The sequence below is a fragment of the Chaetodon trifascialis genome, chromosome 20 (genome assembly GCF_039877785.1).
Source record: "Chaetodon trifascialis isolate fChaTrf1 chromosome 20, fChaTrf1.hap1, whole genome shotgun sequence".
Lineage (NCBI taxonomy): Eukaryota > Metazoa > Chordata > Actinopteri > Chaetodontiformes > Chaetodontidae > Chaetodon > Chaetodon trifascialis.
This window is the reverse complement of record NC_092075.1, coordinates 796,537-932,514: the sequence shown is the minus strand read 5'-3', so window position 1 is coordinate 932,514 and position 135,978 is coordinate 796,537. Positions and strand designations below refer to the sequence as shown.

Here is a 135,978-nt window from a genome sequence, read left to right as displayed (position 1 = left end):
TGCAGCAGGAACATGGATGAACACATGAATGCAGCAGGAACATAGATGAACACATGAACGCAGCAGGAGCATGAATGAACACATGAATGCACAGGAACATGAATGAACACATGAACGCAGCAGGAGCATGAATGAACACATGAATGCAGCAGGAACATAAATCCACAAACAGCAGAGAGAAACACACTGAAGGAACACTTTACTCACACAGGAGTACTTTTACTTCAAGTACTTTAAGTACAGTAGAGGGTCCACTGCTGTCCAGGGGTTCATGAACTTAACCTGCGTTTCAACCAGAGGAACCAGCAGCTAAATGTAGTTCCTGTACCATCGCTCCAGTAGCCACAGCAGTACTTGTACTGCTCTGAGGACAGTAGTAGTCTATAAATGTAAACTGATGACAGTTCAGTGATTACACCAAACTGAGTGTTTGACCATGTGTGCATGAGAAACGCTTCAGGATGGAGACTGAAGTCATGGAAAAGCTGAAGCATTGATGAGGAGTGAGTACGTCTCTGCTAATGCGCCCGTTGGACTGGGATGTTTCTCCTGAAGGTGGAGGTTTTGGCCTGATGGTGGCGCTAGATTAAAGGTCAGGGGGTCAAGGTGTTCCTTAGAAACGATCCTGAGGAGGAATAAACAAACTCAACCTGGTTGTTAGTTGATGAGATGGACTCGCTCAGACCGTCGAGTCGATCAGTTTGTAATTGGATCTGCTGTCGTCAGCTGGACCTGAAGCTCATCACGAAAACGTCCATCTGCGGTGGGCTGTGGAACGACGCTGCAGAGGGAAATATTCTGTTTACAGAAGAAGAGAGAGTTTGGAAGCCGAGGATTACTTCAGTATCACAGAGATTTAAAGCTGAAGCGATGTTTTCACTGGACCGTCGTTAATGCTCGACGACATTATTAAAACACTCTGCGGCCAAACTCTGGAGGACAAAATGAGCCTCTGTCCACAAGCCCGAGGATGTGGGTTTGATTCCTGTTGAGTGTGGCTTATAAACTCTGTGTGTGTGTGTGTGTGTGTGTGTGTGTGTGTGTGTGTGTGTGTGTGTGTGTGTGTGATATCCTCATGGTTACAGCAGTGTGTAGCTTTAGAGGTCTCACAGTCATTTTCTGCACCTGTTACGAAACTGTTTAACTTCTGACTGCTGGTTGATGAAGAACGTCTCCGTCTGTGACGACAAGGAAGAAGAAACAGCTGATGTGGACAAAGATCCAGAGACATGAAGAGTTTCCTGCTCAGTTTCTGACTTCAGGTGGATGAATTCATCCTTTCACACGAGCCAAAACAGTGAAAGTACAGCAGTACTGTCAGCTTCATGCAGTAAAAGTACAGCAGTACTGTCAGCTTCATGCAGTAAAAGTACAGCAGTACTGTCAGCTTCATGCAGTAAAAGTACAGCAGTACAGTCAGCTTCATGCAGTAAAAGTACAGCAGTACAGTCAGCTTCATGCAGTAAAAGTACAGCAGTACTGTCAGCTTCATGCAGTAAAAGTACAGCAGTACAGTCAGCTTCATGCAGTAAAAGTACAGCAGTACAGTCAGCTTCATGCAGTAAAGGTACTGCAGTACTGTCAGCTTCATGCACTCATAAGATGTTTAAAGGCTCATTAGAAAACCTTTATTCAAAGAGGCTCAACATGAAGAGAGACATCTTCCTCTCAGCTCCTCATTTTGTCTGAATTATGGACCAAATGTACTCGGAGACCAGAGTCTCCACTTTGCTCCACAGTGTACAAAGTGCTCCTCCTGGTTCATGTACTTCACATGTAACATGTGGACTGTAGCTCATGTATATATAGAGCTGAGACACAGAGTACACACTGTAAACTACAATTTCAGCATATTGTTCTGTGGGCAGCTGTGAATGCTGCTGTTGTCTGCTCATCTGTGTGTGTGTGTGTGTGTGTGTGTGTGTGTGTGTGTGTGAGCTCAGCACACTGCAACCGTAGAAAATATACAAAAATGTACGCAGACATGAGGAACACAGCCGAGCACAGAACTGAGGACAGCGGGAAGTGTTTCCAGGGGACGCTGAAAGGTGATGCACGGCTGCTCAGGCTGGCTGCTGTTTGGTTTGTGACTCAGGAACTGACTGAAGTCTGTCTGTCTGTCTGTCTGTCTGTCTGTCTGTCTGTCTGTCTGTCTGTCAGTTTTTAAGTCAAAAAGTTGAAGAGGTGTAAAAGCTGCTGTCAGAAGTTACAGGATGTGAAAGTCCAGTTCGTGGGACCAGTAAGACCTCAGCAGCCTCCCAGTCCACTGACGTCCACAGTGAGACAGGAAGGGGGGAGCTGAACTGTCTGATGGTCACCTGGTGGAACATCTCGGACTTGAAGTCTTTGGGTGGAGGCGTTTCTTGTCCACCAGTGTGTGGTGGAGACGCTCTTCAGGACCAACATGGACGTCCTTCTCCAGTCTGAGCCGAGCGTCCCGGCTGGCTTGTTGGCGCGTCTCTCGGCACACCAGCGTCACAGACAGCGCTGGCGTCCTCAGACTGGAAGAACATCTGCAGGACGTGGAGCTGGTCCTGGTTCTTCTTGTGGACCCTCTGCGTTCCCAGTCCATTAAGAACCAGTCACACAGATGCACTGAGGGGTTCAGAGTGAACCGTCTCCACATCCGTCCCCTGGATGGACTGAGGGGACAGAGGAGCTTCAGTCCTGCAAAGTCCACCATCAGCTCCTTTGTCCAGTCCTCCACCTCCATGTCCTCCTCCTGCTTACTGGCTGATTATCCACTGACTGATGTCAGTGTCCTCAGCCTCTACCTGTGTACAGCGTACACTGGATGAATATGTCCGTCCTCCAGCCGTCTCGCAGCTGAGGACAGTCATACTCTGTCATTATTTTGGACATTCCCTGTGAGAGCATTGAGCAGATGTCTCTGTGAGTCGGTGAACCACAGCAGCAGCCCCAGCCCCAGCCCAGCGCTAACTACTGACCCTGCTAAACCACACGCTCAGACCAGTCTGGACCCACCCAGACCTGGAGCCAGAGCCAAACCCCAGACTCTGGACAGACCAGGGCAGAGCAGAGCAGAGCCAGGACGTGCCAGAGCAAGAAAAAGCACATTCCAAGTCACCAAATCAGCCTCAGGACTTTTCCCGACTTTTACAGGCAAACCAACGAGGATTATTTTATAGCACTTTGAAAAGAGGTTAGAGAAGGCTTTACAGGAAGGAGAGGAGAGGAGGAGACAGGAAAACAAGGACAAAACAAGTTCACAGGCCACAGAGTCAGAGCGATAAATCAGGACAGAGACAAAGAAAACCAGCGAGTCTGAAGACGCAAACATGAAGAAGCTCCATCAGCTGCAGCTTCTGAAGGCCTGAAGCTCCACCCGGAGGTCAGAGGACCACCGCGCCTCAAACAGAGGCCGAGCGGTCCCCCCTGAGCAGCGTCTGAGGGTCCAGAATGATCCAGAACGGTTCAGAATGATCCAGAATGGTCCAGAAAGACCCAGAAAGACCCAGAACGATCCAGAACCACAGGAAGGACTGACATGAACTCTGGCGCAGACGTTCATGCTCCCCTGAGGATGAATCCTGATCACTTTGCTCGTCGTCTCATTTCTCCTCTGTCCACCATGAGCTTGACGTTTGTGGTTTTGAGTGAAATACCTCAACGTGTCCTGGACCCACAGCGATCCTGGTCGGAGGGCAAAAACCACAACGTGCACTGAAACCTGAAGTCACTGAAAACAGTAAAATCACTGTTTAACTGACGTTTGGAGTACAGATACAAACGTGTTGGTGTCCAATTCTTCTTTTTTTATTCATTTTTACATTAACTACATATTATGAGGATATCTCACAGTGTCTGCTGAAACGTTCCTTAAAGACGAACTGAAGACAGATTGCACATGGAGCTCAGAGTTTAGGCTGAACTGGATTTAACATTTAGGTCAAGTGGACCAGTTAGAGCTGAGTCTGTGTCCAGAGCAGCGTCTGAGCCAATGAAAAGAGTTTGTGTTGGACCGGCTCCTGATCCCGTTTGTCTCTCTGCCTCGGTCACTCTCAGAAAGCGTTGTGTTTGGGGTTTTTCCAGGTCCACTTCAGCTGTGGAAAGCCCAGAAAGCATTTATGCAAATTGGAGTTGAAGTGACCTCGAAGGCCGAGCCACATCTGAGCCGCCCCGAGCAGCCCGATCCCTCACGTCCTGCCGGTATCTTTGTCACTGTTGCGTGCTGCTAAACATCCTGAAGCCTCTCTGAGGTTCAGCAAAGAAAGTGTGTAATTTAGTGGAGATGTTCAGCCCCTCTGAGCTGCGCTCTAATGACAGAGTCTGGGCTCAGGGCTGGGCTGTATGATAATGCACTGTGCTGCTGCATGTGTGTATTTACAGAGCTGCTTTAAATCGACTGAGGAGTTTTATACTCAGTATTCAGGGTGATAACGTCCTGTGTGGTCTCTTCTGCAAACGCCTGTAATTCACTCTGAAACGTGCACACACACACGCGCGCGCACACACACTCGTTTGTGTGTGCGGTTCCTTCGAGGAGCCTGGATGAGCGCATCCCCCTGAGGTCATCGAGGCTGCAGAGATTGTTGTGGAGCTGCTTGGAGGTTTTGGTGGTTCCTGGGTGGGACAAAGACTCCATCTAAACGTTTCCATCCCGAACGCTTCTGTCACAGCCTGAGCCGGACGACACACACACACACACACACACACACACACACACACACACACACACACACACACACACACACACACACACACACACACACACACACACACACACACTGTGACTTACTGTGGGTGCAAGTACACAAGTGTTATCAGCTTTGTGTACTTAAAGTATCAGCAGTGAAAGTACTGGTTGTGTCGTTCGGGCAGCGTGTTACTGCTGGAGCTGCTGCAGGTGGAGATACTTTAAATACTTCATGCACTGTGAGCGACGTCAGGCCAGTGCTTCCAAACTTAAGCTCTTTTCTCTTTTCCTGTGAGATAATTTGACCTTTTTGGGCCTCAAACTGTTATTTAAATGAGAATCTCTGAGCAGCTTAGAGGGGAAACGTCTGTTTGTGGAGCAGCTGATCGCTCATAGATACATGAAGAACGACAAGAGGCCACAACTTCTCAGTGTGTGCGTGAGCACTTGATTACTTTCCACCGCTGCTGCCAGCAGCTAATGAGGCGCTATCTGCACAAACATCTCCGAGCGCTGACTGATCTTCATCAGTAACGCAGCTGCTGAGTGGACCATACAATCGCTTTAAACGCACTGATGTGGACTAATTCCTGGAGGTTCAGGTCGTTCAGAGACATTTTGCAGCAGTAAGCAGAAAGTGTGTGAAGTCAGTGTCAGTGAAGATCTTCAGAAGACACACACACACACACACACACACACACACACACACACACACACACACACGCAGCCTCCTCCCTCCATAAAAGAAAACGAGAGAGTTTGAGACAGAAACACCACAAACTCAGGAATGTGGAGTTTACATGGGCAGCTTTATTTGGCCTGAAGAAAATGTTTCCTCATTGAGCTCAGAAAGCCACATCCCACACACACACACACACACACACACACACACACACACACACATACACAGCCATATGCATCCACACCCACCCACATAAAGAATATAGCTGTAAAAACACCCGCACACAAAGTAAATGTCCAAAACAAAGTCCCATCTGTTATTAACATTTAATATTTTCTTCTTCGCTGGTTGTTCGCCGCAGTGCAGCGCAGCCAGCTCTCTGCTGAGCGGCTGCAGGTATTCAGTCAAGCAAACTCAACAGAATTCATCAGTTTCAGCTGCAGAGAAGCCGCCTCACATGAAGGCAGGCTGACTGGATTTATGATGGCGGATATATGACACTGTCACCGCAAATCACGCCACTGTCAGCCCGCGGTGAGGTGACGGCGAGGCCTGGCGATGCTGATAAATGACCGGGCTGCACATTAGCTGGTGTGAAATAAAGTGCGAGCATGCAGCAGTGACACAATATCGCTCCCTCATAAGTGCGGAGCTCCAGAAAAATCCTACATTTCCCATAATGCAACGAATTCCCACATTCCCATCTTACCGCAAAATACATCATTTTGTATGTTGATAGTTTCAGGTTGGTTGGCTTGACTGCTAATTAATGTGACCCAACACAGCGCGTTATGCTTCATATACAAACTCCATATTCATCATTTGAAGAAGTTACAGAATGCATGACGACCTCTTCTCTTCTCAGACCGTCAGGAGATCTAGATCACAGAGGTCATTATCACCTGGTAGCTAAAGTGCTGGTGAGATCAAGCTCCCCAGAGGATGAACCACTTCCTTTTCAGTCACTCTATGATCTTTCCTCACCGCCGCTCGTGGACCTCAGCAGCATCTGTGGCGGCCTTCACTGCGGCAGCTAGCAGGGCTTCAAGGAGGTGGTTTCACTTCCAATAATAACATCAAGTGCTCATGAATCGAGCAGACAGCATCAGGGACGATGGTTCCAGTGATGTCAGTGGAACAGATGTGACCATTTGTTCATATGAGCTCATATCTGAGTAGGCTGCTGTCATTACAGCACCAGGACAGACATGTGGACGGAGGGTAGAGTTACACAGCTGACATTAGTGTCACTTTAGCTTGTTTTTGGGTCAATTAGCGCTCACAGAGTGGGAGAGATGACAGATGAGCTCATGGTCTGCTTGAAGGCCTGGACGGGGACATATTTCCCACGCAGGACCATAGCAACATGTCTTAATGTTTGCTTCACGATAACATCTGTCTGAGGAAGCGTTTCTCCAGCTGCTGCCACTCGGTTCCTCTCACCCCGTCTTCTATATGATAGCACTGTATTAACACTGGCGTTCCACAGGGATCAATACTCGGACCACTTTCGTTCTGTGTGTACATGTTTGGTCACATCTTCAAAGAATATGATATAACCTATAAATTTTATTAAACAAATCTTTCTTCTTGTTACAGTTCGTGAAACTAAAGAACTTCTCAGACGTCCATTATCGGATGTGCAAACATTCATGTTTCGTGGTCCTTATTTCCGTTTTCATTGAACGCTGTGAGCCACAGATCAACTCCATCCACCTCCCCTGTGAAGTCAGTCAGGTAAGTGAAAAATGTTCATTCATTTGTTATTTTGCAGTCGTACTCACGTTGCGGTGTGCTTGTGGCCGCTCTTCCTCCTTCCTGTGCTAATGCAGGTTTCCTGTATTTAGCATGTGTCCTCTTTGCAACTTCTCCCGACGTCAAACTTAATAACTTTGCAGAAAGTCTGGAACAAAACAGCAGACGAGCTGGCAAACAACACAGAAAGATTGTTTCCACCGACTGGCACACAGTCAGCATCTGACAGTCAGGACGGAGCATAAACCTGACGACAGTAAACACAACAGACAGCACGCTGAACCACCGGGCCGTAAACACTCTGTCAGGAAACAAACATGGACGCCAACTAGCAGCTCAAACTGTTTACATGCAGCCATATTTGTGTTGAATAAGCCAAAAATAAGAAGTTTGGTGTGCAGGTCTGGAGCCTGCACGAAGCTAACTTCAGATTAAACTCTTTACAGACTGATCCAGACCCGGTCCAGCCTGGTCCCCTCAGCCGGAGACACAGTCCTGAACCTTTAGCCAAAGGTTTGTTGGCATTTTTGATCCAGTGTGTATTTTTCTGGTTTGACGCCTCCTACAGAAAGACCCTCTGCGACAGCCCTCTGCAAACACCACGTCTGAAAGAAAACTGTGTTTCTGACCAAACTGTGCTGAGCAGGCTGAGCCTGTAAGGTGTGCAGAGGCCGGCCGCTTCAACATAAACACCTCCAGCCCACAGGCATGCGTTTCTTCCTTCTTTTGAGCCAAGCAGCCGGTATATTCTGTCCAAACACCGAGTGAAGCAACGCAGTTTGTGCCCGTCGGGCTCAGAAATACGCCCACCGGTTTCCTCTAACACGCAGTGAGTAAAGCTCGGGGGAGTGGTGTGTTTGGCAGCTGTCAGGATGGTTTATACCAGCCAGGCCACCACACAGCTGATGTTGGTTAAATGAGAAACCGCGACATGATGGAGATCCAAGCTGCAGAATGTGACATCAGTGCACATTTTGGACGAGGCAGCGCTGATGAGCCAAAACCTGCCGCTGACATTTGAACTTAAAGAGTGACAGCAGGCTCGAAACTGAGCTTTCAGAGCCAGCATGACGTCTGCGAGGGCCTTCACGTAAACCTGCTGGAACGGATTCTTCTTGAAATAAGTGTGAACTCAACAGTTTGGGTCGTGTCTGCAGGTGATAATATCTCAGTTTGTGTTTACAAAGAGACCAAAAGTCGACGAACGCAGCTTTAAAGACGTGAACTCTACGAGCGTTCACAGCGTCAGATGACCGGCGCTGCTGGGCGGCTGTGGTTTCCACATGTGAATCGAACTATGATTGGACCAGTTGTCTTTCAACCACAAACCACCAATCAAGCCCCTCCACCCACAGCCTCATTTCCCCACGTAAACACACCACCACGCTGTGCTGTAACGCTGGGATGAAGGACGACGGACTGAGCCGGGCGGAGGGAGCGCAGCTCCATCAGGCTCCTCCAGCTTGTTGATGTCCGGGTCTTTTTTGGGGGCACCACCTGTTTACAGCTGTGGTTTATTTATGTACACATGCATTCTGGCTGGAGTGTAAACACAGGAACACGTAGACTGCAGCCAAATCAGCGCATGTAAGAGCTGCACACACGCTGCGGGGCTGGGGTCAGGGTCCGGATCTGGAGGTTTGGCCTGAAGCCCGTCGTGGTGTTTTCAATCAGCACCACAGAGAAGTGCAGGAAGTCAAAGGATCAGCCTGACGAATGCTAACTGCTAGCTGCTAACAGTTCAGTGTGAATCGCAGCTGGTGGAGCTATGTGGATTCATCCGCCGCTGAAAATAGTCCCATCAGCTGCTCCATTTCCTCCTGTTTGTCTGTTTGAGGAAACTACTGAAGCTTAAAAACATGAAACTTTATATTTCCGAGTCGCTTCCAGGATCTGACTTTTGCTCCAATCACAAACAGGTTCCTGCAGGGATGAAGGCTCGCTCTTAAATCTGCAAGTCAGCCAATCAGACACTGAGACAACACCGCCCTCTGCTGGGACATCAAGGTGTGACACACAGCGGCTGCAGAGAGGCCAAAGTTAACTCTCCTCCAGATGTTTAACAAATGTCAGACATATTAATATACATCAAAATCAAATGTAGTACGAGTGCAGAATAAAATGTAAAACAGCAAAGAAGAGACAGTTTGAAGACAAACATTTATTAAAGAGTCAAAACCTGGACGCAGCAGGACAGACGTTCAGGTGTAGCACCTCAGTGGTTTCACATTTCACACCAGGTAACAGGTAACGTGTTGACGCAGGTGATGACACACTCACACAGCATCGCTCAGCAGGACGTGACAGCTACCAAAATATACAGTTTCCTGTCAAACGTGACGTAGAAAACAGCAGTTTAACGAGCAGAAGAGCCGCCGTTCAGAGCAGAAACACCAGACTTTCACTCGTTTTTAATCCTAGTTTTACACATTTCTTATAGCTGGAAATCTGTTTTCATGTTCAACAAGTTTTACTTTAAATCTTTATCACAATAATTCAGACAACAAGCAGGACGAAGGTCATTCAGCACCTGTCAGAGGTAACATGAAGGAGGCGGAGCTTGTTCACCTGATCCCACACACACTGAACATTTTACAGGAAGTCACTTCACACTCGATCGTCCAGCGAGGACGATCGATGGATGTGGTTTGAATTAAATGTTTTCAGGCTTGTGACGATCATGAACTCACGTTAAAGGCAGATTATTTCAGAAACGATCGTGAACTACATTCAAAGGCCCGACGACAACAACTTCCTGAAGGACACACAAACATTTCTGTTCATTTCACACACACACACACACACACACACACACACACACACACACACACACACACACACACACACACACACACGTTAAAAGAAGCGTAAAAAGAAATGTCGACACTTGTTGGTGTTTGGTTCAGAGCAAAAGACAAAGTCATTCATTGGTCGTCGTGAGAGGCAGACGTGTGCGCTGACACACGTGTGTTTCACAGATAGAAGCCAGATTTAGAAACGTGTGTGTGTGTGTGTGTGTGTGTGTGTGTGTGTGTGTGTGTGTGTGTGTGTGTGTGTGTTACGATGGTCACAAACGTTTCAGACTCACTCTGATAAATGTCTGAATTGTCCCTGAAGCCCTCAGAGATTCGGCCTCCTGTGCACATAAACACGTCTGAAGACTTCAACCCACAAACATGTGTTGCATTCAGGTGCTGCTGGGAATTTTTCCCTCAAAATTCCTAAATATGCCACATTCAAAGTGTAAATTCAAACAGTCTGTTAGCGTCAGAGTGCTTGAAGCAGCTTGTCTCGTGGTCCACTGCAGTCATCAATAAGAACCGAGGAGGACACAAACAATCAAAGCTGAGCTGATTGGATCATCGTGACTCTGAAGCATCTCAGAGGACATTTATATTCACAGGAAGCATCGATTCACAAGCAGGAAGTCAGAAACATGTCTGAGGAGTTCAGAGGCGAAACAAAGAGGTTTGTGTTTGCTGACAGAAGAAACACACGCGTGTCACCGACTCGAGCTCCTCTCCGCCGGAGGGCAAGCGTGATTTAAAGCACCGCATGTCACACGTGTGTGTTCATTACCGCACACTCTGAGACATGTGCAGCGGAGTCAGCATCTCCTCAAAGATGGCGCCCTTCACGTTGGAGCCCCTCAGGTTCGCCTCCTGAAGGTCACACCCCGATAGGTCGCAGTTCTGGGAAAAACACACCACACCTGAATGCACCACTGAGTCAAAGGTGGAGGTTTGAGTGGATTGTTGATGTACAGAGAGTGTGTGTGCGTGCGTGTGTGCGTACCTCCAGGTCGGTCCCGGCCAGCGTGGCTCCTCTCAGGTTGCAGTTCTTCAGTTTGGCGTTTTTCAGTGTGGCGACTCTCAGGTTGATCCCCGTCATCTGACTTCCCTCCATGTCCACCCCCTTCAGGTTAGCTCCTGCAGGCAGACAGACACACACACACACACACACACACACACACACACACACACACACACACACACACACACACACACACACACACACACACACACACACACACACACACACGTATGAGCTCAAGACAAGCTCCACCTGCTCAGGTGTGTCTGAGGAACGCGTGTGATTGGCTAACTCACCCTCCAGATTGGCTTTGATTCCAGCAGGATCTTCGAAGTTGCAGCCTCTCAGTGAAGCTCCTTCAGCGTTGGTGCACAGCATCTTCACACCCTGCAGGTTGGCTGCCTGGGATGGACACGCACACACACACACGCATGCACACGCGCGCGCGCGCGCACACACACACACACACACACACACACACACACACACACACACTCAGCATGAACGTCACAGACCGAGTGTCTCTGCTCAGAGACGTCCCCTGCGGGCGGCACTCACGTCCAGACAGGCCATGGACAGGTCGGCCCTCTCCAGGTTGGCCCCGCTCAGGTTGGCGTGGGTCAGGTTGGCTCCTCTCAGGTTCGCCATCTTGAAGTTAATGTAGCGCAGATCCAGACGGGACAGGTCCGCACAGGTAAAGTTCAGACCCTGACGGACAAACGGACAGCGTTCATGTTTCCTGCCGTGCTTCCAGCTCACTGAGCTGACTGATCTCAGGTGAGGTGTCTACCTGGCAGCGCAGCTCGGACTTGGTCGTCGTGGCCAACAGGAATCTGATGAACTCCTTGCGGGTCAGAGGGGAGTGGTCTTCAGGAGGCTGAGTGGACTGAAGCGGATAAAGACACGAGGAGGTCAAACCACTGAAAACACACTTCAGTCTGCGCGCGCACACACACACACACACACACACACACACACACACACACACACACACACACACACCTTTATGAGGGTCTCCAGCTGCTCCGCCAGCTGTTCGATGCCGAAGAAGCGAGCCTCTTCCAGCACACCTGCAGAGGACGGACCGACGGTTAGAAAACGCCGTCACCTGCGACCTGTGCAAGAGTGTGTCTGTCCTACCCAGAGGGTTGATGCCGTCGTTGATGATGAGCTGTCCGTGTCGCAGGTAATTCAGGATGGGCTCAAAGTAGTCCGGACTGCGATCTATCAGGTAGGCGCCTTGAGAGTCCTGCTTGTTCCCCCAAACATCTGGAAGAGAGAAGAACCAGCAGATATGAAGCACACAGGGTCGACACCACGAGGTCGACACCACGAGGTCGACACCACGAGGTCGACACCACGAGGTCGACACCACGAGGTCGACACCACGAGGTCGACGCCGCGAAGTCGACGCCATGGGGTCAAACAAACAGATCAACCACCTTTAATGTGAGATGAGTCAGACGGGCGACCTCACCTTTCTCTCTGAACATGTGGGCCAGCATGCTCTCAGGCTCTTTACTGACCAGGGTGCTCCTGAGGACACACACACACACACACACACACACACCTGTTTACAATAAAACCATTTACTGGAACAGGAAGACAACAACCTGCTCACCCACAGGCGTCGACGGCTCGACGGTCGTATTTACCTGGTGGTCGTGAAGCAGCGTCCACCGACGTTCAGCGTCAGCCAATCAGTGTGAGGCTGCTCTCTTTCGGGGCCAATGAGGTCTTCCTGAGGGTCTACACACATGTTAATGTTAGTAAGAGGCAGACAAAGAAAACAGAGTTTAAACCTGAGTTAACAAACATCTTGACTTCTTACCTTCAAACGAATCTCCCTCTGAAACGTAGAGCACGTCATCATCTCTGCAGGCGCACACACACACACACACACACACACACACACACACACACACACACACACACACACACAGAGTTTACATCACAACAAACGGAATACATGCTCACATGACGTCACAGTTTACCTGGGTTGAAGCTCACCTGATCAACGCGATGTCATCGATGAGGCCGCCGTTCCCATTATAAACACTAGAGGCTCGTATTCCCAGTTTGGAACTGGCCACAGACAGTAAATCCTCCAGGGAGCCGTACACGGCCACCACCTGTGTGACAGCACCGGAAACACACCTCAGCTCGCGGTGCAGCCGCGGATTGAACGCGGTGTCTCACGTTAGCTTGTAGCAGCTAACGCGAGGAGCTAATCGAGCCTGTTCCGGTCCGTGACCGCGGACAGAGCGCACCTTACCTCCGTCCGTCCCCTCAGCTTACCTTTCCATGCGTGGAGCTTCCGCTGACGAACAGGGTGACTCTCCTCATGGCGAATCCAGATCAGCCGAACTGAGACTTTCATCCATTAAAACTCATCCTGAGCAACAATCTGCTTCCGCTTTTCTTCTGACTCCGCTCCAACGCACAGGGAAGCGGAGTCAGCCAATCAGCTACTCAGATCCAAACGGAACAGCCAATCAGTAAACCGAGTGGGCGGGACCAACAAAATCATCACAAAACAATTTCTCTACACTAAAGCTGTAATCTGCAACAGTACAACACGCTCCGGTACATTTACTCAAGTTAAGTACTTCAGTAGAATTTTGAGGTACTTATACCATAAATGAGTACTTCCATTTTCTTCTACTTTATACTAACACTTCACCGCATTTCAGAGGGAAATATTGTACTTATTACTGCACGATATGTATTTGAAACTTTAGTTTCTTCGCAGATTAAGAAGATAATCAAATAAATAAAATATTACAGTATTTATCATGTACATATATTCATCAATATATAAAGTACATGAAATTCACATTGAGCAGCTGCGACATTAAAGTGACGACCACATTAATGCATCAACCTGTAAGAATATATGTCAATATCTAAGTATGCCCCAAACTTCCCCTATGGGGGATTAATAAAGTCTCATCTTATCTTATCTTATCTTATCTTTGATGCTAATACTTGTGTGCTCTAACCAGTAAAATTCAGTGTGAGACTTCTGTAGCAGACAGACTCACTGCGCCTGAATTTAATCCAAAATTCTACAAAAGCACAAACTTTAAAGTCACTTTTTGAACATTAATGTGACGGGGAGGCGTTGACATGCTGCGTTCAGGCGTCACTTCCTGTCGTCTATTTGTTTGGTTTAGAGCAGCATCCAGCTGAACATCTCAGATTCACTGTGTGATATTAAATCCATGTTCTTCATCAGAGGAAGTAAACGGTCCATTTCTGACTTTGACTGAGCATGAATGTCTTCAGCTGTCATTGAAGGAAACATCAGACTTATTTGACAAAATCTTTATTGAACAAATTCATCAAAACGTAAAATAAGAGCTCTGTTAAGACACACATAACGACACAAAGGAAAGTGTGCAAATTAAGTCCCAGAGTGGATTCATTTGGCAGAGAAAAGCCGTTCTTCATGACGCCGCTCCTCAGATCAGGACCGCCTTCTTCTTTTTAATTCCGACAATCACAAACAATCAGCAGGAAAAGCTCCAAACCAAGAATCAATCGCATGCTTTTATTTTGAAATTCTAAACTGAGCCACAACAGGAAGTGCATCAAGTGAAAACAATCATCCAAAATCCACAACAGACTGGTCACGAGGCGCTTCCACTGGTTTGGATCTCCTGGTTATACTGGGAGCTGTGGGAGCGTCCGAGACTTCAGTCTGCAGGCAGCTGATTCAGCAGGTCAAAACATGAAGACAAACGTCCTCCAGCCCGTAATCAAAGAAGGACAAGTCTGCTGAGGCCGAGCGAGAGCTTAAGACGTCAGCAGGAAACAGTCAGCGAGCGTTTTTCTGTCCCAGATGGAAAACTGAGTCCTGAGGCCTTCAGGTCACCGTCCACTGGACAGGCTTCAAATAAGGCACATGAAAGGACAGCGTTAACGTCCAATCAGAGTCCACGATGAGCTGCTTCCTCTGAGGACTCAGGTGAGACAGGTCATCAGGTTTGTCCTCCAGCCCGACGTCATTTGGAAGATTCATTCATTTTAAGTGTTTAAGTGACACCAAACGCTGCTTCATGATTTCTTTTTTTTTGAGTTTCTATTTCAAACGTCTTCGAGTGTCTTTGGGATTGAGGCTGGAGTTGAGACATGAGACGTGTCCACCGAGGAGGACCTCAGGCGCTCAGAGGTTTGTCCTCTGTGATGAGCTGCTGGAGGAGGACGTCTCAGGATGAAGAAGAAGAGCATTCTGTTATCAGTCCAGTGAAGGCAGATTGAGCTGAGTCCTCTCTAAGAGACACGTCCCCTCTGATGTCCTCTAATGTCTCACTGTCACACATGACGCTCTGCACTGTGTTTTTATGGTGGAATACATTTTGCTGTGCCGTCCTCTCTCACCTCCTCCCTGCTCCACCTTTTTCTCGCTTCGGTCCAACTTGATAAAACTACTCATTGCCGCTGTCCTCCGTGTCCTCCTGTCCACCTTCAGTCTGTCCGTCTCCGCTTCTTTCTGGGAAGTTGAGGATGTGCCGTTTGGCCTGAATGATGAACTGCTGCTGCTTGAAATACACCTTCAACACTCCCTTGATCAACACGAAGGCGATGCCACCCTGTGGGAACGAGGAGGACGGTGTCGAGTCATTCAACCAAAAAGACAGATGAGACGGTCTCTCCATCTGTCCATCGACAGCCTGCACAGACTCTTAAACTGCACAGGTGCCAAACGCAGTACCTGTGCACTGAAGTACTCGTGTACTTGTACTCACCAGCATGGTGCGCTGAAGATTGGAGGGCATCCGTCCAAACAGCAGCCGTCCCACCAGGCTGGCGATGGAGGGAAAGATGAGAGCTCCACACAGAGTCCTGGACACAGAGAGGCGGTCCCCTCCATTGGGTCCGTCCACGGGGACACGAGGAAGATAACGACTGGATCCTGAGGTGAAAATACACATTCAGGTAATCTGATCGGATCAGCCAATCACTGCAGACTCCTCCAAATTCATCAAAACTAACAAATCAGGCTAACACGCGTTAGCCTGGATTAGCTGATCGCAGGTGGAGAACAGGGTCAGAGGTCAGTGAGGTTTACCTGGCCGGAGCTTCCCTTTGTAGGCGTATCTCTGCCACAGCCTCACTATGTAATCCTCCCAGCGGATCATCTTTCCCAGGACCAGCACCACAGGAATGGTGGGCAGGCCCATCAACAGGAAGAGGGGGTCGGCTCGCTCCATCATGTAGAGACCCTTCTTATGTCCCACAACCTGCACAGGGACACACAGACAGCTGAGGGTCCCTCGGTTCTGCCGGTTCTACGTTCTTTCTGCGCGTCACACGGCCTGTCTGAGTACCTGCATGACGGTCACAGCTCCGTATGTGACAGCTGACCAGTACACCGTCCCGACCACCACCCCGACGGCAGCGAAGGGGCTGGCCCGCGACAGCGCTCTGTCCACCTGCTCCAGGAAGTACACCAGCAGGCCTGAAAAGACAAGAACACACACCTCTGACCGTTTTCCTGTCGCCTGAGTGAAGGCTGCTTTTCTCTGTCAGCAGTGTCTTCATGTTCAGCACCTGAAGGTTCCCTGGACCCCGCCTGAGCGTCACTTACCCATCTTGGGGAAGGTGATGTGGTACTCGGTGCCGCACTGAGGACAGCTGACCGGTCCTCCATTGTTCCCCTTCTGCTTCTCGTCCAGCCAGCGCTGCAGACACGCCTGGTGGATCCACTTAGTGCAGCCTTTACACCTGCAGGGGCTCACCCACTCTGCGCTGTGGTCGTCCCTGTCGGTGGCGAAACACACCCAACAGTGTCTGCAGGACACACACACACACACACACACACACACACACACACACACACACACACACACACACACACACACACACACACACACACAGTGTTATAATGATTACCAGACATGTGATTCAAATCATGAAACAAACAGATGCAGCTTCAGTTTGTTTGTTTGTTTGTTTGTTTGTTTGTGCTGGAAACAACAACATGCCAGGAGCAAATCACAGCCACTTATTTTTCTGTGTTTACAAAACACAAACAAAGAGGTATTTGTCTGAACACACACTCTTGTACCACATGGAGCTTCATTTTTAGACCTCACCCCCTGATTTATCTCTGGTTATGTCTTTCCATGCAGACAGGAGGAGGCAGGGCGGTCGTCCACCTATCAGGAGGTCTGTGGTTCGATCCCCGGCTTCGGCACACATGCCGAAGTATCCGTGGGCAAGATACTGAACCAAAAAATGCGCGATGCTGCACCGTCGCTGTGTGAACGTACGTCTCTTTGGATAAAAGCGTCTGCTAATGGCGTAACTCTAACTGACAGTTTGGCTTTTCTTTGTCCTTTCTGAGATTTCTACATGTCTGCTTTCACAGTGAAGATGTGTTCCTGCGGGCACACAGTGACGAAGGTCCAGACCTGCCGTACGAGCCACGTCCAGACAACCCGCCTCCTGTTCGACGTCTAAACTCTGATGCCTTCGTTCGTAAAGATGGCGGCAGAGTGAAGTGGTGCATTCAGCTCACGAGTGAGTTCTTACTTCTCAGGCTGCTCCTCGGCGTGGGCCATGGTGCGTTATCATGAAGCCATCAGACCGCAGCACGGACCTGTGAAACGAGCATTTACAGACCGAATGAGACACACGGACACGGACAGACGCCTGAAAATGACTTAATGTGGGCGACGGTCACAGAGGTGGGACGTTATCTGAGCCTTAATTCATGACACTGACATCACGCTGCAAAGCTGACTCAGTTCATGACACACTGAACAACAGCAGCCCCCTCTGGTCATGTCTGTCCCCAGTGTCCTCTCTGTCTTTTAGCTGTTTTTGGTCTCCATTTCTTTGCTGTGAGAGCAAAGAAATGGAATAATAATAATAATAATAATAATGGAAGAAATTAAATAAAACTCAGAGCTCAGTTTTATTTAAGGTAGAAACGTCTCCTGTGAACTGAAAACAGTGAGTGAAACGAGTCAAACTCGCTCTGTAGACTGAAGGATCGATACCTGTGGATTAGATGACGTCACATCACACCTCACACACGAACACTGACCCACGAGCAGGACAAACACTGATCAGCTGTAAGCTGCGGATGACCGTTAACCTTCACTCAGTCTGAGTCCAGTGAAGACAGACACCGTCCTCAACGTGAAATCGACCTGGTGACACTGTGTCTGTCCACGCCCAAATTCTCTCAAGTCCAAAGTTTGTGTCCAAATAAGACACGTGACAGGACACTATGAACTGAAAACAACACTAAAAGCAACGCTAGCAAATAAATTAGCGGCGGCTAAAAACTGACAGAAATAAAAATCCCGCTCACCTAAAGCCCCTTTTCTCTAATTTAACTGACTTTAGCTCGTTTACCAGGAAGTTGACTTCAAACTTCTGTCCACCTGCTCTGACCTCAAACACCAAACTCATGCTAATGCTAACAGGAGGCTGCTAACTTCAGCTAACATTTACATTAAGCTAGCAAACGACCACTAAAGTGGACTGGCCGTTAATATGGCCGAGCTGTCGGTTTAGAGGACACTTTGTGGTGTTAGCATAAAAAACACGTACCTGAAAGCAAGAAAATGTCAAACTATGAAATGTTTCTGGCCTGAAACCCGGACGGGAGCGCTGTTTTTGTCTCATTCACGTATGTTGACTCAATGAGGACAGGACAGCAGGACAAGCTAGCAGCTCTCTGATTAGTCGACGCTGCAAGATGCATTCAAGTGTGTGGGAAAACATAAGATTTGACCTCCGGCCAGAAAATACCATCAATCAGTTTTTAGCGACAGGCAAGTAACGTTTACTCAAGAACTGAATTACTCCAGTATTCTGTATTCTAAGGTACTTTAATTGAGTATTTCCTCATTATGTTGCTTTAAACCTCTACTCCACAACATAGGGAATGATCGTCATTATTTTACAACATTTTACCCCACAGTTACAGTCACTTTGTAAATTAAGAAGTAAATACACAACATGCCTCAGTTTATGAAATGTGCTGCAGTTTGACAGACTGAAATACTCACGATGTAAAGCAGCTATAAGCGTCACATCGACCAACTGCAACCTGCACCTGCTTATTTTGATGCCAATACTTTGTACTTTATTTGAATAAATTCTGAAACCAGTGCTTTAACTTGTATTGGAGTAACTCTGTAATATAGTATTGCTAGTAGTAACCTTAGTAAATATTCATAATTATAGACTGAACGACCAAAACTTTTTATTAATGATTTACTAACACGTATAACTGCTTATTCAACTATTACCACCCTTTATTAATTACATATCTCCATATATAACAGCAGAATTGCTTGGTTATTAGAAAGTGAAAGACCCATGTGCATTGGTTAATAGATTACTTCTACATCATTAGCAAACAGAAAGGAAAAACATCAGGCAAAGGGATTTTTCCTGGCAAACGTTTTGTTTTCACATTAATGGCGCGACTCTTGCCCGATCTGGAAGGCTTATAATTATGATTTATCATAACTTTACTTGGAAAACAATTTAGTAAAGTAAAGTTAAACTGGACATGTTTCTAAAGAGATGCTGTGGTTTCCACAGGTTTGACAAAGATGCTCATGCTCGTTGACAGCAAACAAGTCAGAAACGCATGGCTATTCGGTTAAACACTGTGATTGGTTATCACTCCTATCAGTCAAGAAACTCGTTAATATGATTTGCTGATTCGTCTGTCAGTCAAACCGAAGCCGCGTTGGTGTTGTGGTAGGGAGGCGGTCCGATCCTCAGCACCAGCAGCACAGAGGAGCGGCGGCGTCGAGACGGCAGAGTGCAGAGTGACAGGGCGTTCGCCTTTATATGATTAAAACACTAAACCGGGAGGAATATACACACGGATCGGTAGAAGCATATCCTAAATACCCAGTCCGTCATGGAATCCTATGACATTTTAGCTAACCAGCCGGTTGTGATTGATAATGTAAGTATGATGATGTCATTCATCCACACCCAAACCGAGGCCGTTGGCTGGGAACGTTTGCTAACTGTTAGCTTAGTTAACTATTGTGTTATAGCTAACAATACAGGGTGTCAACCGCGGCCACCCTCGTTTAATGTGCAGTAGTTTCCATCGCTGTTTTACAGTATTCCACCTAACGCTGTTAGCATTGCTCCGGTTGCTAGAATATGTAGCGTCCTTTGATTTATCCAACCCAAGCAAGTGCTAGCTAGAGCTGTAGCTAGCTTCCAGCACTAACCGGCTAGCTAAGCTGCGGCTGAATGCTAGCCGTCCGTGGCACTGTCGCTCTATCATCACAAATCTGCACTGTGCTCGTAATGCTAAATAGCTAGCATAGCGGCTGAGCCGTCATTAAGGAGGGAAGAGTCACAATGAGCCATCAGGATACAGACTGTTTGTCTTTATGTGGAGCACAAACAGGACGTTAGCCTAGCTTTGTGCACCGGTGCGTTATCCACACGGATGTTAGCATTGGACACAAACAGCACGTCGCTGTTGTTACAAGTGCCGAACAGGATTTTCAGCTATGTTGTCAAATGTTTGTCATATTTTGACTGGTGTTACCAAAAACGGAGCCCCTGCTAACACACAGAGCCTGACCTGATGTTTAGCAAACATTATGATCATTTAATATTCAGATATTTGATGTAGAAGGAGTTTTGATGTCTTGTAGCGGTAACTGCAGAGTGCAGGTGTGTCTGTCAGTGTTTAGCTAACACACACACACACACACACACACACACACACACACACACACACACACACACACACACACACACACACACACACACACAGCTGCCAAGTGTGTGACTTAAAAAGATTTGGAGCATCACAGCTGCTAACACACATCAGAATATAGCATGAAGTCTGATTAAAATGTTTGCAGTGGCCATAAAAATGAAATGACTGTGATGATTTGGTGTTACACCTGTGTGAGTCTGACCCCTCCTCAAAGCGTCTCCCTTCACTTCAAACACAGGAAATGCAAATCAGTGCACCTGAACAGACTTTGCTGTGCTGGCTCTTATAGTTTTGTGTGAGCCTTGCTGGCTGTGGCAGAACAGGACAAAGTAGCTGTTGAGACAGGACGGATGTAGGACGCAGTGTTTCAGCTCGCTGCTCGCCGGCTGTCTGAGCCTGAGTGTGTGACTGCCGGCGGCCTCAGGCGGCGTCTTATGACCTCCGTCTCTCTCAGACATGTAGATTGAAGCACTGCTGCTCTCAGATCAGCTGTAACCCTGTGACGCTGGGCCTAAAGGTCATGTCTGTGTTTTCTTCTGCAGGGTTCAGGAGTTATCAAGGCGGGTTTTGCAGGTGACCAGATCCCCAAATACTGCTTCCCTAATTAGTAAGTGTTCCTGGACCTCCTCCCACAGCACTCACACAACAAGGGACAGGTGTGATGTAGCACTGCGGCTAACGTTTTCCATTGTTAGCTGATCTGAGGATTCTTCTACTTTATTTTAATGCCCGAAGTTTGTGAAAAACACACATGACAGTTTCCCAGAGAACAAGCTAACGTGTTCATGTTGTTTATTTTGTTTGAGTGACAGCCTGAAACCCACAGATGAATGATTCACAATGATTTAAAGAAAGAAACTCACCTTTAAGACGCTGCTCCAGCTGTTTGTCCATTGACAGCGATAAATTGATAAACAGAAAAGTTGCAGATGATGTGTGTGTGTGTGTGTGTGTGTGTGTGTGTGTGTGTGTGTGTGTGTGTGTGTGTGTGTGTGTGTGTGTGTGTTTGTGCTTCCCTTTAACTGTCTGTTTGTGTGTGTGTGTGATTTAGTGTGGGGCGTCCTAAGCATGTGCGCGTGATGGCAGGAGCCCTGGAGGGAGACCTCTTCATCGGACCCAAAGCAGAGGTAACACACACACACACACACACGCACACACACGCACACTTCCTGTTTTCCTCTCATCAGTTTGTGTGTGGAGGATAAAGTTGGAGGACGTGTTTCCAGCAGAGAACAACACGTTCTTTTATTCAGATATTAAACTTCATGTGCAGCTCAGAATAAAAACACTGCTCCTTTATTCTCACACTGATCTGTAAAAACACTGGAAGTCTCCTAAAATCTGTCTTGATCGCGTCCCATAACTCCCCGCTGCGTCTCCCATGAGCCTTCAGCCAAACGCTCGCTGAGATCATGTGAGGTCTGTGTTCAGTCGGCGGTCCACAGAGTCTCGTGTCGAAGGAGGACACACACCCAGCAGAGACTGATCAGCCTGTCTTAGCTCCAGATGCAGTGTTGATGTCCCCTCGGTGTCCCCTTGGTGTCTGATGCGTGTGTCTGTCTCACCTCCTCTGGCCGTCAGGAGCACAGGGGCTTGTTGTCGGTGAGGTACCCGATGGAGCACGGCATCGTGAAGGACTGGAACGACATGGAGAGGATCTGGCAGTATGTCTACTCCAAGGAGCAGCTGCAGACTTTCTCCGAGGAGGTGAGCTCCTCTTCCTGTCACATGACGATGAAGGTCACGTTCTGCAGATCTGATCTCGGGACGTCAGTGATCCTGTGTCCTTCTGTTTGTAGCATCCTGTGCTGCTGACTGAAGCTCCGCTCAACCCCAGCAAGAACAGGGAGAAGGCCGCCGAGGTTTTCTTTGAGACCTTCAACGTCCCCGCGCTCTTCATCTCCATGCAGGCTGTCCTCAGCTTGTAAGTACGCCTCACTCTGACTGTGTTATCGCTTTGATGGAGACAGACAAAGACAGTCTCACAGGCTCAGCAGACGGCACACAGACACAGTTAGAGACGAGCCGGTGGAGCGTTTAGCGATGATGCAGTGATGCAGTGCAGCACACAGGGAGCTAACTGGTTAAAAACAAACTGTAGTAAAAGGTATGAATGTATAACGTTCCCATAATATCTGCAGAAACGTCTAATCTTCTTTTTTCTTTGATATCAGTAGACGTACACAGACTGTCCTTTAGTTTGTCTCTGAAGCTGCAGGTTAGTGTCTGCTTCCACTGCTGAGCGTGAGGCTGAAACCAGAGGACGAACCATCGGCTGTCCAGCCTGGTGTCCTCTGTGCTGGTACCTGACGTCCACTGGAGGACTGAAGTGAACTGAGACACTGTGTCTGACCTTCTGCGTCGCCTAATGGCCACTCTGACCTTTCTGAGACAGAAACATGCAGACAGAGGACGGCTGCAGGGACCTGGCAGGTGTGGACACTGACTGTGTGAATGTGTCCATTTCGTGCAGGTACGCCACAGGTCGCACCACAGGTGTCGTGTTGGATTCAGGGGACGGCGTGACCCACGTCGTGCCCATCTACGAGGGCTTTGCCATCCCACACTCCATCATGCGCGTGGACATCGCCGGACGGGACGTCTCGCGGTACCTCCGCCTGCTGCTGCGCAAGGAAGGCTACAACTTCAACACCTCGGCTGAGTTTGAGGTGGTTCGCACCGTCAAAGAGGTGAGGCGGGGGGCGGGGTTGGGGGCGGGGTTGGGAGGCGGGGCCTTTCACTGGAATCTGAAGAACTGTCTGGTTGTCTGACCGCGTGTCTGCGTCTCTGCAGAGAGCCTGTTACCTGTCCCTCAACCCGCAAAAGGACGAGACTTTAGAGACAGAGAAGGCGCAGTACGTCCTCCCTGATGGAAGCACTTTAAACGTGAGTCCACGGGACATTCGTCCCTCCCTCCCTCGCTCTGTGAAGCGTCCGTCCACAGACCCTGAACCCTGCCCTCCTTGCAGATCGGTCCGGCCCGGTTCCGAGCTCCAGAGCTGCTGTTCAGACCAGACCTGATCGGGGACGAGAGCTCGGGGATCCACGAGGTCCTGGCCTACGCCATCCAGAAGTCTGACATGGACCTCCGACGCACGCTCTTCTCCACCATCGTCCTGTGTGGGGGGTCCACGCTGATCAAAGGTTGGTGTTCGGTCCTGAGAGGCCCCCCCCCCCCCCCCCCCCCGATCGCTTATGATCTCACCTGCTGAATCTCTTTTAGGTTTTGGGGAGCGACTACTAACTGAAGTCAAGAAGCTGGCGCCCAAAGACGTGAAGATCAAGGTGAGTCCAGGTCGATGTCGTCTCGGTCCACGTCTCTGTGCTCTGCTGTCCTCTCACGTGTGGTTGTCTTCTCTGTCCAGATTTCGGCCCCCCAGGAGAGGCTCTACTCCACCTGGATTGGGTAAGAGTTCAGTCCTCAGAGTTCAGTCCTGACTGTTTGACACGTGACTCTGGACGTGAAGCGTAATTGTCCGTCCTCTCGTCCCTGCAGTGGCTCCATCTTGGCGTCGTTGGACACCTTCAAGAAGATGTGGGTGTCGAAGCGAGAATATGAAGAAGACAGAGCACGTGCCATCCACAGGAAGACCTTCTAGAGGAGGCCGGCGCCCCGCGAATGCCCCCAGAACTGCCCTCAAACCCCCCCTCATACAGTCGGAGACTCTCATACTCCTGCACCTTCATCTCCGGGTCCTTCTGCGTCCTCTGTCAGTCTCCTGCTTTCCGCCTCCGCCAGAGAAGCACACGGCTCCGTGTGGTAATTCCCATATTTCCTTCCTTTTGACGCGCTATGTAAAGGTATTATTTCATTTGCCTCCTGCTCCTCCTGCTCCTCCTGCTCCTCCTGCTCCTCCTGCTCCTCCTGCTCCTCCTGCTCCTCCTGCTGCAGGGTGATGTGGCAGCACCCTCCACCCTCCTCCACCCTCCAAACACCCCACAGTCGCAGCGTCAGGCGTCGGGGTGTGGGGGCAGCGATGAGCCCTGTGGACGCCTCCAGGCCTCGCTCTGCTACGATTCGCTCCACAGTGATGGTCTTGCTCTGTGGCCTCCAGACGCCCTGCGAGGTCACAATATCATGTCAATAAACCTGAATGTTTTTTTTCTTTGCTACTGTTGAAATTTCCATTCCAGACCGAAGATTTAGGTTTTCTTTGATGTCCGATTTGTAGCCTGTTCTGTTTGTGGACGTCACACTGTATTATATCCTGACACTCTCCACTCGGATCACACGTCACGGTTCGTTTACCGTCCGGCTGCTCGAGCTGACGCCACCTCTTCTTCTTCCTGTCATTCTCACCAATGAGATGCTTGGACATAAACATGGCGTCCCGTGTTTGTGCTGATGAGGACGACGTCATCAGAGCAGTCGCTCGGCTCTTTGTGTCAGCTGACGATTAAAAAACGTGCAGAAAAATGCCTTGTTCTTTGTTTTTGACCCGTCGCTGGGTTCCACGTTTACAGCAGCCCAGACGCACGCCACAAGTCCGCCGTTTTCCAGCCCGGGTCGCCAGCACGCCACGGTTCAACAGTGAACTTTGCAGAAATCGTTCAAACATGGCCGACAGTCAGCTGTTTGTCTGAAACCAGGATCCATGAATCCTTCTGCATCCTCCTCCTTTATTGAATTTACTGTCACTTGACAAAGATTGAACGTTTGGCCCTCAGTCATTGGCTGATTGATCCCCCCCCCCCAAAAAAAAAACCAAAAAACAAAAAAAACATCAGCTGCAGGTTTTCTGCTTCGTTTCTGTTTGAAGTGATTTCTTTAAAGTTTAGACTCGACCTGGACTCAGATCCAGACTCAAGACTTGACCTGGACTCAGACCTGGACTCGACCTGGATTCAGACCTGGACTGGACCTGGACTCAGACCCGGACTGGACCTGGACTCAGACCTGGACTCAACCTGGTCTGGAAGACTCTGGATTTGTCCTCTGTGTGTCTAACATCCAGTCGTCCACTCGTCTCTTTCAAGCTTTATCAGATGCATGTCAGTCACTCGTGTACAGTTGAAGACGTCCACGATCAGCCGCAGAGACATGAAGACGGCCTCTGGAGTCTGGACGGCGAGACGCTGAGAGGACGCCGACAGAGCCCCCCCCCCCCCCCCCCCCCGCACCTGCTCAAGCCTGGATCTTCTGATTTCCCAGCCTCTCAGTGACAGTGAAGGGGTCGTGTCCACGCCTGTGTCCACGGCTGCGTCCGCCTGACTCCAGAGCGTCCGCGTCGTCTGCTTCTGGGTGTTTTTAAAAGAAAAGCGTCTTCGGCCGCAGAACTCGTAGAATAACAGACTAAACATGTACAAACTGTTTATTCAAGTGTTTGCTTTTACTTTTCGTAAATTCAGTATAATAAATAAGTTAATGGCTGCTGTTCCACGTCTCCTCCTTCACTCTGCTGCTTTGTTAATCACGTTTACATTAACTCATTAATCACTGAAGAACAAGAAACAGCCAATCAGAGCGCAGACAGTCCTTCAGCTCAGTGACATGAGAGTCAAATAAGGAGAAGAAAACAAACACAAAGACAAAGAAACACGTCGTAAATCAAAGTATTTGTTTCTTTAACACATTAAAAGAAGAATTAAGATTGATTTTGTTTGATAAATTGAGATTAAAGCGTTCATTAATCTTTATCATCATTTATTTGACCTTTCAGGTGAATGAATGAAAGTAACTCCAGTACTGATGCTCTATGGAGCTCACTGAGTATTTCCATCTTCAGTTACTTCATACTTGTACTCGATTAGCTCTCAGAGGGACGCGATGCTCTGATTCATCATCAAAACACTGAATTCACAGTGAAAGAACACAAATTTACTGAAGTTTCTCACTTAAATCAATCAGATTCAGACTTCAGAGAATCTGATTTCACTGGAAACTTCAAATGTTATTTATGACGAAGAACGAAAGTTTTCACCTGCAGAGAAAAAGAAATAAACCAAACTGTGTGAACGATTATGAATAGTCCAGCTGTGCTGTCCAGCTTGTGTTTCAGGAATTAGTCACATCCTCTGGGATCAGAGCCCCAGATTTTCATGATGTGCAGTAAACTCAGTCACCACCAGGTGTCAGTCTAACAGCGTGACTGCAGCTGAAGGAGCCTCAGTGTCCACTTTATTAGGAACACAGAGGCAGAGCTGATGCTGTCTAACACCACAGACCTGCAGTCCGTCCTCAGACCTGCAGTCTGTCCACAGACCTGCAGTCCGTCCACAGACCGGCAGTCCGTCCACAGACCTGCAGTCAGTCCACAGACCGGCAGTCCGTCCTCAGACCTGCAGTCCGTCCACAGACCGGCAGTCAGTCCACAGACCTGCAGTCCGTCCTCAGACCTGCAGTCCGTCCACAGACCGGCAGTCCGTCCACAGACCTGCAGTCCGTCCACAGACCGGCAGTCTGTCCACAGACCCGCAGTCCGTCCACAGACCGGCAGTCAGTCCACAGACCGGCAGTCTGTCCACAGACCCGCAGTCCGTCCACAGACCGGCAGTCAGTCCACAGACCTGCAGTCCGTCCACAGACCTGCAGTCTGTCCTCAGACTGGCAGTCCGTCCACAGACCGGCAGTCAGTCCACAGACCCGCAGTCCGTCCACAGACCGGCAGTCAGTCCACAGACCTGCAGTCCGTCCTCAGACCTGCAGTCCATCCACAGACCGGCAGTCCGTCCACAGACCTGCAGTCCGTCCACAGACCGGCAGTCTGTCCACAGACCCGCAGTCCGTCCACAGACCGGCAGTCAGTCCACAGACCGGCAGTCTGTCCACAGACCCGCAGTCCGTCCACAGACCGGCAGTCAGTCCACAGACCTGCAGTCCGTCCACAGACCTGCAGTCTGTCCTCAGACTGGCAGTCTGTCCACAGACCCGCAGTCCGTCCACAGACTGGCAGTCAGTCCACAGACCTGCAGTCCGTCCACAGACTGGCAGTCCGTCCACAGACTGGCAGTCAGTCCACAGACCTGCAGTCCGTCCACAGACTGGCAGTCCGTCCACAGACCTGCAGTCCGTCCACAGACCGGCAGTCCGTCCACAGACCTGCAGTCTGTCCTCAGACTGGCAGTCTGTCCACAGAGCTGCAGTCCGTCCTCTCTGTGTGAAGGTGAGACTGTTAGAGACGCGTTGAATCCGCTGTGGGCTCGTTTCAGAGGCTGTCTTCTGTGGAGTGTCTAATTATCATTTAATGTAACAGCAGCCTTCAAACAGGTGGATCAGCTCGTCTCCACGCAGGTGGAGGTTTGGCCTCACAGGTGACCTGTGTGATGAGCTGTGCAGTATTATTACTGCACTAATGTATTCTAATGTAATGACATGAAATCCAGGACCCGGAGCAGGACGCCGAGCAGGACGCTGGTCTTTGAACTCATCGCTCATTAAGAACTGAACATGTCCCAGAATGAAAATGTCAACATTGTTATCAGCTGGTGTCTGTCCTCTGCTGGCTGGACACCAGCAGGACAAAGTCTGGACAGACAGTCAGCCTGAAACTAAAAGCTGCTTCATTCACGCTCCTGTTTGCAGGTGATGTTTTCATGTTTTCCTGCTCATCTTTTCAGGATCCGTCGTCACAGTTTAGGTCTCAGTCTTTGATGATTCATTAAACTGGAGTCCAGTGAAGAGACGCTGCACGAGGCCGTAACAGCAGCGACTGAACAAAGCTGCAGAAAGAGCTCCCCGTGAGCTCCTGATGCCTTTTCTGTTTGACACGTTACAGAAGTAATCCAGGATCAGTCTGACAGTAAGCGCCTCATTAATCCTCAGAGCCTTTATGTCGAGATTCTGCACGAAGCTGCAGGAGACTCCAGCAGACGTCAGCTGACCGGCTCAGAGTAAACTCTGGAGGAGCGTCCAGCTCGTCCTCTGCCTCTCTGACAGCGGCAGAAAGCTGAAGACCCAACGGTTCGTCTGAGAAGGCCTCAGCCTCGTTTCTTCAGGCTTCATCCTGTTCAGGCTCTCGTCCATCGCACCATCAGAGACTCAGAGAGGCCAGAGCTCCACCCTCAGCACCGCCTGTCCATGTCCTGTGGGAGCGGAGGGTCTCTGCCCCGTGTTTGACCTCCAGCAGGAGCTGCTGTAAAGAGACGGTCTGAGGACGTGGACCACAGAGCAGAGCACTCAGCAGCACGAACAGCAGGAAACATCCTCTCAGAGTTGTTTTGGTGCTTTCTGCACCATCCGCTGCGCTGTGAGCTCACGTCCTCCTGCAGAGCAGCTGGACAGTCCAGAAGGGCTCGTCCTTCCTGTGGAGGAACTCTGCTTGGTTGTTCTTCAGCTGCAGTGAATCCAGGATCTCTGCCTTCGTAGTGATGTGAACGGTCTGATCCAGATAAAACTGAACGTCTGTCCTTCGGTTTGTCTCAGTGTCTCTCTGATGTCTGACCCGTCCACAGGGACCACGATCAGGCCTGACGTCTGAGGAGCTGCTCTGGATTTGTTGTGGGTTTGTCCAGGTGAGCCACAGCCCTGCAGCTGAACAGGACTGACACGTTAGCGCCACCTGCTGCCGACACTGACGCAGAGCCGGAGTGGACTGAAGAAATTTGCATTTTTTATGGAAATCTGATGAAAATTTGCTGGACATTTGGATGGAAACCTGACGACTGACAGAACAGATGTTCACTGAAACACAGCAGAGGCGGTGACAGAGAGCCAGACCTCCTCAGTCCAGACCTTCAGCAGTGGGACTTGCCTCAGGCGCGTCTGTCCCACATGTCCACAGCCTGTAATTCAGACACTCTTTAAAACAGCTAAAATCTGCTCTCAGGAGAAAATGTTCTCGGTGTTTTGTTCTGTTGTGCTTTCAGACTGCAGGTTATTCATGAGTTTTGATTCCTGGTAAAATATTAAGTCAGCACATTTCCCCCCAGTTATTTTATGGAAATCAGCGGCATGAATTATGGATCAGTTATCAGATAAATATCAGCATCCCTGAGAAATGACTGTGAGCAGCAAGGAGGGCGAGGAGAGGTGAAGCTCAGAGAGAAGGAAGTCACTGATCCACTTCCTGTCTGTCATCAGTCAGCTGACTCCACCTGGAGGTGACGTCCATCAGCTCTGCTCTCATCTCTCTTCAAACCCAGCAGCACTGAGGAAAGTGTGTGTGCAGGTAAACGAGTCCTCACACCTCCATGAAAACCAAGTTTCCACCTCCTTTAACCTGCAGGAGGAGCTGGCAGAGAAGTCGAGGACAAGAGCATTCTGGGAGTAAATCTGCCCAAACAGGAGAGTTTAAACTCCATCCGGAGGGAAACTGAGCTCAGAGCTGCTTCAGTCTGAGGAGCGACACGAGAACGAGGCTGCAGACATGATGGATGTTCATCAGGTGACGAGAGGACGGCGAAGAATGAACACGTGATCAGAAACGTTCATGAAGTCAGAAAACACTCAGAGAGAAACAGGCGAGGTCTGCGGCATCGTCAGAGACGCTGGGTGACGTCAGCGTCGCGTCTGCGTCTGCATTCACACCTGACGGAGACACTTCTGTCTGTCTCAGAATCAACTATCTGTGTGAACTTTATATACTGTAAGACTGTAAGAGTACTTAGAAACACCACGAGTCAGACTTTGATGATAAGTTCAGTGTTTGCACATTGGAAATGAAATGGTCGATCAGACCTCAGATCAGCTGTTCCACAGTGATCACATATCATATCCTGGTGTGTGTGTTTGTGTTGGCGTGTGTGTATTGTGTGCAAACGGGCAGAATTGTGTTTTTGTAATTCTCCTGGTACTAAAAGATGTGTAATGTGAGTGGAAATACTGCAGTTTTCACTTAATGTTTCGTCTGATCGGCGCATTGATCCTCGGCTCAGACTCATTTATCAACGTCTAAACTTCCTGTTCTGCCATTATGCCTTTCAGGGACATGGACTGGAGGTCCACGCCTCGCCGTCCTGGTTAAAGCCTTCGTCTTCATCAGCGCCTGGAACGTCGAGCTGCAGGTGAAAGATGTTTCTGAGACCTGACGGGTCCTCTGCGACCTGAATTCAGACACAAACTGGTTAAAACTGGTGCTGTCATCATATCAGCACTGTGTGTGTGTGTGTGTGTGTGTGTGTGTGTGTGTGTGTGTGTGTGTGTGTGTGTGTGTGTGTGGGTGGCAAAGGGCTGCTCTCACAAAAATTACTCCAACACATTTCATGCCAATCTGGTGAAATGCGTCTTCACTGTGTGTGTGAGCGTGTGTGTGTGTGTGTGTGTGAGTTTCACAAATAGCAACTGTGTGTGTGTGTGTGTGTGTGTGTGTGTGTGTGTGTGTGTGTGTGTGTGTGTGTGTGTGCCGTCGCAGGTAACCAAGGAAACGGAGATGGGGATGGGGATGGGCTCTCGCTCTCTGCTCGTCTCCTCTCAGGTCGAGCTTTCGTCTGATCTTCTGCTGAGAGATAAAACCTTGACCGCTGTCCAACGTCCCGCGTTCGTCTCTTTATTCTCTTTAACGAATCACAGTCACGCTAACGTACGCAAGTGAGTCACTGACGAGAGAGCCAGCCAATCCCTGTGCTGCTCAGAGCTGCAACACACACACGCACAAACACACACACGCACACACACACAAACACACACACGCACACACGCACACACACACACACACACACACACACACACACACACACACACACACACACACACACACTGTGTATTTGTGTACACTGTCGGATTGCTGCTGTCTCTGCCCCCCCCCCCGCCCCCCCACTCCCCCCAGCAGTGTTGTCAGAGACTCGAGCAGCTGGTGGGAAAACTCGTATCTCCGTGCACTTGTCGTGTTAAATCTCAGGGTTTCACACACAAGCCGCAGCCTAAAACACGCCTCCTCGTCACTCCGAGCACATTCGGAGGGATTTCCTCTGGAGATGGCGGTCTGCTGCAGGACCGGAAGTGGCGCACTGAGTCTCTATAAGTGAGGTTCAGACGTGTAAAGGAGGGGCAGATGAGATGCATCACAGCTGGACTTTAATCTCCAGCAGTCACAATCAGTGTAAGAGCTGCTGACGCTGACTGATGGACGTTTGGACACGCTGAAGACAGACTGACCGTAATGGATTCAGTGACTGCCTTTATTATTCTTCTTCATCCTCTTTACTTTGGTTTGAGGGATGATCACGGTCTTAATTTTGGAACTACAGTTCCCATAATTCAGAGGCTTTGGCAGATATAAACAAGTCGACTTCTGCAGTTATTAGATCTTTCTTCTGTGAAAGTGGATTTAAGGCCCTTTATTCTCAGACATCAGTGAGTCACTGAATCTGAGACTGTGTGAGCGTGCTCAGACCGAGTTTTGACCAGAGGACGAATTGTGTCGTAAATCCAAAGTGTCTTAATCAGCTCCATCAGCCGAGTGTCACTGCAGCGTCGATGAGCAGCAAACAGCTGACTTCCTGTTGTTTTCTGAGCACCTGCATGCACCTGAGCCTTCCAGCGTCTCACCTCACACTGTGTTTCAACCCGTCACATAATGAAAGTGCGTCTTTTATTACCTGAACTCACGACAGGACTGAAACGTCAGGGCTTCTGCTCGTTAGTCCCACCTTGCAGATTTCCATCTCTGTTCGGGGAAAAGCTGTTTCCACACACATCACTGAACCACACGTCTGCACTTTCCACACTGGGTTTAATGACATGACCACAACGACGTGACAAGCTTGACAGAATTCAGCACAGACAAAACGCTCATCGATTATCACTTCAGTTAAAGATCCTCTGCCTTTCCCAGGTTTCCTTCCAGCTTATGGAGGATAATTCCAACCAAACTAAGAAAGACGGCGAGGAAATGGAAATTAAATTACAATTCTACGAAGATTAAAGAGGCATAATCACATGTTGAATGAAGGAGAAAACGGGACATGTGGGTATTGAGGGTAAAAATGAAATCAAATTTTAAGCCATGATGGAAAATCTTAACTTGAAAATTGTGATGAAAAACTGAATTTTACGATATAACTCATCTTTATTGTTTCTGAAACCGCTGGGAGGAGACTTGGGCAACACAAGAATCAGAGATCGCATCTTGAAAATGACTCCTGGAGGTGCTGACGGCGGTTTTTAATTCACCGTGTTCGGCCTGATGGCTGCTACAAACCTGCTGAGTCGTCAGTATTTGGACATTCCTGTAAAGTTCAGCTCATTCAGAGGAAAGTAAGGCTGAGCGGCATCGATGACAGAAACGTCGCTCGTACATTTTCCCAGATTTGTAAGTGAGCTGATGATCACGTCCATCACTGGCTGAGTGTTTGAAAGCGTTCATAGTAAATGAGTTTTATAATACACTAATGTACAGCTGCCTCGTTACCTCCAGCACTGATCCCGTCCACATGCGAAGACATGCTCGTCCACAGCGTTCACTGCCAGAATGGCAGCGTTTACACTTTGCAAAGGTACATTTAAAACACAGAGAGCTGATTTCATGGTTTCACTGTTCTGAACGTTCAGCTCCACAGCTTCTTCTGCATTCAACAGTTTCCCTCTTCATCGTCTTCATCTTCCATATTCGGTCACTAACAGCCGACATTTGACCTCTGCTAATCCCATCCCTGAACGGCGACTGTCCAAATTTAGCTTAGCATCTTGTCCATGATGTGTCTCCAACAGCAGAGAAACTCGTGAACGTTGCGTCCTTTGATCACTTTTCCAACAACATAACAAGGAATTAACTGAACATTATCTGCTTTACATAAGCTGCAAACGTTAGCATGTTAGCTAACTAGCTTACTGTCGCAAACCCAGTGTTACCTTCCAGGCGAACAGTTAGCATATCATTAGCTAACTATATTATAATGTTGGGGTACAGATGTCACTGAGTGGCAGAGGTTAAGCTAATGTTAGCATCAATGTTAGCAGCTTTGTCCTGTGAAACATACCGTTTGAAAATATGGACAATAAAGCATCAGTACTGTGTTTTCTGCAGACTTTTCTAGCGTCCAGCGTCAGAACAACGTAACATTAACCTTTTCTTATACTACAGCATGATGCCATGAACTGTGCGTCCCGAGCGAGTTATGACCCTTAACATGTTTTGAAACAGGTCGGCCTCATCGTGACGTTGAGTTTTCGCCCAACTCACTGAGCTAACGCTAATTAGCTGCCTTCAACTATAGCTGCAAAATCGATGGTCACCAACTAAAAATCTGAACTTATGATTGAAATCATGGATCCATTGTTTCAAAAACTGGAACTCTACAAAGCAAAGATTGACAGCCATAGCAACAGTAACTTCTGCTTTGTCCCCACGTCCGTCAACAGAGTCCATTTACAGGATTTTGCTTCTCGTTCTGGGCTTGAAGCTACATCAGCCAGCCTCCGCCCACATCCTCCCTGCCTCCGAGCGAAGCTGTTTGTCTCTGGTACAAAAGTTATGGAAGTGAAGTAAATCTGAAGCAGTATTTGACTCAGAGGAGTCAGACAGCTCTTCCTGGTGTCCGTTACTCGCCGTTCCAGCTGTCAGCCAATCACGAGCCACACGAAGGAGAGTTCACAGTGCTCATAGTTAGGTGTTAGCCGGTATTGCTTTCGCTGGTATTGCTGAGCTGATCTCAGGTCTGGGTGAGGGCACGCACACCGAGCCCATCCTGTTGAGGGAGGTGGCCTTCGTCATGCCCTCGCTGCCCACCGTGGACAGAGGGAAGCTCTCGTAGCTCTCGGCTGCTCGGCTTCCACACTGGCAGCGCTGCAGCGTCGACTTCAGCTCCCTCTGGAAGTTGCTGTTGAGGAAGCCGTACACCACGGGGTTGATGCAGGTGGAGGCCATCGCCGTGAGGTGGCAGGCGGAGAAGATGGCGTCGTGCTGGCAGTCGGGCAGGGCTTGGTGGTGCCAGTCAAACAGCGTGTTGAAGACGTTGAGCGGCAGCCAGCAGAGAGCGAAGGCCACGACGATGGCTAACAGCATGACGTTAATCCTCTGGGCTCCCCGAGTCCTCCTGCTGCGCTCCAGCATGTCCCTGCACAGCACAGCAAACACGAGGCAGCGGCTGAGTAAACACACAGAGCGCCACCGTCTGCAGCAACACAGCAACACAACAACAACAACACAACAACACAACAACACAACAACACAACAACAGCAACACAGCAACACAACAACACAACAACACAACAACAACAACACAACAACACAACAACACAACAACACAACAACAGCAACACAGCAACACAACAACACAACAACACAACAACACAACAACAACAACACAACAACACAACAACACAACAACAGCAACACAGCAACACAACAACACAACAACACAACAACACAACAACAGCAACACAGCAACACAACAACACAACAACACAACAACACAACAACAGCAACACAACAACACAACAACACAAAGGGAGGCGGGCAATCGACGCACCTGCGTCGTTTGAGGCGCAGGAAGATCCGCAGGTAGCAGAGCAGCACCAGCAGGAGCGGCAGGCAGTACTGGAAGAGCAGCAGGGAGGTGGTGTAGGCCAGGCGGTGCTTATCTGACGGCCACAGCTCCATGCAGATCAGATGGTCCCTGAGACGACAGAGACACTCAGGCTGGACGCAGAGACACGTCAGTACACTGTGATACTTCAGTACCTCTCTATATACTCCTCTGGTGTTTGCAGTAAAGGTATCATGTTACTCCCACAGGTACTTCACTTTGACCTCTCTGCTGCTCATCACACCACCGTGTCACCTCACTTCAGACAGTACTGCAGTATTAGCTGTACTACAGTACAGTACTACATTGCTTGTGGGTACTGTGTGTATGTACTGCTCGCCTTGTACTTTGAGTTTTACTGCACACGTACTTTTATTACTCGATTACTTGTAATTATTTTTTCTCTGTTAATCTGAACTTCTTTGTGTCCTTGTGCTTCTGCGATACCTCTGAGGATCAGTAAAGGATTATCTTATCTTATCTTATCTTATCTTATCTTATCTTATCTTATCTTATCTTATCTTACACAGTGCTTGATCGTGGAGTATGATTCCTTTGTGATACATTAACAAAGCTGCTGTGACCTCTGCTGCAGACAAACGTCGTCTCTGCTCTTCTCTGTCTTCGACTCAATAATCATCTTTGCCGTCGACCTGCCGAACACACGAACTACCCGCCTGCTCGCTGCAGCGCTTCATGAAGCTCAGCTGAAGGAAACGACTCGGTCCTCAGAGCGTTTCATGTCAAAAGCTCTGCAGAGTTTCTCTGCTGCTGCAGACGGGTTGAAAACAGAAAACAGGTATCTGTTTCCCAAAAATATTCAGCCTGATGTCTGACAGTGAACGCCTCGTTCATGTCGTTTATTCTCTAATGGATGCAGGTAATTAACATCAGCTTCACTGCATTTCAGTGGAGTTAACGCTCTCTGACGCATTTTCTGTTTGTTAAGTCAAGAACTGGTTTTGAGTCTTCTGAGATTCCCAAAGATTTCCGCCCTCACTGTGAGACGCAGCGCTGCTGTCCTCCATTATTAAAGGCTTCAGTGGGAAAATAAGTTTTAAATGAAATGACGCCGTAAGGAACGCTGACATAATCAATATCTCTTAACGACATAAAGCCAGCGGATTAACGGGTCGATGAAGCTGGAAATGATCTGTAATCCCCGTCTGAAAGGCCTTCAGTCCCACATGGCAGCGTGTCAAACATTTCAGCTGCAGCGACGCGTGAAAACACAGCGAACGCTGCAAAAGACCAGGAAGAAGCGACGAAGAGTAAACGCTGAGTTCACTCTTCCTCAGCCGAGCGCTCAGAGGCACCGCAGGGATGCAGCTTCAAAGCAGGACGAGACGCTAAATATGTAATCAGCATTCAGACGTCTGCTCGAGGTCTTCCACTTCAGATAAAGAAATGAATTCACTGACGATCAGATTTTAAAGGCCTCACACTGCGTTTCTCCAGCCAGTCGCTGCTCGTTTGAATGAGCCTGCTAACCAGAGACGCTCTGATTTCACCTCATTTCTCTTCCATTTATCTATTATTGAAGATTCGTTGTCATCTGGCTGTCTGATGCCTGAGGAAGAGGAAGAGGAAGAGGAAGAGGAAGAGCATCTGAACGTCTCGACGGTGAGACTGTGACGTGTTTTCCTGAACTGTACGATGAACAAAACAAGAACAAAAGCGTCTTCATAAAAGCTGCAGAATCGACAGAAACGGCTCATTTTCTGAACGTGGTCGCTGAAGCAAAGACAGAAAAACAGAGCAGCGTCTGATTGGGCCGACGGATCATTGGTCCATCCTGGATCAGGTCGCAGAGTCGCACGTCTGCTCAGATCAGGTCTCAGATTATTCACAGATCCACCTGTGCAGTTTGTCTCAGTGAAACCAAAGTGAATAAAAGGTGGTTTTAGCGGACAGAAAGACAACTTCCTGCCAAAGTGAGCTGAAAAATGGCTACTACCAAAGAGGCGCCGACGACTCGTGACAGCCATCTTGGACTGTTCTGTCACACAACCTCTAAAATTCACCTGAACTCGCAGGAAGTCACACCAGACTGAAATTCATCACCGATAATCAAGCAGGATTTGCTTCTTGCAGCCGCTCACAGGGCGAGGTGGAGAGCTGTAGCCCGCGAGCTAAAGGCTAACATGCTAGCCAGGAACAAAGAGCCTCAAGGTCCCTCCTGCACTCACCTGTATCCGAGTCACCTGAGCTCACCTGAAGGGGTTGGCGGGCAGACTGATGTTCTGGAAGGGGTCGTTAGTGAGGATGTTGAAGGAGAGGAAGGGCAGAGAGATGAAGCAAGCGACCAACCACGTTAGCCCGACAGCCAGGTAGGAGTGTCCGGCGGCGGGGGACCATCCGGTGGGATGGAGGATCAGCTGGTGACGCTCCAGAGCGATCAGGACCAGCGAGAAGACGGAGACCGTCACTGACATGCACTGAACGAAGGGCGTCACCTGGTGGAGACAGGTAAGGACAGGTGTGACCTGCCTGTGTGCGTGTGTGTGTGCGTGTGTGTGTGTGTGTGCGCGCACACTGACCTTACACAGGGCCTCTCCCAGCACCCAGCGGTCCATCAGAGTGTAGATGACGGTGACGGGCAGACACACCACACACATGAGGATGTCGGAGCACGACAGGTTGGCGATCAGGATGTTGGTGACGTTACGCAGCTCCTGTTGCCGGGCGATGATGAACACCAGGCCTGCGTTGCCTAGCAACCCGATCGCTATGACGGCGCTGTAGGCGACGATCAGGAAAGTCGCCCCGCCTACTGAGGGCGGGCACTGAGAGGTTTCTGCCCAATCGGAGGCCTCCCAGTCACCGAGGAGGCTGCTGTGGTTGGACATGGCGAAGAGAAGGAGGGGGGGCGGGGTGTCAGGGGTCAGGGGTCAATGGGACCAAAGCCCCGAGGCTGCGACTGAACTTCTCTTCACCAAACCTGAACACGTGGAGGCAGAGGGGATGGCCGAGGCCTGCAGCTGCTCACAGGATGCTGGGGGAGGAAGAGGAGGTCTGCAGGACGAGGAGCTGTGACGAGGAGACGAAGGATTCAAATACAGACGGCGTCCTCCTTCTTCTTCACTGTCCCCGTGGATCCGCTCAGCGTCTGTTTCCCTGCGAAGGACAGAAACACGCCAACGCTGAGAATAAAGAGACGGACGGGCGAGGAGGTGAAGAGGAGCGCTGAGCACAGGTGGAGGTGAAGAATGAGAGCAGGAGACCAGAGTGAAGGAGCGCTAACACCTCCTGCCCCCCCCCCACACTCCACCCCCACAAACACTCATTAACATGAGCTATTGTTGGTGTAATGTCACATTATGCAGCCCAGATCAGCAGGGACACACTGAGCATCAGCCCAAAGCAGCAGAGCGAGACTCAGCGTCTGAGCGCCGCCTCCAGAGACGCCCCGATCCACGCTGCCGAACACGCACGCCGCCTGTGGATGGAGGGACGGACGGAGGGACGGGCGGAGGGACGGACGGACAGACGCAGAGGCAGAGACCAGCAGCCAGAGATCCTGCACTGAAGCATCATCTGCATCTATAAGAAGGCAAACGACTCAAATTCCACCTTCACTCGACAGCATGAGAGCGGCTCAGTGACGAGACGAGGACGGAAATAAAACAACAAAAACATCCAAATCTGAGAGTTGTTTACTCAGTTTACACAACAGAGACTGCAGCCAACATCTGAATGTGATGAAAACAAGTTCTGATGATCGTTTGTCGTGTGTGGAAGCATTCTGGACTGATGAAGGTCGTGATGAAGGTCGTGATGAAGGTCGTGATGAAGGTTGCGATGAAGGTCGTGATGAAGGTCGTGATGAAGGTCACGCTGTGTCATACTGCAATACTTTGATATTTTAATGTTGATTTGATGACAAGCAAACAGGAAGTTATTGCTCATTTAACACAAATTCAGACATTTGAGGAAATATTTGGCATATTTGAGGACGTGTCTTGTCTCGTCTTGTAGGCTAAAGCTAAGCTATATTGAATATTGGTGCAATAAAAACTTCACTTTCAGGACGTCTGTCCTTTCGTCCTGCTGTCTCTGATGACCTATTTTACGAGCAGTCCATTTAAAGGCTGATAAAACAGCTCTGACTAACTGCTGCTCATTAAGTCGTCACTGTTCATATATCAGCAAACCTCTGCCTGTTTTTAATACGTCCAGCAGTCACTCTGAGGAGAAGAATATGTTGTTTTTAGCTGCTCCATCATCAACTTCCTTCCAGCCAGTCGCAGGATGAGTCTCATTAAGTGGTGAACAGGAAGAGCTCGGTGGCTTTATCAGCTTCTTTGCTGCTTAATGAGAAATGTGAAACTCATCATCTGAGTGCTGTAAAACCAGAACGATGAGCTGATTTGAAAAAGAGATTTCTTCACGTGTTCATCGATCCGAGGGAAACTTTTGATCTTAAATGTGACTCGATTCATCGCTGATATTAAGAAATAAATACTGATGATTCAGAAAACCATTTATCTGGTTTCAGTCTTTATGTGGGCAGACCATAATATGACATATAACACCTCACATGACTGTCATTCATACGGCGGTACTGTAATGCACACACACCATCATGGAGGCCTGTGACGCGTCCTGAGCAGTGACCTCAGACGGATGCTGGTTCATGGACTCGTGCAGGCTGCAGCCTCTCTGCTCCTCACAGACTTCGTGCTCTGATCGAGCTGTTTGATGAAGATGCAGCTTATTAGCAGCCATCTCACCCCGCTGGCACGATGCACGTCCACTGATTACGCCATCCATCAAACCCTCGCTCTCATCAGCATTTCCATACCTGCGCGCTCACACAGTGAGCTGACATTCACTGAGCCGGCCTGCTCTCTGCAGACGCTGTCTGTCCCCCCCCCGGATTTCTCCCTCTGACAGCCTTATGGGACCTGAGGGACGGCGCTGCCAGAGACAGAGACACACTTGCAGGTGTGATTGCACATCCACGGTGACTCACTTGCACCATCCGCCCGCTGGTGATGAAGACGCTCGCTCTCTCCTGCACGAGCGTGCGAACACATTCACGCCTTATTAGACTGTCTGTTCATGTGAATAAGCAGAACTGTGCAGGACAACACACTCACAGGTGTTACATAAAGCTCGCTGAAAACAAACCGCTGACATCTGCCTCACTCTCAGCGCCTCCTCCACGCAATTATGCAGCAACCCGACAGCGAAGGCATCACAGATCTGCTGCTGAATCGAGCTGAGAAGACGAGCGTCCTTATTCTAAAATCAGATCTCAGTCACCTCCATGGTGCCACAGCAGACGCAGCTGTGTGCACTGACCCACACTGAAGGGTACAATTACTGCAGAAAAGCTCCAAAACCAAAGTTTAGCGCCACCAATTCTCCTAATTGGGGTAAAAAGTTCCAGATGAAAGTTTCCTCCTCTGATGGTTTTGTCTTTTGACTTCCTGTCTGCAGACGTGGGGATGTGTGCAGTCCGACATCTGCTGCCTGTGATCAATCTAACATCCACTGACACTGATTATTAGAGCAGCTCTGGGATCAGCTGCTTACAACGGCTTTCATGTTGGCAATAACAATGTTTTCATCCAATATCTCTTCATTCAACAGGCAGAAAGTCACAGCGGAGGCTCGTCCTGGTCACACAGAGTCCAGCTGTCCACGACATGTCTATCGATATGATAGAAATACAAAATGAGGAGAAATGTCATTTTAACTGATGTTGAATCAGATTCCAGAGCGACAAATCAGAAAAATGAGCTTGTTTAGTGGCCGTTTAAAAACCTGCATCATGGTACTGATGAGCTCCACGTCAGAGAGTTCAAACTGCATCACAAACTGAACCGTCTCCGAGCTTCCATGTCCCGTCTTCGTGGGCGTCTCTTAAACAGGTTGTCCCCCCCCTTCGGTCTCTCGTCCTCACGCTCTCACATCAGACCGTCGTGTCCAGCACTGCTGGGCTGATCCTCCTTAATCCTGATGAAGCTGCCTGTTTGTTACCTGCAGCAGGTGAGTGGCTGGATCCTCTGACGTCTCGCAGCTTCAACACGTCTCCTGAAGACGTCCTCAGCTCTCCCGCCTGCTGCTGTTATTTCTGCCAACATTTAAGAGGAGCTGAAGAACGAATGAGTGCATGAAAAATGTGAACGAAGGCAGGTCCTGCCAGGAGAAGTGCACCATGGGAGCGGAGATGAGCATGCTGCAAGTGGGCGATGATGATGATGATGATGATGATGATGATGATGATGAAGATACAGTTCATGGATACCATGAAAGCACACTGTTGGCTGTGATAAGCTCAGACATGTGGATGAGATGTGGAGACAAACTCGAGCGTCTTTCTGACATTTTGAGTCAGAGCTGAACTCGAGGACGTTGAAGGACCTTTAATCTTCATCAGTGAATTTATGTGAGACAGTGAACTGCTGTCCAGGTATGTGGACGGACGTGGAGGGGGGCACGGGGGGAGCCACTCGACCCCTTGATGACGACGATGCCCTTTTTATATTGAAGGTTTTTCATTTCTTTGACAGTCAGCATCACGTCACCTCAGCTGACCAGCGCAGAGTGTGTGTGTGTGTGTGTGTGTGTGTGTGTGTGTGTGTGTGTGTGTGTGTGTGTGTGTGTGTGTGTGTGTGTGTGTGTGTTTGGAGTCATCCTGCTCTCTGCTCTGGGTGGATAAACTGGGACGCAGAGGTGGGACGAACAGGGAGACGTCTTCATGCTGATGTGATGGGACTCGCGGCGGGACGTCTTCTGGGATGGACGGAAACTGTCCAGTCTGCTGCAGAGCATGAAGACTGAAACATCTGTTTCTGACTGAAAACTGATGAACGTGCGCGTGTGGACATAAAAACGAGGACATTTTGATGGAGACAGCCGTGGTTAAACGCTGATGGAGCGTGAAGCTAAAACAACCTGCAGCTTCAATGAATCCATCTTTAAATTCTGGGTCGTGTGGGTGAACTCTAACGTCTTCACGCTCGGTCCGCCTCCATGCTCGGCGGTTGGAGAGGAGTCCTCTTCATCGCTCCACTGTCACACTCGTTGGCGCCGTCACTTCTTGCACTCGTCGTGCTTCTTGTGTGAAAAGGCTGATGAGCGTCTCAGACGTTGATGATGATGTCGGTATTCATGCTGAAAGCCTTTACCGGCAGCGCGTCCTCGTGCATCACTCCCTCATTAAACTGCTCCCACCGTCATTATCTCACTCTTCTGCTGATTGGCTAATGATGGAGGTTCCGCCTGCAAACGCTGAATTTGGGAAGACACAAATTAAAGCTGAACTGAACTGTTTAAAACCACGATGCCAAACTGCTCCAGGCTGCAGTGTTTCTGTGTTTGACGTGTTCTGCTGATGGTCGCTTCCTCGTTCATCATCTTTGACTTTTAAATATTCTGGACGTGCAAACTTCACTAACATAAAGATCTATTTTAACTCCATCAGTCCACGGGATCCTTTCTGTTCCTCTGCAAACGTCTGATGTGTTGAAGAAACAGGAAACTCTTCCATGAAGCTCATGTTTGTGCAGGTGAACCTTCTCAGAGTCTTCATTAGTGAAGAGGTCTGATTGTCTTTCTAACGATCCTACGAGCAGCTGAAGGGTTTCTTGGTCTGTCAGAGCTCAGCTTGACCTCCACTCTTTCTTTAACTGACTTCTTAATCACAAACATCAGCCTGAAAGCTCTTTGCTGTCTTCTTCTGCTGCCGCTGCTCTTTGAGTTCAGGCAGCTGCTCAGAGGACAACATGGCTGCTGGTTGTTGGGACAAGGTTTGAGGAGTCGCAGCGTTTGTAAAGCATCATGGTCTCCTAACGATGGCCGTGAACAAACCAAAGACCCATCGAGCTGATTAGGCTCAGAGATCTGTTGGGCTTTCACTCTGAATGGTACAAAACAAACAGATTCACTGATAAAAATAAGAGAATGTCTCGTCGTTAGCTTAGAGACTTCTGGAGGTCAGCTCATCTTCTGCTCGCTCAGACCAGCACAGACCAGAGGACCAAGCAAGCTGCTGCCGCTCCACAAGCATTTACAGGCTAATCTGTCAGCTTTAATCTGAAGCCTTAATCTGTGGTTCATGGTCAAAGTGGCTGATTGTTCACAGAGATCCTGCATGTTGAGCTCCAGCCCTTCATCACATGTCCGTACGACAACAGCCAGCTCAGCATCAGACTTCTGTGAATGTCACATCAGAGCTCTTCATACGTTTCCTTTCATTACGCTTCTCTGATGAATTACAGAACATTTAATCATGATCCCAAACAAGCCATCCTAAAAAAACAGCAAACAAACATAAAGCACAAACATGAAAGAAAGCGTCATTATCTCTGAGCCATTAAAGATTCATAGTTTACACTGCCTGGATAATTAAATATGTTCATAAAGCTTCGCTCGAGGCTAATGGAGATCATCAGAAATCACAGAGCCTGACGAAGAAGAGGGAGCAGACATCTGCATCGCCTCAGCGCACCCTCACTAATGAATCTTGGTCAAGTCTTTTCTGCCTGAATCTTTGGTTCAGTCCTTTTTATTTAATTATATTTCTCAGTGAGAGCTCGTGGCCCACTTTCCTCACTTCTGAGTTCAAAGGAGGCATTACGGCGCTGTGAATCAGAGCTGTGCTGCTGTGTAATCTGTTCATTAGAGGAAGATGTTTTAAACACACTTTAAACCTCATGAACCGATGCTGCAGCGGACTCCCGCTCTGCATTCTCACGCCGTTCATACGAGGCGTGCGCCGATGAGAGCGACTCGATGCATGACGCACAAACGCAGAGTCTCACTCCAGAATCTCCAAACTAAAGTCCTGGAAAACGGTCGTGAACGTGGACTTGATGCTAACCCACCGAGGTTCAGGCTAACAGGTTCAGCAACAAGCCACCATCGTCCCCACCTGGTCCAGGTAGAAGAGGCTTTAGCTTCTTGGCTGTTAGCTTAGCACAAAGCTGCCTGCAGGACGCCGTCTCTGTCAGACGGAGGTCAGTGAGAGCTGCTTCCTGCTGCGTCCTCTCAGACTAACTCTGCCTCACTTCAACATAAAAGAAGTGTTTGTTGGTTTGTCTTTGAGAGCGAATCACCTCTCTCCTCCTTTCTTCTTCTCTTGTCTCGACAGTCGCTGTGATCATCAATGACACGTCACAGAACTGCTGTGAGTGTTGTGTTCAGGGACCATCTGGAAGGACGTGTTACTTTACTGTCTTATGTTATTTTCTTCTATCACAGGCCGGTCAAACTGTCCCACATGTGTCCCGCAGGCCGGACGTCCCCCACCCCTTTCTCGCTGCCGCTTGGCATCACATTATGACTCATCCTCTGGGACTGTTGTCAGATACCTCGTCGTGTTGAAGGGCTGTGATGTTGTCATCACCTTGTACACTTACAGGGCCTGAATGGACCGAGGCGAGGACGAAGGCGAGGACGAAGGCGAGGACGAAGGCGAGGACGCCGTGACGACGCTCTCTGGCTGGTGTGAGCGTTCAGGCTGCAGATATAAATAACCTCAGTGTTTTCTGAGAGTGGAACTGGGACAGCCAGATAGTACTGCTGTTTAATCCGGTTTGCTCTAAACTACGTCGTGGTTTACTTTGTGTTGGAGAAGAGGAGAAGCGTGTGGGTTTAACGTCCGTTAGGATTTAAAGTGGCTCCTCAGCTGGAGGGAGAACAACTTCACACCATGAACACGAAGCCAGGAGGAGGGCGAGAGAGAGGAGAGGAAGGAGAGGACGAAGGAGAGGACGAAGGAGAGGACGAAGGAGAGGACGAAGGAGAGGACGAGACGGCACAAAGCAGGAGGAAGTCTCCGTCAGCTGATTGAATTTGACTTCCACTTTCCCTCAGACTGAGTCCAGAGCCGCTCCTCTTCATCACTTACAGACACATTCAAATGTGTTGCTTTCATTTTGAGTTCGGATCTCATCACCCTGTAACGTCTCCATCAATCAGCGGCGACAACGATCAGGACATGCTGCCGAGTCCGTGGGAGGATAAGAAGCTGATTTCTTCCACTGCACACACTCACAAACACGTGTTTCCTCTTCCTCCCTCTTCCATCCTCAGCCCCACGCAGCAGAATACAGGCTGCCGGAGATCAAACGAGATCCTCGTCAACAGCCTCGTCCTCTCCAGTCGCAGCGATCCACCTCCTCTGGTGCCACTTCAAAGTTTCCCGAGTCGCAGTCTTATCTAAATCAGGTCTGCCGGCAGAAGGATCTGCTTTTAAAGTGAGTCTCTGATGTTAATCCCTGGAAAAGAAGCCTTCTTTATCGAGACGATCTCCGTCACGCCGACGACAAATTTCACATCCAGTCTGAGATTTCTGACAAAATAATTACAAGAGCTGAAGCTTCTCAATCTGTTGCTGTGATGCGTTCATTAGTCTGCCGAGCCTTGAAATGAAGCAAAGGAAACGATGCTAATGCTGCTGTAATGCTCATTCGTGTCATTGTTGTTTTGTTTGGGGTGAAAGAGGATTAGACGGGTGCTCGTTATGTTGCTAGCGGCAGCTGTGAGGTGCTAATCTGCGCTCAGCGCTAGCAGCTGAGAGTCAACATGCAGGCGGATCAGATGCTAGTGTTCCTGCAAACTTTCATCAGTCAGATCAGGCCAGTTTCTAATGTTCACTTCAGCGCTTCATTTGGTGTTAGTTGCCATGACAGCGTGATGAAGGAGGCCCAGGAAGGGGGTGGGATGATTAATGATGCGGCGCCATGTTCCACCAGCTTGCATCATGTTATCGGCTCCTGAAGCCATGAGCCCTCATCTCAACGCCTGAGCGTTCACGCCAGCAGGCCGGGGGGGGTCCGCTCGGCCATTCATCCGGCAGATGGCGAGTCCGGCTCGGACTGAAGCCAGGCCGGTCATGCCGGGGGGGCTCACAGCCTCATTATGTGCCCCTCACTCCCTGTTCTGATCAGAGCTGGGGAGTAATTAGGTGCACGTGCAACCGTCACATCAGTCACTTACAAAATAATGTTTTTAATCCATTACACTGATCACACTGATCGTCCTGATAAAAGCTTCTGTTTGGAGCATCGTCCAATCAAATCCCTGCTGCAGGCGACCTGTCTGCTGCGCCCGCGAGCAGCTGAGCAGGTCGAGGCAGGTGACCAACGTCAGAGTGAGCATCACAGCACACCTGAAGAAACATCGACAGGTGTGTTCATTAACGCAGCAGCAACCAGTCACGTGATATCAAATATCTCCAGTCCACCAGCTTTGACCAGTCAAACCAGTGAGTCACTCATCTGTGACCCCTCTAACATTATCTGTACATATGAAGCAGGACGGGCTCGACACTCTGGCAGCGTTAAGTCACAGCTGCAGGTAAACAGAAAAGGTGTGAACGACAGAGTTCTGGTGACAGAAACACACTAAAAGGCCCACAAGGCCACGAGGAGACAGCGAGCAGGAAAGGATGTGAAACCTCGTTTATTGACTTTATTGTATGAATGTATCCGGCGGCGCGTGAAGACTCGGCCTTGACGCTTTCAGTGGCGCCATTGTCTCCGCATGCATCCCTCCCCGCCTTATAAATAGAGTGAAAACGAGTAGATGAATAAGTAGAACAATCCTCCCACACTCTGCTGATTATTAAAAGGAAGCGTGACGAGCCTTTCGCCGACGACACGGCGGGTACCGCCGCTCTCAGTCAGCCGTCAGTCTGCAGGATGAAAATATGCTCAAGAATCGAGTCACTTTGTGAATTTCATGTGCGGCTGCAGGCAGCTGGACGGCGCTGAGCTCAGCTGTAAGGATCTGTTATCAGGCCAGTGTCTCAGACTTACATCCACGCTGGGTGACTCATGTACGTTACAGCTTCAGTTTGTTTTCATGGCCTGGTGCTTTGGTTCGATTGGCTCAGACGTCTGAACGCAGTCACGCCTCTAAAAATACAGAGGAGCACGAATACATCAGTGAGATGATTAATGGTGAACGTGTGAGCGAGCACACGATGCTAATAATCCCTCACTGAGCAGAAAGGTTCTGCTGGTGTTTGTCGCCTGTTTCCAGCGATGCAGCTGCTGCTAACGTAGAGCTACGAAAACAGGTGACGGGAACAGGAAGCAAACTGCTGTTTGATGGAGTCACATGCTTTGTAACGCCCACCCCAACATCCAACGTGTTTGACATATGACCTTCGACAGCTGACGTCAAACCTCATGACTGAAACTCTGCAGAGCTCTGTGGGGTCGTCACTGCACGCTAACGTTTAGCACGTATGCATATTTTACCATATTATTAGCATGCTAAGCTTGCTAATTGGTGCTAAACATGACATACAGGTGAATGTCATCAGTTCTGCAGGTATTTAGTCATAAACCAAAGTGTTGACAAATTAAGTTGAAGTTGTTGACAGAAAAAAACCATCTGATGTTTTTCTGGTGAGTCTGCAGCGTTCACAGAGCAAACGGCGGGAAAACCCTCGACAGATGGTCGGTGGACGGCAGACGTGGGCAGATGCCCGTCAAACCTCGGGGGAGGTGAGACGTCCTGATTCACCTGACCTGCATGTCAGCGGAGTGACAGAGGAAAGCACCGATGTGAGGAGGCCGTCCAAACCCGGAGCAGGATCCTGGAGTCCTGAGTCCGTTCAGCACCCGGCAGACCGGAGCTCAGAGCAGACGACACGTCTGCTTCCCTCTGTCTCGCTCAGAGTGCAGAGTTTGTTTCCACAGACGAGTTTGCTGCTGCAGTTTCCCGCCTGCCTGTCGCACCGCCGCCATTGTGTTTGTGAACGTTAAATGTGCACGTCGTCATGAGTCTCTGTGCAGGTTAATTCAGACCTCTGATAACAACATTAAAGGCAGGAACGCTGTGCTGCCATGTCCTTCCCTTTAGGCTTAATTAAATAACCTCCCACTTGTCAGTCTACATCAAAATGGTGCAGCCGTGACACAAAGCCAGCGTGATGCTATTTTGGTTGTTGACCATCACTGACGAGCGCTCAGCTTTGCAAAACGAGCCGCAGCTTCACGTCTTTGAGCGATCAGAACGGTCTGCAGCAGCTTTCAGGCTGGATCCACCTGCAGATCATTTCTCCATTCATCAGTCAATCTGCAGGTGGTTCATGGAGCCTGAGCCTGCAGACAGAACTCAGGGCTGCAGACAGTCTGCATGTCTGAAGCACCTAAAGAAACTATGATCAATCACCAACATGGATCAGACGTGAGCCACCACAGCTGCAACAATAAGTCAGATAATTGATCAGATAATTGATGAGATAATGGACAGAAAATAAGGCGTCGAAGCCGAACACTGACTGCTTCCAGCCTGTCAGATCTGAGGATTTCCTGCTCTTCACCATAAACTATCATCACTGAATCTTTTTGGGTTTTGGGCTGTTGGTCAGATAAAACGAGACCTCTGAAGATTCGTTTGTGTGAAATCCAAAAACATTTTCTGACGTTTTAGATGAATAATGATTAATCGACGGGCAGATGAGTGAAAATGAGCATGAAGCACTGGAGGGAATATTTTTCGAAGGGAACTGTCTGCTGATGTTGAACAAGGCGAAAAAGCCACGTGAAGATGAAGCAGCCTCGTCTGAAGTCTGGACTCTGTGGACAGACGGTTTGAAGGGACAGCAGAGGACAGTTTGAAGCCGCACACATCGCGAGCAGCAGGGGTGAAACTGCTGAAGTGTTGTCATTTCTAAGTGACGTGCTCCTCGCTGTCATTGAGCGAAGCCCAGCAGGCCGATGACTCACGCTGCCTCTTTCTTCCTCAGAGAGCTGTTTGTGTTCGATGCCATGAAATGAAAGCAGAGTCCAGCTCCTGTGGTTTTCTGTCCTCCTCTGGCCTGTGGACGCTGGACCGTGGACTCTCTGTGCAGCTGGCGGACGTGAACAGGTTCGTCGTGTCCACATGTTGACTTTTTGATGTTGAGAGATTTTTGTTGGAAAAACTTGTTATTTCCAGTTTTATAAAATTAAAAATGCATCCTGCAGATTCTGAAGTAAAAAATCTGCTTTTCATATTGCACTCATCACTGCTCCACACACACACACACACACACACACACACACACACACACACACACACACACACACACACACACACGCTGACAGCTCCTAAACCAATCAGTACCTGCAGTCATGTGAACGCTGCCTCTTTACTGTTGTCTTGTTTCCTTGTTTGTCGTATCCTGCCTGTTTTATCATTGCACTCCCTCTTCGTTGCTGTAGCACTGCGGTGGGATTAATAAAGGATTATCTTATTTTATTTAAGTGAGTTGTGGACGCTCGTAGCTCCGTGGATCAGCGTGTTCACGGCGTGAAAGCGCCTCAGAGGTGCTGCTTTCAGCTGTGGGCTTTGCATTCAGCGTGTTCGTGAGACACGCGGCGTATCGGACGGACTGAGCGTACGCAGCTTTGTTTTCTTACACAGCCGCCTTAAAGAGCCCATCAATGGCTTTACATCAACGATGGAAATCACGCCTCTCCTGATGAACCCAGCAGCAGCGCTGAGGCTTCACCACCTGCACAGACCTCCGTAACACCTCTGAGCTGATTGATCAGGGACAAATGACATGTGTCGACCAGCGGGGGCAGCAAACACGTCCTGAGCAGAGTTAAAGGACCACTGCAGCCAAACAAACTCTGACCATCACGAGGATTTAAGGAGGACTGGGGACAGCGGCGGACAGTCGTCTGATGAAGGACCAATCAGATGTGTCCTCTGCATCATGTCCTGTTTGTTCCACGAATCCCTCAGTTTGAATCTACGAGAACCAATGAAAAACAAGCTAGTTCCACACCCTCCACACACACACACACACACACACACACACACGTTCTGTATTTAACATGTGTGGAAACGAGCAGTTCTTCTGTTTGATGGGACGCACTGAGCAGACAGCAGCTAGCTTAGCTTCAGCTGAACAGGACTGACAGCAGACACTTCGTTATGGAGCTTTAACTCTGGAAACGTCACACGTTCGATTTCTGCTGTTTAGTAGAGGCTGAACCCCCCAAACCAGGCAGATATCAAGCGTCAGTCCAACTCGCAGCAGGACGACAAACAAACGAAGACGTGACTCACCGACGTGACGCCACACAACGCTGCGAATCACAGAACGCAAACACACCGAATGACAACGTGACGATCTTAAAAGTGTCATAAACGAGCTCTCAAACAGTGGAAAAAGGCGTCTTTTGTCTTGGGATGTGGACCGCAGGCCTGGACGCAGAGTCATTACAGTCAGCGTCCCCTGAGGCTCCACGCTTCCTGTGTGTCTTTTACTCTCGTCCAGATTAAATGGCGTTTTATTATCTCAGAGCAGTCAGGTCATTACGCTTTGACAAGCTAAAAGCTCCGCTGCGTTCCCAGCGTTCCCATTAAAAGCACGTCCATGCTGCGTGTCCACCTCCCGGCTCGTGACGTGCAGCTGCAGCTTAATGTCCTCTTAGAAAGGCGAGCGGGTGCATTGAGATGATGGCTGGCTCAAACTCTAATTGGATGTCCACTCTCTGAACAGACGCATATCTAATTATGGACTTCACCAAGATGGATGAGGACCTGCAGAGGACAGAGACCTGAACTGATACGGACCTGGATCTTATCTCTGAAGCTGAGAGACGAGACGCTCAGTCCTCTCCTAAACCTCTGCCTGTTTCCTCTGAGCCCTCCCACCTGTTTCAACGTGACGAATGCCACCTGTTCGTGTAGCCTTCAGGTGAGAGGCCCTCAGGTAGCTGCTGGACTGAGAGACTCCTGCAAACAACTGTCCAGCTGTTCCCGGGGGGATTGGACGAACACTTCAGCCGCCATCATCACAGACAGCGGATCCTGGAGAGGACGCTTTCACAGATTGTGGACGTGGAGGACGCGGGAGGACGGCTCAGGAGTGTGTCCTCCAGAGGCGGTCTGAGCGATCAGCTTCAGTTTGTCCTGAACGCTGCTTGGATGCATTTACACTTCACCCCTCTGAGATGTGATCTGCCCCAGAAACACCGCTTTATTAAATGTAAATGAGGTCTTTGTTTTGTCCTCTGTGGGGAAAGACAAGGAGACGAGCTGTAAAAGGCTCCTGACAGAGACGAGAGCTGCCAACACTTCAGGCTCATGTTTGTACGAGTGCTTTTCCATCAGCTGCACAGCGTCTCGTTGAGTCCTGCAGCACAAAGCGCCTCAGTGTGACTTCACACTGCTCTGCTTCCAGACCTGCACGAGCTTCATCTGAATGTGTGTTTAAAGCCGACGACGTCTTCATCAAATTCAGGAAATCAATACGCATGAAAGTCCGGCAGAAACAACCCACAACGCCGATGTCACCTGTCACCAGTCAGCCTGTTTACCTGTGGAATGATCAAACAGGTGTTTCAGGAGTTTCCACATCTTTCAGTCTGTGAAACGTGTTTCTGCATCAGATTCACAACAAAGCTGTTCTCAGGTCAGTTTATGGATCAGATCATTGATCACTTCCTGTTTAATTTAGCTTTTAGCTCAGCGTCCAAACTGACTGACTTTTAAAAAATGAAACTCTCTTTTAAAGATTCACACCTTCAGCAGGAACCAATGAGCTTCGAGCTGAGAGCCACGGACAGGAAGTCAGAGGTTTGGGTCCAGAGGTCAAATCTGACCGTCGATACGACTGAAAGTGAACATGTGGATAAATCCTGAGGTACAACATCAAATCACATGAAGTGGAAATCCGTTAAAATGACTTTTCATGCGATTGACTTACATCAGTTAGATTTTTTCATGCAGAATTTTCATGTTTTTTGTGTTTTATTTTGGCATCTTGGTGAGATGATGGATGAGTGTGTGAGCTGATGGTGGGAGGCGCTGATGGAGCGCCTGTTCTGACACTAAGTGCTGCGTGAGAGGCCCGTCTCATTCGGCCTAATCACTCGATCTGATTTTAATATCTTAAAATGTGTCGCACACAAAAAGCCTCGTTCAAAGCTGGATCGACCACGCACACACCACGTTTACGCTCGGGCAGGTCCGTGAGTCCCAACCAAAGGTGTGTTTACCTTTCCACAAAAAGATGGTGCAGATCAGCTGATGGTAACGAGCTGGACAAATATCAGTGAGACAAATGAAACCGTCTCCATCACCAAACCTAAAAATGTCCCACTCAGTCCATCATGTCCTCTGGAGTACTGACAGGGAACACGGTGTTAGCCCGATCGCTAACATGCAAACAGCTGTAAAACCTCTGCTGTCCACATGTGAAGAAGAAGTCAAAATGTCCCAAAAATACACGAACAGACTAACAGTGTGCGTCCGCCGTGCTGGAGCTGAAACGCTGCCATCAGCACGCTCACAGAGACGACGCTAACTGATGTCTTACTTTAGCCTGTTAGCACGTTAACGTTTGACAAGCAGCACCGAACCCAAAGTGCAGCTGAGGCTGATGGGAAATGTCAGCAGGTCACAAAGCAAAGAGCTGAACACGTTAACGTGTTGACCTGAAGAGGGCGCCACACCAACTCAGAGGATCAGCAAAGTGCATCCTGAGGCGAGCATGAACACCTGAACCACGTCTCATCACGTCATCCGACAGTCGACGATGTTTTCACTGAAAACAGACGTCGACCTCAGTGACCACGCCGACGTCAACGCACACGCCACGCAGGCCGGACATGGACGCATCAACATGTATGAACGACAGACTTCAGTCAGCACAAACATGTGACAGGTGGCGAAGATGATGAAGAGGCACCGCCGAAGGTGGCTGAATGAGACAGTTATTTCTATAAACTGTCAGATATGAAAGGTGTGACAACACCTGACAAACACACACACACACGCGCGCACACACACACACACACACACACACACGCTGTCTGGTATTGATCCATCAGGAGCTGCCAGCAGAACAAACTGTAGCATAAACGATCCCTCAGCTGACTGAAGCAGCAGGAGGTGAGGGTGGAGGCGAGGGTGGAGGCGAGGATGGAGGCGAGGGTGGAGGTGAGGGTGGAGGCGAGGGTGGAAGCGAGGGTGGAGGCGAGGATAGAGGCGAGGGTGGAGGCGAGGGTGGAGGCGAGGATGGGGGTGAGGGTGGAGGCGAGGGTGGAGGCGAGGATGGGGGTGAGGGTGGAGGCGAGGATAGAGGCGAGGGTGGAGGCGAGGGTGGGGGTGAGGGTGGAGGCGAGGATGGAGGCGAGGGTGGAGGCGAGGGTGGAGGCGAGAGGATGGAGGCGAGGATGGAGGCGAGGGTGGGGGTGAGGATGGAGGTGAGGATGGAGGCGAGGGTGGAGACGGGGAGCTGCTGGAGGATCACATCCAACCGTCCACTCAAACGTCCTCCAGGACGCCTCGTCGACCTGCTGCAGTGACGCTGAAGTCGACCTGATCTGAGCTGATTGTCAGACGTTAATCTGACAGAAACGTTTGCGTTCAGCGTTCAGACCAGTTTACTGTCTGTCTGTGATCCACAGACGATCAATACGAGCTGCAGGACGATCAAACAGAGAACTCACACCATCATCTATCAGATCTATTCAGTATTGATTAATCTGTCGATCATCTTCCAGATTTGATCATTTGAAGTGAAAAATGTTCTTGGTTGAATCTCGTTTACTGTTTAAATCCTGTTGACCGTCAGACTTCTGTTCATCTGCACTGATCGATCAATCGATCGATCGATCAGTGCAGATCCTGCTCTTTCATTTATCCTCTGCTCTTCATCACTAACACCTGCTCCTCTTGCTTTCAGACACCTGTCACAGCTCTCAGCTCAGAGTTTGCTTTAAGGCAGAAACACACTGAAGTGAAACACAGAACACGAGGAAGCTCGAGCCTGAGATCGATTCTCTGCTTTTTTACAACAGATCAGGGAACTTTGTGCGCGCGTGCCGTCTGAGCATCCTTCCCCCAGTCCGCCCAGTCACACCAGCACACACAGCTCTGCCTTACACCCGCCGCGCGCAGCCCTGATCCAGCTCCTCCTGCTCCGGGAGCGGGATCACAGCAAACCTGGATTTCTAACTTCTCCCGTCCTCGCGCAGGTAAAGGAGAAGTTACCTCTGCGGCTCTAACTAGCTCTGATCCGCCGCGCTCATCCAGCCAGCCCGCCGCCTCCCGCTCACTCTGCCTCCGCTCACGAGCTCACACATGTGGTCCGCGTCGCCTGAGAAACATCTGGAACATCCAAAATAAAAACAGGAGGACAAAAATGGAAAAGAGTCCCGCCGGAAGCCGCAGAGCACTCACCTGTCCGGGCTGCCCGCGCTGCGTCTGCGGCGGAGGCTGAGTGTGATGCTGCTGCTCCGCACCGCGAGGCGTGCGCGCGCGCGCGCATGCGTGTGTGTGTGTGTGTGTGTGTGTGTGTGTGTGTGTGTGTGTGTGTGTGTGTGTGTGAAGAAACTGCGCAGTGACATCTGCTCTGGAGACCGAGGAGGAGGTTTTATTTCCAGCCTTCTTCAACCTTTAGCATTCACAAAGGTTAGCTCCTGCGGGATCAGGTCTGCAGAGCCGGAACCGGGTTTTCAAAGATCCTGAGGTCACAGACCGGCTGAGGGGGAGGATTCAGATCCTTCACACAGAGTACTGACACCAAAATACTCGGATACAAGTAAAAGTCCTGCAGGGAAAACAGTATTTAAGTAAAAGTTGTCAATGCAGAAAAATCTTCTGAATTTATTCAAAATGAAAAACAGCTTTCTGAAAATGGAGCCACGAAATATTTAACATGACAACTGACTCCTGCCCCCCCTTTCCTTTCCTTTCCTTTCCTTTCCTTTCCTTTCCTTTCCTTTCCTTTCCTTTCCTTTCCTTTCCTTTCCTTTCTTTCATTCCCCTTTCTTTACCTTCCTTTCCTTTATTTTCCTTTCACATTCTTTCTTATATTTCCTTTTCATGTCCTCTCCTTTCTTTACTTTCTTCTCCTCTTCTTTTCCTTTCTCCTTCTTGTCTTCCTTTGTTTTCCTTTCCTTTGTTTTCCTTTCCTTTCCTTTCCTTTCCTTTCCTTTCCTTTCCTTTCCTTTCCTTTCCTTTCCTTTCCTTTCCTTTCCTTCTGACTCCTTTTCCTTTTCTTTCCTGTCTGGTCTTTCCCTGTAATTTCCTAGACTTTCACTTCCTTTCCTTTCCTTTCTTCCCTTTCCCTCCCTCCCACTTTGATGGTAATTGTTAAATGATGAGAAGGCGTTTTCATTTCCTCCTCCCACCTGAGTCAAGCTCTCAGGCCACAGCTGCTGTGCAGGAAAACAAATTAGACCCAAACAAAGACGCTTCTCTGGCTGCCGCTCAGAAATGCACCTGCAGGGAAGTCCTGCCGTCATCCTGCCGTCATTTTTAATGTGCTTTAATGTGACACATGGTGGGGGCGTCCATCCTCCAGTCAGGAGGAAACCTCTCAGAAACACCTCTTCATCGTCCTCTGAGCTGAAGCTTCAGGCAGAGAGGAAGCCACCGCGTCAGAGGCAGAGAAATAAATCAGCAGAGGGCCGCCGCCTCTCACCCACTCTGAGCAATTTACTGCGATAACGACTTTCAAAATCTCTGAGATGGACTTGGGGGGGGGGGGGGGGGGGAAGAAAAAATGAAACAGCGTAGCAGCCTGACAGTTGAAGATGGAGGCAGGATTCTGGGCCAGAAAAATGTGCTTGTGCTCGTGGGGGTTTCCTCTGACTCTCCTCTGCACCTTAATGGAACGCTCCTCAGAGTCTGACCTCTGACCTTTGTTCAGGATCATCATCCTATCATCAGTCGGTGTCTGAACACGAGGACGGACGAGAGCTTCAAGTAAAATCTTGAGACCATAGTCACTGATGTTCCTCTTCATCCAACTGTCTCCGTCCTCTGAGCGTGTGTGCAGCGAGCCGTCAGTCCACGTCCACATGAGACAGGCCGAGAACAGGAAGTCCAACGTTTGATCTTATCTTAACATAGCATCAGTGTGACAGATTTTGTGGAACTTCACTGGTCGTGTCCTCCAGGAGAAGAAGGCTGCGTATTTCAGCCATGTTTGTTAGAGCAAACGTCTAAGACTTGGTTTGTAAGGTTGGGATAAGGCTATGAACTGGAGCATCTAGCTGTGATCAGGCACTTTTTGTGAGTGAGGGTCCTCACATGTAGAGAAGACAAACACGTCAACACGTCTTCATGCCTTAATGTCTGCACACATTCCTCAAGAATGCTCACGCTGCTCTGTCGCTGGACGTGGACACGAGACTATATGAAGCTGATGACGTCTAAATGTGGTTTTCAGCTGCTGAAGGCAAGCGGCCAAAAACTGTGTGAGCGCAGACTGAAGGTCGGAGGAAGACTGTGATTGGCAGCAGCTCGGTGATGCAGGCTGCGAGCTGGTTCTGTTTGGCCTTAAAGCACCGTGATCACATGACGACTGAAGAGGAAGGAGGCGTGCAGACAGCTGAGAAGACGTGTTTCTGCCGCTGGTCTCGCTCGTCTCCGTGTCATCCTGTCCATTAGCTTCCTGCTTTGTCTCCCTCCTTTACTCACTCAGTGTTTTTAGCTGAATGAGGGCGAAGAAGCTTCCTGTCCTGCGTCGTGTTTGGATCTGGAACAAAATTCACCGGCTGAGTGTCTGATGCTCTCTGGACACCGTGAGGGTAAATTAGTCTCTGTGGCTTCACAGAACGATGGCGGCGCACGGCCCTGATCCAGGACCATTAAAACCCTGTTGAGTGCATTGATTGTGGCGCAGGTAGCAGAGGGTGAAGTCCTCAGCCGCCACGGCACAGACGCAGAGATCAATCTGCCTCCGGCTCGATTGTGCGTTTCAGATTGATTGCGTCTGCAGGTGGGAGGCAGCGTTAGCTCTCAGACCTCATTCTGACTCAACGCTCCTCTCTGACCAGCTTCATTTCTGTGGAGAGGTGTGGTGATTGTAGCATCACCTGCGCCAGCCGGTCGGTGATTTTAATCCCATCCAGTCGTTTTTCACCTCAGAGGTAATCCCAGCTGCAGGTGTCTCTGCTGCGCCTCCTCTCATCCAAGCCCCGTCTTTGGATTTTAAATTGAATTGAGATCTTTGTGGTGAAGAGCTGTTTGTTCCCGTTCCCTTTGTGGACCAAGTTTGCTAATCTGATGCTAACGTGCTAACACCAACCAATCATCAGAAGAGTAAGAGCTCCTCAGGTGTGCTGTTGTAACGCAGCTGATGAGGATCGCCGGACGGTGAACGTGCTGCTGAATCGTCCCTGAATGATGACGACGCCCACCTGACCATCAGTTTACCTGCAGGCCGTCATCTGTAGCTCCTGTGCCTGATAATCTGGACTGTTCCTGCCTGATCGTTGTCGACGTCGTTGCTGTTTGGATTTATTTTTTACTGCTTTTCTAAATAAATCATTGAACAGCATCAGCTCAGCTCGGCCGTCTTTGGGTCCCCGTCGCTCCCTCTGACACTGACACGCTGGAAGTTAAAACACGACGACTCTCAGGCGTCTTGAAGCGTCTTTGTCTCTGATTTCTGAGTGGATTCATGGACGTTTATTGAGAGATGATCATCCTCTGAAGTCACACTGAGTAATCAATCAGTGTGTCTTTGGTGTGTGTGCGTGTGTGTGTGTGTGTGTGTGTGTGTGTCTCTTTGGTGTGTGTGTGCTGGCTGAGTTAGGCCTGAGAAGAAGTCACATTCACCTTACGCAGCATCTCTGCCTCCCCTGCAGCTCTCAGCCGTGACATGAAAAGTCAGAGATTACGAGAGTTTGAGTATCTGTGGCGGCTTCGTGGCTCCAGACGTTGTTGAGACATTTCAGTTTGGATCAAAGTGGACGACCAACAGACAGATGGACGGACGGACAGATGGACGGACAGATGGACGGATGGACGGATGGACGGACGGACAGAGAGAGCACGCTCTGACTCTCTGTTTGGGCCCGCGTCCTCTGTTCGTCCTCTGTTTGTCCTCTGTTTGTGGCAGCAAAGCGACGCCTCAGCGGACGCACACCTGGCCTGAAGCTCTGCGTCTCACACCTGTCTGGACCCATGATGCACGTCGGCGGGCGGATAAAGAGGAAACAGCGCTTTGGAGAAAAGTAAACAACCAAACAAAAGCAACAAATGAGTCGATGCAGGTGATGATGTGTGTGTTCATGAACGCGTCATGCTGCCAGCGGGCGCTGAGTGAGAGACACGTGAACGCACCACGCAGCACCTTCTCCACCACGTCAGCCTGTGAGACGCTCGTCTCGCAGCTGTTTCAGGGCTTGTTGTTGACGGCTGTAAAAACACTTCATTCAAAGTGTTTCAGTGTAGGATTTACTAAATATTAGTGGACTTTTAATCCTGCATTCAGAACATTTAAACAGCATCTTAATGTTATTTTAACAGCTGTGCACAGGCTGATGAAATGCATGAAGTACAGATGGTACAAATACCTCAGTACTGCACTGAGTACAGCAGAGTAAATGTACTCAGTTACCTGAACATGATGAAACGCAGCAGCTGACGCGGCCTCCGATCGTCATGTGTCATCATCACAGCCTTCAGCGGCGCAGAGGACAATGACTCGTCACGATGTCATTGATCACATTAGTCTGACCTGGACCCAGATAAGCAGCAGAGGCTGATGGATGGATTAACCAATCAGAAACGATTAATCCGTTTAAGTTTTCGCTAAATTTAACTCGTTATGAGTTGACGAGCTGCAGCAGAGACGCTTTGTGCAGCTCTGACACAGTTTGGACTTTAATCTTTGCTGGTTTTTGTTTAATACTGGCTGATTTTCCTTCTCTGGGCCTCAAACAGCTCATTAAATGAAGCCGTGTGGGAGACGCAGCGGGGACATGTGTCTCTGTGGGACTGACAGCAGTCAACAGAGAAGCTGGTTTAATGTGAATTTAATAAGATTCTCGAGTATTTTCTCAGTCTTAGTCAGTGAAGTGACCAGAAACTACAGCAGTTAACTGGATGAAGCGGAGTGACGCTGACACAAGTCCTCCTCCACATCACACCACCTGCTCTGTCCTCTCATCCACCTGGAGACAGTGTTTGATCCCTGATTGGTCCTGACAGTCCTCTGCAGATGTGTCCGAGGAGTGATTCAGACTCTGGATTCACCTGCCTCCTCTGCTCACCTGGTCCAGGTCTTTCACAGCATCATCACGGACTGAAGACAGACGCTTTGTGTCCCAGTTATGAGTTTGTGCTTTGTTATTTTCCCGTTTCTTTGTCGGTGCAGCAGAATGTGAGCATTAATGTAGATTTACCGGCGCTGACAGCAGTGTGTTAATGGGCTGTGAATACACTGAGTTTGCTCATCACACCTGCGTCACACCTCACCTCATCACACCTGCGTCTGCATCACTAATAATCTTCCTGCAGAGGAAAACTGGTTTGAAATGATCAAAGAGTGTCATGAGATGAGATGAAGACGAGTCTCTAAGACTGAGAAGTGGTTTCAGCATCACAGAGGGACTAAATGGATGATAGATTTGTTGGAATAAAGAAGGTGGCTGTTTTTTTTTCTTCACAGATCACTTCAGGCAGATCATGGAGACCTGCCGTCTATAATATCCACATGTGACGTGGATGCTGGAGCCTGGCAGCGAGGAGAGACAGAACTACAACTCCCAAGGTGCATTTCACCAACAAACAAACAGTCAGAGCTCAAAGGTCAGTTAAAGGCACTGCTAACAAATTATTCCAGATTTCAGTTTGTACTCGACTACATTCATCTGACAGCTTCAGTTCCTCTTCATCTCCCTTCTGTCCAGTGAAAAGCTCGTATCTCCAGCTGTGCTGATGCTGAATGTTTGTGCTGAACTGAAGGATGAAGAGTTCCTTCATGTCTTCTTCAGCTCAGTAAACTCTTCAAAAGCCTCTTGGATCAGCTGAAAAAGCATCGTCACAAAGCTGAAAACAGCCTGTTTCTCTGAGCTTGTCACACTTTCTGGAGATACGTGGTTCTCACAGGACGGCCACATCTACAGCAGGAACATGAATGAACACATGAATGCGGCAGGAACATGAATGAACACATGAATGCAGCAGGATACATTTAGCTGACATTTAGTACTTTTACCTCGTCCACCGTAGTGTCTTTGTCACACAGCACTCGTCGGCGTGAATGAAGGATTGAGGATGAACTCTCAAAGCTGTGAAGGCGGCAGAGCCTCCTCTTCCTGCACACAATGGACTCTGTGAAGCGTTCCTTCTAATTAAAAGTCTTAATGAGAGTAATCATGCGATATGGCTGCTAATGAATGATGAAGCTGCCTGTAATTATGGGCTGTGACCCTCCGCCCACTCCCCTCACCTCAGCCTGAGTGACGCAGACAGTCAGCCGCTCCTTCGTCTTCTTCCTCGTTGCCTCTCCTGTTCGTCAGCTAAGCTGTTTTTTATATATTTTACTTTGATTTTCTACAATGAGCCAAAACAGACGTGTGTCTTATTGTTTCTCTGCTTCTGTTCACGTGTCTTCATACAGATGTTCTGTGGCCGCAGTCAAACACGTGTGGACGTCTTCAGCGTGTTAAGGACACGTGTCTCAGGTCCCGCCGGCGTCCATCCTGTCAGCTCCGTCTGTCACGCGGTGACAGCTGTGATGACAGGATGAACTGAGCAGAGTGAATTCTGGTCCTGATCTGAACCCTGATCCTGGATCAGGTCTGACTTGGTTAGAATTAGAAGAAGTTTAAGCTTCAAACACTCGTCTTCATCACCACAAACTGTTGAAACAGCTGGCAGCCATCACGTCACCCCCCCTCCTCCTCTTCCTCCCCCCTCCTCTTCCTCCTCCTCTTCCTGATATCTGTTGTAGAAATATATCTAAACTCTAACAGGAGGACAACCTGCAGCCTGACTCTCAGCCCTGGACATCGTGTCCTGTCTTTGTCTGGATTTGAAGACATTTTCTATTTGATCTTTTGATTTGATTTTTTTTGCGATGGCTGTCTCCTCCAGACGCTGAGCTGAGCTGAAGTTTTTCCTTCAGATGTCACAACCACAGCAGAGTGATAGCAGGACCTGTTCCACTCGCCGTCCATCCTTCTCCAGAGCGCATTACGAACCATTACTGATCAGTTTGCTTTATTCCCTGTGGACTGTTCCAACATGCTGCTGCTGTCCTCTTCAGGAGGACGATGTCTCTCCTGTTCAGCTCACTTTGACTGCGAGGCAGCGTCGAAGCTACAGCTGGTGTCTGCACCTGCTGTTCTCCACATGTCAACTTTAAGTCAAACCTTCCAGGAGGTTTCAGGTTGAAAGCGAGCTGAACGTGTCTTCATGTGATGGAGCTCTGTGGTGGTGCTGTCATAAACCTCATGCTACCAGTCAGTCGATGGATCCGTTTCATCTGGTCCATCTGTGCAGTGACACTATTAATTATCCATACTGACAACAGTATTCTGTATATATCATGCGAATACATGGACTCTGGTGGAAAATTCAGTCCTGTAATACAACACATGACATTAGTGGTTTCCCAAACTGTATTAGTCTTTGTGTGGAAGCTGTAAGAAACATAAAAACTGCAGAGAAACAGTGTTCAACCAGCTCAGGCAGCACGCAGTCACGTCATGTCGCAGCACGTCTCGTAACAGCAGTCGTGTCACATGTTACATGACACCTGTTAGCAGTCGTGTCACATGTCACATGACACCTGTTAGCAGTCGTGTCACATGTCACATGACACATGTCAGCAGTCGTGTCACATGTTACATGACACCTGTTAGCAGTCGTGTCACATGTTACATGACACCTGTTAGCAGTCGTGTTACATGTTACATGACACCTGTTAGCAGTCGTGTTACATGTCACATGACACCTGTTAGCAGTCGTGTTACATGTCACATGACACCTGTTAGCAGTCGTGTCACATGTCACATGACACATGTCAGCAGTCGTGTCACATGTTACATGACACCTGTTAGCAGTCGTGTCACATGTTACATGACACCTGTTAGCAGTCGTGTTACATGTCACATGACACCTGTTAGCAGTTGTGTCACATGTCACATGACACCTGTTAGCAGTCGTGTCACATGTCACATGACACATGTCAGCAGTCGTGTCACATGTCACATGACACGTCAGCAGTCGTGTCACATGTCACATGACACATGTCAGCAGTCGTGTTGTGTTACTTCGTTCTGTTGCGTTCTGACAAACAGCACCAGGTTAATTCAGTTTGTTATACTTCAGTAATTAGTGGCTCAGGAGCTCGATCACCGGGCCTCGGCGGTCGAAGTGTCCTCAGGCAAGACACTGATACTGGGAGCAGGATGGTCCTGATGCTGTGTGTCAGTGTGTGAGTGTGTTCATGCTGGTAATGAGCAGCCAGCGTATGAATGTGTGTGTGTGGGTGAATGCAGGCTTGTGTCATAAAAGGCTCTGAGTGGTGAAAAGCTCTGCATGAATTCAGTCCGTGGACCAGAAATAAGTCCTTAGCTGACGGATTTGCTGACCATTGGATCAGAGATGTGCAGGACGTACAAGATGGTGGATGACAGGAACTCCGACATGAGTTTTGGTTCATTTAGACCAAACATCTGCATCACGTCATCCGAGGAGGGTCGACTCAAGGACGACTGGGCCGGCTGCAGGTGCTGGAAAATGTTCGGCCTCTCATCCAGTTACCCTTCATTCAACCCTCGCCGCCTGGATGACGGAGAGCTCTCGTGTTGCTTTGCATTGTGGGAAGTAAACTGGCCACAGTCAGAGCGGCAGAGAGGCCGAAGAGGTCTTTTTCCACTGCCTCAAACAAATGGAAAGAAATGTTGTGTTTTGTTTTTCACCACATTAAAACAGCTGTGACCCCAAAACTGAGGCGCTTTCATACCCATGAATTTTTCATGTCTGTCCACCTCCAGTCAGCCGTGTGTCGTCCTCACTTCAACTCTGCATAATGCACGCTTTAAACGGTCCCGACGGGCGCACAGCATGACGGATGCTCCACAGGCTAAAATGAGTGACATCTGCATTACAGCACTTTATGCTATTACAGAAATCCTCAGAAGTGTTGGCCTTTAGATTAGAGGTTTGAGTGACAACGGCACGAACGAGCACCTGTAACGGCTCGCTCTGCATGGAGGGACCTTCAGGCGATGCCAGAGGGGAGCAGCTCTTACTCCACCAGGACGCAGCCCAGAGATCATGTTTGAACCGGCGTGTTCAGAGACGGCCTGGAGGGACGGATGCTCTTCAGCTCCCCGGTCTGAAGTGCTGTGTCTGCAAAGCAGCTCAGTTTGGACGCAAAGGACAGACGAGCAACCCGAGCAGATCCAGATCAGAAGAGGCAGGATGCAGTGACCTGATGTTTGGTGAAAATCTGAGTTTTCATGAGAACAGTGCACGTTTGCTCTGCAGTTCACACAAACGTGAAAAGTGATCAGATCAATCATTTGTCTGCACTAAGCACAGATTCACGCTGCCGATTAATAATTACTGCAAACAAAGTGCTAATTTGTGCTCTCGAATGAATAATTAGTGCACACAAATTGCTGCCAAATTAGCCTGAAATGGCAGCGAGCTGGAGGTGCAGTTCCTCGCTGCTGCTTGTTGACAGCTGATACAGGTTGGTGATAAACAAAAGCCCACACGCAGGTGAGGGATTATGGGATTACCGCACAGCTGGTGTGTTTGAAGAATCCCAGCAAAATGTCAGGATTCTGTGACGTGGAAAAACCTTCCTGCATGTTTGAGCCGTCAGCGGCGTCGCGCTAACACAATCACCCTCTAATGAGCGTCCTCATCATCACTTTGTAATGGACTCTGGGGGTTTAGTGCCCTTTAGCAAATCTCCTCTGCCAGCCCCACCTGCCCCCCAGGCCGGAGAGATGACCTACTGACTCTCAGGATGTTATAATGCATCACAACAGAAGCAGAGGTTAATAGCATCTGCTGGTCCAGTGTGGGTCTTCACAGATCGCCGTGGTGTCGTCGCTGAGCGTGATGGAGATCAGGGGATCAGACGTCTGAACCCGCTCGGTGACGTCTGCTTCAGCAGCTGAATGCGTGGAAGTGCACGGCTTTCTTTCTCATTCAGTTTGGCTTTAAACAGTAATCATCCTCATCCTCATCGTCATCCTCATCAGCCTGACCTGAGAGCAGCAGCGTCCCTGTGCGACCTCGACTCTAAACTTTTTACACACGCGTCTTTTCAAAAGTACGTCTGATGGAAATCTGCCGTTAATGTTGAGAAACCTGATGATTATTCATGAACTTCATGAATATCCTCACGTTCCTCAGTCAGCTTCAGTCAGGCTGGTGGATCAGGAGTGCGGTGTTGGACTGGTGGACAGATGGACGGACAGACAGACTCGCAGGGCTGATTGGACGGCAGGCTCGCTACAGATGGCACAAATCTCACAGACAAAAGCTACAGTGTTTCACCGCTTCAAAGCCAAACTATAGCCGCCATGTTTGTCCTGCTGATCGTCCTCAAACATATCAGTGGACGGACGCGGTCAGCGTCAGAGCGGCGTCCTCCTGCCCCCCCCGTCTCAGCCACGTGCTTCACGGTCAGGGTTGGGGGTGTTCATTAAAAATGGCAGCTGTTTGGCAGCGCACTGCTCAAACACACCAACTGACAGCATTTACATGATATCTTCCTCCACGTGGCTCCAGGCTGAAACACAACCTGCTGCGGAGACGCTTCCATCTGTCCGCAGAGGCGCTGAGACGCTTTAACTTGGAGTTTAGTCACGTTTCACCGTGTTTGAATAAATCCTGGCGATTTCACGCTGAATGAAATGCAAACTAGATGCACGTCGCTGCGCTAACGAGGACTCGTGTCGACTTTGGAGGCCGAGCTCTCGTCTGGTAACAGACTGAACTGTTGTGGCCGTGGTTTAGTGATCTGCTCTGACTGCTCTGTGTATTTTTTCAGGGCTGGAGCGAGGCAGAGTCGGGGCTGATCGTGCTGGGGTTTGAGCTTCTACCTGACACACCTGTCACTAATTGTCGTTAATCAGGACTCCCCTTCTTAAGCATGCTGCTCCCACACTCTGGTGCCAGATGATACCCGTGCTTATGCTCGTGTCCATGTCTCAGTGCCGATCGCCTGACCTCTGCCTCGTGTTATCCAGCCTTGTCGCATTTGTGCACACTGCGTGATTTTTGTGAATTTCTGTTCCTGCCTGAGTGCTTTCCCTTTGCGGAGATTTCTGTTCCTGTTCTGTTCCTTACCTGAGGCTGTCGAGTTTTCTCCAGCACCTGAGTTTCTTCTTACCAGTGAGTTTTTTCCCCAAGTGGTGATTTTGAGTTCTTTGCGGTGGCTGTTGAGTTTTCCCTTCAGCGTTGTTTTTGGACTGTTTGCCCGTGTGCATTTCTTAACGGAGTTTTGTGTTTTTTATTAGAAGCTGTCGAGTGCCCTCCAGCAGAGACTGTCATCTCCGTGCCCGTATATCGGCGCCCTCAGTTGTTTTTTCTTCTTTTGTTGTACTTTAAGAAATAAACTGTGATTCTGCCGCTCTGCATCTGAGTCCTGTTTCAGAAGCCGTCACATGAACAAAGTTTCAACTGATCAATACAGCCGACGGATGTGGAACAAAACTAATCCTGGACATGTCTTTGTGTCCTTCATAGTTAAATGTTCTGCTCTAACACGTGAACTGCTGGTCGACGTCCATGTTTGGTCTCGTGGGATTCGTGGGGTCGCGTCCCTCCAGAGCTCCGGTGGTCACTGAGCAGCAGCTCAATGCGTCTTCTGCTGTGTTTACTCATCCGTCTCCGTCCTGTCCAGGCAGCTGGAAGCAGTCTCTCTGTGTGCTCTGTTCGTCTCTGAGCTTTAGTGTTTGATCGTGTTTAGAGCTTGTCCCCCCAGTGTCCGACTGAAGACTCTGTCCCCGTGTTTCAGGTGTCTGTGACTTGTTAGCATTTTCATTTGTTGGAGGTGAGTCCACTGTTAACGTGTCTTCTCTCAGGGTCTCAGAAGGCCTGAATCTGTTCCTTCTTTCTCTTCAGAGCACTTGTAGATTTTCAGCTGCAGGTGGGTGAGCTGTTAACGAGAGAGAGGCACAAAAACCCACGAGGAGCAGAGGATTATGGGATCAACACACAGATGGTGTTTGTGAGGAATCGGAGCCAAATGTCACGATTCTCTTACATGAAGCCAAACCTCATTTAAAATCAATATGCTTCAGTGATTTACTGGAAGCTGTCATTGACCTCGAGCTGGAGATCGTTATCCTCTGATGAAAGCTCGCAGAACGTGCAGAGTGGAGGCGAGGACGAACAGCTGTCCTCCTGTGGACCAGGTGCTGTCTCGAACCAAGGCCGGTGTGAGGACACCTCTACTTAACCTAAGCTTAATCCAACACGCTGGACCGACTCTCCCAAGTTTCACAGCAGAGCCTTTGTTTTCATGTTAACACTGTTTTACTTTGATTAAAGCTGCTTCAGGTGATGAAAGCGTCCTCTGTGATGGCGGACTGACGTCCAGGCCTCAGGCCGAGGACCGAAGAAGCAGCAGCCGTGAGTGCCGTGTCCTGAGTGACACATGACGAAGACGATCTGTCCACTGCGCTGTCTTTCCTTGTCGACCTCGCTCTCAGACGCCCTCACACTCTCTCTCAGCCACCTGCAGCTCCGCGCTCACTGAGACAAACTGAATGTCATCAGCATTAAGGAAAATGTCACGGCCAATCAGCGGCAGCCGCTGGCGTCCCGGCGAAGAGCCCTAAGTGTTTTACACTCACACGGATCAACATGCTTTCACACTGATGACTGTCTCACACGACAAAGACGCTGTCTCCTGAAGCCTGACGGGTCTCCACTGAGCCCCACGCCCTGACTGCAAACACGAAGCTCGAAAAGGGTCCAAAAAGGTTCATGTCTGATAATGTCAGAGCTGCTGAAGGTAAAAGCGTCTTCAGAGACAATAATGAGGCTGAGAGCGGAGGACGGCAGCAGTCTTTTGGGGGGGGGGGGCGACTCAGTGGTTCTGATACTGTGACTGGTCTGTGTGGAGCGTCGGGTCGGAAACACGAAGCCAGCAAACGTTCAGGTTAGTCAAACCTTTTCTGTCTCAAACGTCCATCACAGAGACGCTGGTTTGGTTCCCAGTGGACCAGTACCAGTCTCCATCCAGACCGCCCAGTCTGTGCCATTAAACCACCACAGAAGAAGAAGCGGTCCCTTGGATTGGTGTGACAGTTCGGACTTCCCGTCGCTGACTCGTCAGCTGCTCCCTTCATCCCGCCTGCTTGTCCTGACGGTGACAGCGTGGAGGGAAAGGAAGGTCAACAGGCATCAGCTGTTCACTTCCTGTTTCCTGTCACGTTGTTTTCTTTAACCACAGCGTCCAATAATGTTTGAAAAGAGCTCATTTTAACCCAAACCACCGTCTTTCTGCTCATCGCTCCACTTCTCACAGAAAAACAGAGATTTGTCCAAAAGTTTTGGTCGACGCAGAGAAACGAGGAGCAGAAAACGACGTGATGATTATTCTGCGGCTGATTTGAATCCTTTCAGAAAATCTGCGGCACCTCTCAGAGCCCCAGATTAACGCGCTGCATGTCGAAGCCTCATTGATTTGTGTCCTTACAGAGTCGAGATGAAGTCACATCCTGGAGAATCCTCTCATTGCCTCGCAACCGCACGGTGACGACAAAGCTGCAGGAGGTCACCGCTCCCTTTAATGGAGGCTGCGGGCGCCGTCGGTAATTGAGTGCATCGAGCCTGAAGTCTGTCAGAAAGTCCCGCGTGCTCATCAGGAGGGAGGATCGATGACCGCAGCAGCTGCACGCCGACGCCAGAGCGCTGGAGTCACGCTCCGCCGGCGTCCTCGCCGTGGAAACTTTTTAAGGTGTACTGTGATGTGACACACACACACACACACACACACACACACACACACGCATGCGCGCACAGGAAACAACATGAGGCTGAGAAGGCCAGTCCCAGCCGGAGCTGCAGACTGGAATGATGGGTAATACTGGGAGGCAGCTCCCATGAGGCCGTGTGCAGATGCCGTCATGCGTGGAGCCTGTCTGCGCTGGACGCCGAGCTGTTGCTCATAACACGAGCGTTTACTGGATAATCAATTTACTGTGAAACTGAAATAATGAGAGCAAAGAAACACGAGGCCATCGAGTCGTTCTGTGTCTGTCGAGCTGCGTTCTGACGCCACAGTGAGGCAAACAGCTGCTTCCTGTTTCCAGTCTGAGGAGCAGACCTCGACCTCCTCTCGTGATTCGTCTCCTACAGCAGCATCGCGTCAGTTAGCTTCCTGCAGCTCAACAGAATTGCTTTTTTTTACCTGCCGTCTCCTGTTTGCTGTGCAGTCTAACGCTTTGCCGCGTGCACACTGTGCGTCGGCATATTTCACAGTGATGCGAGCAGACTGAAACACTGAGGGAAGGCGCGCTCGGCGAGGAGGCGGCAGACATTATTCCAACCCATAGAAAACGTCTCAGCACACTAACTATAAAAATACTCATTTAGAAAGTAACTCGGAGCTAAAGCGTCCACAACCAACATGAAAAGAAAGTACAGCTTCCTCCAGCCTGCACTCAGGTGCAGTGCATGTACCTGACGGTTAGCCCTCAGGTGTTCACGTCCTTCTGCGCCTCGTTACTCTCTGTGAGCGTCTTTAATGGCACTGAGCTCACTTTTAATTAGCTTCATCCACCAAATGAAACAAAGAAATGAGTCTTTTGTGTGGTTCATCTGTGCGTGGAGCTTTTAAAGCGTGAAATCAAATCTCTCCTGGATCAAATGAGATCATTTCAAAGCTTTTCTTCTCGTCACGTCAGACATCCAGAGCCTGAAATCAGCTTGAACCCTGCAGCTGTAACAGACATCAATGACTGGAGCTCATGGTCCAGGTCTATTATCAATTATTCACGTTCACTCAGCCAATCAGACGTGTCTGTTGTTGTTGTTGTTGTTGTTGTTGTTGTTGATCTCCTGCTCTGAGAGAGGATGTCAGAGGAGACGGAGGGAGGCAACGAGTTTTAGTGGAGGAGAAGCCACATTTTTCTGCTTTATCTCACCTATAAACCCCCAGAGAGCACACACACACACACGCACGCACGCACGCACGCACGCACGCACGCACGCACGCACGCACGCACGCACACACACACACAGAAACCTCCACTGCAGCCTCGATGATCGCAGCATCAAAGTCGGGACCTGTCAGGAAAGAGCTGTTGTCATGGAGACTGAGTACATGTGCAGTAATTGCAGGCGTGTGTGTGTGTGTGTGTGTGTGTGTGTGTGTGTGTGTGTATTCCTTACACTGCGGGGACATGAATCTGTTGGCACATCGTGGGGACTCATTATTTGAGGATGAAGACTGAGGTGAGGTCTGTGTGATGTCATCATTGTGTGTGTGTGTGTGTGTGTGTGTGTGTGTGTGTGTGAGCAGGCAGGTCTGCTCACTCTGCTTGCCCCGCCTCCTCCTCACCTGTTCCCACCTGCTGCCGGTATTTAAGCCCCGGCTCTGCGTCCAGTCGTCCTTCAGTCCTCGTGGTCACGGCTGAGACTCGGTCTTTTCATATTTCTGCTGGTGTTTTGCTGCAGTCTCTTTGTCTGTCTCCTGTCCTCAGTGTGGTCCAGACTCACACCTTGACTGCTTACCTGCTCACCTGCAGTGCTGCTGGATCACCTGAACCTTCATTAAATCCCTGTTTCACTCCGTCCTCCATGTCTGAGTCCAGCATTCGGGTTTTTAAGATTTAAACCTGTTTGTTAGATAAATGTCATTGATATTAACTCAAAGCTGGTTCATCGTCAGACGTCAGAACACTGATCAGGAATCAGCTTTAATGGATTTCTGCCTGTTGTTTCATGAAGCGTGAGGCTGAAGAACTGATTCCTTCCCCACGAATGGAGCCACTGCTGAGTGAAACACCTGAAGAGGAGACGTCTGACGAGTGTCTGTTGACTGTGCTTGAAGCGTCGCTCGGCGCTGATGTTTGATGCAGACGGTCAAAGAGTGTGTGTGACTGAGAGCAGCTCAGAGCGACGGCGAGCGCGGCTTAAACGTCTTTCAGAGGAGCTGACGTTTACCAGCGATCAGCCCGACCCCCCACAGCCCCCCGAGGCAAAGCCACCAGGCCTCATTCAGCCATTTGGCCCCCGGCCGCCCCACACACACACACACACATACACACACTGGTTGGATCTGGACTCGAGGATGCAGTCGCTGACGTGCGGATGGATCAGGCCTGACGTCTGCAGCAGCTGAAACATCCACTGAGAGCTGACAAATGAAAGCCAATTAAAACCTCAAGTGGAACTCCTGCAGCTCTGAGAACAGGCCGCTCATCCACGTGGAACCGCAGCAGAGCCTCGCTGTCAGGAGGAGCTCCCTGAAGACCAGGGTCCAGGTGGACTCGGAGACGTTCAGGAAATCCTTCAAGCAGGACGTGAAGACCAGGAAAACCTCTCCTCAGTGTTTCTGCAGCTCCTCTGTAGTCAGAGTCTCTCCTGCCAACTCAAACCGAATGAAAGATTCAGGCTGTGTGTGTGTGTGTGTGTGTGTGTGTGTGTGTGTGTGTGTGTGTGTGTGTGTGTGCGTGCGTGTGATATTTCTCAGGTGTATCTACAGTGTGAACACTGCTGGAGGCTTCCTGTAAATCTGACTGCAGCATCTTCACAGCTTCGCTCCGTCGGGTCCAAACAGGCTTCGAGGCTTCGTGCTGCACCGCTCCTCCTCCTCCTCCTCCTCCTCCTCCTCCTCCTCCTCCTCCTCCTCCTCCTCACCTCCACCAGGTGAAGAGTTAACGATGAGCTTTCAGAGACGCGACATAAAATATGCCTCCTCAGCTCCACCTCTGCTCCTGGAGTCTCGTGGTAATGACTGCCAATCGATTCTCGTCGCTCAGCCTGTTTGTACGAGGATTTACCAGCTTCATGGACTTACACAGCCGGACGTCCTCATTGGTGGACTTGAAGCAAAGAGAGACAAATAATCAGCCGCTATTGATCTTTGCATAATCCACAATTTCAACCCGGAATGAATCGTTTGACATTGGACATCACAGCGTCTCTGAGGCCTGAGGAGCTGCAGCCTTCTGTTTGCTGAGGCTCCGTCTGTCACTTCATCATGGACGAAGCGAGGACGATGACATCACGATGAGGGGACAGATCTCCAGAGCTCCACCTCACCTGGCGGACGGTTCGCTCTCATCTCACCTGGCGGACGGTTCGCTCTCATCTCACCTGGCGGACGGTTCGCTCTCATCTCACCTGGCGGACGGTTCGCTCCACCTCACCTGGCGGACGGTTCGCTCCACCTCACCTGGCGGACGGTTCGCTCTCATCTCACCTGGCGGACGGTTCGCTCTCATCTCACCTGGCGGACGGTTCGCTCCACCTCACCCCACAATCACTCCTCCTCACAGCAGAGCGACAGCCTGCAGTCACACCTGACATGTGGAGGTATCAGACACACACAGACGTTTCAGACCTCCAGTATCTCAGGTAATAACTTGACGTGTGCTGTGAAAGGTTTCTGGTTGACTTCAGCTGGAGACTGAAGACGTTCATCCGTCAGTGATGGTCAAATGGCGGCCCGTGGGCCACGTCCGGCCCTCTGAAGCTCCACATCCGGCCTGCAGGCTTTCACTGAACGTGTAAGGGGAGAAGTTGGGACGGGAGTCTGTTGCTCTGAAACTTTCTTGATGCCCAGTAATAGATTACTATGAAACCTGTGCAAACCATGAGTCGTGACACTCTGGGTGTCTCTGAGGTGCAGAGGCTGTGCTGATGGACATGAGACGATGAGGACGACCCTCAGTCCTGCAGAGGGTTCCACTTCAGGGACATCTGATCTCACCTCAAACTGAAAGCTGAGTGCCTGAGCTCTGTGTGTAATGAAGTGAAGCGAACTCTCGAGCCACTCTGAGGTGTCGTCTCTCGACCTGTCCAGACGTGTCCAGTCACCTTGGACAGTAATGACTCCCGCTGAGAGCTCTCAGGCTGAGTGTCCGTTTGTTGAGACCATCGCTGCCACAGATATCAGACGCTCTGACACTCGTCCTCAGGACGCTCTGACCACTTCACATGAACCTGAGGGCAGTTCAAGGTGTTCGGTCTCACGTCTCAAGAAGACAAAGTCCCTCTGCTAATCTCACACGGCTGGACCTCGATTTGACCTCCGCTGATTGCTGAGTTTCAGAGCTGAAAGAGCCTGAAGGCTGTCGACACGGTAAAACATGCACAGGGAAACCTTTTTAAATGAAGCGTGAACTGAAGCAGCTGCTCTAAGAGAGGCTGAAAACTCAGGTTGCTCACGGTGCCATTAAGGCTTCAATAACAAGAGTTTTAATGTAACGTAAAAGAGAAGTCACTGGTGTTCCTCTTATTGTGTCCACCCCTGTGAGGACGTCTCTACCTGCCTCCTGTCCTTCCTCTGCTGCACTCACTGATCGTTTGGATGGAAATTAGGATTACAGATGCAGCTTCCTGTCAGGATGCTCCCGCTGCGACACTCATGTCAGTCAGACCTGCTGCACACTGCGTCAAATGTTATGGACTGAAATAAATAAATAAACAAACAAACAAACAAACACACAAACTGGAGCTGAAAGCTTCACAGCCTGTAACTCAGCCATGTTCAGATATGTACCAGCTTTATGATGATTGGTCAGCTTATGGCCCCGCCCCTGGCACGGCTGATTGGTTGATGTTTTTCCTCTGAAACGTGTATCTTAATCAGTTGGGTCAACAAGCACCTGTCAATCATTTCATCAGAGCTGTGCTTCCAGCTGCAGCAGCTCGAGCCGTCACAGCAGAAAAATAACGATGATGATGAAGTGATGAAGTGTTCTTCCTCTTCGGCTTGAAGCCTCATAGAGAAATAATATTAAAATAATATTAAAATATACAGAACTGTGCGAACTCTTGAGCAGACGTCCACTGTACGAAGTCATCACTGCTGGATGTGAATGCAGGTAAAAACAGGCTGAAACGTCCAGAAAACATCGTTTCTAACGTGCTTTTTAAGACTCTTTGTTCCTCTCTGATGTTTAATGTGGAACATCTGAAGATGCCGTGTGTTGAAACCTCGTGTGCCTCTTCCTCCGTGATGAAGCTGTCATGTTTGGCGTGTGATAAATCCTCGTGTGCTGCCTGTTGGCGCTCACAGGCTGAACTAAAGTGATTCTTCTTGGTTTGTTTGAACGAACACATCAAACTGTGCTTCAGCCTCTGGAGCTCTGCGGCGCGCTGACCCAGAAGACACTCTGAGAGGACAGAGCCTGACCTGTCTGGATGTCCAGACGGGACCTCGGTGTCAGCCGTATCACCCCGAAGACACGATCACTCACGCTCCATTAAGGAGACAAGAGAGACAGCAGCAAAGGCTGATGGGAGACGAGGCCGGCGCCAGTCAAGGAACGAATAAAGGAATATTGAATTGAATTGATTTGAGCTGATTAAAGATTTTGTGTGACTAACACCTTTGGATTCAGCTCGTGAATGACTCATCCTTCGCTTCGTTTAACCTCCTGCTCTGCGTTGTTGACCACCGACGGATCGTTTTCAGGAGGTTTACGTTTTAAAGCCACAAGATCTCAACAGGAGATCGTACGAAACGCGTGAAGGTGGAGTCGCTGACGCGTCGCTCACTAAACCCAGCAGCAGCTCCATGCAGTCTGAGAGTTAAACCCCGTCTGGACCCAAAACCAGCTCAGGGAGGCGACTGTGTGCTAATCAAACTAACCAGAGCAGCACTGAATCTTCTCTCTTTGAAGGCTCCAGATGAAGCATTAATCTGACCTCTACGGAAGCCCAGAACGGCCATTTTTCCAATTATTTTTTAACGTCTCGAGATCACTGCTTAATTAATCATTATTTCGAGATAACGAAGCTCGTGATGGTGGGTTCATTTATTTTGAGGAAATAAAAGGCTGATGAAGATGATGAAGATTAGCACATAATTAACGTCTTATCAGCAGAAAAACACTTTTATCTTCGGCTTCGTCTCCACAAAATGAAATTAAGAACTGAATGCCTTTGAAAATAACTCAAAGTTTGGCCGTTCTCAGCTTCCGTAGTGTCTGCCGCTCATCCAGTGAAGCACCTTCTTCTCTTCGTGGTGTTCCAGGCTGTGGTGGCTCATCGCTGCCCCCTGAGGCCAGAGGCTGGAGTGACGCCCTTTCCACCTCACGAAGGAGAGGTTTCCTGTTTCCTGTTGTCTGAACTTAAAGCATGTTCCCGTTTTAAGTCCGGGGCTTCATGCATGTGTGTGCGCCTCCTCCTCCTCCTCCTCCTCCTCCTCCTCCTCTTCCTCCTCCTCCTCCTCCTCCCCCCCCCCCCCCCCCCCCATTAGCCGCCTCCTGCAGGCTCCCCTCATTTGCTCCTCGCTCCCTGCCGTCTCCTCTGCTGCTCAGTATTCTCCACAGAGGCTGGAAGAGACCAGAGCTGTGACACAGAAACTAATCAAACTTCATGAGCCGCCGCCTGAAATCAAACCTGACGGCTGCAGCAGGCGACAACACGGCTGCAGTGATTGGATGTGAGCTGTTCGATGTTCGTTAGACGACACGCAGCCTGGACGTTTGCTCTTTGAGCTAGTTTTCATCTCAGCGTGTGCGGTCTGAAGTTTCTTCTCAGCACAACGAGCTGCAGCTCACCTGAAAGGTGCGTCCTCACCTGGTGGAGTCAGCCAAGGCCTCGTCGTCCGGCTCTCTGTGGAAAATGTGTGTGCTTTGGTCTGACAGCAGCTTAGATTGGTAACAGCATCCTCGAAGCAGCTCGGGGACATCAGGAGGGAGACGGCGTCCACGCTCGTGTCTCCTCGCTGACGGTGAAGCCGGCGTTGAAGTTTGGGGTCTGCGAGCCTCACGTGAAGGTCAGCGGGCATCTCGTCTTCAGGGTCCTGAGCGTCCTGCTGCTCATGCTCCTGATGTTTGCCTCCAGATGTTTCTGTCCGTCCCCTCAAACAGCTGCTGAGGGTACTTCAAGTACACATCACAACTGATTCACGAATGTTTGCTGGATGATGTGAGATTTCCGCCTTAACACGCCGCCTTAAACCAGCTCACACTACATGAAGTACTTGAAGTACCTCCTCCTGTATTTAAAGTACCTCCACCTGTATTTAAAGTACCTCCACCTGCAGCAGCTCGGACAGTAACACGCTGCTCTGACACTGAAGCTTCAGTATGAACAAACTAACTGTACTTTTACTGCATGACGCTGACAATACTTCTGTACTTTTACTTCTGATATTACTGTAACTACAGATTAGTTAGTACTTTGTGTATACTGTATACATTTTACTGCTGATATTTTCCATGAAGCCTGTAATACTTGTGTACTTTTACTACAGACACCACTGTTGGACGCAGGCTTGGGACACATATTGTGTATTTCTCGTCTTCACTGCAGCGTCTCTGGTGACTCTGAACAGCCAATCAGCTGCTGGAATGCCTCCTGAGATGAGTTTCTATGACGACTGAAGAGGACGGTGATGCTGCACTTCCTCTCTGTCCCTCCACGAGTGTGTGCGTGTGTGTGTGTGCGTGTGTGTGTGTGTGTGTGTGTGTGTGTTCTCAGCGTCTTATTGTTTGTTGGTGAAGCGTATGTGAAGCCTAATTACCCAGAATGCCTTCGGTGTTTGATGGTATTACAGCTCTTTGTCCCTCAGAGGAAACGGACACATCAAACGAGGACGAGGTTCAAAGACAGCTGAATCTTTTTAAAGGAAATGAAATGTTTTCAGTCAAAATGTCCTCTGGACGAACAATCGCCGTCCTCACTGTCACGTCTCCGCACAGGAAGCTTTGCTCTGTGACTTCCTGTTGAAACATGAGTCGCCTGCAGCCCCTCAGCCTCTTTCTGAGACCGACCATCGTTCGCTGACCGATGAAGAACATCAGCTCCACCTTCGCAGACCTCCGTTGGAGGACAGGAAACGGCTGCGGTGCTTCTATCGACGGACAGCGAGCGAGAAGGCTCAGATCAGCTGCGAGCTTCTTCAGATCAGCTGGTCTGGAAATCTAAACGTAGGACGGGAGTCAGCTGGGAAACGTGGTCAAAGGGCGCTGAGCCGCAGCGTCTGACATTTAGATCCATCAGATCGAGTCCAGACCGGGTCCTCGGGTCAGGAACCACAAACCAAAGGTTCGAGTCCCCTTTGATCCCGTCAGTGAAACTATTCTAACGTCGCTGGTGACGAGCGAAGGTCAGATTCAGGTGGATCCAAACCTGCTCGATGCGTCAGAGAAAAATCATTTTTAATGAGTCCGACACTTCGGTTTGACTAAACGTCAGCATGTTAGCATTTAGCTTCCAGCCTCGTGCAGCCGTTCGCTCGACGCTGATGAAGATGAAGACTGCACTGAGAGTTAATTTCCAGTTTAACGACGAGGCTTGTGTCATTTCCTGATCAGCAGACGTCTTTCAGCTGTCCTTTATGCTGACAGCTCGTCTTAAATGAGGATTTTCACTGGCGACAGAAATGTTCCTCCCACGTGGACACATCAAAGCCGGCGACAGAAACGCTGTGAAAAGGAAGAAAGAAGTTTCCTTCAGGAGCTCGTTAAAGGGCAGGAATCACAGCGAGCAGGTGAGAAGAGCGAAGGCCTTGAGTCAAGAGTCACTAACAAGGAGGTGAGTGACGGCCACAAACAATGGCTTCCCACGAGGAAGAGCGACGTCAGACGGCTCCGAGAAATCACGTCTCTGAAGTCAGTTCAGACGCAGAAGTGCAGTCCTGCAGACGCTGACCGTGACTGGTTTGAGTCCAGCTGGGAATCTGTGATGGACCTTTTTGTTTCTCCTTTCATTTCCTGTCGTCTGTTAGCGAGTCACAGGGAGGCAAATCCAGCTGGTTTCAAAGGTCTTGAATCTGAATCAGTACACGTTAACTGAAGTTTGAACCCCCCCACCGCCCACCCTCTTCTTCTACACTTTAACGGCACCTGAGCGCAGCATTAGCGCCACCTGCTGTCATCTCGATGAACCTTCTCCTCATGTTCACATGCTGACAGCAGCGGATGAAAAGACCTTCATTGAATCTTGCTGATTTTCTTGAACTTTGGTTAAAATTTGTTCTACCTTTGGATCACCTGGCTCGTGATTGGTCAGGTGTGTGGTGTGAAAGGAGGCGGGGTCTGTTTCACTCTCTAACAATCATTTGTCAGTTTCCATGTTTCTCCCAGCTGAAATCTCCACGCTGACGTGATAAAAGCGTCCTGTTACAGTCGATGACAGCAGCTCGTCACCTCTGCACACCTGAGCACGGACAGCTCCGCCCCCCTGCACCTGCCCAGAGGTCAGAGTCAGCTTAAGGCTGAGCGCTGAAGCACTTCACCTGTGACTGTGACTGACGCGGCGTGATCAGTCTGTCTTCCTGTGCGCTGAAGCCAAAGACAGATGTGACAGATGTGATCGACGAGGCTCCTCCAGGATTCAACACGTGACGACTGATCGACGGTTTGACTCCGAGCGAAGCGTCGACTCTGTGCCAGAAAATCCAGATTAAACAAGTCCAGGAACAAATTATGGAAGGACGATGGTGAGAGGACGGCTGCGTGCGTGTGTGTGTGTGTGTGTGTGTGTGTGTGTGTGTGTGTCCGCTGTGAATTAAAGGTGTTGACAGAACAACGAGCTGCAGTCGGTGTGTAAAGGTCGCAGGGATCAGCGCTGGGTGGAGGTTTTAATAAAGTCTGTCTGCATGGATCAGCCGTCCCACTGACCTGGGGTCAGCCGTGCTACAAGCTAACTGATGCTAACACATGCGGCTAGCTGCTGCCTGATGACAAAGGAAACGTGGATCCACGTAAAATGTCCTTTTTCTTCTTCGTTGGTGTTATAAAAGGCAGATATAAAGGCTCGTCTGGATCCTGGACTCCTGCTGCGTCTGCTGGTCTTCTGTTTACAGCCGTCTCATGGGACGGAAGAAAGTACATGTACTCAACAACACATCGGTGGTACTTGTACTTCTACTCCAGTACATCTCAGAGTTACTTCACTAAATTCATCTGCTTCAGTCTCTCCTTACTTTACAGATTAATCATCACTGTGAGCACATTTCTCACTGTTTTCACGTTTCCAAACCAATCGATCGATCGATGGATGGATGGAGGAAATGATCAGCTGATTGATCCAGAATGAAAGGAACCATCAGTTTAAAATGAGCTCCACCTCAACCAACAACAGGAACGTCCTGCTGAGACCAGAGACAAGAGGACAGCAGACACAGGAGACATTTAACTGCACTGCAGTACTTTTACTTCAATACTTCAAGTACATTTTAATGATTAAACATGTTCAATGTAGGACTTCTGTGTTACTGTGGTATTAGTACTTTTACTGCAGTAAAGGATCTGAATACTCCCTCCTGAATGAGTACAGGTGTGTAGTACAGGTGTACAGTCAGTGACACACAGCAGCACATGTTGAATATGCTCATAAGCGGCGCCCCCTGGAGGCAGACTGAAGGGTCTCTGAAGCTTATTGAACAGAAGAACATCACGTTTTCATGACTAAATATTATTGGTCATAAATATTTTATCTGTTTTAAATTCAGGAAAGCTGAAAGTGATTTTATTAACTTTTAACTTCTTTCTCTGCATCATAGTGTGAACGTGTTAGTGTGTGAACGTGTTAATGTGTGAATGTGTTAGTGTGAACGTGTTAATGTGAGCGTGTTCGTCGTCCTCTAGAGGCAGAAATTCATGCTCAAGTTCTCTTTGTTTCCATCTCAGCTGATAAAAATTCAATCGTTTAATCCCCTTTAATACACCTGAATACACGTATGAGATGGTTGTTAATTGGACCAATGAACTGCTGGAGGAGATACGAAAGACTTCACACAAATAAACACATTTAAACAAAAAAACAAACAAACTTATTTTTGCAGAATATCGTCACTGAAGAAGACGTGAGGATGTTTGAAAGTGAGAGAAATCCTCGTCTCTGATTGGTCATCAGGAGTTTTGAGGTTTGATGTATTTGGACCCTCGATTAAAACATTTTTCATGTTGCCTGAATTCAACCTTCTTGACCAAACAAACAAACAAACAAACAAACAAACGAGTGAAGCAGTTTATTGGCTGAGCAGCAGGAGGTGGAGCAGGTGTGACATCGTACAGTACAGGTGTGAACGTAAACTGGAAATGTTGAAGAGTTGTGTCCCAAACCAAATCTGATCCCTGTTACATGTAAAGCAAAGACTGATGAGGTCAGCACGGAGGTCGAGTCACAGACCAATCAGACGCATGACTTAAGACCAGGAAGTAGACAGAACCAAAAAGTTAATTCGACTTCCTGGAGAGGAGGATGAAGACGGCGCTGTCTCCTGAAGGTTAAGATGAAGAATTCTGACGGATACACACGTCTGTGACGACAGGTCTGTGGAGGTTAGTGGGGGAGCTCGTGGGCCACCAGTTTGTAGTGGGAGCCGCAGGACGGGCAGCGCTGGGGCTCACCCTCATGGAGCCAGAACCAAACCACCGCCGTGTTGTCTTCTTCACCTGCAGACAGGAAGTCAGACAGCTGAGAGGAGACACTCTAAAGGACGTTAACAAGGATTCACATCACTCTGGGATGTCTCGTCCACCGTGTGGGAGACATCCTGGACTCCTCTCATGGAAACGGCTCAGGAAGCGACCACATGCTGCTCTTCAGCAGACTTTAACCCTAACGACCAGCTCGTCTTCATCACTGACGTCTTTTCTATAGTGAAACTGAAAAATACACTGTGTTTGGAGTGAGGCTCACTGCCGCCCCCTGGTGGACCTCCAGCCTCAGTCAGGAGCTCCTTACTGCTCCGGGGTCCAGCAGGAGGTGAAGAAGAAGAGCTGAGCTCTGATCGTGCTTCAGCTGGTGGCTGAGCGAGCAAGCGAGCGGACCTTTACGTAAGACGTGTTTCGTTACAGCGTGTTTCTACCAGAGAAAAGACGTGATGAAGACTGACGGCTGGTTAACCTCCCGCTCCCCTGAGCGTCTCCATGGCAACCATCCAGCTCCGCCTCCCACATACAGTGACTGTGAATCACTAAAACATGAAGACTTCACTGGTTCTGACTGATGTTTGAGGCCTGAGGGGGAGATTGGCTCTTTGAGCTGCAGCTCCTCATCAGTCTCTCACTTCATGAACGTGTTCAGGCTGATTTCTCCTCCTGAACGTTCTTCACTGATGCTTTGTCTCTAAAAATAAACGTCTCATCACGTCTGCAAACACAGGCCAGATTCAAGCTTTGAGCGTGCTGCTGGTGGACAGATTCAACTCAACAGCCTCTGCAGGAAAGTCAGATTCACAGGTAACTCACAGAGACATCCCACAATCCTCTTGTTTGTGATGGAGGGAACGAGGTGGGGGTCCGTCTTGGAGCCGGCGTAGTCCCTCGGCTTCATCATGTTGTAGGGATCCTGCAGGAGAGGAAGGTCAGGTCAGCATGACAATGAAGTAAACTCAGGAGGAAAGGTGAGAGACGCACAGGACACTCACATGCTCCCATGTACTGCTACTGAATACTTCTACTTCATGTCACTACTATGCAAATAAGACACCTGTCGACGTGCACATCTCTTTAATCCCGTTCAGTTCAGGATAATAAAACAAATCAAACTTTTAATTTAAACCGGTGGACAGACAGACAGAGAGACAGGCAGACGGAGAGGTGTCCATCTGTGACGGTCGAGGCTCGTTACTCGGGGCGTTCAGGGACTTCTCGGCAGAAAACAGACATTTGGTGTGTTAAGTTTTCCAGGTTGAGATAAGTGAAGTTAATTTCCCAGTTTGTCTCCCAGCACAGCTGCTGGGAGAAGATAACAGACTCCAGCAATTAACCAGCTTTGGACATGTCTTATCTCCTAAAGGACTAATTATAAAAGAGCTTGTGTGAAATCTCTGAGCTGGAGGAGACAGGAGATCCTGCGATCAACATGGCCGTACGTCCACCTCCTGCAGCTCATCTGGCTCACAGCGACAGTCGTGTGGACGTATTGATCGAGTGATCGGGCTGTGATCTGTCTCGTCTCATGAGCTGAAGCGTGTGCGGTTGAACTCATGCAGTTATCGGCTGTGTGTTCAGGTGTGTTCAGGTGCGATAAGGCAGTAAACCCAAACGACTCGTCTCCTCAGTTCTATTTACCAGACTTCATCTGGGAGCAGGCTGTTAATCGACATCCAAACGCAGCTCAGCGCTCACTTTAGAAGTGGTTCCCAGGCATCAGCTTAACTGTGAGTGACTAACAGAGGTCTGCGTGGTTTATCAGGTACTTCACACTTTGAATCTGAAGCGTTTCACTGAGCGGGTCAACCTTCGATGCAGCAGCAGTGCAGCTGTTCTCAGATCCTCACAGATCAAAAATCAACCCAGCTGACCCTGACGGACACCCGGTAACCGTTCGAGCCGAGCCCTGTCGACATGTGAGACACTCGCTCCAAACCACACCGGGTGAGTGGTCTTACCGCTCCGTCCTTCAGGGCCGTCATGATGACCTTCTCCATGCCGGTGGCTTGATCTTCATCAGAGGGAATCCCTGAAAACACAGCAAGTTAAAGCATGTCTGACAGAAGAGACAAAGGCAACAAACGAGGGCTTTCATTTCACAAACCTCCTTTAACACTCTTTGATTTTCATTCTTCTTCTTCTGTTTTATATTAATCGCTCGGTCCACAGAGATTTTTAAACACTGACTTTGTGAATGTGTGTATTCCAGTAATACCCTGTTTTTGGTCATATTCAGGATGTACCATTTACATGGACCGTGAGAAACCAGATTCTTCATGTCCCTGAGTACGTGGTTCTGACAGGATCCAGCTTCCTGATCTGTGTACAGTCCTGACTTCATCATCAGGCTGGATCAGGTGTTTACACCCCACAGTGTTTCAGTGTCTTTCACGGAGCTCCAGCTAGCTCACCCAGATGTCTGACATCAGGATATGATGTTTACATGTGCAACAATCAACCTAAAACCTGATCATAAGAAGCAGTGTAAACACACTCACTGTGGAAAACTTATTAACGACGTGAGTTTCTGATCTGTGGGGAGGACCGCTAACCAGCTAGCTAACCAGCTAGCTGATTGGCAATAAGATACCATTAATACAAACTTACTGTTAACTCTGGGTAAACATGTTCATTCTACTACTGTGGCCTATGACTCAGATTAACTTACTCTGAATTCCACATCCGTGCTGGTTATTCGCGTGGTTATGTGAACTGGTTAGCTGTGGCTACGTAGCGTTCAGCGTCAGTCCTGAGACACTGAGCTAACAGGCTATGGTTCTGTGTTTTGGTCAATATCAGTTAGTTAAAAGTCATGTTTGAGAAACTGCATATTTTCCTGCACTTTTCACTATTAATCAGAAACAAACGCAAGTTAACAAAATGAATTTGTAGGCATCATTGACTTTGTAATTACTGAAAGTCACGTTTGACCTCTCGGAGCTAACAGAGCAGCACTGCTAACACCGCTAATGCTAAACAGCTAGCTTGTTCGGAGGTCTTCCGGCTCAGCTCGCCGCGGCTTAACTACCTTTTGAAAATAATTTCAGCGGTCTTTCAGACTTTAAAGCTCGTTGCTGATTTCAACCTCACCTCTAGCCGCCATGCCGCGGGTCACAGCACGGACCGGGGCAGCCCGGCAGGTAGTTGCGGCTCTAAAAGCCGAGCGGAGCAATAACCTTGCAGCCATTTCTTCTTCTTTCCTGTCGGACGAATCTCGTCGCACGCTGATGACGTAGAATTTATAGCGGCGTCGCTGGGTTTGACTGTCGATTTAAGGCAGGAAAAAATCTGTTTAATTTGATATTTAATTTAGAAACTTTGTGCACTAAATTTATATGAATGACAGTTGACAAATACTGAACTCAGGATCAGTTTTAATTTGGTAAGTCTCAGTGTACTTACACTTTACTTTTAGCTCTTTGTTCATTGAGAGAAACTTTGTCTTTGCACTGTATGTCAACATATACTCAGGCAATAAAATTTATCCTGATTCAAATGTATCATTAGGTGTGCCTAATAAACTGGCAACTGAGTGTAAAAGTCTCTACAAGTTAGCAGAACTAGCATGTGAAGGTTTTCCCATTCTGCAAGTCAAAGATCTTTCAGGTCTCACACCATCGTCCAAACACAGTCCGACAGTGTCTTCCTCATGCAGCTGCAGCTCAAACTACACCTGAAAACACGAGGTTAACTACACAGAACAACGCTGCCAAAATGTCCCGGAGACAAAGGTCCAAAGAGTGAAAGACGTCCACAAACAGGAGTTCATAATCTTTATTGGTTCAACAGCAGGAGGTGGAGCAGGTGTGACATCGTACAGTACAGGTGTGAACGTAAACTGGAAATGATGAAGAGTTGTGTCCCAAACCAAATCTGATCCCTGTGTGACATGTAAAGCAAAGACTGATGAGGTCAGCACGGAGGTGTCACAGACCAATCAGACGCATGACTTAAGACCAGGAAGTAGACAGAACCAAAAAGGTAAATTCATTTCTAACAGGTGATGAACACAGGTGTGTAAGTTAGTGGGGGATCTCATGGGCCACCAGTTTGTAGTGGGAGCCGCAGGACGGGCAGCGCTGGGGCTCGCCCTCGTGGAGCCAGAACCAAACCACAGCCGTGTTGTCTTCTTCACCTGCAGACAGGAAGTCAGGGCAGGTTAGAGCCGGCCGTCAGCAGAGCCACATGACAGAGCTCTGAGAGTTCAGTGCTAACGTGTTCTGCAGGTCTAATGTTCTCCAACGTCTCCGAGGTGTTTATGTCATTTCACAGGTAACTCACAGAGACATCCCACAATCCTCTTGTTTGTGACCGAGGGAACGAGGTGGGGGTCCGTCTTGGAGCCGGCGAAGTCCCTCGGCTTCATCATGTTGTAGGGATCCTGCAGGAGAGGAAGGTTTGCTGTCATTACAACTGTGATCCGTTCATGAACCGTTCACTTATTGATCCGCTTATCGATTGACTGACAGGTACAAAGACCAGCAGAGCACAGACAAATGCTAGTTTAGATCAATGCTCGTACCGTTCCATCCTTCATGGCCGACATGATGACCTTCTCCAGTCCTGTGGCCTGCTCCTCATCAGAGGGGATCCCTGACGAAGGACCAAATGACGGCAGTTTGTAATTAAACTCAACGTGTCACAGGAGGGACGGCAGGACTATTTTAACCAGTAAACATGGCTGAGCAACACTTCATATAATCATGTCATTAAAAACATGCTGATATATTGATTTTATGGCTCATAACGTCTGAATAAATTTCAAATAACTTTCTCAAGACATTTTCTGGAAAACGACTTGCTGCTAATGTTCATGAAAAACATTAATTTCTTTAAACCCAAGAAAACGTTCTGTGATTATTAGAAACTTTTTACTGTTTTTTGTTTTAACTGAAAGTCCACCTTAAGACAAATTTCACTTTTTTCACATTTAGCAGCAATAAAATGGAATTAAGTGGAAGTGTGCCAGTTGACCACCGTCTTTATTAACTAGCACCAAATTACACATTAATTACACATACATGTTAGTTAAGAAAGGTATTACCAGGAAGTTAGGAACAACGTTATCAGATATTTCTTGAATTCTTTTATCTTATTGAATCCAGTTTCAGACACATCGCCCAGCTGCCATCAGCTGCACCAGCCGTCCTCGCAGATGAGGAAACTTAACGTTGATGGAAACTGTGTCACATTTGAGAAAGCTAAATTCATGACATATAAAGAGACACGCAGTTTAAATATAAAACAGTCCAATGTATAATTAGTGTGCCGAACTACAGTAAATTTCGGAGTAATTCTGTGGTCGAATGCGTCTTCTTGTTTTATGAGCGACACAGATCAGATGACACACGAGTTCAAATTAAATTCACAGATTTGTAAACGTAGTTTGGTCTGAGTATCACAGGGCTAACGGTCTTCCGCTGTCTGTCCTGCTCTGGATGAACCCTCTTTAAATCATATTCCCTCCGTCTTTCGGGATTTATGACTCGGTGTTGTGGTCGTCCTCACCTCTAGCCGTTTTGCCGCGGGTCAGAGCGGGGACCGGGGCAGCCCGGCAGGTTGTGGCGGCTCTGAACGCCGAGCGCAGCAGTAACCTTGCAGCCATCTCTCCTTCGTCGCTGTGTGGTGGTTAGTCGCGGGGATATGACGTCACATGCGTCCCGTCCGTCACCTGGTTTTGACGTAGCGCTTTTTTCAACCGTGTCATTTAAACTGTTATTAAATCTTGATACTGTTTTTTCTAACAGATAATCATTTATCATAATAATAGTAATATTGATAGCTATTACATTTATTATATTACTGATATTTTTATTTTAATTTTAATTATTTTATGACTGTTAATGGAAATTATTATTTGATGTTCATCTCAAGTAATCAAAATAATATTATTAATAATGTGTGGTATTAAGACAGATGCTCTGCATACATTCACACTGCCAGACTTGAGGAATGACGTGTTTATTGGGATTTTTATAGCAGTCTATTAATGCAGCAATGGTAAACAATTAGAGACAAAGACAAACAGATTGATGTAGGAGACAAGAGACAGGGCTTTTCAAACATGAGCTGAGTGATGACAGCTACAGGAGCTCCACATAGTTGGCGGGGAACATCCCATAATGTCCGTCAGGGCCGTAGCCTCTCCACCAACCCTCATCCACCATCTCTATCCTCGTTATGATGTCGTCAGGGTCAAAGGTGATCTCAGTGTCGTCCGCTGTGGAGGAGACGTGATGGTGAGACAATAAGACATGTGCCACATATGCTCTGTGTGTGTGTGTGTGTGTGTGTGTGTGTGTGTGTGTGTGTGTGTGTACACACCGGCCTGGTAGTCATACAGGGCTCTGGCGGAGAGGTTCTGTCCACTGGGCTCTGTGCCGTGCTCTTCATCCTAAACACAGACGGAAAAAGAAACGAAGAAGAAGAAGAAATGTGTCTTTGCCTTTCAGGAGCGAATCAAACGCTTCTATTGAACAGCAGCGGCGTGGACTCACGGCGGAGGTGTGCTGGTAAACATCTTCATACAAGTCGTCCTCCGTCCTGGCGGGCTGCGGTGCCTCATACAGATCATCCTGAGCTGGACTTTCCTCTGCAGACACGTCAGTCCATCAGTGCATCACAATCATCATCACTGAAGGTAAAACAATCCCTCTTTGTTCTCTGTTTCCAGGAGTATTCACATCCTTTACTTTAGTAGAAGTACTAATACAGTAAAAATACTTATCATACCTGGAGCAGCTTCATCTGCTTCGTCATCAAACTCATCGGACCACTCCTCCTCTTCAGTGTAAGCAGCGTCTGAGTCAGAGACAGAAACACAGTCTGGGTACTCACACTGAAGTATTCAGGTCCTTTACCACAGTAAAAGTACTGCTACCACACTGAACATCTGTGAATCAACTCTGAATCGTAGAAGATAAGAATCGTGACTTTTCTCCATCCCATAATGTACAGTGCTGTGGACTGCAGCTGCCTGGACGTCAGTGACAGACGAGCTGAGCAGCGGAGTCGACAGAAAAAAGTACATATACACAGAGAGAAGCAAGAAATAAATCATATAAAATAAAAATAAGAACAAAATACAAAAAAATAAACTCAAAATCTAAAGACAAGCAGTACAAACACACAAAGTACCACTAATACTGCAGTACAGAGGTGTGATCAATTACAGCGTAGTGTACAAAGTACATGTAAGAGTAATGATGCCAAAATAAAAATAAAACCAAAATATCATCATCCAGTGATAATACTCAGTCTGCGTCTGTGTGAATATAAAACATGATACATGATGTAATAAAACTGTGTAATGTGAACATAACGCAGTATGACGTGAAATATAAGGTGAAATACAGTAAGATGACATTTACATGATATACTACAGCAATATATAAGATATTAATATTGAAAATAAACAATAAACACAAAATACGTAACAAATATAATAAATATCATTGTGTAATGAGGAACTAACTGACGTCTACGTTCATTCTGTGTCTCACCTGCAGCTTGAACAGGTGAGCCTGCTGTCTCTGGTGGTGTGGGGGAGACAGCTGCAGCAGGTGAGTGAGACAGCACAGGTGAGGCCGGTAACACAGGTGACCCAGGTGAGGCAGGTGAGACAGGTGAGACAGGTGAGAGCGGAGGCAGGGCTGGAGCTGGACGATACTCAGGAGTTTCTCTCTCAAAGGATTTCTGAGACAGAAACGGACTCTGCAGCTTCCCTGAGGGTGAAAACATGAACGCCATGAGTCATCATGTTTCTTCTTCAGGCGCGCTCGCGCTGGACTCGTGCTGGTTACCTGGTCTGGACGCAGCCGGAGGCGGTCGGCCGTTGGCCTCGAAGCTCTGCTCCCTCTGCTTGAACACGTCTCTGGGATTAAAGGACCTCTGAGAAATCAGCAGTTTGGCCTCCTGAGAAAGACAGCGAGAGTTTAAAGGGACGTTACAGCAGGTGAGTTACGGCAGGTGAGTTACAGCAGGTGAGTTACGGCAGGTGAGTTTCAGCAGGTGAGTTACGGCAGGTGAGTTACAGCAGGTGAGTTACGGCAGGTGAGTTACGGCAGGTGAGTTACAGCAGGTGAGTTTCAGCAGGTGAGTTACGGCAGGTGAGTTACAGCAGGTGAGTTACAGCAGGTGAGTTACGGCAGGTGAGTTACAGCAGGTGAGTTTCAGCAGGTGAGTTACAGCAGGTGAGTTACGGCAGGTGAGTTACAGCAGGTGAGTTTCAGCAGGTGAGTTACAGCAGGTGAGTTTCAGCAGGTGAGTTACAGCAGGTGAGTTACAGCAGGTGAGTTACAGCAGGTGAGTTTCAGCAGGTGAGTTACAGCAGGTGAGTTACAGCAGGTGAGTTTCAGCAGGTGAGTTACAGCAGGTGAGTTACGGCAGGTGAGTTACGGCAGGTGAGTTACGGCAGGTGAGTTACAGCAGGTGAGTTACAGCAGGTGAGTTTCAGCAGGTGAGTTACAGCAGGTGAGTTTCAGCAGGTGAGTCTCAGCACTTCCTGGTTCAAGATAAATAAACAATAATCAACAGCTTCTTTAATTAGACCCAACCTACAAACAGAATGAGGACGAACACGTCTGAAGGCAGCAGCTCGTCACACTTTGAGACTCCACACGTAATAAAATATGTTAAAAACTGTTAGAATGACATGATTGATCGATCGATCAATCGATTGATTCATTCATTCACGTGTCTCCAGTCTTACTCACGTTGGCTGTCTGCACCGACACAGCAGAGCTGATGCCCGTCTTCTTGTTTGTGTTTTTCTCCTGCTCCTAAACAAACACATGATGTTTATTTTAGATCCTGAAGACGAAGTCGTTCAGCTGCAGTCTGGACGTGTCTCAAACTTTATTTATGTCTGTCAAACGGTCAGTGTCACAGTCAGCCTCTCATGACACACCGTATCCCGACCAATCAGAGCTCATCATCTTTCACAACCTGTGTGATGTCACCAGGAAGGAGGAGCTACTGACCGACTTCCAGGGACATAAATGTAAACAAACATGGCGTCTGCAGCGGTGTGTGTGATGAGCGGTGAAGAAGAATCGACCTGTGTCACAGCTCCACCTCGCAGCACCATCACTCCTCCGTCACTTCAGCTTGTTTACAGGTGAAGAGGCTCTGCGCTCCTATTGGTCAGCGTCACCAACACGAGAGAGAACAAACTTCTGACCCGTTCGTCTTTCTGTCGGGACGTCGAGGCGTCCAGATCAAGATGTTCTTGTTCCTGGAAGTTGGTCCCTGCACTTCCCTCTCAGTGACATCACACAGGCTGTGACAGACGCTGTGCTGTGATTGGTTGAGGGGTCCAGTTCTTGGTTCCTGTGATCACCTTTGGAGCTCTGCAGGTTCAGTCACCTGAGCATCACGTCAGAGTAATACCTCACCCACACCTGTCTCATCGTGACTGACAGACAATGAGGAAACGTTCTGTCCTCACCAGCCGCCGCTGCGCTCTCTCTCTCTCCTCTTCTTCTCTCTGCCTCTGATACATCCTGAAACGCCATGAAACCGAAAGAACCAATCAGAGGCTCTGACTCTCAGCGTGTGAGTGTGTGTGTGTGTGTGTGTGTTTGACGTACTTCTCCAGTTCAATCTGCTGAGCTCGCTCCTTCGTCCTCCTCTCCCTCTCCTTCGCCTGCTTCTCGTCCATCTCCCTCCTCTCCTTCTCCAGCGTCTGTCTCTTCTGCTCCGCCCGTCTGCTCTCCTCCCGTCGACGAACGTCTTCATCCATCTGAGGAAGACAGCCCGAGTATTTTTACACCAAATACAGCGACAGATACTCAGGCTGTGTACCCTGATACTCAGGCTGTGTACTCTGATGCTCAGGCTGTGTACTCAGATACTCAGGCTGTGTACTCTGATACTCAGGGTGTGTACTCATATACTCAGGCTGTGTACTCTGATACTCAGGGTGTGTACTCTGATACTCAGGGTGTGTACTCTGATAGTCAGGCCGTGTACTCTGATACTCAGGCTGTGTACTCTGATACTCAGGCCGTGTACTCAGATACTCAGGCTGTGTACTCTGATACTCAGGCTGTGTACTCTGATGCTCAGCCTGTGTACTCTGATACTCAGGCTGTCTACTCTGATGCTCAGGCTGTGTACTCTGATACTCAGGCTGTGTACTCTGATACTCAGGCTGTGTACTCTGATACTCAGGGTGTGTACTCTGATAGTCAGGCCGTGTACTCTGATACTCAGGCCGTGTACTCTGATACTCAGGCCGTGTACTCTGATACTCAGACTGTGTACTCAGATACTCAGGCTGTGTACTCTGATAGTCAGACTGTGTACTCTGATACTCAGGCTGTGTACTCTGATAGTCAGACTGTGTACTCTGATACTCAGGCTGTGTACTCAGATACTCAGGGTGTGTACTCTGATAGTCAGGCTGTGTACTCTGATACTCAGGCTGTGTACTCTGATACTCAGGGTGTGTACTCTGATACTCAGGCTGTGTACTCTGATACTCAGACTGTGTACTCTGATACTCAGGCCGTGTACTCTGATACTCAGGCCGTGTACTCAGATACTCAGGCCGTGTACTCAGATACTCAGGCCGTATACTCTGATACTCAGGCCGTGTACTCAGATACTCAGGCTGTGTACTCTGATACTCAGACTGTGTACTCAGATACTCAGGCCGTGTACTCTGATACTCAGGCTGTGTACTCTGATACTCAGGCTGTGTACTCTGATACTCAGACTGTGTACTCAGATACTCAGGCCGTGTACTCTGATACTCAGGCTGTGTACTCTGATACTCAGGCCGTGTACTCAGATACTCAGGCCGTGTACTCTGATAGTCAGACTGTGTACTCTGATACTCAGGCCGTGTACTCTGATACTCAGGCTGTGTACTCAGATACTCAGGCTGTGTACTCTGATACTCAGGCTGTGTACTCTGATACTCAGGGTGTGTACTCTGATACTCAGGCTGTGTACTCTGATAGTCAGGCCGTGTACTCTGATACTCAGGCTGTGTACTCTGATACTCAGGGTGTGTACTCTGATAGTCAGGCCGTGTACTCTGATACTCAGGCTGTGTACTCTGATAGTCAGGCCGTGTACTCTGATACTCAGGCTGTGCACTCTGATACTCAGGGTGTGTACTCTGATACTCAGACTGTGTACTCTGATACTCAGGCTGTGTACTCTGATACTCAGGGTGTGTACTCTGATACTCAGACTGTGTACTCTGATACTCAGGCTGTGTACTCTGATACTCAGGGTTTGTACTCTGATACTCAGGCTGTGTACTCTGATAGTCAGACTGTGTACTCAGATACTCAGGCTGTGTACTCTGATACTCAGGCTGTGTACTCAGATACTCAGGCTGTGTACTCTGATACTCAGGCTGTGTACTCAGATACTCGGGGTGAACATGAGGACAAACCTGTGCTTGGACCCAGAACTCGTCCTTCTTGGTGAGCTGGATTTCCTCCATGGCGTTGGTTTTCTGATACACAGAGCCCTGTCACACCAGAGAGGAAGCGGTCAGAGAGTGATTTGTGGTCACACACACTCTTCAGCGTCGTGCTGGTGTGTGTGTCCTCTCACCACGGGGCCTCTGGGAGCGTCTCTGTATTCTGTTTGTTTGTGAAAGTTGAAGTTGGCCCCGGACGCTTTGGCCACTTTGTCCAGGATGACGTCCGGTTCCACGTCGTCCTCTCCCCGGGCGTTGATGGTCACATGGGCTCCCTGCGATCACACACATGTCAGAGCCAATCAGGGCGTCCCACACATCAGCCCCAGCCGGACTTCACTGCTGATCTGATACTGTTAGCATGCTAACAGGCTAAACATGGCAAACACATACCTGCTGAACATCAGCATGTTAGCATTGTCACTGTTAGCATGTTAGCATGTTGGTGTTAGCATTTAGCTCAAAGAGTAGCTGCCTCACAGACCTGCTGACTACAGTTGGAATAAGAAATGATGAAGATGAAGATGAAGATGTGAGCTGAACACACTCACCTTCAGGAAGCTGCCCATGGAGCTCACGTGGTTTGCACACAAGCCTTTTCGAGAGTCCTTCACACCTTCACCTGTCTGTGTGTGTGTGTGTGTGTGTGTGTGTGTGTGTGTGTGTGTGTGTGTGTGTGTGTGTACACATGAACACACACAGGAAAGACAAACATACAAATAAATAAAGATGTCCTGAGAAAAGTTCAGAGGTTAAAGTGTCACCACAATCATAGAAGTACAAACGTGTGTGTGTGTGTGTGTGTGTGTGTGTGTGTGTGTGTGTGTGTGTGTGTCTCACCCAGTTTATGAGGACATATTTGGGCAGACCAGAGTTGGGGTCCTGGACCCGACAGAAAGCGTACATCACCTTTCCACTGTTCAGATCCTCCACCATCTCCTCTAACCCACCATCTACACACACACACACACACACACACACACACACACACACACACACACAAGTCAGGTGAGTCCTGATGATTGTGATCTTGCCTTCATTCACAACAAAGTCAGAAACTTTTGTTAACTTGTATGTTTCTAATCAGGTTCTTTCACACTGAAATCAAGGTTAAATTCACAGATTATCTGACGACCCCTCACATTCATCTACCGACCCTTTAGAGGGGCCCGGCCCCTGGTTTGGGCCCCGCTGGACTAACCTAACAGTACATGAAGCATTTAAAGCAGCTCCACCTGCAGCAGCTCCAGCAGTAACATGCTGCTCTGACACTGAAGCTTCAGTGAGAACAAACAGAATCAGACACAGGAGACGTTTTACTGCGCAGTGTTTGTGTACTTTTACTGCTGATACTACAGTAGTAGTAGTAGATCTTACCTCCTTTTCCTGCCAGACGGATGTCATTACTGTTGCCTTCATAAGTGAACAGCACCCTGAAGACACACAGGTTACAAAGCAGAGTGTTGTTAGTGCATCGTGCTGGAGGGCTGCGCCTCTTTTAACAGACGATCGCAGGACGTTTCAGGAAGTCAAATTTGTCTCAGAGACAGTCACGAAGAGACAGCTCACCAGTTTGTGTCCGACTTGCCGTCCACCACTTCTTTATAAGCGGCCATGAGCGCAGGACCGTTCTTACTCAGATTCACGGCCATTTTGCTCCAGTTTCTTCATCCACAGTTCAGAGAGTCAGAGAGTCAGAGATCTGCTGCTGACAGCCGTCACAGAGCTCAGCAGAGGGCAGGAGGTGATCCTGCAGCTCAAACTCCACTCGACCACAGCAGAACGACTCTGAGCAGCTCCGCTGTGTCGAACCAGTCTGGGGAGAAGAAGAAAACCTGATGAGCCACATTCTTACACACCTGTGAACCTGTGACTGACACTCATTCATCCATTAGCATGAGCGCATGAACGTGTCTGAATGACGAGATGAACATTTACTCACGATAGTATAGTCCTCTACACTGAGCTGACAGAGCGGAGCAACAGTAAGGACAACAAGAGTGTGTGTGAGTGTGTGTGTGAGTGTGAGTGTGTGTCTGTGTGTGTGTGTGTGTGTGTGTGTGTGTGTGTGAGTGTGTGAGTGTGAGTGTGTGTCTGTGTGTGTGTGTGTGTGTGTGTGTCTGTGTGTCTGTGTGCATGTGTGTGTGTGTGCGTGCTTGTGTGTGTGTGTGTGTGTGCGTGTGTGTGACCTGGATGCCAGAAACAGGGTGTGATTTATTTGTGATTATGACACAGAGGAGGAACGAGTGCAGCATCAGGACAAAAGAATTCTTCAAACAGAGTTTTTGTATTTACGCTTCCAGTCCTTATGCTAAGCTAAGCTAACGACTCTGGCTTTGTTTAACTCACCTGAAACACTTTTCAAATTAAAAAAGGATCAAAGTCAGTCTGAACTGCAGATTTTGTCTTTTTTTATTGCACACATTCTTCATTACCCATAATGCACCTGCAGTAGAGCTGACCAGCAGCTGTACACCTCTGGTCAGTTCGCTTCTTTCTGACTCCACATCAGCAGATTTGTCTCAGTCTTCGACACTGACTCGAGTGACATCAGTGGAGGACGCTGATCTGACGTCACACAGCTCCCTCTGAGGCGATGAAGACTTTTATCTTTGTATCACATGTGCAGTGAAACATCTGGAAAGTGAATTTGGTGTTCACCTGATCTTCAACATCATGACTTGTTCTGAGGGGAGAAGAAGACGTTTCAGAGGTGAAAATATTCTTTAATTCATGTTCAGGGTTTAGCGTCTCCAGTGGACAAGCTGTTTATGAACATGAGCTTTAATGTTTCCACACACCTGTGGTACAGGTACCTCACCACTAGAGGGAGTGTCAACATAAGACATATTAAATACTGCAAGCAGCAGGGACAACAAGGACAAACAGAGGAAGTAGAGCTTTGATTGAAGCTGAAGTGTCTCGGTGTCTCTCTGGACCTCACAGAGAGACAGAAGCCATCGGCTGATCCTGGACATCAGGATGTGTGTGTGTGTGTGTGTGTGTGTGTGTGTGTGTGTGTGTGTGTGACTCATGTCCAGCTCACACAGTCTGATGCCACACCATCATTCCTTGTTTAACAGTGAAGACTACAACTCCCATGATCCCACGCTGCGTCCACACAGAACCAAACTCAGCAAACTCTTTTCATTCTGTTGTTTTCTGGCTGGCAGCAGAAGTCCCATCCTAAGAGAAGAAGAAACAGTAAAATCAACACACACACACACACACACACACACACACACACACACCCTCCCCTCAGTGTGTGAGGCGGGCTGATGATCCTGTTAGTAATGAATGGGTGATTGATGGACTGAAGCTCAAGAGCAAATTGCCCCCTGGGGCTAAGCTCCCTCCCCCGCCTGTCCTCCTCCCCCCTCCGCCTCCTCCCCTGCCTCAGTTTGCCCCCCCACCTCCTTTCTTATCTGCTCTGGCTGTCACAGGTAACATTAACATTCCCCTTCACACCTCTGCTCCTCCTCAGCTGCAGGAGGAGCTGATAGAGGAGTGTGTGTGTGTGTGTGTGTGTGTGTGTGTGTGTGTGTGTGTGTGTGTGTGTGTCTGTTTGTTCATGCCCACCTCACGCACTGATTGGCAGACAAGGTTTGAGCTGACATATTTACCTGAAAAGGCTGTGAAATAAAACAAACCTTCATCCTGAAACGTTTGATTTCTAAAGGAAAAACATTTAATGTGAAAAAGAGGAAGAAGCACTGAATCAGAGTTTATTTACTGAAACCGCAATCTTTCTTCATCTTTCACCTCACAGAATCTAAAAACTCAGATTTCTGATCCTGAAGAGCTCCAGAGCTGGACGAGTCCAGCGGCCTCTCCGTCACACGTGATTGGACGGTGCTGTGGAGGTGGTGGAGCTCCAGGTGCAGACGCAGAGCAGCTGTCTCCTCCAGCTGCCGATGAGCTCAGCCCTCAAGCATTTCACCAACATGTGAACCGCAGTGACACAAAGCCAGAGGCTCCATCACCACTGAGCCAGAGTCCTGAAGAGCAGCATCACCCACATCCTCTGTTTCAGTGGAAGTACAAATACTACGACGGGAAAATACTCCATCACAGCCAGACTTAAAGTACTGCATCGTGTGTATTAAGGCCATATCAGCTTTGTCAGTGTCAAATACATACAACGATGCAGTATTCCCCTCTGGAATGTGGAATATGTGCAGTAGTGGAGTAGAAGTACTCGGTGGTTGGAGGTGAGCAGCTCTCAGCCTGGGAGGCGTGTGTGTTTACGCAGTGAGAGTTTGGCTTTAACAGAGACTCATTTCCTCTGTGTCTGTGCTGTGATGAGCTTTAGGCTGTAAACACACACACACACACACACACACACGCACACACACACACACACACACACACACACTCTGCCAGCAGCTGCAGTAATTGAAGTCACATTATTGACGACCGTCGCTTTGATGAGTTAATGTTTCTGTGGTGAAGCTGTTATAAAAAAGACGTCATATGTTTTAGAAGAAGTCAAAGCACAGACTTTTATTTTGAAGGATACAGGTTGGCACTTCTGCCATTTCCTGTGTTTTTTAAGCGTTTCTTCTTCTTTTTAATCTGCGCTCATTCGCTGGGTTTCACACTGAGGCCACACAGCTTTCTAAACTGGGACTTTATCACATGAACTGTTACAAACATTTATTTTTACTGGCTTTACTTCCTCTTTGTCTCCGCGGGAAAGTACTCGTCTTTTGGTTGTAAATGTGAAGAAAAGTTCCTGAAAACTCACAGAACATTATGCTTTAGAGGAGCAGCTTTGTTTGTTCTCATGCAGAAATCTGCTATCGAGGACACGTGTGTTGAAGCTCGTCATGCTAACGCTGCGTTCAGGCTGCGAGTCCCCCCCATGTGGCTCTGCAGGGGAAACGAGTCCCCCCCATGTGGCCCCGCAGGGGAAACGAGTCCCCCCCATGTGGCCCCGCAGGGGAAGCGAGTCCCCCCCATGTGGCCCCGCAGCCTGAAGCTAAACGTCGTCATTCCTTCAGTGTCCCTGCTGACATTTGTCCTCTGACATGTTTCCAACACACAGGTGACATTTAGGCTGAGCTGACGGAGCGTTGAGTTGCTCCTGCTGAGGAGAAGTCATGTGACGTGTGTGCAGCTCACCTTGCAGGTAAGTCCAAACAGGTGAGAGCGCGACCAGCACGGCTGCTCTGAACTGGTCTGAACTTTCATTTCTTTTTCATGAGCGCAGATGAGAATTAGCACAGAAAAAGAAAACTTAAATGACGCATGTTTCGTCCACAGCCGTGACGTGTGACGAGCTGGACGCGTGATGAACAGCAGGTGTGTTTGTGGACATTGGTGGACATTTGTGGACATTGTTCAAAGTCAGATTAAAGGTCTGAAGTCAGCGACACAGACAGAAGTGAAATTTGTTACTATTGTTTTCAGACTTCAAATGTCAAATCTTTGACCTTTGTCGAGCCCGTCTCACTTCTCTTTTTGCTATTTTAATTGAAACTTCCCAAATTCAGCGTTCTGAATCATCCGAGTCTGAACCCTGACCCCTCACATCCTCCCGGAGAGGACGTCCCTGAGGACAGTTCACCTGTTCAGGTCCTCACTCTGCAACCAATCAGCACGAGGGCGAGTTCGCTCTGAGCACATTCCATCTGCTGTGTCAGCATTTACTCATCACTGCCTTCAGGAAAGACAAAGAAACACACACACACACACACACACACACACACACACACACACACACACGCACACATGCACACACACACACACACACACACACACACACACACACCCCGCCTGGCCCCCCTGTGGAGACTGGCCTGGTGGAAATTAGGCTCATTACCTTGTAAAGCTCCTTCTTTGTCTCTCTGTTTGTCTTCTGTCTTTTCTTTGTCTCAGTCATGTCTTCTGGAAAGCGTCCTCACACCGTGCAGCAGATAAAATCTAAAGAAAGATAAATAAATCATAGAATCACTGCAGGAAGGCGTGATTTCAGCTTCAGCTCAGTGATCTTGGTTAACGGCTGGAAAACTAACGGTGACTTGAAGAAGGAGACAGGACGTGTTGACTTCATAACACCTAACGAGTGTCCTAAGGAGACACCTGACAGGTGTCCTGAGGAGACACAGTGGAATATGAAGTTAAATGATTGTAACTCCCAGCGATCCTGCGTGTCCACAGTGGGTCCAGCTTCAGTGTCGGCTGTAGGAGACGTCGGCCGCTGGAAGCGTCCCCCCCCCTTTACTTTCTCCTTCGTCAGGTTGATGGAGTGGGCCTCATATTCATCCTTCCGCTCGTACCGTCTTCGAGTTTCCTCCATGAAACACACAAAGCGCACACTTGACTTCCTTGGAAACAAAAGAGGGATTTCCTCCAGCCGAAGGGCCCTCCAACCTCAACACACACCCAGCGCTCACACACTCTTAATCCTGCACTGCAAACACTGCGGTGGAGGTCAGCTACACCTCCTGCAGGAGGAGGCAGATTTGGAGGTTATGACTGAACAGAGGTATGCAGAGACCCCCCCCCCCCAGCCTCTTCCCTCTCCCCCAGCTACTGCACAGAGGATCTTCACCTTCTGGCCCTCAGCCAAAGACTGAAGACCCTCTCTGTAATCCCCCCCCCCCCCCCGCTGATGCACACAGCTGCTGGTGTGTGTGTGAGCGTGTGTGTGAGCGTGTGTGTGCGCGCGGTGCTAGCTAACAATGGCCGCCTCAGAGTGCAGCCACAGTTTGTGTTTTCCTCCAGCAGAGCGCTCATATCTCCGCTCGGAGCGTGATGGATTTCTTGGCTCGTCTCAAACTGGAAACGTTTCAGCTCAGCTCAGCCCAGAAGTCAGCTGTGAACACTTGCAGGTTTCAGGTCCGTAACCCCCTTTCCTGCTCGTAATGGTGGAAATGAAACTGGAGACTTGGGCGTATTCTTGACTCCAGATGTAGTCGCTCTCCCTCCCTCACTTTTTGCTGACTGGAGCACAAACACATTTTTGAGAAAGCCCAAAGCTGGATTGAACCGTTAGTCTGCAGGTGAAGTTAAAGGTGGACTCCACACGTGCAGCTGAACCACTGACTCTTCAGTTCAGGTGTTCATGTCTGTGTGTTCGTGGAATATTTAGATGTAAAAAGCCTAAAAGCTGCAGATGTGTGGATGTTAGCGGTGGTGAGAGTCTCTGCTCTCGGGAACAGTGTCCATACTGTCCTTTAAGTCCAGAGGAGATCCCTCCTGTCAGCCGCTCCTCTGAGTTACTCCTCAGCGTGTGCGTTCAGTGTGATGCGTGCAGGCGTGCAGGCGTGTTGATGGACGTGACACATGTGTTCCTTCCTGGCTCTTACAGCTGCTCATGGCTTTGACCCCCAGCTGACCTCTCATTGTTTCTGCAGCAGAAACACAAAAACTACACGTGAGGCTGATTCTGACTGATCGCTGTGGACGAGCACTTCACCGTCCTGTACTGTGAGTCGTGTTAAATGTACACATTTTATTATTTTATTTACTTTCATCTGTACGACTGACCGAGGGCCCTGGGGCCAGAGACACAAAGTGAGCACAAAGAGACACAAAACAACCACAAAGAGACCTTAAATGACCACTAAAACACACAAAATGAGCCAAAGAGACATTTAAAAGGCTGAGGCAATGACTTCTTGTGTTACAAGTGTTTGGAAATTATATGTTTATTGTGTATTAGACGTGTTAATCTTCATTAATTTCATGCACAGAAATCTGAACTGAAATAAAAACAAAATTGTGAATTATATTCTTAAGTTTATGAATTATTCAAACAGCTCCACAGCAAACAGCTACACCATTAAAAAAGTGCTAACATGTTAATGCATCAACATGAATAATCTCTAATAGAATATACATTCAGTGGCCAGTTTATTAGGTACACTTTTACCATGCAAACAAGCTCAGTCATAATTTCTACTTTTAGGAGATAAAAATGAGACGTATTAATGTGACTTTATGTTGATGCCTGCAGTTTGCAGGGATGTTGAACTGGACTGCATGTCCCCAGAGGTGTCTCTATGTTTTGTCCACCTCATGAATATGAGGGGTTACCTGAGAAACACCTGAGTGACATCACCTCAGTGTTAAGCACACACTCAGTAATGAGTTTCTCTTCTTATCCCTCACTGCGATGTTTGAGCTTCACCTTCATCTTCTCCAGGAGGAAAGTCCCTCTGCTTCACCTTCAATCTCAGTTTAACACCTGCAGGACATCACGAGTAGTTTGCAGCCAATCAGGGTGCAGTATGAATCTTACCTGGAGACATGAAGCCTCCAGGTCCAAACAGTGACTCCACAGCTCAGGGTTTTTAAATGAGGGAGAAAGTCTCTGAGTCATCTGAAGAAGTTTAAACAAGTTTATTAACTTTTTTGTGGGGGAAAAAAAACAAATCAGACAAAAAAAATCTTATTATTTACCATAGTAGTATTTTTTTACTTTTCTGGGGGGGACATTAAAGTAGATTTTGCAGATACTTCTGCAGCTGTACTTCAGTCAGATTCAGAGTACAGGACTTTTACTGGATTCTAATACTTCACAGAGTTACTAAGGACACAGACGTGAGGACACATGCAGAGCGTGGAGCCTTCGGACTGGATCTTTGGGGTCATGAGGTCACAAAAGTGTCCAACTTCTCCTTTAAGGTCTAAAAGTGTCCTTTCTGTCCACCTAAACTCCTCCTCCTCCTCCTCCTCCTCTGTGCCTCCTCTGCAAACAGATGGGATCAACCTGTTGTGCCTGGTCCAGGATCAGTTCAGCTCAGTGCCGTCGCGCTCCGCAGTCGCGGGGGCGCGCTGGCTGAACTGATCCGGGGTCTGCGGAGATGGCCGTCCTCCCCCTCCGCTGTATTCCGACGGCCCCGCAGTCTTTTCCTTCCACTCCACTTCAGAAACAGCAGCCAGGCCGACATTTTCCCACGCCTCCACACCGCAAGCCACCTCAAAACGCCTTGAATCAGCAAAGACTGTAAAATGCGGAAACGGGCTCTTGGAAACGCCATTAGAGGGAAATATGCGTGTTTCAAGCTGGACTGAAGATGCAGGAGTTAATTCAACAGGGGCCTCGACTTTTTCCTCCGGAGTGAGAGCGCAGAAAGGGACGTAAACTTTTCAGTGGGTGCGAACGGACCGCGCTCGGTTTTATAATGTCAGCCGCACTGAGTCGGTTATGAGCGGGTTTTCTGGTCGTTTTTGAGCCGTTTGGAGCATTTCCTGTCAATGCACTGCTTCTTATGGACTCTTTATTCGGTGGAAACGACCTCAAGGAGGATTTCCACACCTCAGGAGTTCGACGCCAGAAACTGACGCGTCCGTGAACGCCGCAGGTAGCTAGCTAGCGTGTTAGCTAGTTTTTAAGCTAGTTTTTGGTGTTTTTTTTACGTACAAACAGACAAAACAAACGCTCAACTCAACGTGAACGCGGGCTGCGATGCGATCAGCACACAGTTAGTGTTGACTGAGTGTTTTCTTGAAGGTTTTTCAAGTCTTTTATGTTGTTTTTACAAACTGTAAGTTAGCCCTCAACTCGGTCTAACTCAGCCTTTAACGTTAGCTGTTGCAGCTAACGGCCAAACATGCCGCAGCTAAACGGGGGGGACGGAGACGACTTGGGAGCAAACGATGAACTGATTGCTTTTAAAGACGAGGGGGAGCAGGAGGAGAAGAGGAACGTGTCTGCTGAACGGGACCTGGACGATGTCAAGTCCTCTCTGGTCAACGAGTCCGAGACCAACAGCAGCTCGGACTCGGAGGTGAGTGAACGGGACCCGGGATGTGGATCCACTTGTGGTTTGGTGGATCCGCTCTGCTGGGTTGTGTCTCTCCGCGGAGCCCGTCCTGCTTTGTTTACCTGTCTGTCTGTCTGTGTGTTTGTGTGCAGGCAGACAGACGCCCCAAGACCAATCCGGATCAGGAGAGCAGGGCCAGGCACAGTCAGCTGTTTGAGGAAGGTAACGAGTCCTCATCGTGTCTGAAGCCTTGACTGTCTCAGAGCCAGCACAGGGAGTTAAAGGTGCTCTGAGACTCAGTGTTAAGGTGGATTTATGCTTGAGTCGTGCAGGTTTTGACGTGTGTTCCAGCTTCACTCATTCATATCAGGATCTGTGGAGTTATTTTCCACTTTGTTTGCTTCTTTTGTGCTCATGTCCTCAGAGCTTCGCCGCGTCCACTTAACTTCTGTTTCTCATTGTCTCACTGCTGCAGAGGACTCCTCTTTCTCTGCTGGTTGCCGTCTTCCATTCACTGTGAGATGAAGTCACTGTTTGCTCACATCTCATTAGCTTCTGGAAGCTGCTCCTCCTGAGCTCCACGTCACGATCACGGCGCCCTTTAATCTAGTTGTCGCCCGGACGCAGAGCACACGCTCTTATCTCCATCACACATCTGCTCAGATTAAACCACACCAACTGGCTCGATGGGCATCTTCATGTGAATGCCGTGTCCCACCATCGCTGTAGAACTGGTTCCACTGGTCTCACACATTATTTACCCTCGTGGTGTGAGGAACGTTTCCTCAATCGTGGCCCTTGAACATGAATGAATCAGTTGACAGGTCATCAGGTGGACACGCTCTCACGCACCAAACAAAGCTCACCCCCCGCCTTCCCCGTCAGTTTGTAGCGCAGGTTCATGTCTCATGTTTTAGTCTCAGCTCGTTGAAATCAGTCTGATGAGCAGACGATCAGCTGTTTGCACAAACTGAAAAAGATGTTAAACTTGTTTCAGCGCTGAGGAGGCGTCAGGATGGAGGCCTCTTCCAGCCCTCTCCGTACGTTGGATATCCCTTCTTCATGATCCCAGACCTCGGGAACCTCTGCGGTCCCTACCTCACCAACGGAGCCCTCACGCCGAGCGCCAGGACGGTAAGACCACACACACGCACACACACGCTCGCACAGAGGTTACTGGGACCAGCAGCAGGGTGTTGGGGGGGGGGGGGGGGGCAGTTGGTCTGGTTGCACCCAGGTTTGCTGCTCCTGTGGTTTCCTCTGTCTTTATTTATCACTGTTTAACGCACCGCCCGCTGAGGACACCCAGTGACTCAAATGGAGCACACACATCCAGGCGGTGCGTGTTGTTAACGATGCTTCATCAGTTCATCACTTTTCTGCCTCGTTGGCAGCGCGAGAGACGGGCAGTGTGAGGAAGACGAGCAGGTTAACGAGCTTTAAAGTTCCTCAGTGCTGATAATGCAGAGAAATGCAACAATACATAAAAAATGTAAAACAGAGGAAAGACCAGTTGGTGTCGGACTGATGGACAGTCTTCTTTCTCAGGGCTGAACAGTTCGATCAGCATATTTCACCGTTTTCTGACTTTTTGTGGACCAAACGAACAATCCAGCAGTCAGACCAAGAACAGACTCGGTGGATAATAAACATCCAGCTGTCTGCTGTTGGCTGGTGAAGTTTATGAGACGCTGACGTCATGCAGATTAACTCGTTCTCAGGCGTAACTTAAACCCGGACTCGCCCAGAACACATGCAACAGGTTCTAGCTGCTTCGCTTTGTGGCCATATTGTTTTGCAAATGGAGACCTGGATCCCACTGACTCACCGTTGTCCTGAAAGCTCCTTCTGTGTACTTGCATTTGATTTGGTGTGTGTGTGTGTGTGTGTGCGTGTGTGTGCGCACGCATGCGCGCGTGTGCGCTGCCTGCAGCGTGTTGTGATAAGGAGGTTTGTGATGGCGCGGGGCTCGACAGGCCTGGACACAGTCTGCCTGCAGTAGGAATGAGCTCTCATCACGGCTGCTGCAGATTAGCTGCTGCTGCATGCCACCATTGACAGTTTGTTGCCCAATTCTGTCGTCCTGAAGCTTTATGAAGCTCAGCCTGGATTAAAGGGATGCTGGGTAATGGTTTAGTACAGTAGAGCTCATGGCCACTAATCTAAAAATTGCCTCGTTGGCACAGTGAGGAATTTTAAGCCAAATATTATCTCAGAGGACAGTTTGGAAGACACGACCTCAAACACGAGGCTGACGGGACGTAACGTGAAAACAGCAGTAAAAACATGTATGACACCAGTGTGTGTGTGTGTGTGTGTGTGTGTGTGTGTGTGTGTGTGTGTGTGTGTGTGTGTGTGTGTGTGTGTGTGTGTGTGTGTGTGTGTGTGTGTGTGTGTGTGTGTGTGTGTGTGTGTGTGTGTGTGTGTGTGTGTGTGTGTGTGTGTGTGTGTGTTTCCAGCACTTCGAGGCTCTAAATGTTCCACTTCTGGCTCTCCAGCCTCCTGTTTGAGAGTGACACAGATTTGTGAACTCCTCTCCGTCTCGGCGTGTTTTGAAAGTCTTTCCTGTGTGGATTTAGCGCAGACACACATGCAGGCTAAACACACACACACACACACACACACACACACAGCCACCCACACAAACACCTGCATTCCTCAGCTTTGTAATGCCCTCCCCCGTGTCAGTGGCCCATTGTTGTGTTAGCTGAGTCTGAATGGTCCTAATGTGTGGCTCTACAGGGGGATCGTTACACCTCATTATACCTTACCCCCCCCCCCCCCCCCCCCCCCCCCCCACACACACACACACACACACGTCCTCTGTGACTGACTGATTGTGCGCTGCCTTTAGACAACACAGTCGTCCGTCCTCCTTCTCTCTCTGGTCCTCCTTCACATTTCTCTGCACAATGGAGACCTTGTGTTCTCCTCAGCCTCCTCAGTCAGAGCGAGAGGTGTGTGTATGGGAGGAGGAGGAGGAGGAGGAGGAGGAGGAGGAGGAGGAGGAGGAGGAGGAGGAGGAGGAGGAGGAGATGCGCCTGCCAGTCTGAAGGCGAGCGAAGGTAAACAAGCTATCGTTAGCTGGACGCTACCTGAGCCATAATACAGGCTGTTTACTGTCCTCACGGAGGCAGACAGGAAGCAGGAGCCAGCATGTCGACGACCTGTCTGCTGACTGCGTCCTCCTCTCCAAACCTCCCCCACCTCCTTCCAGGCTGCTCCTCGCCTCTGTCTCTGCCGTGGACTCTGCGTGACGTTTGTCTTCCTTTGAAAAACACGAAGACAAACGCACATTCATTAACACACACGTTAATTCTCTCGTGCTCGTTTAGTCCCAACTTGTCAGATATCACCACCATTCATCCTCCCGTCCCGCCCCATGCAGGCCGTGATTGGTCCGTTTGGGAACAGTGACATTGACGAACTTTGACTTGGACTTGATGTAAATATCTGTCATGTTACCGAATAGCCACGTGTGACTTTATACCACAGAGCGTCGACGAATGAGAGCGGCCGGCTCAGAGGTTACACACACACACACACACACAAACACACACACACACACACACACACACACACACACACACACACACACACACACCTTCAGAGCAGCGTCACACCTGAGCAGCAGTGAACAGTAGAAGGACTGAGGAGAGATAAGCTACCTGCAGGTTTATACTCACTCTGTGGAAGAGGTCGATGTTGACAGAGCTGGCCATCTGTGTTAGTGTGTGTGTGTGTGTGTGTGTGTGTGTGTGTGTGTGTTTGGTTAAAGTTGGTCTCTCTCTGCAGACTGAACAATCCCACAATTCCTCTGTTTACTCCACATTGTCTCCAGAGTCTTAAAATACCAAGAGGATGACCTGTCTGACACAACAGCCTCACACAGACACACTGCTGTACGCATGCAAACATAAACATGCACGCACACACACACACACACACACACACACACACACACACACACACACACACGCGCCGCACAGGTCTGCTTTCAGTCCATCAAACATGTTTGTGTGTCAGCAGGACGTCTGTGAAAGCGTCTGTTTTGGTCGTGGAGCTGCAGGAAGTGATGAACTGTGAGTGAAGACGTTCAGAGTCTCTTCTCTCAATAAAAGTCCAAACAAAGTCAGACAGACAGTGTGGAGACCTGTGTGGACGGCCGTCCATCAGTCTGATAGTCCAGAATCATCTGGGATGAAAGGGACGCTCTGTTTTTAACTCCTCGTTCTGTCCAGTGAAAACAGGTTCAGTCAACGCGATGATCCACTAACAGCTGATGTCTGTCCTCAGTGAAGACGTGGACGTTAGGTCCCACGTGGACTCCCATTTGTTTCATTTGATCAGGAGACGTTATTAATGAAGAACAGGATCAACAAGCTTTATGTCCTCATTATGTTAATGAGACGTTTTCATAACCACTGGTTCCCTGACGATTAAACTGAAGTCTAAACTTAAACTGGCTCATTAGTCTAAAAGCAGCCGTCGCCGCTTTAAACAGACCTGAAGGCTGCTCAGCTCTGCTCATCAGCGTCCTGGGGACATACTGGTCAAACGTGTCTCTGTTTATGGACCGTTTATGAAGCTGGTCCAGAGTTGAGGGTCTGCTAGAAGACAGACGGACCTGAGCTGGATGAGAAGTCAGATACAAGCTGCTGGCGCTGGGGCCTGTTTAATACCTGGTTTCACACTGATCGTTGTCTCTTCAGTTCCCCCAAAACGTGTTTTTAGGAAGGCAGATAGTAAACAAACAGATGTTTACTTTGATTCTAGGAGGCTTTATTCAGGTGGTATCAGAGTAGACCTTCTGTCCTTCTTACTGCCTTCAGCTCTTCATTCAGCTGAGAGACGTTTTGATGTGATGATTGGACTTTCAGGGAGTAACTGATTCGTTTTAAAGTCGACCAAACCTCCGAGCTTTGTCTTTGATGAGCTGTATGAGTTTGGAAACAGAAGCTGTGGATCAGTTTAGGTCTGAATCTGAGTCTGGATCAGTTCCACTGGATGATCCACTATGATCCACTGGATTAATGAGCAGACCTGGACTCAGAGGGGACGAGGACCCGGACTCAGAAGGGACGAAGACCTGGACTGTCCAGAAACCTGCTTCTGACTTCAAGGACTCTAAAGAACATTTTCATGATGTTCTGTGTCGACTCGATCTTCAGCTCTTTGTCTTCAGTGTGTGTGTGTGTGTGTGTGTGTGTGTGTGTGTGTGTGTGTGTGTGTGTGTGTGTGTGTGTGTGTGTGTGTGTGTGTGTGTGTGTGTGTGTGTGTGTGTGTGTGTGTGTGTGTGTGTGTGTGTGTGTGTGTGTGTGTGGGGCAGTAAACAGCAGTCAGCCTAATAACCCTCCCCTCCAGGCACTGTGTGTGTGTGTGTGTGTGTGTGTGTGTGTGTGTGTGTGCGTGCGTGTGTGCGTGCATTGATTTTCCTGGTATTTCCAACAGCTGGATCCAGTTAGTGCTCTCAGCCTGAGCTTCCTCGGGCCTCTGGATGGGGGACGCTGCTCTGTGGACGTGCTGTGTGTTTGTCTGCAGAGAAGGAGACATGAGACGAGGGGGAGTGAGGACGTTGTTGGACAGTGGGGAGGTTTGGTTCTGTTTGAGGGTCCAGACCTGGTTTTAAGGGTAGGGTTGGGTCCAGGTTTAGGTCGGGCTTTGTGTCCGTGGGTGTGAGCAGCAGTTCTGGGGTCATGTGCAGATGAAGCGTGATGAGCTGCAGAGTCTGAGGGAGACGAGCTGCATGTGGTTTCCTTTAACGTGACTCAGCCGCCGGTGGGTTTATGTGTCTTAAGGGTCTCCTGTGGACCTTCTGACCACTGAGGATCAGAGTCTTCATGATGGGTGGTGTCACATCCCAGTGAGCTGCAGGCGGTGGTCATGCACAAAGTGCAGCTTCAGTCTTCTGAGGAGCATCAGACGATTGACACGGCGTGTTTCTGTGAGAGACGGCGAGCTGTGACTCTGAGTCACGTGCAGCTTCCAGCACTAACCTGATTTCTTAAGCGTTGTGTGGAGAAACCTGTTTGTTGTAATCAGGTTTTAGAGAATCAGACAAACCTGATTTCCATTTGGAGAAAGCAGATTTGTGTTCCTGGTGAAGCAGCATTGGCTGTGCACTCAGACAGGGGAGGTGTCACTGCGACAGGAAGCCTCACTGAAACACCATCAATGAATCCTTCTTACATCGCGGAAGCAGCTTTTTGTGTCATGAACACAGTTCACATCAGTCGTTCTTGCAGAATCCGGTCAGACGGCAGGAACCAGATCACTGAGCTGCTCCAAGTGTACGCTCAGAGTCCATCTGTCTGTCCAGAAGACGACAGTCTCCGTCCTCCACGTCAAAACCAGACAAACTGGTGTTGTCCTGTCTCCTGTGGAACCTGATCTGAGGGACTTCCTGAGGTCACGTCAGCAGACCGGTTATCAGATGGAGTGAGAGCTGCACGCCGCCGTCGCACCTGGACGCTTCTGTCCAATGAGCAGAGACGCTGTGTCAGGATGGACGTCATCATCATCATCATCATCATCAGCGCCGTGGCCTGGTAGTCAGGAGGAGCCTCTGTCCTCCTCTCGCTCCCCTTCCTCAGGGTCAAAGGTCACAGTTGGAGTCTGTTGACGTCACTCACAGTTGAATGAGCACCAAAGGCCTCTTCTTCTCTGAGGGGCTCAGTGTGAGTGTGGTCGGGGGGGCTGGGGGCTCGGGGGTCTCCCTGTTTCAGACGGCTCGGCTAACAGTGGGGCGCCTGTCATTCGGGGGCTGGTGGCGTGTTTATGTGTGGAGAATGGGGGGGCAGGGTGAAGGCAAACTTTCTGGATTGTTCTTTGTCTAACTCAAGACACGCGCACACACACACACACACACACAAATTGAGCAAAACACTCAAACTTAATGTGTTTGTTATGATTTCTGTTTGACCTTCAGAGTGTGTGTGTGTGTGTGTGTGTGTGTGTGTGTGTGTGTGTGTGTGTGTGTGTGTGTGTGTGTGTGTGTGTGTGTGTGTGTGTGTGTGTGTGTGTGTGTGTGTGGTTCTGTTGGCAGGATCTGGGTACCTATGAAGTGGATTTCAGTTGTGTTCATTGGTTCCTAAACATGTTCGCTCTGTTCTTATTGCCTGTCTGCGCAGACGTGTCTGCTGGCGCCTCACACAGCGGTGCGCTGTGATTGGCTGAGGGGCTGGTGGTTGAGCGAGCGTCAGCGACTGGAGGACTCACAGAAGGGTTAATCTAAATCAAACAGGAGTTTGTCTGCAGGCGAAAGTGCAAGAAGTGCTGCACAAAGTGTGACCTGACATAACGAACATGAAGATTTGAGCTTTTTTTAATATGTTGAACCAGAATCAATGAGCAGAATCACAATCCATTAAATTGGAACAATCAAAGCTGTGACACACAGAACGGAAACATGTGGGAGATGAACGCCGTTGAAGCGTCATCTGTCCTGTTATCAAAGCTCGTCTGCGCCTGCACATCCTGATCTGGAAATGAGGTCCTGTTTGAAGACAGTTCAGCTCTGCAGCTGAAGACTGACACGTCCCATTTTTAGGACATCCAGAAGAAGAGTCTGCAGCTGTGGATCGCCACCTCTCATACCAGCAGCTGTCAGCCTGCGTCAGCCTGTGTTAGCCTGCGTTAGCCTGTGTTAGCCTGCGTTAGCCTGTGTTAGCCTCTGTCAGCCTGCGTTAGCCTGTGTTAGCCTCTGTCAGCCTGTGTTAGCCTGTGTCAGCCTCTGTCAGCCTGTGCCAGCCTGTGTTAGCCTCTGTCAGCCTGTGCCAGCCTGTGTTAGCCTCTGTCAGCCTGTGTTAGCCTGTGTTAGCCTCTGTCAGCCTGTGTTAGCCTGTGTCAGCCTCTGTTAGCCTGCGTTAGCATGTGTTAGCCTCTGTCAGCCTGTGTTAGCCTGTGTCAGCCTGTGTCAGCCTGTGTTAGCCTGTGTTAGCCTGTGTCAGCCTCTGTTAGCCTGCGTTAGCCTGTGTTAGCCTCTGTCAGCCTGTGTTAGCCTGTATCAGCCTCTGTTAGCCTGCGTTAGCCTGTGTTAGCCTCTGTCAGCCTGTGCTAGCCTGTGTCAGCCTCTGTTAGCCTGTGTTAGCCTGTGTTAGCCTCTGTCAGCCTGTGTTAGCCTGTGTCAGCCTCTGTCAGCCTCTGTTAGCCTGCGTTAGCCTGTGTTAGCCTCTGTCAGCCTGTGTTAGCCTGTGTCAGCCTCTGTCAGCCTGTGTCAGCCTCTGTCAGCCTGTGTTAGCCTGTGTTAGCCTCTGTTAGCCTGTGTCAGCCTCTGTTAGCCTGTGTCAGCCTCTGTTAGCCTGTGTTAGCCTCTGTTAGCCTGTGTCAGCCTCTGTTAGCCTGTGTCAGCCTCTGTTAGCCTGTGTTAGCCTGTGTCAGCCTGTGTCAGCCTGTGTCAGCCTGTGTTAGCTTGCGTTAGCCTGTGTCAGCCTGTGTCAGCCTGTGTTAGCTTGCGTTAGCCTGCGTCAGCCTGTGTCAGCCTGTGTTAGCTTGCGTTAGCCTGCGTTAGCCTCTGTCAGGCCGTGTTAGCCTGTGTTAGCCAGTACTGTACTTCAGTATAAAGTTGAGGTATTCATACACTTTTGTCCCCATCACTCACACTGATGTGACAGAGACACGTCCAGCTGATGGACAAACTGTCCTCGTCCTTTCTGCTTCTCAGTGTCTCAAACTGCGTGAGAAAGCATCATGTGCTGACGTGTGTTGAAGATGATTGTTGGTGTGTGTGTGTGTGTGTGTGTGTGTGTGTGTGTGTGTGTGTGTGTGTGTGTGTGTGTGTGTGTGTGTGTGTGTGTGTGTGTGTGTGTGTGTGTGTGTGTGTGTGTGTGTGTGTGTGTGTGTGTGTGTGTCATGGCTGACATTCGCTCGCTCTCTCTCTCCTCAGTACCTGCCATTTCAGTGGCCTCTGCTCGATGTCCCAGGAAGAGCTGCTATCAGAGACTCTGCTGCTGCGACACACCTGGTGAGACACACACACACACACACACACACACACACACACACACACACACACACTTCTGTTTTAAGGCTCCTGAAACGATGAAGTCATGTCCTTAAACATGATTTACTTCCTGTTGAAATGTGAGAGGAAACAGTTTCTGCTGGTCCGGGCAGGTGTGAGACACTGCAGGTGTGAGACACTGCAGGTGTGAGACACTGCAGGTGTGAGACAGGTGGAGTTTTTATGTACACCGACACCCTGACTAAAGATCTGAACGTTTTTAAGGAAGTAGAAACGCAGGAAGTCGGGGCCTGATGGGAAATCAGGGACTGATAGCATTCAGCTCTGTCGTCCGTGATGAAGCTCAGCGACGCCCAGCGCTTATCTGAATCAAAACATGTAAACTGAGGAACTGAAGGAGCTGGAACTGGTCCCAGTCCGACGAGTCGAAGCTCCACCACCGCGGGGCTGAAGGTGGACGGCGAGATCCGTTTCACCGCCGTAACAAGCGAACAAGAGACCAGAAGAGTCGACTTCCTGCACGACATCATTCCTAAAAATGGCACCGAGGAGAGAAACCTGCTTTTGTTTGAGAGGATTCAGTCTCTGCAGAGTCCTTAAAGAAGTACCAGCAAAATGTACTTTGTGTGTGTACTTCGTGTGTGTACTTCGTATGTGTACTTCATCAGTCAGGAAGATGAACAGTGAATTTAACCAGCAGTCCAGTCGCTTGTGAAGCAGTGAACTCAGACTGACCCCCAGTGGCCGAGACGAGAACACATCACCTTTACAGCCGAGACCACAGAGACATCTGAAGGCCGCAGAGAGCAGCCCAGTGACGCCCAGTGAAACCAGTGAAACCAGTGACACCAAGTCAGCCCAGTGACACCAGTGAAACCAGTGACGCCCAGTGAGCCCAGTGACGCAGAGTCAGCCCAGTGACACCAGTGAGCCCAGTTTAATGTCAGTCCAGTTTTTCCAGCTGAAGACAGAAAACGGTGAAGAAGAGTGAGGTTTGGATTGGCTGTTGACAGGAGCTGTGTCACCTGAGGAAAGCAAACATTCATAAAGTCACTTTCTGTGAATCGACCAATCACAGCCTGGATGGGGCGGGACATTAAAACAGGTTGCTGGGCTCCAGCAAACTGTGTGTGTGTGTGTGTGTGTGTGTGTGTGTGTGTGTGTGTGTGTGTGTGTGTGTGTGTGTGTGTGTGTGTGTGTGTGTGTGTGTGTGTGTGTGTGTGTGTGTCATAGTCTCTCTGTCATTGTAAGGAGTAGAGGTTGAAATCCTGACACCTGGTGGACAGATGACATCACTGCCTCTTCAGCACTCACCTGTCTGTCTGTCTGTCTGTCTCTCCGTCCGTCCGTCTGTCTCCAGTCTAACACGGTGCCGGTGGTGCAGCACCCTCACATGACCCACCTCCACCCGCTGCTGTCCTACAGCCCAGAGGCCTTCTCCCCTCAGCGGGCATCTCCTGGCTTCTCTCCTGATGCAGGTACACATGGCAGCCTCACCTGTGCTCCAATGAAATCCTTTAAAACACTTATCAGACAGACTCCACTTTGATTTGCTGCTTCACTGATTGTCTCACCTGTGAGCAGGTATGTCGAGGACCCCTCATGCGGCGTGCTACCCCGTCTCTCCTGGAGGGATGGCTCAGATCACACACCCTCTGGGCTGGCTGTGAGTAACACACACACACGCACACACACACCTGTGACGCTGTGTGTTTGTCTTATCTTATCTTACCTTATCTTACCTGCAGGCAGGGACAGTCCATGTATCCCCTGGCCGGCGGCTTCTCACCCGCCGCTCTCGCCATGAACGCCTCCATGTCGAGGTCAGTGTTGTTTTTAAAGACTGATCAGACCAAAAATGTTGAGTCCCACTGCTGATTGATTGATTGATTGATTGATTGATTGATTGATTGATTGATTGATTGATTGATTGATTGATTGATTGATTGTGTCGAGGTTAAACTGAGTGTGTGCTGTGTGTTCGTCAGTCTGGTGTCGGGGAGCTTCTCACCACGTTTGGTCCCGACCCCCCAGTCGTCCGTCCCCCACCCAGCCGGCGCCCCCGCCGCGGTGAAGCAGGAGCCCGGAGGCAGCGTCCAGCCGGGGTAACGACCTCTGACTGTCTTTTAATGTCCTCAGAGATGAGCCCTGTGTCTGTCCTCAGAGACGCCTGCGTGGACGCTCTTCTCTGTCTTCTGATGTTCGTCTTCGTTAACGTTGGCTCTGTTTGCTCCTGCAGGAGGTCGATGTCCGATGTCCAGCAGGAGAAGGACGAGGAGAAGAAGCCTCACATTAAGAAGCCGCTCAACGCCTTCATGCTGTACATGAGGGAGGAGCGGCCCAAGGTGGTCGCTCAGTGCAAAGTGAAGGAGAGCGCCACCATCAACCAGATACTGGGCCAGAGGGTAGGTGCCACGTCTCAGGGACTGAGTCAAAGATGGACTTTTGACATGTGGAGGTCACGCTCATTTGTCTTTTGTCTGTTTCCTGTCCTCAGTGGCATTCGTTGACCAAAGAGGAACAAGCCAAGTATTATGAGCTGGCTCGCAAAGAGCGCCTCCTCCACTCCAAGCTGTACCCCGGCTGGTCGGCCAGAGACAACTACGTGAGTGCAGACGGCGGGCGGGCGGGCGGGCGAGCGGGCAAACGAACATCTTCGCTCGTCTCGGATCTCTGATGTCATGCTTTATGATGTCATCATAAAAACTTCCTGTTTGAAGTGATTGACAGTGTCCATCAGCAGATGTAACTCTGAGTGTCTGTTGTGTTCAGGGTAAAAAGAAGAAGAGGAAGAGGACGAAGAGCGAAGCTCAGTGTGAAGGTAAGACGATGCTGCCGTCAGTCACGCCGTCTCTCATCAGAGCTGGACTCGTTTGTCCTCGCAGGACGTAGAAATCCGTCCAGAGGATTAACGTTGTTGTTTGTGTCTGTCTCCAGTTCCTGAAGAGGACGTCCCCCCCCAGCTGAAGAGACCTCGCGTCCCGCCCGAGGAGACGCCTCACACACACACTGCATACACACACCCCCGCTCACACCTGACGCAGCCGCACACCATCTCACACCTGACACACACGCACCTGTCCCAGGCCAGCCCCGCCTCCTCGCTGGACTCCCCGGCGACGCCCACCACGGCGCTGGCCTCGCCCGCCGCTCCGGCCCCGACGCACACCGAGCACACGCACTCCTCCTACGGTGGACATGTGTCCCCTTACGGCGAGCAGCTGCAGCCACTGTCCCTCACCACCAAGCCTCACCGGACCCCCCACCCTCTGAGCCGGACCGCCGTCACTCCAGGACCCTCCACGCCGTCGTCCTCCTGCGACACCCCCACCTCCTCGCCCCGCATGCCCTCCTCCAGATGTTCGCCCCCTCCTCCTCCTCTGCTCTCTCAGCCCTTCCTTGTCCCGCCTCCTACCGCCGCTCACCAATCAGCAGCGAGCTCCCACGGTGCCTTAACGCAGTCACAGTCGTTCTCAGTCAGAAGAACCAATCAGCTGTGAGGAGGCGGGTTCTTTGAACGGTCAAATCAAAGAGAAGCCGGACGCGATTCGACCTTTTTACGGCTGTAAATACGCTTTCTTTTTAGCTTTTTTATAGATGCATCATGTTTATGAGACTGAACACGTCATTGGTCAATATTTGACTGCCTCTCAAACGGTGTATTTTTGGCAGACGCTCACTTTTTCTAGACCTTTCTATGATGGTGCTTGTTGTGGTTGAAGCGAGGTGTGTGGCACCGGGTTTGTTCCTCTCACGTTTCTCTCACCTGCTCGTGTAAATCTGTTCTCTGGTTCCTCTGTCAATAAATATTCACTGAGTTCTGATTGGCTGCCTCCTTGACCAGCTGGAACAACAGGAAGTCGCTCACTGTGTTTGTCCTCCTCGCCGGCAGAGGCTTTCTTAAAGTGGTAACATGATTTACGCTTTCAGGGGACGCCATTGTCCCTGATGTCCATCGTGAATTCACGTCCATTCATTCAGTTCAGACATGAGAGAAAATTTGCTCTTTAAATGCAAAACTTCCTGTTTTTAACAGTCAGTGATCATCGACGCTGCTAGCAGCAGCTGCTAACAGCTAATTCAGCTTCAGGCGTTCAGTGCAGACGATTTGACTAAAAGGACAAAAAGGTCCAAACTCACATCTGGACTGAATCCGGGACGTCTGTTCACGTCCTTAAAGAGGAGGATAGGAAGCTGCTGGGCTGCACGGCTTCAGCTCATACCTGCAGCCACGTGTATCACCTGTGTGAGGGACGCAGGTGATGAGCCGGGCCGGGGAACATGTCCCCGTCTTTGACTCTGTCTCCCTCTGCTGGACAGCAGCTGATTCTGAGAATCCTCCAATCACACCGAGTGTAGTACATTTACTCAGGTAGTGTACTGAAGTACTGGTTTGAGGTACTTGTACTTTAGTATATCCAGTTTATGCTACTCTTCACTGCAGTTATTGAACAGCTGTAGTTACCTATTATTTGATCAATAAAACATGATCAGCGTATGATGCTCTGTCAGACTGACGCCCGCAGACCCTCACAGGTGCTTTCAGGTGTGTTGCTGCTCAGGTGAAGTCACCTGGCTCACCAGGTGTCATGATTTAGATGTACTTCCTGTGGAACAGCATCAATAAAAACAGTTGATTCTTTTTGCTCCTCAAATATCTCAGAGGAGTCTCAGACAGACGTCATGTGATCCTGGACACCATAGAGGACCACAGCTCTGCTCTGACTCCAGCCTGACCTTTGACCTGTGGGGCCGGCGCTCTGTCTCTAATCGTACGACGCACGCCGTCAACAGACGGACGATCAGTGACTCTTCATCAAAGCTCGTCTGATCTGAGGAGCAAACGTGTTGAAGGAGCACAGACGAGCTCCTGAACGCCTCCTCGCGTCTCCTGATGGAGCAGCAGCAGCCCAGAGATCCATCGAGCTGCTAAGAAGTACAAGTACAAGAAGTATCCTCCAAGATTCTCCTTCAATATGTATGACGAACAACGAGCAACGAATCAGAAGAAGGTTTCACAACCAGTGTGTACAAACTGCTATCTCCTGTGTGTCAGATAAAAAGCACGTATGTCCCTTTCAGAAGCTTCCTCACTCGAACGCTGAGTCTGCACAGCGAGTACTTTTACTCCATAGCACACTTTGATGGACGTACTCATGTACTTTTACTCAAGTAGGATGTTTGCCTTGTGTTCTTACACTGTGGAGGTGCTCGTACTGAAGTACAGGCTCTGGGTTCTTGGTCCACCTGTGCAGGTGAACGCTGCTCGCGCTGATACAATCACGACAGGCCGAGCTTGCCCTTTGAACCCGTCAGTCAGCAGCTTCTTATGCAACGCCGACGTGAGCGGGTCGCGTCTGAAGATGATTCATGTTCGTGTTCTCGTGTGGTGGGATGAGGTTTGTTTTCCGTAACTGGTCTGATGATCCACTTTCACTTCAGCTGAGGTTCACCAACGCATCGTCCCTGCGAGGAAATCATTGGTTATGAAACGCGTGACGGCTGCTCAGGACGGCGTTGAAGTATTTGTACTTTAGATGTTGAAGTATTTGCATTCTGCTGCTTTGCACAGGGAGGTACTGTCCAAACAGACAGGTGTCCTCTGGCAGGACACCTGCCTGATCTGCAGACCTGAGCTCAGTGTCTGAGCTGCAGCTCGTCCTCAGAATATGAATTAGAATTATTTTCATTCTCGTTAATCTGCTTCAAAGCACCTGCATGATCACACACAGTCACACCAAAAGGAAACGCACTGAAGGATTTCTGTCGTGAACACATTAATGCTGGCAGGTGCAGACCTGCGTGGGCCTGCTGAGGGTGGTGCTCAGGTGGGGTTAACAAAGCGGCTGCAGGTCTCCTCAGGTTTGAGCTCAGGGCTGCAGAAGGATTCTGTGTTTAACGATGTCTGGAGTTTCCTGTCAGTCTGATGGAGTTCAGGAAAACACACCTGAGGTTTTTTTCCAGAAAACACACCTGAGGCGGACAGACTCAGGTGTTACGTGTGTTTCCCAACACACAGGAAAACTACAGCATTACGTAACACTGTCTGTCATGATTGCATGTGACAGCCCATATATGGTAAGACAGGTGTGCCAGGTGTGTATGTAAGTGTGTGCAGAGACTGAGACGCATCCAGAGAGACATCAGCTCGATCGTCCACAGAGCGAACAGCAGAGTCACAAGAAGAAGAAGAAGAATGCCTCACAGGACGGGACTGATGGACAGCAGGGACAGAAACAGGGCCGTCCTGCTGTCCGTCTCTCACTTTGATCACGGCGTGAATCTCACGAGGAGACCTGGAGTCAACGCGGACACCAAGAGCCTCCACCGCACCCTCAGCAAACTGGGCTTCAAGGTGGACGTCCACATCGACCTGAGCAGCAACGACATCTATGAGCTGTTCCTGAAAGGTACCTGTCCACACACACACACACACACACACACACACACACACACACACACACACACTGCCGCTGTACTGCATGTACACACAAATACACAGAAGTACCATCAGTGTGCAGAGGACGTCTCACTGGACGTCCTTCAGCTGTCTCTGCTGACCTAAAAGACCCATAAAACCTCCTAAAAGACCCATAAAACCTTTTCAACAGCCACAAAACTCATAAAATAACCTCAAACTTCATCGACTTCAAAACCTCCTAAACCTCCCCTGGAACCTTCTAAAGGACCTCTAGAACCTCCTCGATGACCATTAACACGTCCTCATAGATTCCTCTGTCCTGTTTAGGACGTCAAAACTCCTAAAACACTGCAGAACCTCCCCAACGACTTCTAAACCCTCCCGTCAGTGAACCTGGACTCTGGTTCCTCCTTTGGTCCACATCATGTTTTAGGTTTCTGGGACCTTTTTGTCTTCACTGACGTTCTGTCTTTGTCTTTGGAATAAGACGACAGACACATCAAACAAATGGAAAGTTCATGCAGTTTTATGGCCTCTTATCGAACATAAACTGTGGAACCGTCACACACTGACCGACCGACTGACTCATTGACCACGTAATCGATTCGTGACCTTCAAACATCTTTGACAGAAAATGAAACAAACTGAAGGACTGCAGAGTAAAGAAGTGTTAGCATGAGCTGTGTTAGCATGAGCTGAGTTAGCATGAGCTGTGTTAGCATGAGCTGTGTTAGCATGAGCTGAGTTAGCATGAGCTGAGCTGTGTTAGCATGAGCTGAGTTAGCGTGAGCTGAGCTGTGTTAGCATGAGCTGAGTTAGCATGAGCTGAGCTGTGTTAGCATGAGCTGAGTTAGCGTGAGCTGAGCTGTGTTAGCATGAGCTGAGTTAGCATGAGCTGAGCTGTGTTAGCATGAGCTGAGTTAGCGTGAGCTGAGCTGTGTTAGCATGAGCTGAGTTAGCGTGAGCTGTCAGCGCCTGAGGCTTCGTGAGCAAACACTCTTCAGACTGACTGTCGTCTCACCTGAACACTTTAATGGTTGTGGAACAAACAGGTGTGTTTGCACACCTGTCGTGCTGAACTGTATGTACCATTTGCTCAGTGACTAATGAAGACTGAAGGGTGTCATTAACTCAGTGTGTGTGTGTGTGCGCGCGCGTGTGTGCGCGCGCGTGTGTGTGTGCGCGCGCGTGCGTGTGTGTGTGCGCGTGCGTGTGTGCGCGTGTGTGCGTGTGTGTGTGTGTGTGTGTGTGTGTGTGTGTGTCCTGCAGAGAGCCGGCGGCCTGTGAAGGACTGTTTCCTGGCCGTCCTGTCGTCTCACGGGGAGGACGGCTGTGTGTTCGGAGCTGATGGGAAACCTGTCCTACTGTCCCGGATCTTCTCGTGTTTTGACAACGAATACATGGAGACGAAGGCCAAAGTGTTCCTAATACAGGTCAGCAGGGGACACACACACACACACACACACACACACACACACACACACACACACACACACACACACACACACACACACACTCATCCACGTACATTTGCTCAAGTCCTGCACTGTGTGTGTGTCTGCAGGCGTGTCGGGGACACCTTCTGGATGATGGCGTGGAGGTGGACTCAGCCGCTGACATCACAAAGAGCAGCGTCCTGCAGCATCTGTCTGTTCCCGTGGACACAGCTGTGATGTACGCCACGCCGCCAGGTAAACACCTGCGTCACTGGCCTTTTGGCCAGTTTACAAAGGGCCTGGACCTGGACCTGGACCTGGACCTGGACCTGGACCTGGACCTGGGCCTGGACCTGGACCTGGGCCTGGGCCTGGGCCTGGGCCTGGGCCTGGGCCTGGGCCTGGGCCTGGGCCTGGGCCTGGGCCTGGGCCTGGGCTCTGTGACTTTGATTGTAGAAAATAAGAAGCTGAAATCTGTCTTGTCTGTCTGGTGTTGAACGCTCTGAAAGCAGTTTGTTGTGAACCCGATCAGCTTCCTGTGTTTAATCCTGCCCCCTCCCCTCAGGTTACGGAGCCTTCATGCACCCCCTCGGATCTGTCTTCCTCCAGACCTTCTGCTCGTTGTTGAACGAAGAAGGAAACCGTGACCTGGAGCTGACCCGCCTGATGACCCGCCTCTCGCACAGAGTGGCCTACACCTTCCAGGCCAAAGGTCGCCTGCTGGGCGGGAAGAAGGCGATGCCGTGTCTCCTGACGCGAATGACCAGGGAGGTATTCCCGTTCGCCAAGCCCGGGAAAGATGTCGGGGCCGCGGGGCTGTCGGCCACGTCGCTGCTCCACGGCGACGGCGTCAGATCACGGACACCATCAATCAGTTAGAGCTCGTGACTGCGTCACAAAAACAATAATTATCAGGAGGAATGTGGACGGACGAGAGGACTGAAGCCGTCAGACGCCGCACAGAAACCTGTTTGTGTTTTCCTCACGTCTGACTTCCTGAGAAAATCCAAAGACGTGATGAAGAAACATCTGCAGCAGACCGTCGTGAAGCGACTCATTTAATGAGTGTTTAACCATCTGAACCCTTTAGAGTCCGCCATGTTTCTACAGGAGCCCAGACAGGACAAACCAGACTCTGCTGCTCCGTCACCCCTGAATCCTCCACCCCGACCTTTCGCTGACTCATTTATTTGTATGTTATTAAAGAATAATTTAACTTTGTCTTCTCCTGAAGCAGCACAACACCTCCATCAGAAAAGAGCTGCACCTGAAGGTGTGACTGGAGGACGGAACACAGAACCGATCAGTCCACAATCCTCAATCAATAGACGTCCGTCACCTGTCTGACAGTCTGAGCACGTCTTCATCACGAGACAGCGAGGTGAAATATTTCAGTCTGTCTGCTGCAAGAGTCACGAATTCATTCCAGGAATGATGAGAAACCGAAAGTGGATCAGTCACACCTGTTACCTGAAACACAGGTGGTAAGACAGCAGAGAAAGTCACATGACTTCCTGTGACACAAACCCACTTCACTGCTTTACTGTCTCACCTGCTGACTGATGAGCTCAAGAGGCTGAACATACTGGAAGTCAGAGGAGGAGCACGGTCACATGTTCTGCTTCCTGTCTGTAGAACATAAGATAAGATAAGATAAGATAAGATAAGGCTTGACTCTCTGCCACAGGGGCCACAGGGGCCTCAGGGGCCACAGGGGTCACGTGTCCCCTTTAAAGACTGTCATTATTTCAGTTGACGTTGTGCAGACTCCAGAATAAACCAGAATTACCCAGAAACCCCCTTTCCCTTTTCTCGCTCCTGGTAGAACTGAACTGTCTGTGACTGCATCAATAAAACATAATAAAATGAAGCAGAGGAACGTCTGATTTATGATTTACTGGAAGACAGAATGAACGAAAGTGAAAGTGTGTCCTCACAGGTCTGTTTGTATCACAGTAAACTATGAGTGTAGTAGTTTAATACCTCAGACAGACTGACTGCGAGACTTTAGACTGCTTCTTCATGGATCCCAATTTGGGAAATTATTTTGTTGGCGTATAAATGAATGTACAACAATTATTTAGAAAAAGTAACAAAAATAAAAACAGGAACAAAAATAAAAATATGACTAAGTAAAACTAAATATATAGTTAATACAATAAAAAAAAAATAGTGAAAACAGAGAATAAACGTGTCAGAAAGGATCAGAAAACTATCACCATCTGTTTTTTATGCTCACACAGTGTTTGTTGGAACAGAATAAAACTGATCAAAGTGCAGGACTTGAGTAAATGTACTGAGTAAAAGTACTTTATATGTAGTAAATGTACTTCGTTACTTTCCTCCACTGCAGCAAAAGGTTTCCACAAGAGAGATGACTCTGAGGTGTTGTTTCCACAGCGGCCAGCAGGTGGCAGCCATGCGGGGCGCAGTCAGATGAGTCCACTCTGACGCTAAACTGACGTCATCAGCATGCGACTCCAGTCGGCGGCAAACAGCCGCGCTTTGTTTTTGGTCTAAATGTTGTTTTTTACTGTGGAAGCGGCTGAATGAAGACATTTAAGCGCGTGTTAAAGCAGCACAGACACTTCCGGTAGCGTCACTCAGGCACTGTGACGTAGAAACTTTGTCCGCAGGTCGAAACTCGGCTGAAAACAGGCGACGTGCTGTGAGACGCACGTGGAAGCTTCATGTTGAGCCTTTTAAGGTTTGTTGGGTTTGTTGGAAAGAAGCAGCGACCGAGCAGCGTTTTAAAGATGTCCCGACGGAGCAAGAAGAACGGGGTACCGGACAGGTGAGCCGGAACCGACACCTGTCACCTGTTACGGTCACGTGAGCTTCGCTAACTGTCGCTAAGCTTCACCGTGTGTGTCTGTTGTGTTCAGGGGAAACACATCGTGATACCGATTGATTGATTATCAGGTTTATCAGGGAGGAGACTCATGGCTGATCAATAATGATCCATCAAGTGTTCAAAACCCCAGAAACGCTGGATGTTTGATGGTGATGCCGGATCGATACCTGAGAGCTGATCATGTATTGGTCGATGTGTTTAACACTTTGTTTTTGGTGTTTTGGGACATTTTGCGTTAAAAATGAAAGTTTCCGTTTTTCCTCCGCTGACCTCAAACGTTCACTGATGGACACTGAGGACAGTATTGATCACATATTGATCGGCTCTATCAGAGACCAATCAGCTCGGTTTCTCAGACTCAAACAACAACGTCCGTGTGTCTCTCAGCGCTTCCCGCCTGTGGCTCTCAGCCCGAAGCCCATTGGTCCTCACTGATGGTGATGGTCTCAGGGGGACTACTTGCAGCGGCGGATGAATCCTCGTGTGTTCAGCAGTGAGTGTGTGTTCAGCTCAGACGTGTCAAACGTGTTCTTCCTCCATCAGGTGGCTCGACTACACGGCTGTGGGGAAACGGCTCGACGGGACGCGATTCGTCGCCTTCAAAGTGCCTCTGAAGGAGGTCGGTGCTTTGATTGACGCCTGTCCGTCACTTGCTCTGTTGAGGCCGAGGCCGCTGATCAAACTGTGTCTCCTTTAGTCTCTGAACCGGAAGCTTCCGCGAGAGGACGTCTTTGGTTTCTGGGAGCTGCTGGACGCTTTGCACAAAGAACGCCAAGAGCTGGGTCTGATCGTCGACCTGACCTTCACCACGCGCTACTACAGGCTGCAGGTAGACGCGCACGCACACATGCACACACGCACACACGCACAGTGAAGATCTTAGTTTATATTTATGTGTGTGTGTGTGTGTGTGTGTGTGTGTGTGTGTGTGTGCGTGCACGTGTGCAGGACGTCCCGGAGTCTCTTCTGTTGGTGAAGATCTTCACGGCCGGTCACGAGGTTCCCGGTGACGACACGATCCTGAGCTTCAAGCGCGCCGTGCGAAGGTTTCTACGAGAAAACGGCGACAACGGTGAGAATCGTCGGGAGGAGGCGTGGCTTCTGTCCCGTTGTGTCCCGTCGTGTTCGATCGCTCGTCTCGTTTGTCTCTCCGTCAGCTCACGTTCGCTAAGACGCTGATGTGTCCTAACTGTCCCTCCAGACAAGCTGATCGGAGTCCACTGCACGCACGGCCTGAATCGCACCGGCTACCTGATCTGCAGGTGAGTACAGAGTGAAGGCTGCAGGCTGCTGGGACAGGTGTGGGCGGTGTTGAACAGGTGTGTGTGACCTGCAGGTATCTCATAGACGTTGATGGGATGGACCCTGAAGAGGCCGTAGAGCGTGAGTCCGACGCGTCGCCTCTTTTTTCCACGTGTTTGCGGCTCGTTGCCGAATGAAAGTAAAGCGGCTGAAATGTTTTGTTGTCAGTGTTCGGCTCGTCGCGGGGCCACGCCATCGAGAGACAGAACTACCTGGACGACCTGCAGCGAGGACCAAAGAGGAGGTGAGCGGAGCGCCGGGATTGGCTGAAGCTGCAGCGACGTCGTTCAGCGCTCGCTGTCTCTTCATCCACCTGCTAACAGGAGCTAGCCGCTAACTCACTGCTAACGATGCTAATGTGACAAAGTGGAAACAAAAGAGTTCATGAACATTTTACTTCCTGTCTCCATGCAAAGCATCATGGGATCATTGGCTGCTTCTGTCTGACTGTGATGTTTGTCTATCTTTGATGCTGTGACATCAGTAACGCGGGGATGGAGGAGTCTGAGCAGGAGCCAATGAGAGGGCTCGCAGCTCGTCGGCCGTCGGACCGTGACAGCAGGGAGGAGCGACGACCTCACGGCGACACCTGGTCTCGCAGGTGAGAGGAGGAGCGACCGTGAGCGGCCGCGTTCTCGCCGTTTACCTCTGTGTTCTGTCTGTTCTAACCTCCTGTCTGTGTTTCAGATCGCCCCCCCCCAGAAGAACAGACCACCGCTCGTATCACCACCGTCCGCCCGGCGGCCTTCTTCCCAGTCCGCCGCTACCGCCTCTGCTCCCCCCCCCCCGGCACCACCCGTACCGCTGGATCCCCCCTCACACCGACAGTCAGCGGAGGAGACCCCCCCACGCAGAGGACAGCCGTGGCAGGTATCCTCCAGTGGAGCAGCCGTGGAGCCCGTCCCCCCGCTGGCAGGAGGACAGACGGAGACCTCCTCCTCCTCCTCTTCTTCCTCTTCCTCCTCCTCTTCTTCCTCTTCCTCCTCCCCTCCCTCACTACTCCGCACGCTGGACCAGCGAGTCCAACGGCCACGACGGGCCTGAGGACGAGTCGTCCCGTCCCGACATGAGACATCAGCACAGATTTACACGCAAACGCTGAGTCAGCAGCTCCGAGGAGACCAGGACCCCGAAAACCAGGTCCAGGTCCAGGTCCAGGTCTGACGTGACGGGGGTCAGCTGACCTCAGCCGGCCTTTAAACTGACCTCAGATCAGACTGCAGCTTCACTCGCTTCAAGCTGAAGCTGATGGTTTTCTCATTGATTATCAGCTGATGAATTATTGAAAAATGAGACGCTTTGACGTTTTCAGCTGAGGCTGAACCCATCAATCGATCGATCGATCGATGCACAAACGCTCTGCAGCTCCTCTGATGATCCATCGAGCTCCTCCCGCGTGAAGGTGTTCTGCTCTTCTTTGAAGACGCCGCCGAGGATTCTGGCGTTTAATTGATGGATGGAGGAAAAAACTGACAGAATAATCAATGATGAAGAAAACTGTTAGTTTCACCCTGAACTCATCGACTGGGACGCGATCCCTCAGCAGCTGTCAGAGCGCCGCTGGCGGACTGGGTTTACTGGGTTTAATGTGTGTGTGTGTGTGTGTGTGTGGGCTGTAGGTCAGGTGTGTGTGTGTGTGTGTGTGTGTGTGTGTGTGTGTGTGTGTGTGTGTGTGTGTGTGTGTGGGCTGTAGGTCAGGTGTGTGTGTGTGTGTGTGTGTGTGTGTGTGTGTGTGTGTGGGCTGTAGGTCAGGTGTGTGTGTGTGTGTGTGTGTGGGCTGTAGGTCAGGTGTGTGTGTGTGTGTGTGTGTGTGTGTGTGTGTGTGTGTGTGTGTGTGTGTGTGTGATGTGACCGTGTCTCAGGTTTTACTCGTCTGTACAGATTTAATAAATAAAGACAATCTTTGTCTTCAGACTCTCGTGTTTGTCTCCACGTCTTGTGTCTGAATGTCTTCTGAGTGTCTCAGTGTCTCCTCACAGTCCGTGTCCACACTGTGAGGCTGAGGAGTCATCAGTATGAGGCCGTCCACACGTGTCCATCGTCTCCTCTGCAGCTGCAGGTGTCTGTCCTGTCTGACAGAGACGTGAGACACTTCAGGGACGTGTCCTCCTCTTTAACATCAATCATCACGTTTAAACTTTGATGACGTCACGTCCATTCCACCTGTAGGAATCCTCTAAGCGTGCCTTTTTTCTGCCTGCAGCAGCTTCATCACGTTTCTTCGGTTTTCAGCGCGTTCGCTGAACGAGCGCCCCCATCATGCAGGTGTGCGCACTGCGCATGTGCGGAGTCTGTCACGATTCGGACGCCGCTGCGGCTGCTGCAGGTGGAAACATGGCGATGAAGGCGCTCAGAGGGATGGTGAACGGGGCCATGAGCGAGCTGTCCTCGGCCGTCAGCGGGAGCAGAGGCCCGGCCGCCGCGCCGGCCGCCGCCGCCGCCTCCCGGGAGCACGCGATGGCCGTGAAGCGGGATTACATCTCCCAGCCGCGCCTCAGTGAGTGTGTGCGTGTGTGTGCGCGTGCGCGTGCAGAGATGAGCCGTGAAGATTCGCTGTGTCTTCAGGCTCATGTCTCGTGTCACGGACTGTCCTCTGGTTTGGACTCATGCTCACTGATGTGTTTGTAGACGAAACTTTCGGCGGAATCTTTCCTGGTTTTCTCTTGTTTTCCGGCTGCGATGCTTCACGTTTGCAGCCCCGCACTGATCTGAAGCCTGTGTGTGTGTGTGTGTGTGATGTGTGTGTGTGTGTGTGATGTGTGTGTGTGTGTGGGGGGGGAGAGTCAGACTCTACCTGTGAGCCGACAGGAAGCTGACAGGACGATGAGAAACCTTTGAAATAAACCTGAAGAGAAACAGCGAATCTTCCCACCGACAGAAGAGAAATGACTCATTGATCCATTGATTATCAGTCAGTCCATTCAGCTGTCAGTCTATTGGTCAGGCTCACCTGTGCTGCAGGTGAGCCCTCTGCTGACTGTGTTTTCTGCGTCCTCAGCCTATAAGACGGTGTCTGGAGTCAACGGTCCGCTGGTGATTCTGGATCAGGTGAAGGTAAGCGCGACCTCACGACTCACACCTTTATTTGTTTTTTCTGACGATCAGTGAATCCTCCTCAGCATGTGAACTCAGAGGAGTCACACGCTGACGAAACAGCAGATTTTTCACCTGTACCTGTACCTGTGTGCGGTCTGCTCACAAGCATCCTGTCGCTTGTGTCAACATCATACCTGGACTGAGATAAAGCAGGCTGCTGACGTGCAGGTGAACACACCTGTTCCTGTAACGAACGCTTCGCTCTCAGTTTCCCAGGTACGCCGAGATCGTCCACCTCACGCTGCCCGATGGGACCAGGAGGAGCGGCCAGGTGCTGGAGGTCACCGGCTCCAAAGCTGTGGTGCAGGTACGCTGTTCACACGTTCACGATCCCAGAGGATGAATCCTCCTGACCGGGTCAGCGTGAGACACCTGAGCTGTCTCATGCTGCAGGTGTACAGGTGCTCTCAGATCAGCTACCTGCAGCACTAACGATGATCCCTGTTCTGTCTCCACGCTGCCCCCTGCAGGTGTTTGAGGGGACTTCAGGTATCGACGCTAAGAAGACCAGCTGTGAGTTTACGGGGGACATCTTACGGACACCCGTCTCTGAGGACATGCTGGGTGAGACACAGTAGACACGTCACATTCGTTCAGGTCCAAACTGAGACGACCTCAGCTTTACTGCACTCATCTTTACCTGAGTGTGTGTGCGTGTGTGTGTGTGCATGCATGTGTGTGCGTGTGTGTGTGTGCAGGTCGTGTGTTTAATGGATCTGGGAAACCCATCGACAGAGGACCAGCAGTCCTGGCTGAAGACTTCCTGGACATCATGGGTACGTCCTGCTGATGGATTTACTTCATTTACTACTGCAGTACTGCTTTCAGTTTGAAGTACTTTGCACAGCGTACTGCAGGAGATGAACGTGTAATCAGAAAGAAAGAGTTTAATTCAACTCAGTTTTATTCATAAAAGACCAAAACACACCGGACGATATGTGTGACTGACAGCTGGTGCCACCTGCACAGGTGTGACCTCTCTCTGATCCTGATCTCAGGTCAGCCAATAAACCCTCAGTGTCGGATCTACCCCGAGGAGATGATCCAGACCGGCATCTCGGCCATCGACGGCATGAACAGCATCGCCAGAGGGCAGAAGATCCCCATCTTCTCTGCTGCAGGGCTGCCACACAACGAGGTGAGCTGCACATGATTACAAACACATTCAAAGATCAGAGATCAGATGATTCGACAGCAGCGATCCATGATTTTGTTGATCAGCTGATTGATTAAACGACCAATCGTTTCAGCTGAATAAACTTTGATTTCTAACAGATTTTTAAGCTTTTGTGAAGCACCTAAAGCTGCAGATAAACGCAGTGCCGTAAAAACTGCAGTATTCCCTCTGAGACGTAGTACAGGGGAAGCAGAAAGTACCTCATGTTGTACAGTACTCGTGTAGATGTACTTGCTGACGTTCGTCTGCTCACTCGTCAGATCGCCGCTCAGATCTGTCGGCAGGCCGGTTTGGTGAAGAAGTCCAAAGACGTGATGGACTACAGCGAGGACAACTTCGCCATCGTGTTTGCCGCCATGGGGGTGAGACGTCCCGTCGTTAGCTGTTAGCTTTGTGTTAGCTTTCAGCCAGTTTGACCCTGAAGGCGCCTCCTTCACAGACTCAGAGTCAGTCCTCCTCCTCCTCCTCCTCCTCCTCCTCCTCCTGCTCCTCCTCCTCCTCCTCCTACTCCTCCTGCCCTGCTCCCCCCCTTCTCCCCCTCCTCCCCCTCCTCCTCCTGCTCCTTCTCCTCCTCCTCCTGCTCCTCCCCCTTCTCCTCCTCCTTTCCTCCTCCTCCTCCTCCTCCTGCTCCTGCTCCTCCCCCCTTCTCCCCCTTCTCCTCCTCCTCCTGCTCCCCCCTCCTCCTCCTGCTCCTCCCCCTTCTCCTCCTCCTCCTCCCCCCCTCCTCCTCCTCCTCCTGCTCCTGCTCCTCCTGCCCTGCTCCCCCCCTTCTCCTCCTCCTCCTGCTCCTGCTCCTCCCCCCTTCTCCCCCTCCTCCTCCTGCTCCTTCTCCTCCTCCTCCTGCTCCCCCCCTTCTCCTCCTCCTCCTGCTCCTGCTCCCCCCTGCTCCTCCCCCCCTCCCCCTCCTCCTCCTGCTCCTTCTCCTCCTCCTCCTGCTCCTCCCCCTTCTCCTCCTCCTTTCCTCCTCCTCCTCCTCCTCCTGCTCCTGCTCCCCCGTCCTTCTCCCCCTTCTCCTCCTCCTCCTGCTCCCCCCTCCTCCTCCCCCCCTCCTCCTCCTCCTCCTGCTCCCCCGTCCTCCTCCCCCCTCCTCCTCCTCCTCCTGCTCCCCCCTTCTCCTCCTCCTCCTCCCCCCTCCCCCCTCCCCCCTCCTGCTCCCCCCTCCTCCTCCTCCTGCTCCCCCCTTCTCCTCCTGCTCCCCCGTCCTCCTCCCCCCTCCTCCTCCTCCTCCTGCTCCCCCCTTCTCCTCCTCCTCCTCCCCCCTCCCCCCTCTTGCTCCCCCCTTCTCCCCCTCCTCCTCCTGCTCCTTCTCCTCCTCCTCCTGCTCCTCCCCCTTCTCCTCCTCCTCCTCCCCCCCTCCTCCTCCTCCTCCTGCTCCTGCTCCTCCTGCCCTGCTCCCCCCCTTCTCCTCCTCCTCCTGCTCCTGCTCCTCCCCCCTTCTCCCCCTCCTCCTCCTGCTCCTTCTCCTCCTCCTCCTGCTCCTCCCCCTTCTCCTCCTCCTTTCCTCCTCCTCCTCCCCCCCTCCTGCTCCTGCTCCCCCGTCCTTCTCCCCCTTCTCCTCCTCCTCCTGCTCCCCCCTCCTCCTCCCCCCCTCCTCCTCCTCCTCCTGCTCCCCTGTCCTCCTCCCCCCTCCTCCTCCTCCTCCTGCTCCCCCCTTCTCCTCCTCCTCCTCCCCCCTCCCCCCTCCCCCCTCCTGCTCCCCCCTCCTCCTCCTCCTGCTCCCCCCTTCTCCTCCTCCTGCTCCCCCCCTCCTCCTCCTCCTTCTCCTCCTCCTCTTCCTCCTGCTCCCCCCCTTCTCCTCCTCCTCCCCCTCCTCCTCCTCCTGCCCCCCTCCTCCTCCTCCTCCTCCTTCTCCTCCTCCTCCTCCTCCTCCTCCTCCTTCTCCTCCTCCCCCCCTTCTCCTCCTCCTCCTCCTCCTCCCCTCCTCCTTCTCCTCCCCCTCCTCCTCCTCTTCCACCTGCCCCCCCTCCTCCTGCCCCCCCCTCCTCCTCCTCCTTCTCCTCCTTCTCCTCCTTCTCCTCCTTCTCCTCCCCCCCTTCTCCTCCTCCTCCTCCTCCTTCTCCTCCTCCTCCTGCCCCCCCCCCCCCTTCCAGATGTTTCAGTGCTTAGATGTGTCAGCTGACAGACACGGTTAGCATGTAGCATTGAACTTACTCACATTCAGTTTTTAGGACTGTTCTTCGTTTTGCTTGATGAAGAGGAGAAAGAAGCTTTGAGCTAACGAGTTAGCTAACTGCTGCTAACCTCATGATGTCATCTTGGTCATATGTCACGTGATGCAGGATAAATAAATAATGCAGCAGTGTTTCTGAAGGAAAGCTTTGGCTGTGGGGTCGAGATGTAAGCAGGAAGCGTGAGCGGAGGTCGGACTGAAGGTTAGAAGAAGGTTCGTGAAGAGAAGTCGACGGTGGCGTGATGGCGGCGTGACGGCGGGAATGACTGAGCACTCAGCGCCTCATGAACCAAAGAGATTCACGCTCTCTCTTCTTCCACCAGGTCAACATGGAGACCGCCAGGTTCTTCAAGTCGGACTTCGAGGAGAACGGTTCTATGGACAACGTGTGCTTGTTCCTCAACCTTGCCAACGACCCCACGTACGTGTGACCTTTAACCTCTGACTGTTAGAAACAGGTTCCCACGCCTCCATTAAAGCGTGTCTGTAAATATGTTAATGTTCACCTTGAAAAGAGGCTGTGGACACACCTGGAGCTCTTCTCTGTAGTCAAACAAAGACGAAGGCAGGAAGACGTTAAACTTCCTTGTTTTTGCAGCATCGAGCGAATCATCACGCCTCGTTTAGCTCTGACGTCAGCCGAGTATCTGGCCTATCAGTGCGAGAAGCACGTCCTCGTCATCCTCACTGATATGAGCTCGTACGCGGAGGCTCTCCGGGAGGTCAGCCACGCCATCGCCGCACTCATTCTGACTTCAGGAGAAACGAGGCGTGCGTTGACTCACCTGTGTGTGCGTCTCAGGTGTCTGCAGCCAGAGAGGAGGTGCCGGGCCGGCGAGGCTTCCCCGGGTACATGTACACGGATTTGGCCACCATCTACGAGAGAGCCGGCAGGGTGGAGGGACGCAGCGGCTCCATCACGCAGATCCCCATCCTCACCATGCCCAACGACGGTACTCGTCCGGCGCCACCAGCTGCTCACGCTAACGCTGCGGCGCCGCTCTGACCGTGTGTTCTTGTGTCTCGCAGACATCACGCATCCTATTCCTGACCTGACCGGTTACATCACGGAGGGACAAATCTACGTGGACAGACAGCTTCACAACAGACAGGTAACGAAGAGCAGCGTCCCGGCTTCCTTTAGACACCGCGGAAAGGTCACATGACCATTCTGGAATCTGATGACTTCAGACTCGTTGATCTCGACTCGAGACTTGCTGAAACAAGCTGGTCTCAGCTTTGTCTTCTTGGGGACCGTCTTGGTCTTCAGTTGGGACCTGACGTCCCTTCACGTCAGGTCTGCTGATTGATCGATTGAGCTGTTGATCATTAATTGGTAAAACGAAAAAAAAGCAAAATTTTATTTAAAAAAAACAAAAATATTCCTCGTCCTATCATACAAATCTCTTTCAAATCTCTTAATTAATAAAAGTAAAATAAAATATAAATAAAAGATTTAAATAAAGATGTGCTGAGAATAAAAGTTTTGAGGTTGTTTGCAGTCACATGACGTTAAAGTCAGACGGAGGGCAGGAAGTGAAACCTGAACAAAAATCCAAACAGAAAATCAGAACGTGAGACGCCGCTTAAGACGAAGATGGTCGGTCTCGGTTTGATCGATCGCAACCGTAAGCGACGCAGAACATCAGCATATTGAGTGTGTTCTAACGCTTCCTGTGCAGAAAATCACTTCCTGTCCTCCATCTGCAAACAGCCTGTGAGGGCTTCCCTTCAGGCTGCGTCAGAGCTGCGTTCAGCTGATTGGTTACATCATCGATCATCGATCACGCCTGCTCTCCTCAGATCTATCCTCCCATCAACGTGCTGCCGTCTCTCTCTCGTCTCATGAAATCCGCCATCGGCGAGGGGATGACCCGCCGAGACCACTCCGACGTCTCCAACCAGCTGGTGAGTTCATGCACACACTTCCTGCTTTACGGCGCACGTACTCGCTGCCTTCATCTCGTTCTGAGAGTGTGTGTGTGTGTGTGTGTGTGCGCGCGCACGTGTGTGTGTGTGTGTGCGCGCGCGCACGTGTGTGTGTGTGTGTGTGTGTGTGTGTGTGTGTGTGTGTGTGTGTGTGTGTGCGCGTGCAGTATGCGTGTTACGCCATAGGGAAGGACGTCCAGGCCATGAAGGCGGTGGTGGGTGAGGAGGCGCTGACAGCCGATGACCTGCTCTATCTGGAGTTCCTGGCCAAGTTTGAGAAGAACTTCATCTCCCAAGGTGCACTGGGGCAGATCGCTCCGTCACTCTGTAGAACTGATGAATGTTTTAATCCACAAACTGAAGATGATGTTTGGAAAAGAGACACCAGGGGTGGAATGTAGTACATTTACTGAAGTACTGTCCTGAAGTACACATGCACAGTACTTACAGTACTACAGGAAACTACTCTGATCATCGTTTTTCATATTAAAACATTTCTTCATTCTCAAATGTGAAGATCTGCTGATTTTCCTTTTAGTAATTTAAATTTCTTTTCAATAATTCACTGAAGAAATGTTTGATATTTTAACTTAATGCAGTTTTTCCTTCACTTTCAAACTTTGAGACGTGTTAAAGTCTTAAAACGTGTCTGTACGAAGCTCAGATATTCACCTGTGTGTGTGTGTGTGTGTGTGTGTGTGTGTGTGTGTGTGTGTGTGTGTGTGTGTGTGTGTGTGTGTGTGTGTGTGCAGGTGCCTACGAGAACAGGAGTGTGTTTGAGACTCTGGACATCGGATGGCAGCTCATGAGGATCTTCCCCAAAGAGATGCTGAAGAGGATCCCTCAGAGCACGCTGGCCGACTTTTACCCCCGAGAGGCCAAACATTAAGCTAACGCTCACCTGTCTGCCCCCCCCCGACCCCCCCCGCCTCCATCCGCCTCGGCGAGCTCTCGCTGCCTACGTACAGTAACGTGTTGTGCCGTCACGTGACGTGAAAGCGCCCCGACACTCGTGAGTCATGTGACCTCGACGACGCACCGCTCCTGCTTCAACCGCCGCCGGGAAGACGCTCAGATGTGTGTGTGTGTGTGTGTGTGTGTGTGTGTGTGTTCACAGAGTGAATGTGAAGAGTGCAGGTGGATGTTGTTGATGTGTGTCAGTGATGATGATGATGATGACGACATTTTAATTATTGTTTCATGCCTGAAATTAACAAATAAATACAGAACAAGTCCTTTTACAGCTTTTCGGGACGAAAGAGACGAAGTCCAACAGGTTGGTTGGTGAGACGTGGACAGTCAGGCTAGCTGTTAGCACGTTTCCAGTCTCCATGCTAAGCTAAGCTAACCGGCTGCTTCTCATCACCTGTTCCTTTAGTAGGTTGAGGCCACACCCTGCAGTGATGTCACTGGAGTGCACCTGCCCGGTTAGACCACTGGAGGTCAGTGAAGAGAGGCTTTTCAGGGGACGTTAAAAGTTCGTTTGTTGAATCCTGCAGATAAAAAGCGAATCAGCTGAGGAGAATAAATAATAAATAAAACAAAGGCGTCACCTTGTTTATTCCTCCTCCGGCACCTGTTCAGCCAAGGCTTCTGTCTGAGGAGTCACCTGAGGCAACTTTCAGAGTTCAATGTCAGGTGTGCGCTCATTAAAGTTTTCTTTTGGCGGGGTCTGCACACACTTCCTGTCCTTGTCCTTGTCCATGCGACGGCGACACTTTGACACGCTGTCATGTCCCGCCGTGAGGTTCAAGGCCTTTAGAGAAGAATGTGATTTTTGCACTTTTGAGGAAAGTCACGAGTAATTTAACGATGATGAAGATGATGATGAGGAGGAGGAGGAGGAAGCTGTGGCTCAAACAAACGTCCCTTCAGTCCTTCAGTGTTCGATGTTGTTGTGCTTTCTTCTTCTCAGACTGTGCTCGTGCTGACTGCTCTGTGTCCGTGTCTCTGCTCAGCCTTGAAGTGTCCAACGTGTCTCTGTTGGACACGTTGTCCTCATTGACTGCATGTTAATCAGCCTGCATGCACTGGATCTTCCTGTTTGTGCCTCAAGACTCGTGAAATAAAAGCTGCCGTCTCTCAGTCTGGTCTGGTGTGGTGAATATCAGCCTCTGTCAGCAGCTTTGTCCCGATGCTTTCATTGACTGATCATGAGGACAGCGCCATCGTCAGGTCAACACGTTAATCTGTCTTCGCTTCATGACCACATACCTGCCGGCTGTCCCGTCAGCCTCAGCTGGACTTCATATTAACTGTTCATCAGCACAGTTAGCATGCTAACAAGCTAAACTAACATAATGAACACAGTAAACATTAAACTTGCTAAACATCTGAACGTTAGCATTGTGACTGTGAGGAAGCCCGAACAGCGTCTGCAACAAGACAACTTAAATACACGTCTGCTGTGGCTGAAGGACGCTAGCTTTAGCTGCTGGCTAGCTTAGCTTTAGCTAACTTACTTTATGCTTTATATGCTTTGTACTTTTTACTTTTTACTGAGCTACGTTTATTAAGCAGCTTTAGTTACTCTGCACATTAAAAATACTGAATATGAACACATGAATGCTTCAAACATTCTGATCCATTAATACAACACGTTCATCAGCTGCTGGAGCTGATCATCAAATCTGCCTTTTGTCACTTTTTAAAGTCAAAACGTCAAACAGGAAGTGGTTCCAGCGTACAGAGGGTCAAACAGGAAGTGGTTCCAGCGTACAGACGGTCAAACAGGAAGTGGTTCCAGCGTACAGAGGGTCAAACAGGAAGTGGTTCCAGCGTACAGAGGATGTCCTCCTTTTCTCTGGTTTAAATCACAGTAATAAGACTGACTGACTGACTGAAATAAGACATGAGGACATGAGGGTGGACTGTGGGGAATTCTTCTTCAGTTCAATGACATCTTACAGGATCAATGGAGGAAATAACCTCCACATTAGCAGAAGAACCACGGCTTCATTCATGGAGGAGGAATAATTCTGTTTTGTTTTTTAATTATGTATAATTCTAAATTAAACTCTTTCTTCTGTTTTTGTATTCTTCCTCATATATTTTCAAAAAACTGGAGCAACTCTAAAATCCTGCAAAATATCCAGTTTAATGACATTTACTGGTCCAGTCACAGAGACTGGGAGGTGTGCTCCACAGCAGTTATCAGGTTTTAACACTGAAATGATTTATGGACAGGAAGTAAGCGGACACCTAAATCTGAAGGTAAGTTATGAAATGAGCTCAGCAGGAGGGTAAGTTTACCTGCAGACAGTGAGCTGTGATTGGTCCACAGACAGAGACCAGGCTCAGCTCAGGACGCTGCAGTCCTGCCTGTGGCCACAGGGCGGCGCTGTCCACCCGTCCGACTTTCATCTGCTCTGTGAGACCAAATTACAGGTGGAGACGTTTCAGTCCAGATGACTCACGCTTCTCCAAAAATACCAGCAGGTCACGCATGAAAGTCCAACTCAGAGATGAGAAGAGGCACAAACGTCTGACAGACCAGAGCTGGTTTTTCAGGGAAGCTTTATGGAAGATGAAGCTACAGCAGCTACAGCAACTACAGCAGCAACACCAGCTACAGCAGCTACATGAGCTACACCAACTGAGCGTGAAGCACAGAGACTCTGAGAAAAAGCTGCTGTCTGTCTGTCTGTCTGTCTGTCTGTCTGTCTGTCTGTCTGTCTGTCTGTCTGTCTGTCTGTCTGTCTCTCTCTCTGTCTGTCTCTCTGTCTGTCTTTCACATGAAGCTGTGAGGAAGAGTAAACAGCTGAGTGTTCACACATCAGTGACCTCATTAAAGAGCTGAACACAACCAGCTGGATTAAAGTATCAGGAGTAAGAGTACACAAATACTGTCAGCTTCATGCAGTAAAAGTACACAGCAGTACTGTCAGCTTCATGCAGTAAAAGTACACAGCAGTACTGTCAGCTTCATGCAGTAAAAGTACACAGCAGTACTGTCAGCTTCATGCAGTAAAATGTCTCCTGTGTCTGATCTCTGACTCTCTGTGACTTCATTTGTTTTGTTCATACTGAAGCTTTTTCCTGTTGGAGCTGCTGCAGGTGGAGGTACTTTAAATACTATGAGTACTACAACTGGAACAGGTGAGACACACACACACACACACACACACACACACACACACACACACACACAGAATTTGTACTGAAATGTTTGAGGAGACAAGGATGTGTCACACAGAAAAGAAATAAAACAAATTTGTGCTCGATGAAACAGAATTGATCATGATGATTGATGACTGATCATTGATCATGATGTCCATCAGTCCTACAGAGAGCAGATGTTCTGTCTTCCAGCAGATTTCAAACAGACTTTCAGGTCTTTGGACCAGACGGACTCATGTCCAGCGTCCAGCGTCCAGTGTCCAGCGTCCAGCGTCCAGTGTCCAGCGTCCAGCGTCCAGTGTCCAGCGTCCACCGTCCAATGTCCAGCGTCCAGCGTCCAGGCAGCAGGTGTTCGTGTTCTTGGGCTCACCTACACAAACACTGAAGGTGTCTTCAGAGTGACGCCTGCTGATGTCTCTCATGTGACTGCCAGCTGTGTGTGTGTGTGTGTGTGTGTGTGTGTGTGTGTGTGTGTGTGTGTGTGTGTGTGTCGGGGGGGGGACACAGGGAGTTTACTGATGGAGTTCAGTTCCTGTGTTTGCCCTCAAGTGATGATGTGACAGTGATCTGGTTTCTCCTTGCAACAGTTCAATAACAGGACTTTGAAAACCAAAACCTCCTCTCTTCCTCTCTCCTCCTCCTCCTCCTCCTCTCTCTCTCCTCCTCCTCCTCCTCCTCTCTTTCTCTCTCCTCCTCCTCCTCTCTCCTCCTCCTCCTCTCTTTCTCTCTCCTCCTCCTCCTCCTCCTCCTCCTCCTCCTCTCTCTCTCCTCCTCCTCCTCTCTCTCTCCTCTCTCTCTCTCTCTCTCTCCTCCTCCTCCTCCTCCTCCTCTCTCTCTCTCCTCCTCCCCCTCTCTTCCTCTCTCCTCCTCCTCCTCTTCTCTCTCCTCCTCCTCCTCTCTCTCTCCTCCTCCTCTCTCCTCCTCCTCCTCCTCTCTTTCTCTCTCCTCCTCCTCCTCTCTCCTCCTCCTCCTCCTCTCTTTCTCTCTCCTCCTCCTCCTCCTCCTCCTCCTCCCCCTCTCTTCCCCTCTCTTCCTCTCTCCTCCTCCTCCTCCTCCTCCTCCTCCTCTCTCTCGCCTCCTCCTCCTCTCTCTCTCCTCTCTCTCTCCTCTCTCTCTCTCCTCCTCCCCCTCTCTTCCCCTCTCTTCCTCTCTCCTCCTCCTCCTCCTCCTCCTCCTCCTCTCACTCTCCTCTCTCTCTCTCTCTCTCTCTCTCTCTCTCCTCCTCCCCCTCTCTTCCTCTCTCCTCCTCCTCCTCCTTGACATCAATGTGAGTGGACGAGTGTGAGTGTGTGATGCTGATGGACGGTGGCAGGTATGTGGCGTCTTTGTCTCTCTACACTGCTGTGATTGCTCACAGTGACTGGTCCTCTGTGTCATGGTGTCACTGTGTGTGTGTGTGTGTGTGTGTGTGTGTGTGTGTGTGTGTGTGTGTGTGTGTCACTGTGGACGGACACACTGCAGCTAGCTGCTAGCTGCTAGCTGTCTCTGTGGCTCTTTGCAGTCTTTCAGGGGTCTCAAACTCTGACAAATGTCTCGTTTTTGACTCAGTGAGTCTGAGCGTGGCGACTTCGCTGCAGCCTGTGAGGACACGTTTGCACGAACATGCAGTTCGTTGAAGAACCAATCAGCAGGTCAGAACGTGTCAGTGTCTGTTTGATTACGCCGAATTAGAATAAATTAGAAGTTAATCACAGGATTAACTGATGAGAGACGACAATAAGAAAACCTGGATTCCAGGTTGGATCTGTTGTTTCCTCGTCGAACTAAAAGAGTTTTTATGTTCCTGAGTCACGAGCAAACAAACAAACAAGCAAACAAACAGATGTAATGGAGCTGAGTTTACAGCGTGACAGTACAGAGAGTGAGTGACGTGAGCGACGGCGGCGCCCGCCGTGGGTTTCCTCTCCGCCGTTTGATGAACGCCCCCTGCTGTCTGCCAGCGCTGCATTATTTATTCTTCTGTATTTCTGCGTATGTTTATTCCTCCGTGTGTGTGCAGAGCAGGAACAGCCGACACACACGAATGTTTTTTTCTGTCTGCATTCATAT

The 135,978-nt window shown here is 49.7% G+C and overlaps 11 protein-coding genes across 11 annotated transcripts; 5 read left to right on the top strand and 6 right to left on the bottom strand.

Moving 5' to 3' along the window:
- Nucleotides 1–10,409: 10,409 nt before the first annotated feature.
- On the bottom strand, nucleotides 10,410–13,320 carry kctd9b (potassium channel tetramerization domain containing 9b). The gene is made up of 12 exons (XM_070989053.1): nucleotides 13,206–13,320; nucleotides 12,918–13,039; nucleotides 12,739–12,782; nucleotides 12,563–12,656; nucleotides 12,385–12,443; nucleotides 12,048–12,176; nucleotides 11,910–11,977; nucleotides 11,698–11,793; nucleotides 11,466–11,615; nucleotides 11,204–11,309; nucleotides 10,890–11,023; nucleotides 10,410–10,786 (listed from the first exon to the last, which is right to left on the bottom strand). The coding sequence occupies exons 1-12, from the start codon at nucleotides 13,251–13,253 to the stop codon at nucleotides 10,670–10,672; spliced, it is 1,167 nt and encodes a 388-aa protein (XP_070845154.1). The 5' UTR covers nucleotides 13,254–13,320; the 3' UTR covers nucleotides 10,410–10,669.
- A 901-nt stretch (nucleotides 13,321–14,221) lies between these two features.
- Nucleotides 14,222–18,605, bottom strand: marchf5l (membrane-associated ring finger (C3HC4) 5, like). Its single transcript, XM_070988480.1, has 7 exons — nucleotides 18,477–18,605; nucleotides 17,448–17,514; nucleotides 16,501–16,703; nucleotides 16,241–16,371; nucleotides 15,982–16,153; nucleotides 15,659–15,825; nucleotides 14,222–15,502 (listed from the first exon to the last, which is right to left on the bottom strand). The coding sequence occupies exons 2-7, from the start codon at nucleotides 17,474–17,476 to the stop codon at nucleotides 15,338–15,340; spliced, it is 867 nt and encodes a 288-aa protein (XP_070844581.1). The 5' UTR covers nucleotides 17,477–17,514; nucleotides 18,477–18,605; the 3' UTR covers nucleotides 14,222–15,337.
- A 1,053-nt stretch (nucleotides 18,606–19,658) lies between these two features.
- Nucleotides 19,659–26,009, top strand: actr1b (actin related protein 1B). Its single transcript, XM_070988479.1, has 11 exons — nucleotides 19,659–19,854; nucleotides 21,177–21,241; nucleotides 21,686–21,761; nucleotides 22,216–22,341; nucleotides 22,434–22,558; nucleotides 23,108–23,324; nucleotides 23,428–23,520; nucleotides 23,604–23,778; nucleotides 23,858–23,919; nucleotides 24,000–24,040; nucleotides 24,131–26,009. The coding sequence occupies exons 1-11, from the start codon at nucleotides 19,807–19,809 to the stop codon at nucleotides 24,231–24,233; spliced, it is 1,131 nt and encodes a 376-aa protein (XP_070844580.1). The 5' UTR covers nucleotides 19,659–19,806; the 3' UTR covers nucleotides 24,234–26,009.
- A 6,216-nt stretch (nucleotides 26,010–32,225) lies between these two features.
- On the bottom strand, nucleotides 32,226–54,274 carry npy8ar (neuropeptide Y receptor Y8a). Its single transcript, XM_070988890.1, has 5 exons — nucleotides 54,193–54,274; nucleotides 37,578–38,154; nucleotides 37,252–37,493; nucleotides 34,981–35,127; nucleotides 32,226–34,566 (listed from the first exon to the last, which is right to left on the bottom strand). Exons 2-5 carry the CDS (start codon nucleotides 37,884–37,886, stop codon nucleotides 34,116–34,118), a joined length of 1,149 nt encoding a protein of 382 aa, XP_070844991.1. The 5' UTR covers nucleotides 37,887–38,154; nucleotides 54,193–54,274; the 3' UTR covers nucleotides 32,226–34,115.
- Nucleotides 54,275–78,051: 23,777 nt separating this feature from the next.
- On the bottom strand, nucleotides 78,052–82,522 carry cox5ba (cytochrome c oxidase subunit 5Ba). Its single transcript, XM_070989314.1, has 4 exons — nucleotides 82,398–82,522; nucleotides 81,266–81,336; nucleotides 80,121–80,220; nucleotides 78,052–79,322 (listed from the first exon to the last, which is right to left on the bottom strand). Exons 1-4 carry the CDS (start codon nucleotides 82,492–82,494, stop codon nucleotides 79,210–79,212), a joined length of 381 nt encoding a protein of 126 aa, XP_070845415.1. The 5' UTR covers nucleotides 82,495–82,522; the 3' UTR covers nucleotides 78,052–79,209.
- A 728-nt stretch (nucleotides 82,523–83,250) lies between these two features.
- On the bottom strand, nucleotides 83,251–84,929 carry LOC139348917 (cytochrome c oxidase subunit 5B, mitochondrial-like). Its single transcript, XM_070989316.1, has 4 exons — nucleotides 84,816–84,929; nucleotides 83,830–83,900; nucleotides 83,589–83,688; nucleotides 83,251–83,442 (listed from the first exon to the last, which is right to left on the bottom strand). Exons 1-4 carry the CDS (start codon nucleotides 84,910–84,912, stop codon nucleotides 83,330–83,332), a joined length of 381 nt encoding a protein of 126 aa, XP_070845417.1. The 5' UTR covers nucleotides 84,913–84,929; the 3' UTR covers nucleotides 83,251–83,329.
- Nucleotides 84,930–85,254: 325 nt separating this feature from the next.
- On the bottom strand, nucleotides 85,255–92,436 carry dbnla (drebrin-like a). The gene is made up of 15 exons (XM_070989108.1): nucleotides 92,317–92,436; nucleotides 92,125–92,180; nucleotides 91,588–91,700; nucleotides 91,299–91,373; nucleotides 90,882–91,022; nucleotides 90,718–90,795; nucleotides 88,898–89,049; nucleotides 88,756–88,810; nucleotides 88,022–88,087; nucleotides 87,110–87,221; nucleotides 86,810–87,031; nucleotides 86,040–86,108; nucleotides 85,805–85,899; nucleotides 85,632–85,701; nucleotides 85,255–85,527 (listed from the first exon to the last, which is right to left on the bottom strand). The coding sequence occupies exons 1-15, from the start codon at nucleotides 92,397–92,399 to the stop codon at nucleotides 85,391–85,393; spliced, it is 1,524 nt and encodes a 507-aa protein (XP_070845209.1). The 5' UTR covers nucleotides 92,400–92,436; the 3' UTR covers nucleotides 85,255–85,390.
- A 7,737-nt stretch (nucleotides 92,437–100,173) lies between these two features.
- LOC139349189 (transcription factor 7-like 1-B) lies at nucleotides 100,174–113,248 on the top strand. Its single transcript, XM_070989769.1, has 12 exons — nucleotides 100,174–100,487; nucleotides 100,616–100,685; nucleotides 101,461–101,597; nucleotides 109,348–109,425; nucleotides 110,786–110,903; nucleotides 111,010–111,091; nucleotides 111,174–111,248; nucleotides 111,414–111,530; nucleotides 111,665–111,830; nucleotides 111,923–112,030; nucleotides 112,198–112,246; nucleotides 112,363–113,248. Exons 1-12 carry the CDS (start codon nucleotides 100,311–100,313, stop codon nucleotides 112,923–112,925), a joined length of 1,740 nt encoding a protein of 579 aa, XP_070845870.1. The 5' UTR covers nucleotides 100,174–100,310; the 3' UTR covers nucleotides 112,926–113,248.
- A 2,301-nt stretch (nucleotides 113,249–115,549) lies between these two features.
- On the top strand, nucleotides 115,550–118,232 carry LOC139348941 (caspase-7-like). Its single transcript, XM_070989373.1, has 4 exons — nucleotides 115,550–115,835; nucleotides 117,116–117,279; nucleotides 117,411–117,537; nucleotides 117,848–118,232. The coding sequence occupies exons 1-4, from the start codon at nucleotides 115,622–115,624 to the stop codon at nucleotides 118,159–118,161; spliced, it is 819 nt and encodes a 272-aa protein (XP_070845474.1). The 5' UTR covers nucleotides 115,550–115,621; the 3' UTR covers nucleotides 118,162–118,232.
- Nucleotides 118,233–119,737: 1,505 nt separating this feature from the next.
- On the top strand, nucleotides 119,738–123,362 carry dusp11 (dual specificity phosphatase 11 (RNA/RNP complex 1-interacting)). The gene is made up of 9 exons (XM_070989033.1): nucleotides 119,738–120,076; nucleotides 120,680–120,755; nucleotides 120,834–120,965; nucleotides 121,085–121,208; nucleotides 121,338–121,398; nucleotides 121,473–121,519; nucleotides 121,607–121,682; nucleotides 121,923–122,039; nucleotides 122,126–123,362. The coding sequence occupies exons 1-9, from the start codon at nucleotides 119,973–119,975 to the stop codon at nucleotides 122,538–122,540; spliced, it is 1,152 nt and encodes a 383-aa protein (XP_070845134.1). The 5' UTR covers nucleotides 119,738–119,972; the 3' UTR covers nucleotides 122,541–123,362.
- Nucleotides 123,363–123,699: 337 nt separating this feature from the next.
- On the top strand, nucleotides 123,700–131,895 carry atp6v1b2 (ATPase H+ transporting V1 subunit B2). The gene is made up of 14 exons (XM_070988474.1): nucleotides 123,700–123,935; nucleotides 124,437–124,492; nucleotides 124,743–124,841; nucleotides 125,005–125,098; nucleotides 125,233–125,310; nucleotides 125,533–125,672; nucleotides 125,972–126,073; nucleotides 128,205–128,302; nucleotides 128,480–128,603; nucleotides 128,684–128,834; nucleotides 128,911–128,993; nucleotides 129,685–129,789; nucleotides 129,978–130,107; nucleotides 130,563–131,895. Exons 1-14 carry the CDS (start codon nucleotides 123,719–123,721, stop codon nucleotides 130,697–130,699), a joined length of 1,614 nt encoding a protein of 537 aa, XP_070844575.1. The 5' UTR covers nucleotides 123,700–123,718; the 3' UTR covers nucleotides 130,700–131,895.
- The last annotated feature ends 4,083 nt before the right edge of the window (nucleotides 131,896–135,978 follow it).

Bases quoted from the DNA above. Each gene is read 5' to 3' on its own strand.
- kctd9b (XM_070989053.1), bottom strand. From the start codon at position 13,253: ATGAGGAGAGTCACCCTGTTCGTCAGCGGAAGCTCCACGCATGGAAAG. The intron at 12,783-12,917 runs GTGAGCTTCAAC...GTGCGCCTGCAG, and splicing joins GATGACATCGCGTTGATCAG to AGATGATGACGTGCTCTACG. The intron at 11,310-11,465 runs GTGAGTGCCGCC...TGTCCATCCCAG, and splicing joins TGTCCATGGCCTGTCTGGAC to GCAGCCAACCTGCAGGGTGT.
- marchf5l (XM_070988480.1), bottom strand. From the start codon at position 17,476: ATGGCCCACGCCGAGGAGCAGCCTGAGAA. The intron at 16,704-17,447 runs GTAAGAACTCAC...TGTGTCCTGCAG, and splicing joins GCCGAGGAGCAGCCTGAGAA to ACACTGTTGGGTGTGTTTCG. The intron at 16,154-16,240 runs GTACTCAGACAG...GTCCCTGTGCAG, and splicing joins GAGCTGTGACCGTCATGCAG to GTTGTGGGACATAAGAAGGG.
- actr1b (XM_070988479.1), top strand. From the start codon at position 19,807: ATGGAATCCTATGACATTTTAGCTAACCAGCCGGTTGTGATTGATAAT. The intron at 22,559-23,107 runs GTAAGTACGCCT...CATTTCGTGCAG, and splicing joins ATGCAGGCTGTCCTCAGCTT to GTACGCCACAGGTCGCACCA. The intron at 23,920-23,999 runs GTGAGTCCAGGT...TTCTCTGTCCAG, and splicing joins CCAAAGACGTGAAGATCAAG to ATTTCGGCCCCCCAGGAGAG.
- npy8ar (XM_070988890.1), bottom strand. From the start codon at position 37,886: ATGTCCAACCACAGCAGCCTCCTCGGTGACTGGGAGGCCTCCGATTGG. The intron at 37,494-37,577 runs GTCAGTGTGCGC...TGTCTCCACCAG, and splicing joins TGGGAGAGGCCCTGTGTAAG to GTGACGCCCTTCGTTCAGTG. The intron at 34,567-34,980 runs GTGCGTCGATTG...TGTGCTGTGCAG, and splicing joins CTGCGCCTCAAACGACGCAG to GGACATGCTGGAGCGCAGCA.
- cox5ba (XM_070989314.1), bottom strand. From the start codon at position 82,494: ATGGCTGCAAGGTTATTGCTCCGCTCGGCTTTTAGAGCCGCAACTACC. The intron at 80,221-81,265 runs GTAAGACCACTC...CCTCTCCTGCAG, and splicing joins CGGCCCTGAAGGACGGAGCG to GATCCCTACAACATGATGAA. The intron at 79,323-80,120 runs GTGAGTTACCTG...TCCTGTCTGCAG, and splicing joins GAGGATTGTGGGATGTCTCT to GTGAAGAAGACAACACGGCG.
- LOC139348917 (XM_070989316.1), bottom strand. From the start codon at position 84,912: ATGGCTGCAAGGTTACTGCTGCGCTCGGCGTTCAGAGCCGCCACAACC. The intron at 83,901-84,815 runs GTGAGGACGACC...GTCCTTCGTCAG, and splicing joins CCGCGGCAAAACGGCTAGAG to GGATCCCCTCTGATGAGGAG. The intron at 83,443-83,588 runs GTGAGTTACCTG...TCCTGTCTGCAG, and splicing joins GAGGATTGTGGGATGTCTCT to GTGAAGAAGACAACACGGCT.
- dbnla (XM_070989108.1), bottom strand. From the start codon at position 92,399: ATGGCCGTGAATCTGAGTAAGAACGGTCCTGCGCTCATGGCCGCTTAT. The intron at 85,702-85,804 runs GTGAGTCCACGC...GTCTGTGTTTAG, and splicing joins TTTACCAGCACACCTCCGCC to GATGAAGAGCACGGCACAGA. The intron at 85,528-85,631 runs GTGTGTACACAC...TCTCCTCCACAG, and splicing joins CCTGTATGACTACCAGGCCG to CGGACGACACTGAGATCACC.
- LOC139349189 (XM_070989769.1), top strand. From the start codon at position 100,311: ATGCCGCAGCTAAACGGGGGGGACGGAGACGACTTGGGAGCAAACGAT. The intron at 109,426-110,785 runs GTGAGACACACA...GTCTGTCTCCAG, and splicing joins CTGCTGCTGCGACACACCTG to TCTAACACGGTGCCGGTGGT. The intron at 111,531-111,664 runs GTAACGACCTCT...TTGCTCCTGCAG, and splicing joins GGAGGCAGCGTCCAGCCGGG to GAGGTCGATGTCCGATGTCC.
- LOC139348941 (XM_070989373.1), top strand. From the start codon at position 115,622: ATGCCTCACAGGACGGGACTGATGGACAGCAGGGACAGAAACAGGGCC. The intron at 115,836-117,115 runs GTACCTGTCCAC...TGTGTCCTGCAG, and splicing joins CTATGAGCTGTTCCTGAAAG to AGAGCCGGCGGCCTGTGAAG. The intron at 117,538-117,847 runs GTAAACACCTGC...CCCTCCCCTCAG, and splicing joins GATGTACGCCACGCCGCCAG to GTTACGGAGCCTTCATGCAC.
- dusp11 (XM_070989033.1), top strand. From the start codon at position 119,973: ATGTTGAGCCTTTTAAGGTTTGTTGGGTTTGTTGGAAAGAAGCAGCGA. The intron at 121,399-121,472 runs GTGAGTACAGAG...TGTGACCTGCAG, and splicing joins ACCGGCTACCTGATCTGCAG to GTATCTCATAGACGTTGATG. The intron at 121,683-121,922 runs GTGAGCGGAGCG...CTGTGACATCAG, and splicing joins CAGCGAGGACCAAAGAGGAG to TAACGCGGGGATGGAGGAGT.
- atp6v1b2 (XM_070988474.1), top strand. From the start codon at position 123,719: ATGTGCGGAGTCTGTCACGATTCGGACGCCGCTGCGGCTGCTGCAGGT. The intron at 123,936-124,436 runs GTGAGTGTGTGC...CTGCGTCCTCAG, and splicing joins CATCTCCCAGCCGCGCCTCA to CCTATAAGACGGTGTCTGGA. The intron at 130,108-130,562 runs GTGCACTGGGGC...GTGTGTGTGCAG, and splicing joins GAAGAACTTCATCTCCCAAG to GTGCCTACGAGAACAGGAGT.